The sequence below is a fragment of the Accipiter gentilis genome, chromosome 26 (assembly GCF_929443795.1).
Source record: "Accipiter gentilis chromosome 26, bAccGen1.1, whole genome shotgun sequence".
Taxonomy (NCBI): Eukaryota; Metazoa; Chordata; class Aves; order Accipitriformes; family Accipitridae; genus Astur; species Astur gentilis.
The window spans coordinates 22,635,595-22,777,111 of record NC_064905.1 but is presented as its reverse complement, the minus strand read 5'-3'; the positions used below and the strand labels follow the sequence as shown (position 1 = coordinate 22,777,111).

At 43.5% G+C, this 141,517-nt stretch overlaps 4 protein-coding genes and 2 long non-coding RNA genes across 19 annotated transcripts in view; 1 reads left to right on the top strand and 5 right to left on the bottom strand.

Moving 5' to 3' along the window:
- The window catches only part of TCERG1 (transcription elongation regulator 1), a 34,571-nt gene extending 3,549 nt beyond the window's left edge, over positions 1-31,022 (bottom strand). The window contains exons 1-19 of one of the 7 annotated variants that reach the window (XM_049829848.1): positions 30,901-31,022; positions 30,259-30,350; positions 29,499-29,724; positions 26,172-26,324; positions 25,702-25,969; positions 22,716-22,958; positions 18,761-18,823; positions 17,245-17,445; positions 15,866-15,981; positions 14,638-14,726; positions 13,430-13,590; positions 12,538-12,604; positions 11,321-11,456; positions 10,254-10,343; positions 9,373-9,491; positions 7,159-7,309; positions 2,617-2,781; positions 1,605-1,787; positions 254-433 (exon numbers count right to left, since the gene is read on the bottom strand). In XM_049829848.1, coding sequence (XP_049685805.1) covers positions 254-433; positions 1,605-1,787; positions 2,617-2,781; positions 7,159-7,309; positions 9,373-9,491; positions 10,254-10,343; positions 11,321-11,456; positions 12,538-12,604; positions 13,430-13,590; positions 14,638-14,726; positions 15,866-15,981; positions 17,245-17,445; positions 18,761-18,823; positions 22,716-22,958; positions 25,702-25,969; positions 26,172-26,324; positions 29,499-29,723 — 2,610 coding nt within the window. In that variant the 5' untranslated portion in view covers position 29,724; positions 30,259-30,350; positions 30,901-31,022. Of the gene's footprint in view, positions 1-253; positions 434-1,604; positions 1,788-2,616; positions 2,782-7,158; positions 7,310-9,372; positions 9,492-10,253; positions 10,344-11,320; positions 11,457-12,537; positions 12,605-13,429; positions 13,591-14,637; positions 14,727-15,865; positions 15,982-17,244; positions 17,446-18,760; positions 18,824-22,715; positions 22,959-25,701; positions 25,970-26,171; positions 26,325-29,498; positions 29,725-30,258; positions 30,528-30,900 lie in introns of those variants that run through there. The other 6 variants (XM_049829844.1, XM_049829845.1, XM_049829847.1 and 3 more) reach the window with 6 other exon arrangements.
- A 10,117-nt stretch (positions 31,023-41,139) lies between these two features.
- LOC126051177 (uncharacterized) lies at positions 41,140-45,412 on the bottom strand. The gene is made up of 3 exons (XR_007509734.1): positions 45,305-45,412; positions 44,312-44,386; positions 41,140-42,274 (listed from the first exon to the last, which is right to left on the bottom strand). It is a non-coding gene; the product is annotated as an uncharacterized LOC126051177 (long non-coding RNA).
- A 960-nt stretch (positions 45,413-46,372) lies between these two features.
- Positions 46,373-47,878, bottom strand: POU4F3 (POU class 4 homeobox 3). The gene is made up of 2 exons (XM_049830044.1): positions 47,649-47,878; positions 46,373-47,366 (listed from the first exon to the last, which is right to left on the bottom strand). Exons 1-2 carry the CDS (start codon positions 47,766-47,768, stop codon positions 46,431-46,433), a joined length of 1,056 nt encoding a protein of 351 aa, XP_049686001.1. The 5' UTR covers positions 47,769-47,878; the 3' UTR covers positions 46,373-46,430.
- Positions 47,879-60,468: 12,590 nt separating this feature from the next.
- On the bottom strand, positions 60,469-64,136 carry LOC126051176 (uncharacterized). Its single transcript, XR_007509733.1, has 4 exons — positions 63,686-64,136; positions 63,367-63,488; positions 61,921-62,991; positions 60,469-61,316 (listed from the first exon to the last, which is right to left on the bottom strand). It is a non-coding gene; the product is annotated as an uncharacterized LOC126051176 (long non-coding RNA).
- A 490-nt stretch (positions 64,137-64,626) lies between these two features.
- Positions 64,627-90,826, bottom strand: RBM27 (RNA binding motif protein 27). 5 transcript variants are annotated; one of them, XM_049830037.1, is made up of 21 exons: positions 90,633-90,826; positions 87,786-87,904; positions 86,799-86,923; positions 84,310-84,416; positions 83,531-83,724; positions 82,431-82,688; positions 81,639-81,872; positions 80,271-80,405; positions 78,045-78,194; positions 76,032-76,179; positions 75,587-75,740; positions 74,133-74,396; positions 73,884-74,012; positions 72,884-73,006; positions 72,277-72,351; positions 72,003-72,167; positions 71,478-71,582; positions 71,180-71,371; positions 69,115-69,201; positions 68,538-68,648; positions 64,627-67,927 (listed from the first exon to the last, which is right to left on the bottom strand). In XM_049830037.1, the coding sequence occupies exons 1-21, from the start codon at positions 90,689-90,691 to the stop codon at positions 67,841-67,843; spliced, it is 3,021 nt and encodes a 1,006-aa protein (XP_049685994.1). In that variant the 5' UTR covers positions 90,692-90,826; the 3' UTR covers positions 64,627-67,840. The 5 variants fall into 5 exon arrangements, with proteins under 5 accessions (XP_049685994.1, XP_049685995.1, XP_049685997.1 ...); XM_049830038.1 differs by having other exon boundaries at positions 84,310-84,401; XM_049830040.1 differs by lacking the exon at positions 78,045-78,194.
- Positions 90,827-91,725: 899 nt separating this feature from the next.
- On the top strand, positions 91,726-133,814 carry LARS1 (leucyl-tRNA synthetase 1). Of its 4 annotated transcripts, XR_007509732.1 has the most exons (34): positions 91,726-91,791; positions 93,182-93,300; positions 96,660-96,747; positions 97,408-97,488; positions 97,934-98,074; positions 99,198-99,359; positions 100,049-100,161; positions 100,566-100,629; positions 101,158-101,225; positions 101,579-101,804; positions 102,911-102,998; positions 103,102-103,178; positions 103,848-103,901; positions 104,892-105,032; positions 105,679-105,756; positions 106,666-106,751; positions 106,831-106,896; positions 106,991-107,073; positions 107,734-107,872; positions 110,573-110,785; positions 112,195-112,252; positions 113,125-113,188; positions 113,795-113,978; positions 114,212-114,302; positions 115,164-115,304; positions 115,843-115,983; positions 116,078-116,188; positions 117,341-117,451; positions 119,631-119,735; positions 121,582-121,677; positions 122,598-122,730; positions 125,243-125,452; positions 128,857-129,053; positions 129,779-133,814. XR_007509732.1 is itself a non-coding variant. In XM_049830036.1 (33 exons), exons 1-32 carry the CDS (start codon positions 91,786-91,788, stop codon positions 125,446-125,448), a joined length of 3,534 nt encoding a protein of 1,177 aa, XP_049685993.1. In that variant the 5' UTR covers positions 91,726-91,785; the 3' UTR covers positions 125,449-125,452; positions 128,857-129,213. The 4 variants fall into 4 exon arrangements, 3 of the variants coding, with proteins under 3 accessions (XP_049685993.1, XP_049685992.1, XP_049685991.1); XM_049830036.1 differs by lacking the exon at positions 129,779-133,814 and having other exon boundaries at positions 128,857-129,213; XM_049830035.1 differs by lacking the exons at positions 128,857-129,053; positions 129,779-133,814 and adding an exon at positions 127,334-127,483.
- Positions 133,815-141,517: the final 7,703 nt, after the last annotated feature.

The following is a 141,517-nucleotide window of genomic DNA, read 5'->3' as shown; positions in this document are numbered from 1 at the left end:
CATCCTGCAGGAGATAAAGAGATCTCTGGTTAGAATTTTAAATGTAAATGAACTGTATGTTAAATCAAATTAACACTTAAGATAAACAGGTAAGGAAACATAATGCACAAATTTTGTTATGAAGAAGAAAAGACAGTGGTGAAGCAAAGGGGCCCTGGAAATGAAAACAAACAAATCAGATTGTGTGACAGAAAATCAGAAAAATCACGATGGGCTGTCAAAGATTTGAAGTTTGAATATATACAGCTCTTACCGCTGAAGTTTCATCCAGAAGTTGCCTAAAGTGTTCCCTCTTCTTTTTGGTAAGTGCCTCAATGTGTTCATTAAAGAGCTTCTCTTTCTCTTCTCTTTCTAGCAAGGAGCCAGATTCCCATCGATGATCTTTGCGTAGAGTCCTTCTGGTATCAGACCACGACACATCTGAAGAACGCACCTGAGCCAAAAGATGACTATTTTTTTAAACTATTTTTTCTACAGTTCACTGATATTACTGATATCTTATGTACTTAAGGTTTGTTTTGTTTTGGGTGTTTTTTGTTGTTGGGTTTTTTTTTTAAATTTATCTTCTTTTGAGTTAAGGTTCAAATTAAAGATTAAAAAAATTCCCCAAACCCCAAACCAAAACCAAACAGCTTATAAGTAAAAGACTGTTGTAGCTTCCCCACAAATAGTAAACAAACAGTTGCAGAAGGAATTACTTTACATCAGTTCCAATGCGGATGGAGATAGCCCACTGACTTGGCTGAGTATTCTCTCAAAAAGAAAAATCCAGCACCCTCCTCCTCTGTGAATAACATACTATATTAACCGTAAGTGGTCTGGAAAGGCAGCCTCAGAGATAATTACTTCCAAAGAGGCACTAGGAGCTTTGCAAGTGCTTTGCTTCTAGCCCAGAAAGCATCCTCAAGGAGCTGTTGCTTTATGTTACTAGCTATACCAGATACCAGCAGATGAGAGTGAAGAGCCATTTATATCCTGCCCCCTTATAAAGATTTCAGTGCTGAAACGTGGAACTGAACACTAGTAACATGTTTGGATTTCATATCTTACACCAGGGAGGAAGGGCATAGTACACATACTGGTGAAAACTCATTTTGCTAATCCTGTTGTCTTAATAGGACATTTGCCATACAGGAACTGCTCTCTCACAGATTAGCTTGACCAGCAGAACAAAGTAAACACGTAATGGTAGCAGAGAAATGGTAAGACAAAGGCACTGTGTTTGGAGCATGAAGAAGAGAGACAACGCAAAAATAAGGGGACTATTCCTAATGCTCAACAACATCTAATTTTGCAACAGACATACTGAAGTTTACAGTAGCATGACTGAAAATCTGCCATCACCCATGAGACTCCAGAGAAACAGCAGGAATAATGCTATCCACTAACTCCCTGGGCAAGAGGGCAGCACATGAACCCTAAATGCAAAGCATTCTCTTCCAACCAAGGCAAAACTCCCAACAGTGAGTGAAAAGCAGCGGGGAGAAGAGAGCAGGATTCTATTTCTATATGTACTTAACTACAAATGCCAAAAAACTTTTACATAGGGCAACAATTCGAAAAAGAATGCACTGACAAGCTGAGAAAGCCCGTCCATATCTCACCATGTCAGACAGAAGCGCTTTGAAGTTTTGTATAGCTTCTTCCCGTTTGTGCTGCTCACGTTCTCTATCAATTTCCTTGGTTTGCTCTGAACGAGCTTTCTGGACTTCCCTTTCTCGTTCACGCAAACTTGCTTCAATGCGAGCTTGTCTTTCCAGCTCCTTTTCTTTTTCAGAATCTAAATTCTGAAATGTAAGAACAAACTTTTCTCAATAAAACAATACAACACCTTTCAGATATTCACTAGACAGGTAAGTAAATGAAAGTGTTATCAAACTAAAGGCATCTTGGAACAAAATACTTAAGTGATTTGAGATCTATGGATTATAAAATTTTGCTTCAACAGCTATATTGGAGCAGTATAGGGTTTATACGGGGGAAAGAGAAGCTTAGTCACAATGCTGATCACAAACTCTTCTCAGGAGCACATTTCTTGTGTACAGTGACAAAGTGAATAATGGGGTGGCGGGGTAGAGTGGTATGACTGTTTGTTAGCCCAGTTTTACATTCTCAACCACTAATTGCCTGGAGGAGAAAGGTAGGAATACTGGATTAAGAGAGAAGAACCAGTGAAGGAACTGTATGCATCATCTATATTCCTGAAGGAAGCTCAGCTGATAAAAAAAGCATCACAGCAAAGGAAACTCTGTCATCCTGGTAGTAAGTAATCAACGTGGTTTCTGTATTTTCTGAAGTTTTACAGCCATTTTTATAATCAATGGCTTTACAGGAGTCTCTGCCTTTCTTGCTCTGCTGGACAAATTCTCCCAAATATTGTGTGTGTATGCACACATGCATACACACACCATGAACATCTGCAGCAGCAGCACCACCAGAGATAGTACTCCTAAGTTTCAAGCTGTTATTCTGAGGTACTTCTACAAATAACTATAGTATAGAATTTTTAGTATGCAACTAGAGCACATTAGTCTATCTTCTACTCAGTTACTTCACACATTAACAGCAATGCAACCAGAACATCCTAAGTTATACTTCCAAATGTCCGATGCATACCTTAGCTATTTTTTCTATGTACTGTTTGAAAAGGTCCTCCCTCTGTGAAGAGCTATCCACTGCTTTGTAACGGGGGTCAGTCTCTACTTTGTCCTTCACTTTGCTCCAGCGAGACTGACTGTCCAGGTGGTGATTAGCCAGTAGTTCAAAGAAGTCCATTTTGATCTGTTTTACAGACAGAAACAGAAAGACAATACTTGAGAAAGATATTTTGATACCCAACAGTTTGCTCTTACGAAAAAAGGAGTCAACTTACCTCCAACAGAGGGAAGCATATTAATATTACATACCATTACAATTTAGAGAAATCACTAAAAATCTGAATTTAGACATAACCGCATCTAAAATTCACTTCCCCTTAGGACAATTTTGCTAAAGCAGATACATTAAGAAGATCTGCTACATCTAAGATGAACAATATTCTTTAAAGAATGATTCACCAATACAGTTTTTATTCTTTTTCTCCAATTTAAGCTTCTTTTTTGAGCTTTTATATATATATATATATCTCTCAAAGTAACAAGTTACTGACTGTACATTATAGCATTCTGCATATTAATACTACAGAAGCTATGCAGTTTTAAGCAGGGCTCTAGACAAATATTTATGGATTCATCATCCAAGTGTACAATGAACAGAGGTAAATATTTGGATCTGCTGATAAAGAGCAATCTCTTAAGATGGATCTAACCAATAAAGAATTACCCACATATGGTAATTAAGTAAATTACATTTAAGATGGATATGCAATATGCACATATATATAAAAGTTTCAGGAAATGTTTTAGTCTACTTTTCAATTGGAAATGGCACGTCAGCTCTCTGTCCATAACAGCAGGTATTGCAAAGGGCTGGCAGAGGATCAATCATATTACTTTTTTTATCTCAAGACAACTAGCAACATCGTTTTCATCCAAACTCCCAGAACCAGCAGTTGCAAGAGCAACTCCTGTGGCTCTATTACATCTCTTTTTTCTGGGGTAGATGATCTCCCTGTTCCTGCTGCACTTTAGGTCCTAGGTATTTTGTCCTTTTTATTTTCTTAGAAGTCTGGTTTGGCATTTAAGCCTCCATCTCTCCGAAGCAGAGAGGTGAGGGGCTGGTTCGCCTCACTCGCTGAGTGCCAGGGAATGACTCTAGGGACTCCACATGCAAGGTGAAGCATGCTGCCTTCACAGCATCCCAAACCCTGCTGGTCCACAAAACAAAATCCATCTTTATTGCGCACTAATTAAAAAAAACAACCAACAGCCTAGGAGAAAGGTTGGCCATTCATTTTTTGCTACTTATCTCCTCATCCTTTTAAAAAAAAGAAAACTACCAAAAGCAGTTTAGCTCCAAACCACTGAGGTTCGTAAGGGAAGCGAGCAGATGGACAGGCGAACAAACTCTGGCTTGCCAGAGAACTGTCACATCCCGATTTTCTAAAAGTGTGTTTAGTCACAGAATATAAGAATGAAATGAAGATCAGAACCAACGTTCTGCAGGCTTGCCCACCGACAATTTTAGGTCTTCACAATATTCACATATAAACTTAAAAGGCTTTATAGGCTTTTTTCTTTACTATCTCAACAGAGAGATTAAGATAGTAAACAGAGATTAGAAAACAACTGGTTAGTGCCAGTGTTAAGTTGTTCTACATCTACAGCACGATCACTTTTTCTTAAAGTAGCTGAACAAAATGCTAAGCAAACCGTTTATTCATTGTAAAATTAAGACTGTTGTTTCAAAACATCTTAAAACATGCATGCAGTATTGAAAATATGAAGCTTTCTAAGCCATGGCATTAGAAATATTTGTTAAAAATCAAACAATTCCCAGACGTTACTACAGAAGTCTATAAAGTAAGGGTATCTCAAACTTTCAACAGAAGCGCTCTGCACAAGTTACATATGCATATATATCCCACCGGATAAAAACTGCATACCCGCAACACTGCTGGAAGCACCAGCTGCCACAAAACCCAAACCTAAGAAGAACACCACAACCTGCAGGAAGATGCTTCTGCAGGAGCCACCAGCAGCAGCCCCCCCTTGCTCCCTCAGCAGCCGTGCACTTGCTCACTACTGAGCTCCTGCACTACTGTACAGAGATGCCAGCTGGGCCATCTGCTGCTTCGCCAGCAACCGACTTAGCTGAAAACCAGGAGAGTAGAGCCAATTCCCTCCCAAGAAAAACGAATGACGCTTCCAGACCTTTAATGCTCTTAAAGCATGGGTTTAACTTCAGTCATCCACAATGGATACAGTACAAGTATTGAAATTTGGTTTTCAATTTAAAAAAAAAGAAAAAAAGACAAAAACTTCTCAAAAAATTGAGTAAAAAACATCTCACCAAGGAATAATCTTTTAAGATCACAGCTTTACTGTTGCGAGTTTAGTATATCTATACACAGTAACTAGCTCCACTAAGTAGAATATTATGTAAGAAAACTGTTAAGAGATCTTGATACAGGATAGATGACAGTCGAGACAGCCATCAGCACATTGGGCTGCAGGATGTTTGCAGCCGAACGTTTCCCTAAGTCTCCGTAAAGTGGGACATCAGGCTCCTCTGCTGGCACGGCTCATCTCGAGGATGTGGAACAATGCTGTGTCCTGGGACAGCACATCAGCAGCTTGGTCAGCATCACCAGCTCATCGTCCCTTTGCCGCTATCCTCAAACCCACACATACTTCCTCGTCTCTGTCACCTGAGAAGTATTAGTGTTGTATTTACTCACTGAAATTAGCCACGTGAATAAAAACAACGATCTGAAAAGCTGGCTGCTCCATCACCATCCGATAAGCCGTAACTCCATGAAGCAAAATCAAAACATTATATAATTTAAAACCCTTACGTTAAAGATTTCTGTAAAGTTGATCCTCCTTAAATAAAGATTTTGGACTTTTAAAACAGACTGAGAAAGCTTCAGGTTAAATGCCTTAAATTTTCTTTTATGTTTTAAACACTTTCAAAATCAAAGGAAAATAAGACTGAAAATATTTCAGGTGTATTTAGAAGTCTTTTTTTTTTTTGGCAGTTAACACATTGCAGGTACAACTCTCATCACTTCACAAGGAAAAAAACTAAAAAAATGTAAAGTACCGGAACTGCGGGAGGCTAAAGTCACCACACAGAGATACCAATTCTTTCCTCACTAGGGAATCCCATAATATTTGCGTGTCAGTGATTGACAGCTGTCAGACTGAACTGATTGACAGGCCGCACAGCACATAACTGTAAAGTCTATCCACTTGTTATAAAACAGAATACATAAAATGGTTACAAAAGGCTTTGGAGAAAAAAAACATTATTTCAAAAGCAAAACAAACACAATCTCTCTTCTTTTAACTTTTCAATTTTAGAACAATCATGCAACAACATAACAAATATTTACTTTTTTTAAAGTCTTCAACTGCACTATTAAGCTGCAAGAATGCTTTAAAATTCCATATTAATAATCAAAATGTAGTATGTAAAAGTCTAGTTTTGAAGTACATCAGTTCTCCTCTGAAAGCACAATCATTTATTGAAAATATCAGCAATAACTCAACATTTGAAAAAAATCAAGTACAGAATCAGATCAGGTCAGACTACCTAGATTAAAAAAAATATGCAAAACTTATTCAATAACAAATTTGTCACCAAATCTAACCTCTTATTCAGCATTCTTCTCTTCTGTAAGCATTCTTAGTAGGTGAAATTTGCAATAACTTTATACTACAAAATAAATAGTGCAGACTTTAAAATGTCAAAAATGATTAGGCTTTAGAGGTTATTTTCTCCATTCACACAACACACAGGGACATTTAAGTAAGTGGCTGCGTATTTTGATGATAACATTTGATGCCACCTCCATAGTAGCCTGCTTCCCCAGTGGTGAAAGCCTGCTCCCTGCTATTGACAATACAGTCAAATGACATTTGGAATTCATTAAACTTTAATAGCTGACCTTTAATTCTAATAAGCAGCAGTTTATACGTAAGATATATTTACTGAAAGATTAAAAAGTCACTAAAGTGCTAGCTTTTAGATGGAAAGAGAAGATACAGAAGCTGTTTGAAATTTAAACGGTGTATCCTACAGAGAATTTCAAGTTCTTACAGCCTCCACTGAGAGAACAGAGAGGTAATGGCCAGTTCTGCGGTTTCCAGCCAAACAGGACAAGAATCCTTTTCCTTTTAATGCTTCAGGATAATATAACTTAAAAAAAATAATTAAAAAAAAATAAAAATCAGGCATTATTCCAGATAAGAATATAGTGTTACTTGCTTAGGTAAACAAAACAACCAAAAAAGTGTGATTATTTAAGTAAACTCAGCTTCACAAATAAATCTAAGTTCAATTCTATGTACTCTAAAAGTCAGTATACCTGCAAACTTAAAATAGTTAGTTCAAAAGACCAAGGGGACATCAGTGAAGTGTTTACATTGTAAAACCTCTATGGAAAGAGAAGGACCGTGTCTCAGAGAAGGCACACTGGAAACCAAGCACTGTCTTTGTCCCATCTCACTCAAACTCACACCATTCACACTGCTGGAACTAAAAAAGTTACCTTACCTTCTCACCTCTGGTCTTCGAATCTTCTTTTTCCTTCTTTCTTGCCGCTGTGATAAACTCATTAAACAAGGCCTCTCGATCTTTCATCTTTTCAATTGCCTTGAATCTCGAGTCTTTAGCATGCTTGGCTGCAAATTCACTAAAAGTAGTTCTGCAACAAAATGGCAAGTGAACTCATTTGGCAGAGCTGTCTTTGCTGGGAAGCAGGTTCAGCAGAGAAATATTTCTTCTGCTAGAATACATGCCAGAGCACAATTTAAAAAAAATAAAAATGGCAACTTCCTATGGTCTCACTATAGAGATGTTTGATCAATGAACTATATAGAAAGCAGTCAGGTTTAGGCACACACATGAAAGGTACTGTTAGAGACTTACAGGGTTTTTTTTGTTTATTTGTTTGAATACAGCTACCTGCAGAAATTGCAGGTATAGGAAGACAGATTACAATGCAACCAGAAGAAGAAATGAAAAAAACTCAGTTGTCTACAAAAAAAAATATCTTCTTTTTTGTGGGTTAGCAGTTCAGCCACCAGTCTGTCCAGGTATTTCACAGCTGTGAAACTGAAAATTTTACGTGCATTCACTTGCAGCCAAACCATGCTAAGAGTTCACCAAGAAAATAATCTTTTGGTATTAGTCACAATAAAACACTGGCTGAATCAATTTTTCCTCCTACAGTGAACATTGTATAGCCTAATCTTAAAACGCACGGAGCTGAAAATATTTTAAACACTATGGGCAGATGCAGCAATACTGGGCTTTGAACCCGTTATCCCCACAGCATTTCCCTGACCGTTCTCTCACCTCCAGGGCCAGATTCCAATCTGTGCAGTAGATATAGTACTGCCACTTACCTCGAAAAAAACCACTACTGTGCTTTTTCCAAGCTCTGATGCAAATCTGGCCCCAAGAATACGTGAGACACTTATAATCATACGAATGTTTTCATCACAGCATGGAAATAATTAGACTTGGAAAATCCAGCCTACTGTTGCTGTAGGGTAAATTGAAACAAGAAGAGAATTTGGCAGCTTATTCAAAAAGATTAGAAAGTGAATGTACAGCTATATTGAAGAACAAGAGCTGTTTAAGTGAAGTGGAACACAAACTCTTGGGCATGTTGGACTGAGATAGATGATAAAAAACCAGTCTGGCACTCACAGAAGTACAGCAATATCTTTAGACAAACACTGAAACCAGAAGACAAAGGATAAGATTAAACAAGACAGTATTTCAGCTGGAACTCCTTCCCACCCCAACCCGTAATGAGATCAGAGTCAGTCCCAATATGACACATTGGAGATATCTTGGAAGTTGAGGATACTAAAGCTAACATAATAGTCCATGTTAATCTCTGAATTATATATTAAACTTATTACTGATGAACTTTTTCTTAAAACATTTCCATGCCTCCATTCTTCCCAGCCTACTACTGTTGAAACTGCTACCCTTATTAAATGAGAATTAATCAGATTTGAAGTAATTAAAGTTAACATAACACTAGCTTCCACCAGATTTCCAAAACGGGTCACTGAAAAAAAAAATTAAGCTGAAGTGAAACAAATGAGTTGTTATTTCACTGTAAAAGAATTAACGCCAGATAAGCCAAGAGATGCTGCAAGAGAATGCTTTAGAGCTCATCTGGTGCATAAGCACATACTTCATGAACTCTATGTGAGAAAGCTGTGAAACAAACAATTCTAGCAATAAAATCTTGAATGTTAGTACATGCACTGTGAACACCTCGCTATTATCACTGCAAGGTCTGAATGTGAGGGGTATGTAATAATTTCTATATTAAAGACACCAGAACATTCTATCATATGAACACACTTTATAACCAGAAAAACATCCCTTCAGCCCCCTCCAGACTAGAAGAAACCTCCCTGGTACTTCTCTATGACTATTTATATTCTTAAGAAGAAACAAGGTTATTAAAGAAACCTTGTGGTGGATCATGAGGCCTTTCTCACAATCCGGACAGCATGCTGGGGATTTCTTCAAAATGACTTAAAACATATATATCATTATAAATCACAAGTTCTACCATTTCATGGATTAGGCAAATACAAGCAGCCAAAAGAAGATTTCAACAATATCTGATGATTTTTCTACTCTTTGCCCATTTTGAAAGAGGTTAATCTAGCTAATACCACCCAACATACCTCGTTCTAATAGAGCTTACGCATACAAAAAAACAAAAGAAGCTCCTACCTTGGATTAATCTTTGCTTCTTCCATCATTTTCTTGAAATCCTCCTTGGCCTGCATTATTTTGTTTTTCTTCTCCTTGCGCTCTTCTTCTGCTCGGGTTTTCACATACTGATCAAATACCTACAGAAACACCAGTCACCAACATAAAACACAAAAACCTGAAGCCACATAAGCTCTAGGCAAGAGGGAGGAAAAATCACATTTCCTTCGTCCTACTTCCTTTCCTCCCACCACACAACCAACAAAGATGAAGTAGAAAGAAGGGTTAGGGACTCTTTCTATTTGAATATGCAAATTACCCCAATCTGCTGAACACGTAGTATATTGTATCTAAACACATAATCTGAGACCTTCAAAGAAATTTCTTACACATTCACATTATGTCAACATTTTTCTGGGTCATATGTTTAAGACAGCAGACACTTCCTGTATTCTTGAAGTTTTCATTTCCCTATATCCATTTGAAGAAAAGCTTCTGGAGTGAGAACTTGCTTAACAATAAAAATGCGCTTTAGTTTTTCCCCCAACCACTTTTTTTTTTTTTTTAATAAATAGATAGAGTATTCATTATGCCAATATTTCAAAAAGAGATGCTGATGATTCTCACCATTTCATTCTGGTTTGGGGAGCTCTCTGTATGCATACAACTTTCACTGTGTTAAAATATTAGATCTTCCAACCACAGGAAAAATAGAAACTATCAACTCACTTCTTTTCTTGTTGGCTTCTTCCATTTCCAGACAAACCCTAATCATAACAAAAATCCCTTGCAACACTGATTAATCTGGAAGGTTAGCAGGAACAAAAATAGCAGACTGAGGATTTAGATAAAGCCTGTAGTAGCTGTGTCTGGATGGGGAGTGAATTTGACTTCTCTTTTACCTGTTTTCTTTCTTTCGGGTTGAGAAGTAAGTAACGCGGATCAAAAACTATCTTGTGTAGCTCTTTCTCCCATGTTGAAAAAGCAGAGACCTTTAATTAAAAAAAGTCAGATTTTAACTAGTGGTTAAGTTTCCTCAAATATAAAGAAGTTGTCCTATAGTTTTCAAGCAAAACTGCACATCTGATGAAAAGAGGGAAACAAACTCATCTTGAAATTTTCATCACCAATAGATGATGGAAGCTGCCATAGCAAGTTTTAACACTAACTGGCTCTGAAAACTTCTAAATAATAACACATGCTTAATTACTACCACTGTGTGACATTTTAAAAAACAGTAAGTACATCAGAAGAAAGCCTTGAGATTCTACGTTCTCATATCGCATAACTGCTCTATATCTTTTCTAAACATTATGAGTGTAACAGTTCTGCTACAAAAGATTGATTTAAACATGTTCGAGCTCATCTTAAACAAGCTTTATTAAAACGAACCCATGAAATCCAGTTATTGAAACTAAATGAAAGCTGCACAGGCAGCTGGAACCACTTCAATTTTTTAAAGTTACTGTATAAATTTACATTCTAACAGCCTAATTTACCTATAAAAACTGATTGGTATCAAGCAGATTTCAAATTTAGTTAACTAAAAGCAAAAAGTCTCCCATTTAAGGATAAGAATGTACAGACTACAACAGAACTTACTGTTTTTCTCATGTAGGAACATTTCCAAAAACATTATGGATGTGTCCAGTTTGTGTGTCCTATTTATTTTCAATAGCAGCTTTCAATTAGGTAATTACTTAACTTGGGGAAAAAAAGTTAAAAAAAAATTCTGTGTTGATACTGTTTAATTTCAGTTACTTAGTAATCAAAATTTTGCTATAATTATAACATTCTTTGAAATATGGAGTCTTGTACCAAAGGCACCCATTAATCAGAGGAAGGATGAGATTGTTTTCCTTATATAAAGCACCACAGGTTCTGAATTTGCTAAGAGTTGAGACCTCTGCCTGAACCTCCCCTCCCTCTCTCCCTGCTTCTCACACACACACACACAGATTTCTCTGACCCCTCTTTCTAGAAGCATGTCCTTGAACTGTTTCATCCGAGCCTCCAGAGGGACAATGGCTCTCTCTCGAGCAGCTTTAATTTCAGCTTCCATAGCAGCCTCCTTCTCTGAATCAATATCTTTGTTATCATCTTTCCTGAAAAAAATTAAACATACAGTATAACTTGAGAATTAATGTCAACCCTGTAGTTTAGAAATTGAACTACACCAGGACAGAATGGATATAACCCATTACTTCAGAAGCATAGGCTTACAAATCATGAAAGCTGTTCTTTGAGACCTGGATATGAATGCTTTCATATTGAAAGAACTCAAGAACCAAGGTATTCTCAATAACTTCAGTGCCAACAAATGACTCCAAGAAGTTAGCACGTTCTGGTTGTATTCAATGGTCTCACCAGATGTACAACAGTTTTCACATTAACTGCATTAATTTTCTTATCTCCTGTTCAAGACCATGAGGCCCTGTGAAAAGACTATGGCTAAGGGAGTTAGTTCAAATTGAGAGTACCTTATAATCATTACAACAGAAAACGCTGTAACACAAAAGATACATTCAATCCAAAAAAGCGTTTCTGGAAAAACCCGAGCTGTTTGTTGATTTATGCTTACTAAGTGCAAATGCACTTCATCCCAAACAAACTCAAAGCCCTAACTGCTAACAACTTTATGATCATCCCTAAGAATACACCATAACAAATAAAATTGTAAAACTACTTTTAAAGCAGTGCATGTAAGTAACTCGGAGTGATGTATATTGCTCCCAATAGGCAAAACAGATAAAAAGATGTAAATGAAACTCTTAAACTTTTATAATAGAGTGAAAACAGAGTAATTATTAGGAAAACCTAGATGGCTGGATTTTTTGGCAACAAAATCTTGTGCGAAGAAATTAACAAGCTAGATAAACAAGCAACAGAAGCAAACTATTTCAGATAAAATGCACTCAAAATATTACTTGGATTCAGCAACTTATACCATTTATTCCCATTTCAAATGCTTTCCAAAGGAGATGTGATTTCCTCTATACATGAATTTCAGCTCAGAGAAGTATCGAATACTTGAGCTGCTAGAGTAAAACAGCAGAAAGTTGATGACTCTGTTCACCAATCCTATTAATTACTGTTCTCCTCTGCTGAATACAACAGTATACACACTGCTCAAATTAAAAACTTTACTTTATCTACACAGACTTAGTATTGAAAAAGCAAACTTACTTGCGCTTTTTAATTTTAATAGGCTCATCTTCATTTGCTTCCTCTGTAGATTCATGCTCTTCTCTAACTGTAACAGATTTCAGTAATACTTTACATTTTATATTTATGAAAAGTTTGTAATCTACAAATGAAGCCTTGTGCAAAAACAGAGGACAATGTGTGCAGCAATACTGTACTCTGACAAAGGAAGACATATGGTTTTCAGCCACTTTTGGAATAACACTATCAGAATTTGGTGGCAGGACTAACAGCCTTGCGGCCAGCTTTGGATTTAAAATGACAAACACTGACCTCTTATTTCAAGGGGAAAAAAACCTCAGGCTAAACAGTCTAATGAAGCACATTTGCATCTCCTGATTACCTACTTGCACTTTGCTCTCCTCCAACTACCAAGCCCACATGTCATCTCAGGATCATTTACTAGAACTCATGCCAGAAAGAAGTCTTATCTCAGCAGCCTTTTGAATGTTCTCTGCTCTTGGCAGCTCTTTCCAAACCTGTATTCCAGTTGACGTTCTCTAAGTTAAATCCTCTTCTGTGAGAGCCCATTGGTACATTATGATTAATCTTTTCTGGCCCCCAAATTCCTCTTGCTTATAAAACAAAGAGAGTCCCTTTTTTTAGTCAGTAAAAACTGTGGGTTTTTTCAGCCTGTTGGCATTTAGAAAAAAAATTAACCTTGTTAGTATCTACTTTCTTCAATAGGCTATTTTTTTCGAAAGGACTATGAATGTGCATTCCCACCAGCATTCTTAAATTCTGAAACTATATACATTTTTCAATATGTCTTTATGTTTCTCTCACTTATTTAAACGTTACTAGCTTTGGAAATCAACACAAAATAAGTGATAAGTCTGAATATAATTTAAGAAGGCAGTAAGACTGCTCTTACTAAGTTTTTTTCCTTCTTCCATTCCTTTTTTGTGAGGAGGTTCTTGAATAATTTTGTCCACATCAGCTCTTCCAATTAGGTCATCTGGTCGGTCCCACATAGAAAGACGAGTGGTAGGGTTATAGAAGAAAACTCGCTCATCGCCAGTCCACACCACACACCTAGAAATTTAATAGTCAGACAGGAAGTCTTGTATTATCTTTGTCTTCATTCATTCTGTACACCTGTTACCATGTTCAAAGACTGAAGCAAGCATTAATGGTCACAGACAGATCCAGGTTCTACATACTGCACAACTACCAAACATTCCTACTGTCCAAATGGGATACTGAATTATTGCTTTTCTCTGCTAGCAGATTTGAAATGCAATTTTTAAAATATTATTTAAAATAATATTTAAAATATTATCAGGAGCTGCAGTATACTCAGTTCTTCTCTAAAAATATGTTTTAGACAGCTGAATCAGATTTTGGGATAAAAAGTACCTCATCTCTTCAATGCCCTGCAAAATATCAGAAAAAGCAACCTAATGATCTTGCTAGAATTTTATAAATGGCAGGATGAAAGAACTGCAGAGATCATTTGAAAAGAGACAGTTTTAAATATCAAACATTAATAAAAAAGCATCGATGGCTAAATTGCAAAAATTAAAACCACGTCCCTTTCCCATCACTAAGATTTTTACCGTGGTCTTCCAAACACACAAAGATGATTTACACGTATTACAGCAAGAGTAACCTCATCATGACATTATACACAGAGGCACCTGATGAGTATCCACGCCAAGTAAAAAACAAAAGGATTGTTTTGGCCAGCAGCTGCACCCATTTGTTGCCCAAGGCATAAGGGCAAAAGAAGTCCAAGATTATTTTTTTTTTTTTTTTTTGGCCAGTATTTCCTACCAGATCAGAAGGAATCAGTGGCAGATGAAGGGGGCTGGGATATGACATCTATACTGGTAAGGCACCACATAGGACTGCAGTTAGCGTGTGGTAGAAAGGCTATACACACACCACTGAACATCATGAGTACCGGCACAGCGTGAACAGCATTGCCTGGAGGAATCCAACATTATCTGAGACAGAAGCATACCAAGAACAAGATCTATACACACTATTACTGTTCTAACTATCCAGTAACCTTTCCTGGCTACGGGAAATCATGTCTCAGTCCTGCAGTAGGAGGCCACAGGGGAAACTGTTACCTACCATGGGGTTCCTGGAATAGGAGTGGTTGCAACTGGCTTGGCCTTCTGAGCTGCTTTTTCTTCTTCAGTCATTTCTTCCTCTTTTGGCTCCTCAAGGAAAAAAAAAAAAGTTAAAGGATTCAAGCAATGACCACTAGCTAATTATTTATTATAAAGTATCTAACTTGTTTTAAAGAAGAAAATGTATTTTGAAACAATGCTAATAAAAAGCTCACAATTACACTTCATCCATGCTTAAAACAGAAGCATTGGAATTTCAACAGTAACTGCTACTCAAAACTCAGAAAACATCTAAGTGTTTACTAACTTTTGACTTCATTGAAACCTTATTTAAATGCCTTCCTAGATCTGCACGAATTCTTGAATCAAGGACTAAATACAGGGGCAAGGGTGTAGTTTCTCACAAAGAAATTTTTATTTATTCTTAAAATTAATTTACTTGAAAATGAGACACGGAATGTGAAACAGTCAAAAATCTGCAATAACCTTTGTAGCAGAAATAAGCAAACTAGCAACTACCTCAAAAGTGAACAGGGTAGAGTGGTAATAAAAACCAGCAACTGAATTCTGTGCTTTTGCCTACTAAGCTACACTGAAGTTCACAGACATCAGTATAAAAGCTTTAATTTTTATTCAAACACTTTAGCATCTTAAAGAGCTATGCTTTCTCAGCATGACAAAATGCCTTACAAGAAAAAAGTTAATTTTGTTTACCGCAACGTAAACACTACAGACATTTTCAAGGACAGGTGTTACGAACAGACTAAACTTATCAGTTACAGCACATGGAGATCGTGTAAGCTTTGTTTCAAAACTGTTCAAAATAAGGAAGTAAAGAAACTGAGAAAAAGCTATTAATTTAAAGATTTCAAACATTCAGGACAAGTTTCATTTTTCTGAACACCTTAAAATCAGTGAGAGAACATCATGTCTATGTAATTAGCTAATTTTTTTTTCCATGTTCTTACTAACTTCTTAACTCACATGCTCTGTATTTTTAAGTGTCCTTTTTTCCTTTTGTGAAAAAAACAATTAAAAAAGGAAAAAAAAAAACCCAAAAAACCTATGAGCCCAAAAAGGAAGGCTTTCAAAAATCAGCCCAGGAATTTAAGAACTCAAATTACTAACCGTGTCTCCTGTCAATATGCCTGGTCTACAGATGCATCCACACCTGTAGGATGTAGAATTCAATATGGTGATAATGACTATTTGGTTGCAATGTCTTTTACCTCCTTTATAAGTTCTTTTATAGGTTCTTCTTTTGGCTCTTCTTCTTCTGTCTCCATTGGTAAAGGCTCCTCTGTAGGTTCTTTGATTGGCTCTTTAATCTTCTCTTCCATTTTTTCTAAATAAAGACAGAATTTTCCTTAGTATTATTAAGAAACCATTATAAAACAACAAATTTATTTTTATCAGTATGATTTTCCAAGCACAACAGCAAAACAAAACTTATTTTTAATGTATTTTCACTGCTTTCTGTCCTCCTTGGGCTTTACGGTGTCTGCTTATAAAGATGTGATTATCTCCTGTACCAAGATGTACTTGGGACTGGAAAAAAAATTAAAAAAATATTAAAAAGCTAACTAAACTGTACCAACAGAAATTGCTGAAATGCCAATAAATGTATCAAACAACAGTTGCAACCAACAGTGCAACACTGAAGTTGACTTTCAGATTTGAAATGCTGTTGACAAAAAAAAAAGAGAAAATTCATGCAGAATCATCTGAGGATTGCTCTGCATCCATTTAAAAAATTATAAAATGGATTAGCTTTACTCAGCAAAATTGATATTTGCTGTCTTAGATGTTTTCACCTCAGTAAAAAGAAGACATTATTTAAAACTGAATTATTAGAAAGATGGGTATTAAACTAACTAACTGTAAGTGTTCTGAATTTGTCTAAACTAAGATTTCTTATAACTGAAAAATTCAGCAGACAATAAAAGGAAGAACTATTTGGGTCCGACTGGATTTGTTTTCTGAAAAGACTTTATAAACTGAATAAAAGCCACAGGATTTTTACCCCTTCTTCCTTATTTATGATACAAGAACAATTTCCCTCCAATATAACACCACCCATGGATATAACATGGATTCAAATAGATACAAGTCACAGAATATGACCAGAATACAACTTACGGATGTGGACAGGGGAAGGTAATTTATTTTTTCCTCATATTCCAAACCCGTTTATATACTTAGTTTATGAAGATCTGAAATTTAGCATTTCAGTGATCTTCATTCTCTCCTGGTTTACAGTCTTTAGAATAACTGAATTTTCCCCTCACTTTCTATCTTTCTGCAATTGGGATCTTCTCAAACACCTAAGTATGTAAAGTACTTACTTTCTACTGGAGTGGAAACATGCATTTACCCAAGTGTCTACAGAAGCCACTCTAGAACCAAATACTCTTACAGTACAGTGGGAAACAAAGAAACAAAAACTTTCAGTCTCAAGACCCACCCAAATGGATACTTATAACCAGGATTTAAAAATATTCTTCAGGGAAATAAGGGATTAGAAACATTCTCGTTCACGTTTTCCAACACAACTGTTAACGGTCTAAGCAATTTTGCCTAGTATACAGCTGCATTTAAAAAAAAGTACCTTTTTCTTTCAGTTCTTGGGGTTTTTCCCATGTTGACTCCAAAGTTCTATTGTTATAATAGTAAGTCTTTCCATCTGCTGTTTTGTACTCTGTCCACTCAGAGACTGCTGTTGCTCCAGCCAACGTAGCAGGTGAAGCAGCAATAGCAACCTGAGGATGGATCATAGGTACAATGGGAGGGGCCATGCCTGGCAAGACACCTGTATAAAGAAGAAAAAAAAAAGAAAAAAGAAAAAAAGAAAAAAAAGGAAAAAGGAAAGAAAACAGTAAGTGACAATGAAGTACCTAAGAACCAAAACCTAGCACTTCACTGTTTACAGTAAAACTTAAGTTACAAATAATCAACCTATATAAATACAGTTTTCAAAATTAAATTGGAAAGCAATGCATTGTTACTCAATTTCCTTCCTGTGTTTTACAATCAGTAATGCCCATATTACCAGGCAAATTAGATAGCTTTTTATTTTGAGTAATGTGTAATTCTGCACAGCACGAAGCTTGTTAGTTTTTAGACATTTGCTTTAATACTTCAAAATTAAGTCCTCTATCAAAAAAGTCTTTATTAGATCTCTATAGCAAATAATTTTTTTTAAAATCTACCCCACTGTTTAATTATGCTGTCATTTTAAGAGATATTCCTATTGCTCTTGAAAAAAGACAACAGTGGCTTGAATTTGAGCCATATAATACGAAGCAGAACTCTGATAGTCTTAAATCCTGACTTAAAGTTAACATTAATTCAGAGCCTTGGATAAAAACTTATGAGACTGAAATAATTTCAGATTGTGCAATGGTTTTGTTTAATACTGCAGATTGATTGGAAAAAACATTTTATTCACATCCTAAAGCAAAATGGCAAGTAAATAGCCAAAGATAAGCCAGAATGCTACATTTTCCTATTATTTCTCTACTCATCCCAACAAAATGGATATACTGAACATATTTTGAATGACAAGTTCTAGAAAAACAAATTGAATAGGACTAGAACTACAAGATTGTAATTTTGAGCCTTTAACGTTTATAGGAAAAAGTCTATAATTTTAAATAGTGGAAAAGCACGCATTACACATTGCCATAAAGTATTCTCAGTAAGCAACTTTTCTTAAATCCACAGTTTGAAAAATGAAAATTTATACTAAGACGCACATACACGCACACCAACATGCGAGCACAATCATGTCACTATACACGTGGAAGTAGGAAAAACGAAAATCCACACACAAGAAACTAATAACTAAGAAGTATGGGCATGAAGAGATTCACAGTTATTACAGAACTCAATGATTACAGAAAACTGTACTGGATTATTTGCATAAGATAAGCTAACACTAACAGTTATTTGGGAAAGTTATCTCCTGGCCAGATATGATATTTGCATTTATACTGGTTTTGAAAATAAAGTATATATATATTCATTCAATTGGGGAAGCAAATAAATAAATAAAGGATAAACAACAACATTCACTACCATGCCAACTTACAGACAAAACGAACTAAGATGGTTTTGAAAATTACCGGTCTTGGTGGTAGCGACTGTCTTTACATACGGGCAGCTGACTATTTGCATCATTGCTACACCTGTAAAATGGATAAGCAAGCATGTTGGAAAGCTGCCATTGTATGTCAGCTACCACTGGGAGTCTGGATGCTACAGATTTCCTGCTACAATTTGGAATGCCATTTTCAGCTGGCAAAGAGAAAGCCTCCCAGCAAGAAAATGTGAATTATTTTTGCTCCAACATTTTATGCCAGATCAAATATAAAACTAATTTTAAGCTGCAGCAACAGTTTCTACCTACATTAAACCAGCTGTTTAGCAAATAATTGGGATATCATTAAAAAGAAAAAAGTTATTTCAATGAAGACTCAGGGGTTTAAGTTCATTCAAGGGGGAACTTGGCTCTCCTTGGAGGGCATTACCATGGGAAAATACTCTACTAAAGGTGCTGTTTTCCACTGACAGCCTCTGCTCAGACAGATCCATCAGGGGAGCAGCAACGAAGTGAAACTAACGGTCTTTGCTATTTTCAGTCTGCTGCAGCATTTAGAAGGCGGTGGTAAGAGTAGAAGCACAGATTTAAACTAGTCAGACTATCAAGGTGTGGGAGGGTGAAAGCCAAGTTCAACCCAGAGGGAAAGCTCAGGTTATGAGGGTCATTACAGAAAGGCTGGAGGTGGAAGGGGGCGGGGGATGGATAAAAGCAATGAAGCTGCAAACAGAGGTACACAAAGCTGCACTAGGTCAGTGGCAGCGACCATTTTCTTTATTTTTCATTATCAAGAATGTCATGAGCTGAAAAATGCTCTAAAAGCAGCATAACTAGCCCTCAAAAAGGTAGCATCATGCACTGTTCTGCCCTCCAGCTCATTAAGAAATGACATAGAAAGGCCAAAAAAGGAAAACATCTCATCCTCCTCAATTAGACACAAAATTCAGTAGGATATTAGTCAGGGGTAAGGGGAACACATTTCAAAAAACCTTCATTTTAGGGTGCAGAAGGAAACTGTAGAAGTTCTCTCTACGTTGGTCCAGTCTGGACACTCAGAAACTGAAATACTGCAGAAACTTCCCCTTAAATGGTTTGAATTCCATCATCTGAGGTTGGAAATTCTCCCAGCGCGAAGTGAAATTAAACCCCTGTGTTTATAACCAAAGTAATTTCTGTTTTTCTTCATTAGAGATCTAGTATGGAAAGCATACAAAAATACGGCCAATTTAATTTAAAAAAATTTTGTGAGAAGACAGAATTGTAATGTTCTTTAACAATAATTTCAATGAAAGAATCCAAAACTAGTTTTATTAAAAAAAAGTATGAATTGAGACACAAAAAACATTGAATCAAACAGCACTGAATGAAGTGTTTGTCTAATTTTTTGGGGGGGGGGGCGGAATTCATGTTATGTACTTGAAAATGAATCTGAAAATTCGTTTTGTTAAGGAAGTTACAGCATGTCTTAAAACTGGGTCAGTATAAATAATGCCATCTGCGGGATCACTGAAATTAGAGACACTGCAGCGCAGATAAGACTTAGCAAATACCCAAGCTGTTTCCTCTGCCAAGTTCATTCTCAAACATACAACTAAGTTTTAATATATGAATTAAGAGAAAGCAGACTTACTTTTTAAGATCTGAGATTATGAGATATCACTAATCAACTCTTCCATTGTTCCGTCTTACTACAGTATAATACAGAGATTAACTTTGCCGTCATTTGACAATGGTATTGTTCAGCTCTGCCTCTGTAACTTGAAAGCAATCTGGCTGATATTATACCTAGTGCTGAAAGCCCCAAACATCTACACGTTAAAACTTTTCCAGCCTTTTTGACTTCACCTTATACTGCCATGAAGTAATTTTGACTTCTCTTTTGCTTCTTATTACTGTAAAATATTCTAAAGGTTTCCTTTTCTTTTAGAGTGTTTATAAACTACTGCAACCAACTCAAGTCAGAATTAGCTGAAAAAAGTAGACTAATTTTATTCTGTAATCAAGCCAAACAACAAATTAGACTCGTTAGTGGAAGCGGGCACTTCACTGCTAGGTATCCTTCCTATGTATTATGGGTTCCACCCAAAAGGCTCATCTCACTGTGGGAACACAAGAGGCCAGATCTAAGATTTGCTATGAGGAAAGTTCTGAAAAAAGAGACTTTTCAAAAATGAGTTTAAGAAGAAGATTGATGTTCTTGCTCTGCCTTTCCTTCTGTATTGCACTACTCACAAAACTTTTTGACTGAGAGCTTACAAAAGAAACCAACCTAAGCACAGACCCCAGTGTATCCATTTTCACTGGTACTCTTCTCTACTGCCTTGACCATCCACATTTTACCTGACAGTTCACACTTCCATAGAGGATCATATCCTTCAAAGGTATGTAAGGACCCTTCACTCTATGCTGATCCCTTGCTGGCAATGTCAGAAACTGCAGTTAAGAACATTCAGCTGACCACCTTTAAGGCTTAACCCTTTTTATTGCTCTTCTAAACCTCACAAAATTTACAGACATCAGAATTCTCCCTCTATCCTTTATCCACTTTTTTGTTCAGCCTTGAATATCATGTTCAGAATAGTATTTGTTTCCCATGTTAAAACAAGTACTACACTGCGATTTCCTTTTCAAGCAAACTGCAGATTAAAGTAGCTTCGCCCAGTTATTTTAGAAGACTATCCTAAAAGCAGAGGCAACTAAAAGTTGGTCCTCTCTTCTAGTTAGCAGAACTAATACCCATTTTAACTACTTTGATGCTTATATCCTTTATCAAAGAAGTGTTCTAAAGGATTATTTTTCATCCAACCTATTTGATGGAACGTAAAGGCCTCCATATGTACTGGATCGACGTATTAAAATGACAGCAGGAAAGAAGTCACCTCACTCAGCTTGTACAAAGAATCAAAAACATGAGGATGCTGCTCGGAGCCACTGCTTTGTAATTCTGAATCAGAAACTAACTTGTATCCAATACAACTGCAGTCTCAAACCTTCCTTTGCAGCAGAAAATCATCAGCTCTTGGTATATACTTAATGCTATCGTACACTGAAAAAACCCATCAATTACTTTTGTACTAGAACAGGAACTCGGTTGTATCCATGCAAACTGAAACATGGCATTTAAGCAACGACTGGCTTTAGCAATCTCTTAGTAGGACCTCTGCAGCAATTAAATAGCAGTTGAGTCCAAAATTTTGCCAGCCTAAAATTACTTCCTTAAGTATCTAAATATTTTATGAAAACTTAAGAAAATATTATTTACCCAGGAACCAGTATGCTGCCATCTAAGATTTCCTCTCAATGGTCTTTACATCTAAAGCCTATGAATAATACCCTAGCATCTTGAATGCCTTCATTATGGTTCCTCGGTTTAAACCTCAGCAGTTTGCATATACATTCAGCATCATACTTGATAGCTGCAAACCAAAAGAACTGGAAATGCCTAGCATCATTCAGGGGCAATGCATTTGAAGGGTAATTTTTCCTGCTCATAAATACATTCTTTTCTTTTAATTTCTTTGGGCTATAATCCAAATCCTAATAAATATTTATGCACAAAACTTAAAGTTTAAATCAAGCAAGTAGAAAAAATTACAGCAACATGGCAATTAGTAAAATATAGTGCTACAATATTCTCAGTCACATAGGGATTCCGCCCAGAAACTTTTTTTTTTTAAACAGGATGACAAAAAAGACATGTGCCATGAGTTTAAGTAGTGTTATATTTTCCTATCATCCAAAAGAAAAAGGTTTACATGTTTAAATGCAGCTGTTTTCTAATATGTATATCAAAGAACTAGAAGTAAAAAAAATTTCATGTTCTTTGTTAATTAAAGTCTGTCTGCTAACCCTGAATTCTTTCGAAAATACTCTGAGTGGAGAGGATTCAGGCAAGTTCCGTACACAGTGGACACATGAGTGCAAACAAATTGACAACATGGACATGTAGCGGACAAGACAATTACAGTTCGCCAATTTACCTGGAAGTGGAATAGGCATGCCAGGAAGGGGGACACGAAATGGAGGTACCATTACTGGTGGAAAAGCAGGAATTGCTGCAGTTGGTTGAGGTACTGCATGAGGAACTGCAGGAGGCAATGTCTGTGGGACTGGCTGGGGTACAGTCTGCACAGGTGTAGCAGAAGGAGCAGAGGTTGAAACACTGACTGATGGTGTGGCAACTGAAACACCCGAACTTGGGGTCTGGTCTTGTGTGGTAGGTGCTGATAAAAAAACACAAAGAACACCTTGTATCTTAGACACTACAATATATTTGCTGCAAACATACTGGCTCTCTGTTTCCCAACAGACTTCATATAAGCAGATATGCTTAGATATCATCGGCAGGAAGACACTCTTGGACAAAAAAACCCTTTGCCTTCTCTGTAACATTAAGTATTCACAAAGAAAGTAAATTTCAAATTTTACTTTGTCCCATTATTTACACCTAACAAGTCTCTATAGCAGTAGCAAGGGTGTATCAAAGGACAAACATAGCCTGAAATGAAATTCTACTCTGTATCCCTGTTCAGAAAAACAGAAAGGGAACATTTTCAAATGGAAAAAGGTTGTTCTTATGTTAAATAAACACAGGCTCTGCTTTTTAACAATAACGGCAGCAGCATGTGCTTGACAACCGTCTGTCTAAAAACTATGCTTGTTAAGCTGTGATCCAAGAATGGAAAAATGTCAATAAAAAAAGTGTAAATAAGCAAGGAAAAGGAAAGTACTTTTGCTCAGAAGCTGCAAGAATTTTCTTGGCCTTCAGTGCCTCCCAGTGGGAAAATACACCACTAGTGTTCAATTCTATAATCCTTGCAGCATCACTGAAATCAGCACTTAACTGAGAATAAATAGTGCTACCTATCAAAGCACTGGCAAACAGGAACTAGAGACGTGACTGATTAAAATCATTGGCCAGCCTTGCAAATTTACACTGTAAGATTTGGTGGAAGGCAGGAGGAATTGTTGTAAAAATGAGCTAAGGAAAAAAAAAAAAAAGGGAAACCACACCAACTTATGCACATATTATATATGGGCATACTGTGCATTTTCTTCACTATTTCATGACTACCAGAAGCATTCCTAATAACGTACCAGTATTAGCATATTTAAATAAAGGTTTTTGATCTGTTGTTAAGTGTTTCAGAAAGGGTGAAAGTCCTTAGCACTGCCTAAAATTTAGGGAAACAGAACAGACAGTCAGTATGTGATTTGTTTTAAGGCCTAAGTCAAATCAGTACCAGACGAGAATGAAGCTCAGCCAGAAGTCCCAGGTTGTTTTACAGGCCAAGTCTGAGAGTTATAAAATTATTTTAAATGATAGACTTTTATCACCTAGGCACAGACACCAACAGTAACAGTTCTTGAAAGCAAAGACAAAGTTTAGCAGGTAGAACAGGTAGAAGTGGAACAGATTCTCAGCGTTCGGTATCAGGAAATTTTGCTTCGGAGAGGGTGCATAAAGTACTATTCCAAAAGCAGGATCAGTTCTCAAAAGCCTGGCATTAGGCCAGAAGCTAACATTCATCTCCTACCTCATTCTTGTTACTCAGCAAAATGGTTCGAGTAGACCATATTTCAACAAAGCAGCTGAACACAGTACTAAGTTACCTTTCAAATTAAATAAAAAGCACTAAAATGCTTTGAGCAATACAAATTATTTGCTACTCCAGTGATCTGTCCTCTCCTCAGTGTTAACCCAAAGCAAATTTGAGGGCTACCTAATTTTGACTCCCTTTCGTGCACAGATCTGTAAAGTTTGGGTTAAATGGTGAGTTAAGCTTGACTTGCCTCACCTGGTATAGGAAAAAGATGAAGTAATTCCAGAGAATGCAACTATGCAATACCACTGGAGTTAGAACAATTCAGCTCATCTTCTGGATACTCTTTGGCCTAACTCAGTGCACACATTTTTGCCAGCACAGCTACAATGATCAAGACTGTCGAACAACAGCATTCCTGATCAGCATAAACGTTCTGCTTTCAGTAGCCCTGCATGTAGACAGTAACACTAACCAAACTGTTCCTTAACAAGCTGTACCTTGCCTTGTTCATGCTAGGTGATCTTACTCACGCTTGCTGTTGACACACTCATGTGCAAACAGATCTGTTGTACACAATATACATTTCTAGATGCTCTGCACCTAGAGGCACTTTGTTAGCATATATATACACCAAAGAAGAGTATAAATCATACTGTTTATATTATATGCAGATACTACGTATAAACGTGCATGCTGCATAAATTCAGTCCCCTTTCCTCCTGAGGTTCCCTCAGCTGGAAAACCCTCAAAAGCAAAGGCTCAGCCCTGTAAACAGCAGCAATCTTCAGACTACTATTCGAAGGTCATGAGTGGACAATAACGGCTCTAAGGACTTCCTTTTTCCTCTCTTGTGCAACTCTAGCGAGGCTTAGTCAGAAGAATAATGCTAATAAAAGTAATACACCAGAAGCAGCTCTGTTCTGCAATCAACCAATTCTCAGCAGCCCAGGAGCAGCACTCAAAGGTCCAGCCTCTTAAAGCAACAGATGCCATTTTGGAAACAAAGAGGTAATTGCTACAACTGTAATTCCTACCTCAGATTAACTTTTCTTGTGAAACACTTTAAAAAACAATTTAGCATTATCTACAGTCAAAAGGAAATGGATGCAAAATAGCTTTGAGATGATGTGATAACAGCAGAAGAAAAATATACAAAGACCTAAAGAAAAAGGGTTGCATGCTGATCTAGTATTACTCTCCTGAAGTAACTCTTTCAGATTAGGGTGGGAGGAGGGGACAATAAAAGGTTTGCATGCAAGGTTCTTCTGCATTAAGTGCTGTACTATAAACTCACACTCCAGTTTATGTTGAAACAACTTCCTCCTGGATACCAAGTTTTTGCTGCAGCAATTTCCCAAAGCAGCATGCCCACCACCTGCTCCCCACCAACGCAAAGCTTGAGAAACCCTCAGTTACTCACTGGAAATCGTCTGTGAAACTGAAGTGGCTGTGGTTGTGGTAGAGGTTGTGGAGGACTGAGTACTCGAGGACGTGGATGGAGACGCTGCAGATGCAGGACTACTGGTGGTCGGTGTGGAGGCACCTACTGCTTGTGCCTGGGCCTGGGCTTGCGCCTGGGCCTGGGCTTGCGCAGCCAGCATCGGCGTCAACTCCGACTGCTGAATAACTTTGACCCCATCTGGCTTAGTCCACGCTGACTCACGTGTACGTGCATTATAGAAATAGACCTACAATTTAAAAATGTCACCATCAAACAACTGCTTATCTGGAGGAGGAGCATTTATAAATGGTCCAGTTCCTCATGTTTTAAAAATAGTAAGAGGATAGACAAGAGCGTAGGATTTTACTGCAGTGCCAGACTGTGTATGACAACATGCTCACAACAGCAGAAAACACCCATTACTTCGTTGTTTCTGGTAACCGTCTTACCTTGCCATCTGGAGTTTTGTTTTCTACCCATATCTCTTCAGCTGGGGGCATTGCTGGTGTTCCAGGGGCAGTGACAGGCGGCATTCCTGGAGGGAACATCATACCAGGAGGTGGTGGCATGCTACCCATGGGAGGAGGCATAAATGGTGGTCTCTAAAGGCATATAACGACAATAATGATGGTAGCAGTAATAATAATAATAATACAATTTTCAAGCAGAGTTTTCCTTTATTAGAGCACCAACAGACAGCACAACTATAGTAAGGTTAACTCTACCAGCCTGGAGAGCTTCTTCAACAATCTAATGCTACCAGCTCAGAGAATGCACTTCCTGACAAGCTACCACCTATGGCAGAACAGCTGCAATAAACACTTCAGTTCTGAGATGCTAACATCATCTGATGCAGAGCATCAGAAAAAAGTGGCATGAAAAGAAGCGAGGTGAAAGAAAACTCCTCTCCTGAAAAGAAGAAAATATCCCAATGCACGAAAGAGAAAGAATGGAAGAACTGTCCCTGAATAACTGACACTCAGACATCCTCAGCTGTAAATCAAATACACCACTAAACAGTTACACAATGACCCTCCCGGTGAACAAATATAAAAAAAAAAATTACAAGTAAGCATCCAATTTATTAGCATAGCAGAGCAGCAGATTTCATTACAATCCGTTACAGTTCTTGATTTCCCGTTAACTAAAACTCTAACTAGTGCTAATTTAAAAAGAAAAAAAAAAAATCAAATTGCATTTTCATTATTGCATCATCATAAGAAACCCAGAACTGCCCTGCACACAACTCTTAATTGAAAGCCTGAACACCCGCTTTCTAATTCAAAGTGCATTAAATTCTTCTATGCTACTTGTTTATTTGGACCGTTCTGAAATTTCCTGGGCATAACAAGTATAGTGAATACTTCCCTATAAAAAAAGGCAGTTGACAAAATCCACCAAGTTCTTTAACTTATTCTGCATACACCTACAACTGACCTAATTATCTCCATCACTCCAGTTCTAATTGTACTTGTGATTCAAAAGATTTCCACTTCACAAAGGCAATACCAAGACAGCTCACTGGCAAAAACCTTCGAGCTCTGCACTCGTAACTGACAGGCCCGAGGCTGAAACGCGCACATGCGGCAAGACTAGGGCTCTGCTGAAGCTAGCATGTGTGCAGGAAATCCAGTGTCACAGGAACTGGGTAGCTTGGTGTGACATGCCACAAACGTGCACCCTGAGCTGCACCTGTGCACTGAGAATTGGAGTCCTACCCTTGGCTGTTTTCAGCATGTACCATGTCCTTAGTTTCTGTCTGCATTTGGCTTCTTCCAGAAGTTGCCCTGAGATCAAAATTTCTTCTGTAAGAGTGATATTTTAAACTGCTTTTTAAATTCATGTACCAACTCTGATTTTTGTTAAATACTATTATAAAGTAAGTCAAGAGTACGTGGACGGAATTCAAAACAAACAAAAAAGCCATTAAGGTAACTACAGCCTTTCTTTCCTTCCTTATTTCTTCTCCACAGCTCCTCCATCTGGCCACAAGATGATCTTTCTCTTTACTGCTCTACAATCTGTAAAAAGAATCCAGTAGGGCTCACTTTTTGCCTGCTGTTGCTGCTTTCCCCATAAAACAGGGTTAGACCATTACAGGGCAGTCCTGGGAGCGAGGAAGTGACGCTGGGTGTACAGTCAGGGGATCTACAACGCCTTTCAGCTCCACTTGAAGCACACTCTCTCCTCTGTTTCTACCACAGGACCTTTCAACATTGCGTCTCCCCTTGCACCAGAAGCAGGGCGAGAAGCTAAAACCCAAACATTCGGTGCAAAGCAGAGCACAGTGCTGACATGGCATGAAAAATTTAGACATGTTTGGTTCATGGATTCCATGTATGGTAATGAGTTGTAGAAGACATGCTTCCTGCATGGCATGATAAATCAGCTATGATGTAACAGCTGAGAGCTGAAGCACATTCAGAATATAAATCAAACACATCAATCAAGGAGACAGCAGCAGCTAGGCTTCGGGCTTCAAATTAACTCTGGCTGATTCTTGAAACTGCAGGAAGGAAGCAAGGTCCTGTTATCCCCACTGCATGTTCTCTTCCCATCTTGCCCACATCCCTACATTTTAAAATTAATGTCATAGCACTAAAGTTTTCACTTTCCTATTACAAATAAGGGATTTAAACCATTATTTATAAACCACATAGTACTATTCACCTCCTTATAGGCCCACCTGAGGTCCCACATAGTAATTACACTGCCCTAACAGCACAGTACTCCTACAGTGCTATTAAAACAATACATTCCTTATTCACAAAGGTGTTGTACCTTTCAGACTGTCCAAGTCTCTGAAAGGTAGGCAAAAGAACTTAAACATACATCACTATGACATACAGCCAAAAATCTACCTTACTTGAGCCCAACTGGGTCATACTATCCTTGTAGGTGCTAATAATGCTGCAAGTCTTTAAAAAAACAAAACAAAACACCAAAACCCCCAAACAAACACCCCCCAACACCCCCCCCCCCCCCCAACAACAACAACAACAATAAGCGTAAGGTAAAGAGCATTCTCCCTCTGCCAAGAGTAAACTTTTGTCAGTACGGGGCAACCTGCAGCTGCTCCAGCCAAACAATGAGACTACTCCTAGGTTGTTTTCCAAATGTTAAATTTTTCTTTGCCAGTGTGTTGACAATTTCTGGTGCATTACTAATGACGCACCCTCCTGAACACAGCACTAAAGCAAAACATACCTGACTGCTGATTATATACGTACTTCTCAAAATTGCTACCTGCCCACCTAGCCAATCCCTTGGTGTTCAGTAATAATAAACTACCAGAGTGATGGCAGGTGTGGCTCATGCTGGAATCCGCATGGAATTCAGCTGCACCTTCTCTCTCAGTCTTTGTGTGCATCCATCATTACCCCACTAAGTGAATACAAGCAGAATCAGGATAACCCTAGAAGGCTGATGTATACTTCACATGCCTGCTTTGAGGTGTTCAGAAACTGGAGCGCAGCCGAGTCCTGCATTCTGCACGGCCACAGGGCACCAACATGAAGTCAGGTTTTAGTAAAGACTCTGTTGGCGAGCATATCCTAACTGCATAATTGATTAATTTAGAATTGCCTCAAGGAGCTAAACAGAAGTTGCATTTACATACCACAGGTATGCATTAGGTTTTATAACACCATGCACGAGCCTGCTGGTTTTTTCATTCATTTTAATGTCTCTCCTCTTATTATTTCCACACGTGAATACAAACAAGAAAAATCCATAAATCCCAACTCAGCAAACCAAGAGAATTGCCCGTTCTTTACCTGTAAATGTGGAGGTCCCATTGGTGGAGGAATCCCTCCCGGAGGTGGCATCGGAGGCATGTTTGGATCAAATGGAGGACGTCCAAAAGGGGGGCGAGGTGGTGGAGGAGGACCTCGCATCATACCAAAAGGTGGAGGTGGTCTCATGAGAGGCGGTGGGCCTCTCATGACTGCGTTTGGTGGGGGAGCTGGACCGCGAAATCTCAGTGCTTGCTGCTGAGCCATTCTGTGGATAAGGCCAAAGGGAAAGTTTATTTTTGCTTCCTGCTAAGCTGTAGGAAAATCAATTCTTAGAACAAACAGGGAAGAACCCTAACAGAAATCAAAAGGGTGTGGAAAAAATGCCAAGTTTGAATAATCAAAGTGTGCAACTACTTCCAATAGTTTCTTCCCCTTTGCAATTCAAGTTTATTAGTCTTCAATTGTTAATTTTTACTCACAGAAACAAATAACCTAGAGCTGGGATGAGGACAGGCAGGCATCGTAGGAGCACACCCTGATCTGCCAAAGCTCCTTCAACACGACCTGCAACTCTGAGTCCTGTCTGCATGTACATCCTCGACTTCTCAAGCAACGGCTGTCCGTCGCGCCGAGGGTTTTAAGTGCTCTGTAGCACCAGTGTCTGCCAGGACTATCTACATCCTTCGCATTTGTGACCTGTGGCAGGACGTGAACCCTGACCATCGCACTAAGCCCGCTGTGCCACCCAACCCGCTACACCGGGAGCTTTGTAACCGTATATATAGAAAAAAACGTTCACCTTTGGAACCAACAAACGCTCTTCTGCTGCTCTCAGGAAAACAATTTTGCCCACCATTTACTGCCAGTGCAATACCAATGTTGGCATGATGACTCAAAATCGGAAAAAACAGAGGTTATGAGAAGATGAAGGGCAACACACGCGCGGCTCAGCGCCCAGGCCGCAGGGCAGCCCCTGCTCCTGCCGACCTGCACTGCCAGCGGGGCGGAGAGCGCCGGGGCCGACGACGGCAAGGGAGACCCCGCCGGGCGCCCCGACCGACCGACCGCCGCCGCCGCCGCCACCGCCGCCGCGCCCCTGCAGCCCAGCTCCGCGCCCGGGAGCGGAGCCTCGGCGGGCGGCCCCGGCCCGGCGGCGAAGGCCCGGCCCGGCGCCGGCCGCACGCGGAGACAGAAAATGGAGGCGGCGAGAGCAGCTCCCGCCGGGCCGCCCGCCCCGGCCCCAGCCCCGGCCCCGCCCCGGCCCCGCCCCGCCCGGGCCCCGGCCCCGGCCCCGGCCCCGCTCCCCCGCCGCCGCTGGCGGCCGAACCCGCCGGGCGCAGGCCGGGCCCGCGGGCGGCGCTGCGGGAAGGCCGCGGCGGGCGGGCCGGGCCGGGCCAGGCCGCGGCCCCCGGCAGAGCCCGCGCCCGCCGCCGCGCGGTACCTGAGCTCGCTGCCGTACCGCTCCGCCGCCGTCTCCCCCTCGCCGCCGCCGCCGCCGCCGCCGCCGGCCCCCGCGCCGCCGCCGCCGCCGCCCCGCTCCGCCATCGCCGCCTCGCAGCGCCGCCGAGCCCAGCCGCTGCCGCTGCCGCCCCGGCCAGGCCCCGCCGCGTCCCATTGGCCGCCCCCCACGCCCGTCAGCGCTCGCGGGGGGCGGGCGCGCCCCGCGATTGGCCGCCGCGCCCGCCGACTTTGAATGGGGGAAGCCAGGCGCGCCAGGATTGGCTGCGCGCGGGCGTCCCGCGCCGCTTGCGGCACGGATCACGTGAGGCGTGACCCGGGGAGGGGACCGGAACTGACCTCACGTAAGACGGAGTCTCGTAGGAAAAAAAAAGAAAAAAAAAAGACGGGTGCTACATCCAATCAGCGGGCGGAACCCCGTCCACCAATCACAGGCTGCGGCGCTCCCATCCTGAAAAGCCCCGCACGTCACCGGGGGCGGAGCTCCAGCAGCAGCCAATGGCGGGGCACAGGGGTGGGGCAGCCTCCCGGGAAACAAAATTACGGGGCAGCAGCCAATGAGCGGGCGGTGCTGGGGGGGGAGGGGGGGAACGGCCGGCCAATGGGAAGCTGGCGCGGGCCCTGCCCCAGCGCCGTGCGGCCGCTGGGGGGCGCCGTCTGCCGGGGGCGGCGCGGGGCCGCAGCGGGAAGCGGCGGGCGAGGAGCCCTCGCGGGCTGCCCCGGCCCCCGTTAGCCCCGGCTCGGGCTAATACGGGCCGGACGCCGCCCCGCAGTCCCCGCTGGACGTAACTGCTGGCAAAGGTCCTGATGCAAGGCGCGGCTGCGCTGGCAGAAGCTCCTTGAAGAGGCAGTTAGACCAGCAGAGCCTCGGTTGGGCGAGGGCAGCTTATTTCTCCCGCCGGAGTTCGGTTTTACCGTCGGGGCCCGCGGCAGCACGTGTAGCGAAAAGCCCGACGGCCTGTGCGGAGCCGGGGGAAGGCAGCGGGGTCTGCCGGAGGCCGATAGACCGTGCCTGGGGGCCCTGCTATGGGCCCAGAGCCTCCCGGGAAACCCACACCTCCGCGGAGTGCTGCCCGGGGCGGCGAGACCCCAGCCTGGGGACGGCTGGCGTGGTTGTGGCAACCCAAGCCATGGGCAAATGCCGGGGGGGACGTGGCTGCGGAGGGCGAAGGGCTGCGGTGCCCGCAGGTGGGCTGGGATGGAGCAGGAGAGGCGTGAAGCGTGTGGCTGGTCCCTGCTGCCGCACCGCAGCGGAGCCCCGTGGGCTGGGAAACGGGAGTTCATGCTGCACCGTGATTACCGTGGGACTCCAGTGGGTTCCCGCTGGGACGGGGAGATGGGGAGCCCCACGGGGGAGGGAGAGGACCTCCAGGGAGATGGCCGCAGCAGGGCCAGGTCCGCAGCCCTCACGGAGAGGCAGCACCGGCAGGCTCCCCTGAGATGTGGCCCTCGGGACTGCCCGGAGAGCTCGTTACATCTGGGTAAGGTACATGAGAAATCGTGCAGTCAGCAAAGGAAACGCACTGTCAGTTCAGACTCCCGCTCCTGTGTTTATTTTATGGCCTGTGTAACTGAAACACTCAACACACGTGGGAGAACAGTTACTCCTGTGAACACTCGCCAGCCCTGACTCGTCAGCTGCGGACTGCCGAAACTCTAAATTTATGGGTAAAGCCTGCAATAACCTGCTGCAGGAACTGGGAGCTCGGCTGTGGTGCTGACATTATGTTTGAGACATAGTGAGATATAAAATACTCTGTTGAAGAGCCTCCTGCTGCTGAATTACACATTTCAAAAGAAAAAAGCCCAGAATGACAGGGAAGCAGATCTTTCCCCCCTGCAAGGCCGCATTTCATGTGCCAGGGGACATCACCCCCCCCTCCTGCTGCGGGGAGGATGCCGGGAGCCTCACTGAGCCATCGGGTCTTTCCATCTCTAACTGCTTTGATTTTGTGATCCCACTTTTCCCATTCCTTTCTTTCTGTAAAAAAAAGAGCTGTCTTTTCTTAAGTAATAAAAACAATCGGAATTACTGAGGGACCTTTTGGTGGTGCTGTGCTAAAGAGGTTCTTGCATACTTTGATTTTGCTGCTAAGTTTCTTTATTCATGTGTTTTGCTTGATGTCGCTGCTGCTGTGAGGATTTTTGACAGCTTGGCGGGTGGCTGGGGCTCCCTGGGTGCCTGCGTGCCCTGCTCCATCCTAGTGTGTCCGCAGCCCGGCCTGGCCCCAAACCCAGCTGGCAGCAGCTCGGGGGGCCTGGGGTCCTCCCCGTTGCCTCGGCCCCTCCGAGGAGCTGTGGGAAGGAGCTGGGGATAACCTCAGCTGGCTCTGCCCGAATGGTGAGATGCAAAGAGCCTGTCTCCGCTCTGTGAGGGGAGAGGAGATGGAGTTGACAGTCCCCACCCCGCGTCCCCCCTCGCCAGCGCCGCGAGTGATCAGCGCTTTCTGACAGCAGGAGATTAAAACGGTTTTTGGACGCGATAGCTTAGATCCTTCCCGAACAGTGGGGCTGTCTGTCTTCCACTAGTGTCTTTCATCCCCCTTTTCATCTGCTTTTTCCAGGATTATCTCAATAATTTATTAATTGCAGGCTGGCAGTTAGGAGCATCTGCAAGGCCCTTTCCCATGTTCAGAGAGCTGGTCCTGTTCCACGCAGAGCCCCGTGCTGCTGTGCCGTGGCCCCCCTTCCTGCTCCCCTTTATTTTCTCAAAACACTTCAGCCAGTAATTCTCGGACTGCGGCTCTTTCAAGAGCAATTAATTGTGAGCTGCAAAATGCGAGTCATTTTGACAAATTTTTTGGTAGCTACCTGATCAGCAGGATGTGGCCTTTGGAAACAGTACAAGTTATTGCCTTTAATATGTACTTCCCCTCGATTTCATTAAAAATCTAAATTCTAATAAAGCAATTTGCTGCATGCAGGGACACCCTCACTAACTAACCAGCAGAGTAGGCTCCAGGAGTGCAGATACGAGAGGGGACGGATGAGCCACAGCCCCTGGACAGGCTCAGGTCGACACCAAGGCTGCTGCAGACCAGGACCTTGGCAGTACCGGCTCATTCATCTCCTCAGAAAGCCTCAGTGCTGCTCTCCAGGCTGGGAAGGCACCGATGGCCCTGGTCCTTGGGGGAACAGGGCTGCGGCGAGTGCTTGGTCGGGGAATAGATCCCCCCAGGGAAAACCCAAACCTAAACCGACTGCAGTGGTCCTGGATCTGCTGACGTGGTAGTGCAAATGTAATGTCTTTTAGGCAAGCTGGGTATCCAGACAGTTTTTCAGAAAAGCCTGCAGCCAGCATGCCCGCAGCAGCCTGGGTTCCCCTCTCCCTCTCCCCGATCCGCCCCCCCGGGCTCGTTGCTCTGGGCGGCTCGGAAGCCGCTGGCTCCGCTCTGCCACGTAACAGCACAGAGCTGCTGCTGCTGCTGCTGGAGAAAGAGCGTTCTCCGTGGAGATTTTTGAACTGTATACCTTTTCAAGTGTTTAGATCTCTCTGACTTTTAAAGGGCTATTTCTTACGTGGTCCAACTTGTCTGCCAAGCGTACAGGAAGGATGCTTGAAATTTCGTGGTTTGGATACTCCGCCTCAAATCTGCCCAAGTTCCCAAGGTCCAAAATGAGCAGCCTTTTTCTTTCTCATTGCAGCTATGTGACATGAGCTGATTTTCAGCACTTTGGTTTCCTCTGGCAGTGTCACAGCCCTTGAGCCACAGTGGGCTCCCGTGAGGGCCGGCGTCCCGCAATGCTGCCGAGTGTTGCTCCCGGTCCGTGGAGCTGTGATTAGCCGTTCGGATGTGCGGGCTTGGAGATGCTGACATCTTGTCATTCTTTTTTAATTTTTTTCAGGTTTCAGGTTGAAGTGTGATGCCAAATTAAAAATTTTGCCCTGGGCTGTCTGCAGGGCCTCTCGGCTGCCACAGTGCCAGCATCTGCCGGGGAGACCCCCAGGTCCCGTGTCGGAGGGCAGCAGCCCCGAGCTGGCACCGGGCGGCAGAGCTGGGGAGGGTCCTGCCGCTGCGGTGTGGGCGAAGACGGCATTCGCTTTCCCAGCTCCCCGCTCGGCCTTGCATTTCACCAGTGCTCGGGGCCCCGGGGCAGGTCCCCGAGGGGGGAAGGTCCCTACAGGGACCTGGCCCAGGGATCTGCCTGACTCCAGCTCGACCCGACTGCCAGCAGTCAGTTAGCAATAGCACGACACGGCTTTGTCGAAGGGGAATGCTGCGTGCTGGGTCTGGGCATCCCTTGAAGATGCTTATCCCCAAAAAGAGTGGCTCTTGCAAAGCCACGGGCGAGACAGCAGCAGCATGGCCCTTGGCCAGCACCGTCGGCAAACTAGACGCTGTTTTCCTGTTCAGCATCGGCTGGGCTAGCGGGGCTGGGAGGCGTGCACGTTCACGAGGGAGGCAGAAGGCAGCAGCCATCCGCACCCCACCTCTGTCCGAGCCCATCCCCTGCAGCCCTGGGGGGGTTAATGGGGGCTCCCCTGGGGGCTCGGCCACGGGCACAGCGAACACTTGCTGTGGAGGGTGAGATAAACAGAAAGGTCTTGGACTGTGGTTCTGACTGGGATCCAGTCCTCACCGTTTTGGTAATATATCCATTTTTTTTCTCCTGGTGTATTTTTTTATGCAGGATAGCAATGATTAAAATGGTAATTGGCTTCACTCTGGCTAATTGCATTTCACAGCGAACCTATTTGTAGAACAATCCTCTTATATTTTCTGGCTGCTAGGCTATTAAACTAAGGGCAGAAAAATGAATTCATGGTTGTGCTTTTCTGTGAGGTTTAAATAATTACTAGTTTTGGAAACTATACCTTGGGAACACAGAGGAAGGAGTGGTCCGAAGGAAGCCTGAGGAGCCGGCGATGGGGAGTCCAGCCCCTCGGCATGCATGCTGCAGTGGTGGTACCCACCATGCTGCACCGCACCGCACCGCTCACCACCCACCCCTCCGTTTCTGCAGCCCTGAAAGGGGATAATGTTATTTAAACCCTTCAGTAACTCCGTGGTAGGGCTCCAGAGGTGGATTTGGGGGCTGAAATCGTGGGGCTGGCCGCCCCCTGCCCCACGTGCAGCACGTGCTCGTCGCGTCCCTCCAGCCGACAGCCGCGGTGAGGCACCGGCCAGGCATCGTGGGGGAGCACATGGGTCTGGGCGTTGTTAAACTTTGACAGGGCACATCCCCATCCATCACGTCAGCTGCTGCATGGCAGGGCGCACACAGACCCCGGGCACGGAGCTCCCTGATCTGGCCTAATGCTTTCCCTGTGTTTTAAGGAAAAAAACCCTGTTTTTTCCTGTACGTGGGGAGTCTGTAGATTTCCCCCGACAGAAGGGAAGGGGGCTGCAGGGTTCAGCCACAGTGAGGGCTGCAGAGACAGGCGTGAGGTCCGTGGAGGTGGCCGGAGTCAGCCAGAGCAGAGGGTTTCGCTCAAACTCGGGCTCCTTTGGAGGTTATAGATGGAGCATAGCCAACAAAGCCAAGCCCAGCCTCTCTGCTTGCTCTTTGCAGCACGATCGTCTCTTGCAGCTCCTCGGCCAGGAGGGACCGTGCCCGGGCCGTGCCATCCCACCCTGCGGGTCCTTCTGAAAGCATTGGAGACCTGTGACTGCCGTCGGACACCGCCGCGGGGCTGGGGAGCAGGCCCTGGCCGAGGAGGGCACGCTCGGCCCCTGTCCCAAAATTCTGGGGGTGTCCAGGGAAACTTCTCCTGCCTGAAACCAGCCACAGAGCTGACACTAATAGAAAAAGACCATTAAAAAGCTCTGCGATATTCTGTTCTCCTGCTTCTGGTCCCTCTCTCCCTTTGTTGCTGCTGGCATTTTATGAATTATTGATGTGCCTAGGTGCTGCTGCTCTCCCGTTTCCTCTGCCGCTGCTCCCGCTGCCGCAGCCGTGCAGGACCCACGCCGTCCCGGGGACGGGCTGCCATCAGGCGATGCCCCGGGAGGCGGCAGGAGGGGCTCAGCCCCCGGCGCGTCCCCCCAGCAGAGCCAAATGCAGCCCCTGCCACCGAGCAGCTCGGTCCCCGTGCTGGGGCGCAGACCCGGGCTCCTGGCTGGCACGGGTGGGGGGTTTAGGCAGACACGGAGATGCCCTGTGTGCTTCTCCGCTCACGCGAGGTTTTCCTCCTCTAGCTCCTGACCACGACTCTGCTCGTCCCCGGGTCCCCTCCCCAGCCCACGCCGTCAGGGTCTTCTCCTCCGGCCTGTCTCAGCTCCCTCCTTGGAGCACAGGGCCCATGGTCCAGGACAAACGGCGCAGGGTGCATGGTGCAGACGCAATTTGGCAGAGCTGCCCGACCCCAGAAGTGCCCCCATGAAGCCCCGCACCAGCGTCGGCCCAGGGGAGCGGGCTCAGGGCAGCTGTTGGGAATCGCCGCAGGGTCAGCTAAGGGGACAGCCCGGTGACGGCTCCGTGTCCCTTCCCGGTCCGGTGGGAGATGCGGGCTGGGGTGGCCGCGTGCCAGCCTCATCCAAGTACGCGTGACGGGGTACCAGGGAAAGGAGGTCTTCCACGGAGCACTGAAAATGTGCCTCTTTCCCTGAAAGACCAGAAATGCTCTTGTCTCTGGGGTTAATATTTAATGAGGCGGTTTTAGGATAGAAGCTGTCTGCTGAGGGACAGGGCAGACGTGCTCTCCCGCTCATTCCGCGGTATGGGAGGGTGTCAGTGTCCACGGGGCTGCTCCCGGAGCGGGACGAGGCTGGTGGAGGCAGCGGGGTGGGAGCCGCAGCGGGGTGGGAGCCGCAGCGGCCGTGGCACGTGCAGCCACCCACGGCAGCCCCCACTCAGGGGCTGAAGCGCAGGGACGACACGGGGCTGCAGCAGAGTGACGGGATCCATGCCGTTCAAGAGGAGCGCTCCCAATCCGGTGTTCTTTTGGCTGCCTGGGACTGCGGTGAATTGGAGCAAACCTGCTCTTTGGGCCGCACCTCAGCTCCGCCGTGGCATCCCAGGGAATGGCATCGATGTTAAATCCCAGGACACCATGTCTCGTGGCCAATTTGCTCAGGCTTCCTCAGTGGGGGCTAATGTGTTTTCCATGTTAATGTGCCTGCACGTGGCATCCAACCTGACTGCAACGTGGAGCCGCTAATACTACATGACTGGCTCACGTGCCCCGTTTGCAGGGGGACAGGGGCTGTGCGCACTGCTGCCACTCTGCTCCTCCAAACAGCTTTGGCCTGGACTGACTCCATAGAATCATAAAGTCCAGCATTTAAAGAAATATAATTTTTTTTCCTAAATATTTCCTTCTGTCTCTAGAGTTATTTTGAGTTGTGAGGCATTTCAACCCTGTGGGCTTCAGTACTTGGTCAAAACACCCCCCCAGTGCTCCCCTTAGAGCCGTGCCCCAGCTCTCCCTCCAGCTCCATCCCATTTGCAACTGTCTCTGAGGTTCCTCTTCCAGCAAAGGGATCCAAGAGAGCCTATCCTTGTTCCTACCCAAATTCACCGTCCCTAAACCTCCCATCCTGTTGCTACCCCAGGGAGACCCACACACTCGTTCCTCTGCTCCATGGGAACACAAGGCTTCGGGAGGAGAGGCCAGCCTTGGAGGAACAGGCAGTACATGGCACGATGAAGTGTGGAGAGACGGCAGCAGGCCAGACGCAGTTGCCGTGCTGGTGACAGAAGGAAATCCTTCTGCAGGCAACGAGGCACGTTTCAGCCACGGCTGGAGCAGACTGGACACGTGCTGCAAAAAAAGTGCCTGCGTGCTGCTTGTCCCTTGAGAGTCCCCAAAGCCATGGCCATCAGCCGGCTGGGGAGTCGCAGAGCATAAAACCAACCGAGCAATAAACAGAAGTTCAGATGCTTTTATATGTTCTCACTACATTACTTAAAGGAGGATGTCTGCGTTTTGCTTTTTTTTTATAGGCAGAAAACTGCACTCAGGCCATAATGTGGTAACGGTTGTAGACTAATCTGTTTTGGCATTTGGGGAAAAACAGATGTATTCTGAAACAACTGCGATATCAAATTTTAAGTATCATCTCTGACTCAGATCCTTGACAAGCTTTGTTCTTGCTCACAGAGCTGCTGAAGGAACACGTAAGCGCCGGGCTCCATCGGAGCGGTGCGGGGCTGTGGGCTGGCGAGCTCAGGGGCCAGCTCAGCCCCTGGGCTCGGGGCAGCACGGCCGGCACACCGCCGGCATGGGGCTTGTGTGAGAAACAAGCTGGCCGCCTTCGTGCGGGGCTGTGGTGTGCAGGGTCCTCCTTGGCGTGTCCCACAGGAGCCAGCGCTGACCGCGGCAGACGCAGGGCTCGGGCTCTGGCCTGGGGGTGCGTTGGTGCAAGCTCGGGGCTGCTCCGGCGGAGCCCGTCTGGTCGTGGCTGGCTTGCGGTAAGCTGTAGGTACACTGCACGCAAAGGAGAGACCTGCCAGGTGACCTGCAAAAATACTTTAGGGTCTGGCAACCAACAGGTGACCATGGCGTCCTCAGCTGAAGCTTCCATAGCTATGCATCCTGCAGAGGTCTTGAAAATTTAATCCTTCTCCCCAAATAATTTCCTGATTTTTTTAGTGGGTTTGTCTTCTAGGCCTAAGATCCTTTTATGTGTTTTTTGTTGTGTGAATTATACAGTGTATTTGGGCGTGCTCTGTGCGGCACTGTCCCACAGGTAGCTCTGGAAGAGGATTTCAAACACGGGAGATGAAAGGGATGTTCTCTGTGTGCCATAAATACTGCAGCTCCTGCACGTGGCCCCGCTCGCTGCGCATCTGAAGAGCATGATCAGCTGCGATCCTTCCTTGTCTCTTCTTCCCAGAACTGGTAACACAAGGCAAGCCCAAATACACCAGAGCCTCCGCAGCATCCATCTGCCTCTCTGGCCGTGTGCTGCAGGGGAGCCCTGGGGAGTGGGTGTTGCGCTTCCCATGCTGGCCCTCTCCCGCCTTTCCGCAGCCTGAAGAACGGCTCCAGCTGCTGTTCGGAAGCGACTTCAAGATGCAAAAGTGAAGGTGGTGGGACCCCTTGCTGCGAGGCCAAGGGGTCTGTGCCAGGGGAGACCAAGGAGCATCACCTCCAGCGGCACCAGACCCAGCTCCCCCCGAGCCCTCCTGCAGGTGCAGAGCATCACACGACAGCTTCCCGCGCCATCCGGGAGGGATCAGCGCAGCGGGGCTGGACAACGGGTCTGTTCGCCTGGGCAGCACCTTATTTTTTGTTCACACAGTTTGGCAGAGGTCTGTTTAGGAGGATGCTAACTCTCGCTTGCACAGGCAAAGGCAGCTCAGAGGGTGATGGTGACGGCGGTCCCTCCGAGGTGGCCCCTGCTGTCATACCCCCAGTTGTATCCACCCGGTTTGGGGCTGCTGGGGCCCTGGGGTGGCTCTTAACAGAGCGAAGCAGCAGCAGCCCTGGAGCGTGCTTCTGCCCCAGGCAGCCCAGGGTGCTGCCTCTCGGCCCCTGCCAGAGGGGCACCCGGGGGGAGGATTTGTCCCCCGTACTGCAGTCCTCCCTCCGGCAACCTCCCCAGTGCTTTCGGGATCCAGCAGCAGGGCTCACCCTGTGTAAATAAGGGCTCCGGTAAACTCGCAGAAGGCATGCCTTAGACACACCAGCCTCAGGAGGAGAAAAATCAAAGGTTTCCCTGCAAATCCATCTGCCCTACATCTCCTCTCCATTTTGATCTCCAAACTCATGCAAGTTTAAAAAGCAAGCAAATGCTGACAGTGTGATTAACCTCCCCACCTGCTCCCTGCTTCTTTCTGTCCTGGAAAGAGAAGCTCGGCTCACCTGCCTGGTGGGAGCATCTCCTTCAAGTGTGAGAATGTAGGGAGTCAAACCAAGATGGTTCCGCTGAAATTACACAACACCACACTTTTAAACAGGACCTGAATTATTTAGTTCCCTTGCACTACCCAAACGCTTTGCTCGTTTGGTGGATGGTGGCTTGGTTTCCCTCCCAGCTTTTCTGTTCTGACAGTGAGTAAATGGAGAGATATCGTGCTCTTCAAATGTTTATAAATAACCCACGTCAGGATCAGGCTCTGCCACTGCGAACCAGGCAGGGTAGGAGGCGGTGCGGGGGGTGTCTGGTCCCGGCAGCAGCGCAGCGCTGGATGTGCCTGGGCGCTGGCAGGGCTGCCCCCCCCTCGCCCCCCATGAGCTCCCCAGGCAGCCACCGGCAAGGGCTGGGTGACATGGCTGGTGCAGGCAGTCGGTTCCCGGTTCCCCTTGCACACCAGGAGGGAATGAAAACACCAAGCCGACCCTGAGCGCCCACAAACTCCGCTGCCTGAGAGGTGGATGTGGGGGTTCAGCAATTTTGAGACCACCTCTACCTTACACTGTGCATTTAGGAGCTTCATTTTCACCAGGCAGGTTGAAGACATTTACCACATGTCAGTACTATTTTACAATAGCTGATACAGATTTATGTAGCATTATTGTACATTTTTAATTCTCTTTGGATTTAAAAACAGTCAAAGCATTTTACTTTCCTCTGTGTATTGTTTTGCTCCTCCATATAAAATTCTACTGAAAATGTTGTGACGCGTGTCACCATATATAGGTCTAAATTTGCTTAAAGTGACAAAGTCTAAACCATGTCTTGATGATGGACTAAATTTGTATCTAACATTTCCAGGCAAACCGCAAAGCACAACTAGTGTCATTAAAGACAAATTTGCTAATTGCTTTAAAACACTCTGTTCTGAAAATAACTAGCGAAGCTGTACGACTGGAATGAATTCCTTCTGCTTTGTATTGGTGTAAAGCGGCATTTTCTCTTGAATCGGTGAGTCTCCACAGAGCTCCTGTTGCTGTGAATGCCCACCTGAAGCCTATGGCCACATGCTCTTAGCATCCCCGGGCTGGTCCAGTTGAACCGGCGGGTGACGGAGGGCACAGTCCCATCTCTGCACTGGGCTGAGGGCCGGGCTCGTTTGGGTGGCGATGGGCTGGCAGTGGTACGGGCTGCTGGGGACCTGCCAGGCTGCCCAGCCAGAGCTCCCTTCTCGGGGTGCCCTGCTCGCCCTGGAAGCCCTGCTCGAAGGCAGGTGGCTGTCCTGGGGCTGCTCTGACCGCTTCTCCCTTGCTGAGCTGGGCTTACCTGGGCTGGGCTGGGCTGCCCGAGGTGCTGGGACTCCCAGTCCTCTGGCCCCAGTGCCGTGGCAGTACCTCACCCTGGTGTCCCACATCTCTGGGGTGCAGGTGCTAATCCTCACTCCAGCCACGTGGACCACAGCCCCAAGCGCAGGGGCCTGGAGCAAAGGCTGGGCTCTCGGCACAGATCAGCTCCAGCAGAAACTGCTTTCCTAAGAAACGTTTTTCATTCCAAACTGGACGTATCTCCCAGGGAGGGCAAACCTCCTCCTTGCAAGCTCACGAGGGGTGAAACCTTGGAGGGGGGAAAGTGCGGAGGAAGAAGAGACTGGAAGTTAGGATTTTTGCAGCTGAAACTCACCAGTTTTCTCTGGGAAATAAACATGGCCCCAGCTCCAGCTTGCGCTCCACTTGCCAGCGGCTGCCTCCTTTGACCAGCTCCTGGTGCGTGACCTGCTCTGCACCCCAGTTTGCAGGAGCAGCCAGGAGCTGGGACCCTCAGCGGAGCCCTGCAACTCCCACGGGACACTGGCGGCCAAACCCTGCTCAGACAGGCAGACACGCGCACGCACAGGCACACACGCATGCACACGCACGCACGCTCCTGCCAGGCCATCAACCATTCACATCTGCACCATGGCAGCAGGCTGCTGCCTCGCTCCTGCACACCCCAAGCCCCCCGCAACCCCCCCCCCGTACCCCCCCCAGCCCCAGACCCACCAGTGCCGGCTGTCCCCATCTGCCCCGTCCCAAGACTCTTGCGTTCCTCGCCCCCCTCTCCACCCTCTCCTCCCACGTGTGCTTTTATACGTCCGGGGGCTCCCCCCCGCCCCAGCTCCCGTGATATCAGATGTGCTTCTATTGATTTCCTCCCTGCATTTGTTTTTGTTATTCATTATTAATGGGATCATTTTTCCATCCTTCGTGCATGAAGGCAAATTTTGTGTAAAAATCAATTGAGTGAGCACCGCCAATGGCTTGTTTGGTTTTCTGTGCTTTCATCTCTCGTGTGCAGTCCCCGGGAGACAGAGAGCAGGATATTAAGGAACAAACATGGAATGGGGAAAAAAATAATAAATCAATTCTTGGTGGTTCAGAAACCATAGACAGGGGTTTGCCTGCTGAACCTTTGTCTCATACACATGGGCTTTACTGGGCATTTCCCTGCCCATCTCCCAGTTCAGCAGGTTTCACTTTCCCCTTTAGCTGGGCTGTCACAAAAAGGGAATTAGTTTCTCAGCAAGTTTGGCCTGCTTTTTCTATGTTACCTGTGGGAGGGTCGGGGTGGGGGGGGGCTGTTGAGGAATTAAGTGTCCCAGGGTAGGTCCCAGAGACCTGCTGACCGGGACAAGGAGCCCCAGCTCTCCGAGAGAGCTCAGAGTCCTGATCCTCACGCACCTGGAGAGAGCAGCAGGGCACGAGGGAGCGGGGATTTGCGTTTTGGTGGCAGCTGGTACAAAACTGGTACCCTGAGAGGGTGAGGGTGACCCCGGCACAGCCCCTTGCCCAGCCTGACCGCAGCCGGCAGACCCAGGGCCAGCACTGGCCTCCGTCCAGGGTGCCGGGCACGGCAGGGGTGGAGGCCCCTGTGTGTGGAGGTGGATGGAGGCCAGGCAGGATGGAGGCCAGGCAGGCTGCCCGTGAAGGGCTGCAGTCCTCCGCCAGGCTTCTCCCGCTGATGCTCCTCACCGGATTTGTTTGGCAGCTTGGCAGGACACAGCTTCCCACGAAGCCTTTTAACAGCACAAGGGGACCGAAAAGTGAGCGGTGCCTCGTGTGCGTAACGCATCGTCCGTATCCCAGGGCGCCGAGTCCCAGGATCAGAAATGCAAACCTTACCGTTTAAGAGCAGCAGCCACCAGTAAAACTCTCTTTGCAGCTCCCAATGGCAGCCAAAACTGCCTGTGCCTTGGCTTTGCGGGGATGTGGGGTGGCTGAGAAGCCAGAGATGACCATGCTCGTGGCAGCAGGGAGAAAAAGGTGAGACTGGAGAAGAAGGATGCACACCCAGGCCTGACTCCACTGCCAGGCAGGGATCCTGCTGAGCGCTGACTCCTTCTGCCTTCCTTCCCCCACCCCTTGGCATTGCCTTCTGGCTTCAGGGCACTACTTAAGTTAGACCAAGAAGAAAATGTAGGCTGCTTCTTTGTGCCTCCTCAGCAATAAATACCGGTTCCGAACTATTCCCACTGAAGTAGAAGGAACTTAATCCCCAGCTCCGGGAAGATCAGACGAGTTTCCTGTATCACAGTGTATTTACCTGGCACCAGAGCTTTGGGAGCCAAACCCAGGGAAAGAATAAGGCACCAACAATGATTAAAACAGCACGTACCTGACCTCTGAAGTGAAACTGCAAATGAAGTGATCAGGTCCGGTATGTGATATCTGGGCAGAGCAAGGCACAAACCTGCACGTGCAGAGCGAAAATAAACCCGGAATTTGCAAAGAGTGAAATCTGGGCAAAGAGCGCCTCTGCAGCGCTGCCTTTGTGCAGCGAGGAACCAGGAATAAAGGAGGGCAAGCAAGAAGGACCAGGCGCTTCAGGTCTCCCTGGTCAGCGTATCTGGCGGGGGGGGGGGGGGGGCGGGAAGGAGCACGCAGGAGCTCATTTCTGGGACAGTAACTGCAAGTTTGGGAAAGTTCGTTTAGGACTTGTTTTACATCGTTAAGCTGTTCTCTGGACTGATGCAAAAGGGACAAATGCAGAATTGTCACAAAAACGTGGCAGATCTAGGCAAAACCAGAACAGCCACAAAAAGTAAAACTGCAGTGACACCTTTGCCGTCCTAAGAACAAGCACGGTCCGATGTCCTTTTCAGAAGTGAACAGGCAAGAAAATACGGCCACCACAGCTGCGAGGTTCTCCTCGTAAAGGGGCTAAGTGAGGCTCAGGCTCGGTTAGGCGAGGCTGCAGCTAGTTTTAGCGCAAGCCGGGGAGGATAGCAATTCCGTCCGCGGACCGCTTTCGGACCTTTAAGTCACTTCTGTTCCGTCCCGGCAGACAAAAAGAAGGCTTGGGCAACGGCGTCAGCCTGCGGTGCCCGGGCGGGATCTCTCCTTCCCGTGCGGGGCTGCTGCCTCTCGCCCGCGGCGGGGGGATCGGCTCCCGGCGGTCGGCGCTGCCGGGCGGCCGAGAGAGCGGCACCGCGCCGGGCACCGCCGGACCCCAGCCCCGCTCCCGGCCCCGCCCCGTCGGGCCGGACACTCCCGCCCGCCTGGAGCCCCGACGGCCGCCGGCTCCGGGCGGAGGGGCGCCGAGCGGCCGTCCGGGACCGCGACCCCCGGGGCAGTCGGCGGGGGGGGGGTGGAGAAAAACGCCCCTTACCTGGGTTGTTTGTGCGAAACCGGCCGCCCGAAGCCCCCCGCGCCCGGCGGCACCGGGAGCCGTGCGGCGGAGAGCGCCGGCCCGAGTCCGACCGGGCGGCGGGGGAAGAATGCCGCCTGAGCTGCCTTCTGCCCCTTTTATGTACGACGGGAGGCGATTAATATTGCATCACCCTTATTTTAAATTTGCAGAACCCACAATATAATGGAATGGCACAAGGGCATTTATTATTAACGGACGTTTGATTGGGGAAGAATCCGGAGGGCTGATCGGAAAAACAGGCAGCGAGGGAGCGCTGCGGCTTCCCGGCCACCTGCAATTAAAAGGCTGAACCGGCGGGGTCGTTCCCTGGCGGGGGAGGAGGGCGAGACCCGGTTCTCCGGTTTGATGTCTGTCACTCATTGAAACGCCGAAGTGAAACGTTCAGCGGCGGCTCGCGCTTCGATCATTCATTTTTAATCGTTAAGGTGCTTCTGGGAATCGTAAATAAAAGCCTCCCCCCACCTCTAAACAGCATTAGAAATGAGCCCGCCGCAGGTTTCCTTTGGGGGGATTTGTTGTTTCCACCCGACGGGGCGGGAGGGACGCGCAGCGGCGCCCGCGGCTGCCGGGTCACCCTCCGCGGCGGCGGTCCGCGGGCGCGGAGCGGGGCCCGGGTGGTGGTGGGGGGGGGTGTCCGGCGGGACCGGGGGGGGTCCGGCGGGGCGAAGCCTCGCCCCGTCTGGCGGGGGGGCCGCCCCGCCGAAGGGCGTTCGTTGGTTCCGCGGTCGCCGTAATTTCCTTCGGCGTCGGCGTCGCGGGCCGGCGAGGAAAGACACGTCGCTTCGGGTTGAAAAATAAAGCTTTATTCCAGAGCGGGGTGGGGAGCGGCGCTGGCCCGGAGCAAGGCGCGGCGGGCGGCTGCGCCCGTCGGGGGACGGAGCCCGGGACACGGCGGACGCCCCCGCCGCGACGCTCCCCGGCCCCGCGCCCCCGCCGCCGCGCTCGGCTCCGGTCCCGGGGCGGGCGGCGGGGCCGGGCCGCCTCGACGGGGCCGGGGCCGGGGCCGGGGCCGGGGTCGGGGGGGGGGTGGGGGGCTGGTCGTGGCCGTCGCGTCGCGTCCCTTTCGCGGCGGGGCCGGGCGCCGTCAGTGCACCGCCGAGTACTTCATGCGCTTCTGCTTCTGTCGCTGGTTGCAGAACCAGACGCGCACCACGTTCTTCTTGAGGTCCAGCTTCTCGGCGATGGCGGCGATCTTCTCGGAGGAGGGCCGCGGCTGCAGCGCGAAGTAGGCCTCCAGCGAGCGCTTCTCCGGGGCGGCGATGGAGGTCCGCTTGCGCTTGCGCTCGGCGCCGGCCAGCAGCTCGGGGCCGGCGGCCCGGTCGCGGTGGGCGGCCTCGGCGCCCTCCAGCCAGGCCTGCAGCACCGGCCGCAGCGCCGTCATGTTGTTGTGCGACAGCGTCAGCGACTCGAAGCGGCAGATGGTGCTCTGGCTCAGCGACCCCACGCCCGGCAGCTTGAGGGCCGCCAGCGCCGCCCCCACGTCGGCCTGGGTCACCCCCAGCCGGACGCGCCGCTGCTTGAAGCGCTCGGCGAAGGCCTCCAGCTCCCGCGGGTCCGACTCCGCCTCGGGGGCGGCGGGGGGCGGCGGCGCCGGGCCCCCCGGGGGCCCCACGCCCGCGGCCGGGGGGCCGGCGCCCACGGCCAGGGGACCCGCGGCGGGCGGCGGCGGCGGCGGCGGCGGCGGCGGCGGCGCGGGCAGGGCGGGGGGCTCGGCCAGCCCGCCGACGGCCAGCGAGGGCGAGAGGTGCTCCAGCAGGTCGCCGCCGTCCAGCGCCGGGTGCGGGAGCGGGAGCGGGTGCGGGTGCGGGTGCGGGTGGGCGGCGAGGGCGGCGGGGTGCGGGAGGGCGGCGGCGCAGGGGACGCCGCTCATGGCGTGGTAGGTGGCGTCCGGCTTGAAGGGGGGGGGCTGGTGGTGGTGGTGGTGGTGGCCCTTGGCGTGGGGGACGATGTCGACGGCCGCCAGAGCCTCCGCGCGGGCCAGCAGGCTCTCATCAAAGCTCCCGAATATATTGCCCTGCAGCTGCGGGCGAGAAGGCGCATGGCGGAGTCAGTGGGGAATAGTGTCATCTCCGGATGAAAAACCTGCCCCGGCACCGCGGTTCCTCCTCGGAGCTCGGGTCATAAAAATTAATACGAAGGCGGCAGCCCCGCTCGCGCAGACGTGCGGATCAGAGACGGGAGCGGGAGAGGGGGGAGAGAGGTTCCGAGACGCGCGATTGTTCTGGCGACATGAAAAAAACATTAAGCCGGTGCCTGTCAGAAAAATCTGCCTTAAAGCGCTAATTATGCTTCATCTACATACCTGCGGGGCCGGGAGGCAAACTCTGCGCATTGCCTCCGCGCTGGAGTGCAGGCTGGAGAACTTGGGCTCCTGGAGGGCGGCGTGCATGGCGAACGGCTGCTTGGCGTTCATGGCCATCATCTTCGCGCACCTCGCAGGTAGGCAGCCCCTGACATCGGCTCGGGGTTGTCGCTCTGCCTCGCCACTGCCCAAGTGAGCGATTTTCGATGGCAGAGCTTCCCCTGCGCGCCCGCTCGTCCCCCCCCCCCCCGACCCCCCCCACCCGCTTCTTCACTCATCTTACACGCTGCCTGCCAGCACCGGGCCCCGCGCAGGCGTGATGCGCCGCGGGGAGCCGAGGGCAGCGCGGGCAGCACCGGGGCAGCAGGAGGCCCCGGCCCCCCCCCGGGCCCCCCCCCCGGCTCCCCGTCCCCGCACCGTCCTCCAGCACCCCGCTCGGGGCGGCGGGACGCGCCGTCGGGGCCGGGGGCTGCCAGTGCGGGGCCGGGAGCCGCTGGCAGCCCCCGGCCGGGCCGGGCCCCCGGGCAGCCCTGGCTGTGCCCTCCCCCCTCTCCCCGAATCCTGCCCTTCGCTCGGCTGCGGGGACGGGGACGGGGACGGGAGGAGGGGACATTTCTCCGTGGGTAAAGCCCATGGGCTGAAGTTTGGACGGGAGGGACCGTCCGTGCCCAGGGACCTGCTGCCTGTGTGTGCGCTGTGGCTGCGCCCAGCTGCTGGCACTCGCCACCAAAACCTGCCCCACAGCCCCCCGCAGAAAGGCTCCTCTGCCCCCGAGCCGGGGGAGCAATGCCGCGTATTCGCATGCTGGAGGGATAAACCAAGCAAGCCACAGTGCATCGAAGGGAAAAAACCGTCGTTTGTGGTTCCTGCAGGACTAGTAGAAACCCTGCAGCGCGGCCTCTGAGCAGCAGCGCTGGGCCACAGCCAGCCGGGAAAGCAGGCAGTGCTCCAGCAAGCCGAATCAAGCACCCAGCAATGGCGAGCTTGGATTTAAACTGTCCAGCACCCCGCCTCTGGCAGCCGGTCCCGTCAGATGCCCATGTGAATTGTCACTCGGGGACCCACCCTGCACTTCTTACTTGGGTGGATCTCCCACCGAAAGCAGAGCGACAGGGCCAGGCCCAGGGTCTGTGCTGCCTGCATGGGGGGATAGACCAGGGAGAGGAAAATTCAGCTGCTGGCAGTGTCCCTCAGTGCTGCGGGGTTACTGGGGGACTGCGGGCAGGGCTGCCGTTGCAACTGAGAAAGTGCAAGGAAGTATTTCCACCGAGGAGTTTGTTTTCATAGGAAATTGTGAGAAATCTATCTGTCTGGGTAGAGTATGGGCCTTCTTAAGTGTCTCTGCTGCAGCTTCAAGTTCCGGAGAGGCTCTAAGCTCCCTGCCCAGGGCCACAGCCCGGGCACAGGGGTGGCTCGCAGTAACACTGGTCCTGCCCTTCCCTCAGCGGCTGAAATGTTGCTGTGATCACAGGCACACCCCCCCCCCCCCCCCCCCGGCTCTGAACCTTCATAAATCCCATAAAATCAAGTATAGGAGAGTAAACTGAGAGATGTTCAGTGAGCTGTGCCACTGTCCCATACGTAGTACAGCTGATGTTTGACTCAGTATGAGAGGACAGCTGCCACCCCTCCCGAGAAAAATAGTCCTGACATTAGCATAATTCTGCTATTGAGCTGTCGTTTTATTTTTGCTTTCTCCTAATCTTCACATATCTTCAGGCACTGCTAGGCTTTGGTGGTCCAGGGACGCAAGTATTTTGCAAGCATGAAATTTGAAGTTCCTAACCAAAAATAAAATCTACTCCTGGATTTAAAGTTTCCAAGAGTTTTAGGAGCATTAATAAATACAGAGCAAGAGCCAAAGAAGCTGCCATCTTCGTTTCCTGACACATGGATTGGCCTTGATGTGGTGGCCAGAGAGAAGAAGAGGTACTGCTTCGGTGGTAAAATGCCTTTAATTTGGGAGACATGCGCACACCAAAGATGTTTGCAACATCTGGCCTCTGTACCGCAAAGCGGGTGGGAGCGCGGGCTCGGTGGCAGTTCCGTACTTCAGAACGAACGGTTCGCAGTCTGCTACGTGGTTTTGGGGTGCTGGTCTCTCCCCTAAAAATGCCGGCACGTAGATCGATGAGATGGGACGAGGCGCAGAGGAGGGTGCCTGTGCAGCGGGCGGGGGGGTGTCTCTGCCTGCGAGCCCGGCCTGGCAGATACCGGCGTTTGGGGGGGGGGTGACCGTGGCACTGCGCCCCGGGACCACCGCGGCCCAGCCCGGCCCCCAACCGGGGGGGGCGGCTGCCGGCGGCCCCGGGGGGCGCTGAGCTGGGGGGGGGGACTCGGGGGGGGTTGGGGCGGGCTGCGGGCAGCGCCGGGGGCTCGCAGGGTGGGTGCGCGGGATGCGCGGGGGGCGCAGGATGGATGCGCGGAGGTGCAGGGGGGATGCGCGGGGGGCGCAGGGGGGATGCGCGGGGGGGATGCGCGGGGGCGCAGGGGGTTGCGCGGGGCGCGCAGGGGGGATGCGCGGAGGTGCAGGGGGGATGCGCGGGGGGCGCAGGGTGGATGCGCGGAGGTGCAGGGGGGATGCGCGGGGCGCGCAGGGGGGATGCGCGGAGGTGCAGGGGGGATGCGCGGGGGGGATGCGCGGGGCCGCGGGTGCCCGCACCGGCGCTGCCCGCCCGAGGTGCGCGGCCGGGGAGGGGGCGCCGGGGTCGGGCTGCGAGGGGCGCGGAGGATGGAGCTGGGAAAGCAGCTTCTTCCCGTCGGGGGGAACCGGCGCATTGTCGCAAAGCTCCGTGCCCTGATTTATGATGAAAAATTTAAAGGAAATCATTTATATTTCAGAGGGCCTAAATAGCTGCATGAAAGTTTTATCTAAAGTGGCACCATATTTATAGGCAGTCCTGCTGCGTTGGAAGTAATTAATAGAGGGATGAATTTCAGGCCTTTGTTTTGTTTTGGTTTTAATCCTCCCTTTATTTAGGGCTCTCTGGTTATTGTAAATAAACAAGAGGATGCAAACGGAAAGCTGGGTATGAAGCCTGAGGTAGTGCCCGTTTGGCAGAGCACGTCTCCCTATCCCTGGCTCTGAGAGCATTTGCACGGGGCCGGCATTTTTTCCCCATCTCTCTGCTGTTCCCTTTCAAGCAAGGAGGAGAAGTCGGAGACCTTGCACGCCTCATTCCCCCTTCTCGTGTGAAACCGCACGCGCTGTTCGGAGGATGCAGCCAAAGATCACACGGTGGGACACAGAGCTCGGTCCGGGACTCGTGTCACAGCTCAGACCTGGCTTCTGTCACAGCCTACCCCAGGCACACCTTTCCTGACTGCCTGTTTTAAGCACAGGCTTTTCCTTCCCTCCTGAAGGCAGCCGCTTTGAAAGGAACCAGTCTGGGTAATGTAGCTGCTGAGCTCCCTTTAATTAAAGCTGTAAAATATTGATGTTCCTGGCCCTGTCTACTGACGTTACACCTTACAAACAGAGGAGAGAAGTCCAAAGGATAAACAATAACAAGTTAAAAGAGCCCAGATGGTTTGCCATCAGAAACTATCAGCAGACTCAAAGGTGTCACTGCAATAGATTTCAGAGATCATTCACCTACTGGTAAATAATTAATGGTATTTCTGGAAGAAAAAAAACCCCACCACCAAACCCATACCCTGATGAAACATCACTAGCACTCATTGAAAATCTGAAGGTAAAAGTCAGATTAAAAGCATGTGCTATTTTATTCTTTGTCACAATTCAAAGATTGCTATCCATTTTCCTAATACATCAAAATACCCTGTTCTTATTTAGATTTTAATTCAAAGCCAATCACAGTAAGAGCGTTGTCGATAGGCTTTTGATTTCATTGTATCAATTCAATTTAGTTTAAAAATTATAAAAAATTATAAAAATTATAAAATTATTATATTATTATATAGTAAATGCTTACAAAGGACTGATGGAAGTTTGAAATATAAACATGTAATTTAACACACAGTTCATGCCAATATCCTCTCTACCTTGGACTAAGCAGCACTAGCTATTACAGTCACAAAGCCAACGTAACTTGCCCCATTAAATTTTCTTCAATTGCTGTTTAAAACAACCACATAATTCCCTGCAAATCTGGCTCGTCTGGAGTATACCACTACTATACCTTTTGAGATCCGTGAGTAAGCTAAAGCATGCATCGCTAACACAAAGACACTTTCCTTCTGCTCGCTGGGGGAACACAGCCATGGGTACCCACTTTCTGTCTCCTGCTTTGGAGCCTTTGTTCCCCTACCCTGCCCACCCTGAGTCCTGGGAGGGTTTCGCTGTCATGCCCTCGCATTTGTCTTCACTGTGTATCTGAAAAAGAAGTCATGTTTTTCAGACCTGACTCAAGATTCATGTGATAAAGCAAGTTCTGCGACGCTGAGATGCAGCCTGTTATCACAAAATCATAGAATGGTTTGGGTTGGAAGGGACCTTTAAAGACCATCTAGTGCAACCCCCCTGCACTGAGCAGGGACGTCTTCAACTAGATCAGGTTGCTCAGAGCCCCGTCCAACCCGACCTGGAATGTTTCCAGGGAGGGGGCATCTACCACCTCTCTGGGCAACCTGGTCCAGTACCTCACCATCCTCATTGTAAAACATTTCTTCCTTACATCTAGTCTGAATCTGCCCTCTTTTAGTTTAAAACCATTACCCCTTGTCCTATCACTATAGGCCCCGCTAAAAAGTTTGTCCCCATCTTTCTTGTAAGCCCCCTTTAAGTACTGGCAGGCTGCTGTAAGGTCTCCCCAGAGCCTTCTCTTCTACAGGCTGAAAAACCCCAACTGTCTCAGCCTGTCCTCACAGCAGAGGTGTTCCATCCCTCTGATCATTTTGGTGTCCCCCTTCTGGACCCATTCCAACAGGTCCATGTCCTTACTGTGCTGAAGATTCCAGAACTGGACGCAGTACTGCAGGTGGGGTCTCACCAGAGCAGAGCAGAGGAGCAGAATCCCCTCCCTCAACCTGCTGGCCATGCTGCTTTGGATGCAGCCCAGGATACGGTTGGCTTTTGGGACTGTGAGTGCATGTTGCTGGCTCGTGTCCAGATTTTCATCCACCCCCAAGTCCTTCTCTGCAGGGCTGCTCTCTATCCCTTCACCTCCCAGCCTGTATTGATACTGGGGGTTGCTCCGACCCAGGGGCAGGACCTTGAACTTGGCCTCGTTGAACCTCATGAGGTTCACACGGGCCAACTTCTCGAGCTTGTGCGCCTGATGCGTGGGAAGGAAGAGTGACGAGCGCTGACTTTGGAAGGTTCCTGCAGAACTTGGGTTTGCACAGCACATTTCTAGTACCCTAAAAGTGTGAGCCATGCTGTACCCAGTATGATATAGCTGTTCCACTGCACAATCTGATCGAGGAAATATCTAGGATTACCCAGACAGTCAATTATTCATCAGCTAAACGGCCAAGCATCAATTACCTGGCTTGATTCTCTTATTCATTAAGGAGATTGAAGAGCCCAACTTGACAAAGCAAAAAGAAAGTTGCTAAGTTACAGGAGCTGCCCGGCTCAGTAGCGGGGCCACACCGTGTCAGGCTTTCAAAGGGAAGGGGTCTGACAGCGAGGAGGTCTCCGAGGCTATAGAGTGTCACCCAGAGCACTCGGGTTTTAGAGTAGTCCATTCCTCCGCAGGGCTGAAAGTAACAGGGTTAAGCAGAGAGGCAGCACTGCACTGGAGTTATAATTGCGCCTTGGTGGGGGTACAGTGAGAGGTCAGCTGGGGCCTCACCCAGAAGAGAAGGCTTGAGAGAGTGAAAGGTGCTGTAAGGGTGTTTTGAAGGACAACTTGAAGGGTTAAAGCCAAGGGCCAGGGAAGGACCGTTGGCATTCGTGGAAGTTTTTAATACAGGTGAGGGTGTGATGGAAACTATTTCAGAGAGAAAAGCTGCAAGCAGCATCGCAGCAAAGGTACCACTCGGCAGAGATTCTCAGCCAGGTCCTGCAGCAGAGATATCTCACAGGCAGTTTAAGACAAAAGCACGTTTCCCACTGCTCCTGAGCCATCTCCCCATGCAAACGGGCCAGGTGCTGAGGGGCTCAGCAGCTTGCTGAGGGTCACCACAGCCCAGTGGGCAGGGACCAGCTTGGAGTTGGGAAGAGGCATGGAGCTGCAGGAGGGGGGTTCCCAGGGGCTGCTGCAGGGCTGACCCCAAGGTGCGCGTCTCCGACAGGCATGAAGACGAGTTGTGGAAGCAAAGCCAGAGCCAGCCGGCATTCAGCAGCGTGTCCCGCAGCACCTGGTAAAGCCCCGCAGCTCCAATCGCTGAGCCGCACACTGACAGTAAACACAACCAAAAACTTGCAGCGAGCAGTTGACACGCAGCCCCCACGCAGCCGGAGTCAGTCTGACCAACCGGGCACAACCCAGGGAAATAAAGGTTGCTGCCGGTGCCGGCATTTCTCTTTCGGAGAAGTGGACAAGGACCTGGAGCTGTGGGTCTGGGGAGCTGTGCTGGCCGTAAGGACCAGGGTGGTGAGGGACAGGGGACGGTGCCTGTGCTCTCCCTGGGGCTGGAGCGCGTGGTGCACGCAGGGCAGGGCGCACCGAGGTGTCTGCACGTGGCAGAGCAAGTTTGGAGCTCGCTGCAGCTGTCTCTCGGCATCCACCCAGGGAAAAGGCCCGTTGGTGAAGTAACATAAACCTGCGGCAGGACACACAGCTTGAGCTGACAGACTGCTTACCCCCAAAACTGCCAGAGCCTGGAAGAAAATAATGACAATAAATTAGAAGTCAGAAAAATGCAATGTACATCGTTATACGGCTGCAGACGCCATCTCTTAACCATTCTGTGACTGCTGGATTACTCCTTACAGGGATTTGAGAGAACAGTAAAGGCATAGCATTCCATTGAGACAAGAGCAACAAAAGTTTTCAGTAAGTGCTTGTCTCATCGACATTACTGACCTGCTCTGGTAGCAAGCGCTCCCGAGCCGTGTGGCTCTGCCATCACCCACGTGGATCAGTACACTCTGCTCCAAGCATGGGCTTTCCCGGCTGGTCAGGTGGCCCTGGCTCTGCCCGATGTCCCCTGGATGTACTGGACCTCCCTGCCAGTCCCTGGTGGTGACTGCGCAGTTTCCACACTGGTTGTGGAGCTGGGTGCCGACCCATTAACAGCAGCACATGCAACTAATCTGACTCAAGCGGATTTTGCGACACATGTTTTTGTCCCATATCTTTCTCTTCCATGATTTGTCTTTCGCTGTTCCTACCTCGTGTCTGCTGGCGCAGCTGAGACCTGGAAAGTCTGGGTTGGACAGGCCAGGGAGGGCAATCCGGGAGCACGGGAAGAGTCGTGGGAAGCAGAATAACTACCCACAAGTCCTATTGCTCATGGTGCTGGAAGTAGCAGCGAAGTTTCCCTCCCAGGACTCCATCCCTCGCAGCTCTTCATCTCGTCGAGGATGGGCTTCCTCTGCCGACAGGGAACGGCTGCGGGTCCGCTCCGCGTGGGTTACCACGGGCTAGCCCACCGAAGGACGGGGCAGTCAGGGCCGTTGCTGAGCTTCCTTCCCAGGAGAGGAGAGGGGAATTACCTGGGGTTTGAACGTTGCTTCAGATTAAATTATAAGTCCTTGCTCTCATCTCCTGTAATTAAAAAACAAAATGAAGTTTTGCCAGCTGCATGCAGAGGAGCTCTCGGAGCGCAAAGTCTTGGGTACGTTACTGGTCACAGGCAGTGGGCACGGGCAGCTCCAGAAGGCTGAGTGAGTGTTTGCGAGTAGTAATCCTAGATCAAAACTAGAAAGCCTGTAGTATTAGAAAAGCATTGTGGCTACGTCAGAAAACTAGAAGTGCCAAAGCCACACTGCAGCATTGAAATGCTTGTTTAATGGAGGCAGAACAAACAGCCCGTCTTCCAGCAGTAACATTTGGAAAGCTGATGCAATCTTATTTTTTAATTTTTCAGTAAACAAGGCTTTGATTTAAGGTCCCAGGAATGCAAGATGCCAGACAGTTCATGCTAACTGGGAGGTCTTCCTTGTACTCATTTGTAATGTGCACAAAGTATAGAACTTGTTTCTTGTATCATTCCCTGAAATTAAAATTGTAACAAAGGACATATCAGTGCTTGTTAAAAATAAACCTGATCTGTTCCTGATGGAGATAATAGGAGCAACATGACAATATTTTCTGGAGGTGGGGGTGGAACAGAGCACTTATGTGTCAGGCATCTCTTTCTTGTGATATTTGCTCCTAATTCTAGAAATACATCTAAATGTAGTCTAACAGGACTCTGTTCCACAAGAAATTAATGAGGAACAAACATTAATTATTCATGTCCTGAAACAGTAGGTCTGCTAATGTTTTTGCTAATCAACAAGTCAAACAGCTGTATCTTTGTCAGGGCAATCTTGGGGAGGATGGAGAAAGAACAACATTGATATGTTTTACCTGACTGCCCCCAAAGTCTTGCCCTTAGTTTGCACATTTCTCCACCAGGAATCTGGGATTCCTGCTACTTTTTAACACCATCCATTGTTAGACGATTGAACTGAGATTACTCTCCAGCACAACATCTGCTGCAGACTGGACCGAACTCCGGTGAAGGAGCTATGGGGAGCTGCCCAGATGGCTTCCAGGCCTTTGGAGTCAGCCCTTTGTAGGAAAAATTAAGGGACTGAGACGAAGCAAACCAAAAATCCAACCAAAGGAGAAAGGAAGAACCGGGATTCAGCTGCTCAGGCCTGAAACAGAGACCGAGTATCTGAACAAAACCTGCCCTTGGCACTTCTGGTCATTCGTACCTCGGTTGGAGTCTGTGGGCTCACTGCTGAGTCCCAGGGACGGCACCGCAGTGGGGACACCTGACAGCAGAAATGGAAACTATAGACGGGTTAAGGACTGACTTTTTGTGCTGGGCCTTTATCTGGGTGAATGTAATGACTTGAACCTACAGAAATATTGCTATTTAGACAGTTACCTAACAGAACACGCTTAAAAATTAATAGCTTTTTTTATAAAAAATACTTAAAAAAATCAAAGAATAATTAGAGAACAAGTTGCTTTCAAACAAGAGCTTGAAATGTTAAACAAAATTATAAATATATTTCCTTCAAAGCGGCAAAGATTACATAGCCAAAAAAGGAGTTAATATCCTCTTGCTTTGCCAAAATTCAGTGGCCTGAAGCTATTTTTTTTTGTTTGTTGTGAAGTTGTTAATTGCTTGAACAAGAGCAGAGCAGGGACTGTTCAGTGTGCATTTATGCAGAGACTCTTAAACATTCTCCATCTAATTCAGCAAGGGGTGTTTGTCTCCACATCCAACCAAAGGAGCACAGTGTGTGGAGCAGCAATTGTCATGACCCTCTGCTGCCCAGCAAAATGCAACAATAAGAAAACTCAGGCAAACAGTACCAGAGAAAGCAGTTCGGCATCCTCACACATTGCTCCAACATAGCTGTTTGGCTCATATTTACCATACTTTGGTCATCATCCATAAACCAGTAAGGGTAAAGACATATATTTTTCCACTTTCAAAATGGAAAAAAAACCAACCCAAACCCTTTTTTTTGCCCCAAAATTTCAAATATTATTTTCCAAATTGAAGGGATTTTAAGGCTTGCCCAGAGTACAAAATCTCTCTCTACATGTCCAACATGGTTCAAAATTCCATTAGAGCTTCTGCATCTTACAACTAGTCCAAGAAGAAGGTCAAGCTGCTTAAATCCTGGAGCTATATCATAGCTGTAGTTGCAGCAGATAAAGCCCTTCCCTCCCAGGATCCCCAAACAAGCTGATTACCAGTTTGATAACCAAACCCAGAATTTCCCTGCTCCAGGTGGTCTAACAAACAATTTTCCAGCACACCTGCCTTGGGATCCATTCTGAATTGATTCCAATCTGATGAGGCACCACGGGACCCCACATCGAGGGTTTGGGGCTGTTCCCAGGAGAGGAGATGACCGACGTCCCACAGGCTGAGAGCTGCAGGGAACACGGACGTAGGGAAGCTGCCGGGTGCTGCTGTGCCCTGTAGCTCTCTAAAATTATTCAGCTTTGTGCTGCCTTCACATCCCCGTTACATTAATGCTCCCTGAAATCTTCATTAAAATTTGAAATTAAAATGTAACAATCAAAGGGGGTGGGGAGGAATCCTGTCACCTGATGTTAAACTCATCCCTTCCACGGTCACATTTCTTGGGGTTTAATTGAAGAAGTCACAACGACTGCCGCACCCGAGCTCGGGGAAAACAAGGTCACTGGCCAGACCTGTGCGCCATCAGTAACACACCCACGCGAGCCCGCATCGGTGCCGGTGCTAACGGGCTGTGGCTCTTGGCGAGGTTCTACTGAAGAGGACGCGGGGCCGTGCAGTGCCAGCCCCCCGCACACCGAGTAGCCTTTGCCACGGCAGGTACTTGCTGGCTGCATGCGTTACATGGTGTTTTAGCAGCTCACCTGTCTTCAGTGTTAACATCTCTTTGCCTCTTGCACATTTTTTCACCTATTGGACACACCAGGATGCCTTGCTGTGATCAGGAGAAGAAAATCTCAAGTTCCTAACCCACTTTACATTTAGATGCAAACATCCCAGTTAGAAAGCCCTATAAGCAAGAAATGTTTCCAAAGTGGCAAAAGGTTTCTGTATTAAAAGCAGTAAAGAAATCCCTGGGGAGCATTCTCGAAGGAAAGGCCCACTTGGGTCCTAACCCAGCGCTCGGCCACGTGCCGGGACCCAGAGGTGACGGTTCTACCCAGCACCAACCCCACGTTTGTGTAACTCAGCACAGGCTCCCGACTCGGTGGTGCCACCGTGCCACCCGTTGTGGAAAGGTTTATGTTGCCAGCACAAAGACGTGAGATGTCCAGGGAATACTTATAGTTGGGTTTTGCCAGAGATGGGCTACCCAGGGAGTGCAGATGGTGCAGGGAAGGTGCTGGCTCTTCCCAAAGTCTTTGAGAGCTCAGACAATGGAGGGAACTATTTAAAGTCAGTCCCTGAGCCATAGCAGCATGAGGAGCAAGCCTAGGGCAATATGCAGCCACGTTAAGATGCAGGCAGGGGCAAGAGCTTGCACCCCTCCGAAGGCAGGTTCAGCACAGCAATGGCAACAGCATCGCCTACCTGGTGCCCCTGCGGCTGGGGCTGCTCTCCTGGACAGGGCTGCCTAGGGAACGTGACAGGTCCCTGCTCCTAACAGCATCCCAAAAGGGGCCTTTGGTTTTGCACCAGTCGGAGTAATGCTCCATTGCTGATGCTTCTTACGCATTGCGCCAGCTCTTTCTCCAGGACAGAGAGGGCTCTCTCCCACCCGGAGCTCTGCAGGCTTTGAGAGGAGCTGCAAAATGGTGCAGCTGTTTGCTAGGGTTTGTGGCAGAAGCATCGCCCGGCAGAGGAAGGGGGAGAATCTTTGCTCTGCTCCGCAAAACTGCCTGCGATGGTGCGAGGCTGCTTGCTGTACCGGGTAGGCTCAGGCTCAGGCATGGTGCAAGGCTTTGCATACAATTCTGCACAGCTTTGCAGATTTTACTGTTTGAAGTCACACACGTTGTGGTCTGAAGGCGTTTCCTCCCCTGGTTTAGGGAAGCACAGCACCCTAAAGCTTGCACCATCAAGTTTTGCAGCCCTTTATTAGACATTTCCCCAAATGAACAATCAAACAGTTTTGGGGCAGTGTAAATCTGTAAGAATCCATTCCTTCCACCGCAGGCAAACCTCAGACATTAATGTATTTTGTAGTTAAATTAACAAGTCTCATTACTTTTCTCCCTGACACATCAGTCTCCACATGTTGATATTAAAGCTTCCACTGCATACCAATACAGCCTGAAAATGCTTTCCTATAGGCCTAGATATGCTTACAGTCACATATACTTTGATCCTGATTTAGGCTTAACTCCCTCTTTAATAATAGAGACATCAACAGTTGGCAGTGTGCTTGTTCAAGTCCTCCTCATCTTCTTTGACCCACGGGTAACTCAAAGTCATGTCAAAAAGTAGAGAGTGGATGAAATTGTTGTCTGACATACCTTTAGCCACCAGAGAGCACACAGAGAGGTATGTTATGTTGAGTTGACTCCAAATAATTTTCACATGAATTACTAAAGTGCCAGAAATGTATAATTTATTAGCATTTAAATAAATCACAGAGCAGAAGTGCTTTAAGGTTATCAGTGCAAGATGCGCAGGCTAGGCTATAATTAACTCAAACACGTCATTGAGAGCAGTGCTTTTGGCGGTGCCGCACCGACATGATCAAGGCACAGCACGACAAAATACAAAAGGGGTTCGACTCCCAAAAAATAAGATGAATAACAACACAGCAGTCAAACTCCTGAGGCGGGGGGTGACGCTGGTGCCTCCTCCCCACACCTCCCCATCGCTGACAGGGTGTTCCCTGGGGTCCGGGACACACGTTTTTCCCTCCCGAGCACTTGCGGTCAGGGCAGCGCTGCGGCCCGCGTGCCGTCGGTCAGCGAGAGCCATCACGGCGCCCGACGGCATCCACCTCTCCTGGAGGAAACGCGGCCTCGACGGAGATGGACGGCCCCAGATAGCCCACCGCCACGCGCCTCAGGCCTGGCACGGGGGTCACTGCTGCCGCTGCTGGGGGGGTCACCACCGAGCTCTGCCAGGGGTTTCCCCTCCGGCCTTTATCACTTCCCTCCGCCACAGCTGGAGGCGCCGAGAGCGGCGACACCAACTCTGCTACAGCCTTCGTTTGGGCTGGACGGAGTACATCGACCAGATACGATGTTGTTCGAAGTTCAAATCTAAAGGCTGTTTCTGACAAAAAGCGTATTTGCCAGATGCCATAAAGAAATAGCAAAAAACCTCGTTTTTCTTTTGTGGGAAGACGACGGAAGACCCGGGTGAAGCAGGGCATTGGGGATGTACACAATTCTGCCATTTGACCCCGCTGCGGTGAAACAGAGCTAGGCTGAGGAAATCGCTCAGTCCCCCAGGTCTGGGTGCCCTTTGCTCCCCGGGTTTGGACGCCCGGCTCATCCCCGCACGAGGGATCCCCCTGCTCTCCCCGCTCCCCGGCAGCTCCGGCCGGTCTGTGGGACGGGCAGGCGCTGCTCTGCCTGACGGGACACCGGACCCGTCCCAGCGCCGCAGCCGGCCCGGACCAGAGCCAAATGCCTCCCAGAGGCCCGGGGAGCAGCGGCAGTTCTGGGGGCCACGGCTGGTGAGCCAGGGCAGGTTTTCTCAGCGGAGCCCGACCGCCGCCTTCTCAGAGCAAACGCGGCTCTTGCTGCACCTCTGCGGTTCGCCGTAACGGCTCCTGCCCTGGAGTCAATGTAAAAGTCTGCTTCAGCGCTGCCCCTGTCACACGCTGACACCATTTAACACCGACCTACGCGGCACGGCGAGGCCGGACGTCACCATCACCCCCGAGGCCACACACCAACCTGCAACTCGCTGTGTGTCACGCACATCCACGCCGAGTATCTCTTATGGCAAAGACGTTACTGAACCGAAGTAAACGCAGACCTACCCGTCCCCACACGAGGGACCCAAGCGTGGTAAATGGATGCTGCTGCTGAGACGCGGCCGGCGTGGAAACGATCATTCCTTGTAGAGTGCCAGAATGATCCTCCCTCATGCGTGCAGTATTCACGCAATCACAAGTTTAAAACACACATCATCAGCTTTTTCTCTCTATACGATTTTCCAGTCATACGAAAGCTGCAAGAACATAGCTGAATAAGTTTACAAACTTTCAATTTATACTAAGGTTAAAAGAAAGACAGCAAGCAGAAAATACTGAAAAAATACAGAAGCAGTATATAAAAATCTGTATCATCACAACCAAGTTCACCACTGTGAAAGCACATTTAAGATCAAACTGAAAATAAAATAAACAGACAAATCACAGTAAAACACATAGATTTGCAGGATGAAAATTGCTAGGGTCACAGAAGATATTGCTTAAAAATATATACTTATCCGGAGATTAACATAAATCCTGTTCTATGTGGTTCCCAATAAACTTTTCTGCGTGTCCTTTCCACCCTGGAGAGGCAGTCCACCCTGCCGATGGGGACAGCCGGGGTCGGGAGGGGAAGGCAGCACCTGTGGCTGGCGGTGCTACCGAACCGGCCGGCACTGACCCCAGTGCTGAGGGCCCCCGCACCCCGCACCCCCAAAAAGAGCCCAGTTCTTGCTGACCACGGAGACGCTAATCTCTGAAGTGTCCTGTTACGACCCCTCGTGATGAGAAAATATTATTGCAGAGAAAATAATCCCACGCTTTGATTTGGCAAATATTTTGTTTGTATATTCAACCTACCTGATTACCACTGCTTCTCCCCATAAAATAAGCTTCAACTAGTTCCCCTCAAATGCAGCTTGGTGTTTCTCTCCGTGCAGAAACAGACCTAGCGAGCAGCCCGTGGAGGGTGGGGATGCCTTGTCCGCTGGGCTGCTGCTGCTCTGAGCTCACCTGAAAATAGATGGTCTAGAGCAGTTACCTGGGAAACACAGTACCGGCCCTCCGCTCTTAAGTGAAAAAAGTGTAAAGTGCTGAGCTCCAGTCATGCAATGTCAACTTAAGATGCCCCCAGATTTATTAAAAATAAATCCTGGACTGCATATCCTGTTGTGGAGCAAAATCATCGTCACTTCAAATAAAGCAGGCATCAAGAAGCTGAGTGGCATGCAGTGTACTACCTGCAAATCAATCTCAGGCAGCGTTTTAAGGGATAAAAGGCGATATTCTGGTCACCGCACCCAGCACTCTGCCTTTGAACTGAGTAATGTGAAAATCTTCACTTGAGCAATACAGGTCAAATACTGAAAACATTCAGATGCCTGAAGATGCAGATTTCAAATTAAAAAAGAGTTTAGATAACTATTAGGTTCTGCTGAGTTTACTTTTCAAATTAAACCTGTCTCCAAATGGCAAGAAAATCAGAGAGATGCTGAAGCAATGCCGACAGCCCAAGGCGCAGAGGTGCGGAGAGCCCGGCTTGGGAAGGATCCCTGCATCCTCCTGCCCTTACGGGGTAGCCTTTAAAACGCTACATTAGTTTCTCCAGCCTATGCTTTTCACCAATTCTTGTATTTAGCTCCTGACCCTGGACAGAAGGACTTCCCAGGAGAAGCTTCAGTGCCCTTTGAAGACTTGCTTTGTCCTTCCAGAGGGGGTACTGTTCTCATGACTTGCACCATCCTCACACTGTCCCAGTACCTCTTCAGAAGCAGCCGTACCCAAGTGGCTATCAAGCACCACGTTCTATTATACACTGCTGTCAGCCTTGCAGTGGTTCTCCACATCTGGCTCCACATGTCCAGGATCTAGCACAGATCAACCTACCTGAAAATTAACAAGCAGCAATTGGAAATTGTCTCTGGAACGATCCTGGGGAGAAAGAGAGAGAAAAAGCTCTCTTTAATCCATTTACATTTTGATCATCACAATTATAGATCCGTCATGGAAAAAAGCAGTGGAAGTACACATAAAAAACTTCAGAGAAATGTCAGACAAACTTACTTTTCCATTTTCAACCACATGCTCATGTCAGGGATCTCATCAGTAAGGACCCAGATAAACATCGCACAACCGGCTCCATGGGCTACACAAGACAGAACTGGGTCCCGTGTTTGAAAAGACAAGTTAAAATTATATTTCCATCTTTGGGAAACCTTTCTGTAAACAATTATTGTTGTATTTCATACAAATATGAGTGTAGCTACTAAAGAGATTCTTGACCTAATAATTATAGCAACAATTTACCTTCGTGTATTTGTTCAGTTGAAATAATTACTTGACACATCTTGCTTTCTTCAAAATGGTTTTCAGCAAGATTCAGATCCATCCCTGCAGGAAGGGCTATCCTACCCCACCAAACAGTACTTCTGTAACAGGGGAACATTTAGATGATATTTGAAACAGCTCGGGGCGGGGCGGGGAATAAATCCAAAGCCACAAACACACAAAGAAAAATGCTAGCCCCCTTTCAAGTTCTTTTTATTCCCTTTTGCCATTAAAATTAATTTTGATCATGTAGAAGAAACAACTATTTTGAACTGAATGCCAAACATTTCCTACTCACTGTCAAGACTCCATCTCCTTAAAGGACTTTATTGCATCTTGCGGAATAAGGATTATTTGGTGGTGATTGACATGCAAGCGAACTGTGGAAAGATTGTGAAGTTCAATTACTGGCAATGAGAAAATGTCCAAAAGCCACACGTTTATCATGAGGAGGCTCTTCATCAGCACAGAAGAAAAGCCAGTTCATGTTTTAAAACACTGACATTGCAGGACCACAAAGGGATGTGAGGGAGATGGTGATATATATACAGTTATTAAATATACTAACAAGTGCCTTCCTCTCTTCCCCTTATTCCTCAAGAGTGCAGTGAAGAAAGGGAAAAGGAAAAATTCCCATCCTTGTAAAGTTTCTAGTCTGTTTTCAAAAAAATCTTGTCACAGCACACCAACAATACAGGTAAGAAAAGAGAATGCAAGAGAAAAGGCTTTTAAACTTGGATCACAAACATTTACATTCATGAAAGCAACACAGGAAAGAGAAGGGAGTAATGGAAACTAGTGAAAGAAGCAAAGACCAAGAATAAAATTAATAATAGAATAAATTAGTTTTCAGACCAAATTGCAAAGGGGTTAGAATCTGCATGTATATAATTTCATGTTTTGTACACACTATTTTCAGTAACCCAGCAATAGTGCAAATCTGTAAAAGAGACCATGGAACCCATCGCAGTCTATAAAACATTCTTCATTTTCTGTTAAACTCTGAACCTCCCCCAAAATGTAAAACAGCCTTTACTGGAATCCCTCCCACCCCCATTGTATCCTCCCCCCATCAATTTATGTCTTAATTAGTACCATTTCAGCACACTGATACACTTGAAGATTTTTCTCCTAGCTATTAACTATTCAGTAGGACAAACTTGCACACACATTCCATAAAAATGAGTAACACCTTCACACATATACTTCCCCCCAAAAAAGTGATAACGCTCTTTTTGTGATAGTTGTAAATTTTTTTTGAATGGTTCTGCTGTCCGATTTATTTAACTTAGAATTTTCTTTCTTTTCTAAATCTTGAACCATTCCATTGTATATCTTTATTGCAAAAAAGTCAACATGCATCTTAGAAATTCAGATTGTAATCAATAAAACAAACATTACATATATGAATTTAAATGTATAAACAGTTAGAAATTCAACAATATCTCCTATTATACTATTACACAAGTTCACAATTTGTAAAAACTATAGTACAAGTTTACTATACACCAAGAGGAACTTCATTCCTTTTCACATGATTTTGTTAAAAAAAGTGTTGTTTTCACAATAAGCAGGCAATTGTTTTCAGATTTATCTTTTCAATTCTTGAGTTGGTTTTGTTCTTTTTGCTTAGGTTAATTCAACAATGAAAGGGAGATAATTCTTCCTAACAGTTACTTTCTTATCACATACTCTTTCAATGTTTATACCCTAAGTTCAGACTGGTAACATCTAATTACACATTGCCTGTAAATACACTTGCTGGTGTACAGAAGTTACATTGTTGATTATAAATTCTGTCTAAGGTACTCTCTGAAAGTACACGTGAATTTCACAATAAAGCACTGCCATAAAAACAAAATAAGCTGTGCTGTCATGTTACCTATTACAACAAACAAACAACCAAAACATTCTCCCCCCACCCCCCCCCAGTTTAATATAGCCTAGTATACCCTAAAATACGGGTAGATCCATCAGCTTTGGCAGAATGAAGGTCACTTTCAAAGAGCTTTCCTCCTCCTTAAACACCAGCAGTCAGATACCACTATACTGCCCATCACTTAAATTCCCAATAATATAATCGCATGCTTTCAATACACAAGCTAAGTTCAGAGGCACAACTCACTTTTGTGCCTCAGCGTTTAGAAATCATGTTTGGGATGTCACTTGAGGATTTATGTAAGCCCGCCAATGTACACCGTAAAGGGCGGGGGGGGGGCAGGGGGAGGAAGAAATCATATAAAGCTCTCAAAAAAAACATTAAATAAAGCTACTGCACTCGCTTCCCTCCTATCTTGCCCAACTTGAACAGCCAGCATGCCCGGGCAAGGGCAAGTGTCCCTGAACAGTGTGCCAGTCAGGTGTCACTTTAGAGCTAAAACCATATGAAAAGGAATCCCATTCTATGTGTGTCAAAGGCTACTGCAATTTTTCTTACAGCTTCATTCATTCACTGTAATTTTCATTTTCCAAATACAAAAATACAACAATTCTTATTGAAATCTATACGCTGGTAGTTTTAGTACACAAAAAAGCAAAATATTTACAAAATTATACAGTTTAAGAAAAAACTCTGTACAAAAAAATATATAAATCCTTTTGTTCCCTCTATCATTTTTTAAACTGCCAGGACTCAAATATGTTTGCTGCAATGAATTTTTTAAAATATACATTGACTGAGCCACAGACGTTAAAAAAAAAACATTAGAGATGATGGGAGAAAAGCAAGACATTCTTCCAAGTATGTAGGATTGGTTTCCTTTCATTTCTTCATGTCTGTAATTTAGCCTCAGTATTAGCAGGAAAGTCGTAATTATATAAAGAGGTAAGGTTTCAATGTGAAGAGACAGAATACTGAAAGACATAGTCCCTTCAACTGACAAGGAAATAGAAATTACACTGTTTTGACTTTTGAAACACCACTAAGGCAAAAGGGTAACAAAGTTACAGGAACTGTTAACTCAAAGGTGTGCTCAACTACATGTCACCAGCCAAGTTCAGAGCCATGACAATTTAAAGGTTTTGATGTGTATTTTTCTTCAGTGGGGTACTTGCTAGGAAATATACTGGAAAACTAATTATTCAAAGAGGAGAGCATTTTTGCACCGACATTCTGTTTATTTTCTATAGAAACGCACATAAAATGTACTGAAAAGTGTACGGTACAAATGGACAGAGTCAAGGAAAATGCTTACTAGATAATACGTTCGTGAACCGCAAGAGCCACGTAACAGTTAAGATACATGGCTCAAGTATCTGAACTTGTTATCCTCATTTCTATCATAATACACACCATTTCTGGGGCAGGTGTGTGTGTGTTTTTAAAATGGTACAACAATAAGGCAACTGAGAATGTAATGGTGTTCATCTGAAATGTGTCCAAACAAAACTACACTTGGAGATGTATTAATAACCTTCCGAAATCAGCTTTGCACACTCCTCTGAAGACTTAAAGCACTGGTTTAATGCCAGTCTTTGAGCAGGATACTGACATTCTGTTGGCTAAAAAGCATTTTGCTCTGAACACTTCATGGATTTAGTTTGAACATAAACAAACAGTAACAGGGAAAGGAGGAAGAGTTTCTACTGGCTGGTAGCTGGTTGCCAGTTTAGTTGTTTTTCTTTTTGAGGAAGTATGAAACTCATTACATTCATGCTCACAAATACTGAAATGCAATAAACAAACAGTCAAACTCGAATCTTATACTGAAACTACAGAAGAAAATCAACAGTGAGTGAAAATTCACTCAAATGTGTGTCATTGCTCATGTTTTCTGTGAAGCAGAATTTGAAGAAACAGAGTGAACTGGAGAATATTATAATAATACCCTGTTAAATTGCTTCTTCCATCTCCTCTCACAAAAAGCAGTAGAACGTAGAAACCACGTGGCTTTCAAACATATTGAAATAAATGATTTATGAATCTAGCCACAAACAATTCCTACAATAAGTGATTCCATATGAAATAGAATACTACCCTTTTTCAATTAGCAAATGAGGCAATTTTTTCTTTCATAACATTTAATGAAAGTCTTTCCCCTAACCCCATAATATTGCTAAATAAAACCTGTAATATATTTTCAATTATAAACTAACAAATCAATCACATTGTAAAAAACCCAAAACAAGGTAAAACAGGTGACACAAAAAGAGGACAAGAAAGTACTAATTTCTCCCCCCACCCCCGCCCTTCTCTCTTTTTATCCTTCTTAAATAGAAAAAAATCACCACTCTGGTGAGCTTGATAATTATGTAAAAAGTTACTGGGCCTTTGGCTAGCTTAGTATCACAGCTCTATATCCGAAATGTTTTTATAACAAACTTTGCTCACTTTAAATCTTGTGGTTTGAAAAGAAAGTAAAGCTTTTTTTGGCTCATCAACTTCCTTAAATAAATGTTTAAAAGATGTAGCTTGAACTATATTCCTAAAATTATACATTTCCAACATCAAGTTTCATCTTCTCCAAGAACGGGATTCATCCTCATCTTCGTCATCATCATCATCATCTTCGTGCAAAAATAAATCTGAGGTTTCAGTCTCCTAGATGAAGAAAAAAATGTATTTTTAAACAAAGAAGTTCCATGCTGTATCCTAGGAAACATGTCATGCAGCATCAGTTGCACGTTGTATCAGGTTCTTGTTTACTGTATGTCTCACCAGAATGCATAGAATTACATTCAACAAGTTTTACCGAAAGAACAGTAGAAAGCCAAACTTCAAAGGAAGCAGGAATAAACAACCACCCACCCTCTCTGAAACAACAGTTTTCTGTTAAATGCCTAGACAGAAAAACCATTAAAATGTTTCCTAATGTGTTCCTAATTACAGGAAAGAATATAAGTAACTTATCCTACAGTGCAGCATTAATACTGTGAAGTAAAAAGATTAGCATCCTGCAGATAAAGAATATGAGGTTTGTTTTCATAGTTTAAAAATCAACAGCCCATCTAGAAAGTGTATTTTTTTTTTTCCTTTTCCCTTTTTTTAAAATGTGGAAAACATACCTGACTTTTGAAAACCAGTTAAGTTTCTGGTTTGCAAAAACATCTTTTATAAAATTTCTTCAGTAAACAGAAAACTGTACCCTAAAAGAGCTCTTAGCTATTAGATTCCTACAAGAGTGATTAGGTTTTTTAACACATTTTCATACCTCTTCCTTAGACTCCTCTTCCTCGATTTCTGTGGAGACAGAAGGTACCTTAGGTTTGTACCATGATATCTGTAGCCTTCTGTCTTTGAACCGGGATCCTTGGTTAGCAGCCTAGATTGTATTTTAAACAAACATATTTTCAAAAAGAGGATCAGTTGAAGAATTTTTAAGATTGCCAACAATGAGCTAGACCCAGTGAACATCATGCGGATGCACATTTGAAGAGCTCAAACATATAAGCCACAATCATCCACTTCAGTCCTCCAAGAGCAACTTCACTCAAACCTGAATCTGCTAAGTAGTGCTCATCTACCACCAATCTGAGAAGATTAACAGAGCTCTGAACTGATCGTGACATGGAACCTTTATGAGCAAAAGACTTATGTTACTATTAAGTTAAACAGGAGGTATTTCCCCCTTTAGTGACACTATATGCAGTAGCAACAAATACCCACAACTATCTAACTCAAACTAGTGGGATCAAAGTCTGCTAAATTTGAAAACAAAATCAGACACAGGAAGTTAAAAATTCTTATTTTAGAACGATGAACAAAAATATATCCATTATTCTACTTACATTCTCAGCTTCTGAGCGAGATTTAAAAGTTAGAACAACACTTAAGGGGGAATCCTCTTCTTGAAGGTCTTCAATATCTCCAAATTTCTATGAGAGAAAAATCAATTAGGAACAGTAGTAATATTCTCCTCAAAAAACATGATCATCATGTGCTACAATTGCAGTGTACTGAAGTGCCACTGAAACCTTACTTTTTGGACAGAAAAGTGAGAGCTAGAGAAATCTCAGCTGCATCGTCCAGCAATATTGCAGCATTTGTACCCATATTTTTGGGAAAAGCTCAGATTTATTGTATTCTAATAAGTGGAGCTTAATTTTGCAGGAGAAAAGGAAATAAATGTATTAATCTATAGCTCAGAAATTAATTCTTTGAATTCACCATTTCCCTTATTCTCTTCTGCCCTTTGTTGCTGTACTTCTTTAGACCTGTTAAGCAAGTCCTTTAGAGCTCATTAGTTTGCAAAAGAGATTTCAGTAATAGGAGTCAAACTTTGCTATAGAGCTCCTGAATGCATTCTACAAGTATACTGGGAGGAGGAAAAAATTATGATCTAGTATGGCTATATTAACAAGAAGTTTGCATTTTTAGAGTTTATATACTGCATAATGGTGAAAATTTGTATGCAAAACTATCAGCAATGATAATTAAATAGTAAAAAAACCCCAAAACAAACAAAAAAAGGATTTATGCATGGAGTACAAGCAGCACAAAAGAAGTAGTCAACTTGAGATTTAATATGAATAGCAGAAGAAAAATAGTTTAAAAGCCAGTAAGATAATAGCTTGAGTAACACCCCTAGGTGTTTGTAAAAACTTTTACTGGTTTTAGCAGCTAAAGAAGACTAAAACTTTCAAAAACATGAAGCCTCTCAGAAAGAGAATTAAAGCAAAGATCTTTTTTTAAAAAAAGGCACTTTGGTCCCCTCTCAGGACTTTTCCCAGGGTTCATGGCATTGATATCATACCCTAAAGCAGGCTGGTTTTTTTTTTTTAATCAAATCACACATTTTTCACTGAATTTACCCAATCAAAGCAGTTGCAGTGACCTCTAACCTTTTGATAAGGAAGGAGGTGAAAGCAGAGAGTAACAGGTTAGCAAAGAGCAAAGCTTACCCTACTGTATGAAGAACTGTAAAGTTCTCTGTTCCCACTCAAACCAGAAACAAACAAGCTTTCAGATTATCAGTTTTCTTGAGAACTCTACTGCTTTTCTGTATCCACCTCTAAAGGGTAGGATTCTACAAAATTAGTTTTCCGTATCAATCACTTGCTCTGCAAAGAGCATCCAGAAACACCAGACTGATTTGATCAAACTTAGATTTCATGCTGGGTCTATTTATGAAGTATTACATGACCTCTCTGAGAAGTTTACTAGCTTTGCACATGAAAACATTTCATTCTGGAAAGGGTAACTGTGGGTAATGTAAAAATCAGTTTCTCCTTTATTATGTTAACTTAGTTATGATACTAACACATCTGTTAACTTAGCTTGCAAACTAGCAAGCTACTCGCTCTACCATGAGTTCACAAACAAATTTAATTACTTCGAAACTGATGTCCTGTTTAGCAAAACAGTGCTTTGCTTCTTGAGCTAGAGAGAAACAAGATAAATGGAATGAATCACTAATCTGACAAATAATTTGTAAACAGATAGAGGCTGATAGGTATTTTTCAGCTTTCTAACGTCATTTTAAACTAATGCAAGCTATTTAGCTTTGCCCATTAAATGAATGCATTGGGCAGCTATTGTAAAGCATCTATAAGAGACATTACATTTATACCCTTGATAACTCTTGAAACTGTTTGCTTATCCATAGCCTGTTCCAAGAATTCATAGAATCAATTCAGGACAAAGTCTTTGATTTGTTTGCACTAATAGAAACAAAAAGTCTTGCATCTTCAAGAATTTGGAAAAGAAACAGTTATTTACAAAGTTCTTAGCATGCCTCTGTTTGCAAGTAAGCACACATCCAGGGTTATCGGTGACCTACTTAATCTCACAGTTTGGCTACAATTCTCTTCAGGTTTGGTGTTTTTTTTTTTTTTAATGTGACCTCATACTTACAGAGAAGTGCTGTAACAATTCATCTTTTTCCTCTTCAATGAAGCCTCCAACTGTTAGTGCTTTGGGACGATGATCCACTACCATGTGATTCAACATCCCCCTTCCTCTCCCACCACGACCCCGTCCTCGTCCTCTTCCTTGGGCTGGCACTGTCTTTCCTCGACCAACTGGCAAAATGCCTAAACGGGCAGCCTGTTTAAAGAAGGCAAATAATGTACAGAGCCACCCTCAGTTTGAAAGGATTTAAAACATTTATGTATCATAAATACATTAAAAGCACCAATCCAGAAAAACTCACCTCTACTTGTAATTGATTTAGCTTTTTTCGCAATTCAGTTGTGTCTTCTCCAGAAGAGAGTCTCTTATGGAAGTCCAGCTCTGCATCTAAAAGTTCCTTTTGTGCCTTAGAGAAAAAGGTACAGAAAGAGAAAATGGAAGGGAAAAGCAGAACTGTAATGTGTGCTTTTAATGTTCTACTCCACTTCCTCAGCAATACATTTATGTAAATGATATAGACAGATCAGTACACAATATCCATACTTTCCTTTAAATTCAGTTTAATTGCCTCCATGTCCCTCCCCCAACCCATTTTTTAAAGGACCCAGAATTCTCTGCTTCAGAATTGGAACAAGCTTGAATGAGCTACATGCAAAACTAGGTCATCCAAGTTCCTTAAAACCATAGCTTGCTTGTCCACGGTTATCACTCTAAAATTCAAAATGCTGCTTAGAAGTGTTTTGATCTAGTGTTGCTGCATTTTTAGGACATAATATCAGAAATAGTTACAAAAGACAGACAGGCAAGTGTCTTGTGCAATAAATACCTCTGTCTTGGACTTTAATTTTGATGGTGTAGAGGTTGTAGATGAAGTTTTTAATTCATCCTTTAACTGAGATATTTTTCCTGCTAGTTCTTTTAAGGTCTTCATTATTTCTGCTCTCTCTTCTGGTTTCATGGACTTATTTTTCTCCAGCTTGGATATCAACATCTATGTATTAATAAAAAAGCAGGAATATAGAATTCCAGGAAAAACAACACTGAACAGACAGGTATCTACAAAATCAGAATGTATTTACTAAAAGACATTCCAGACTTACCTTCTGGCATTCTATTTGTTTTTCTAACATCTCCTGCTTCTTTTTCCTCATGTCTTGTTGGAGTTTCATTGCCTCCTACATGAGAAGAAAATTCTTTCTATCAGTAAAAAGCTGTATATCATTATACGTACTCATATATACCATATTTTCTTCTTCAAACTATAGAAGTGAAGGCCATAATGAAAAACTTCTAGTCTACAAAACGTACAAGTATGAAGTGTATCCGATCTGAAGAAAAATAATAAAAAGTTGCTAACTTTCTGCTGTGAAGTACTCTATGAAATATTTGCCCTCTTAAGAAACATATCCTATGTTGTCATTTAAGTGTCTCATACCTGCAGAGATTGAAATCAGAGAAATGTCTCAAGAAAACCCAGAAAACCCACACACAACCAAGTGTGTCAAGTAAGACACCCCAAAAGGAATACTCCCTTACCCATGATTAACCTCAATGTGCATTTGCAAGACAGTCCTATAACGATGACAAAAACTACACTAATGTAGAAAGCTATACAGCAATATTTGAGGTTTAAGTTGCCTATCAAACCTTTCTTTATAAAGTACCTTGATCACTATACTCTCAGTCAGCCAATGAATAGTAAAGTACCTGTTTTTTTTTAAGGGCTTCTTGCACATCATGAGGTTTAGACCCTGCACCAGGCTTCATAGATGTCTTTAAGTTTGAAGAACTGTAAACCATTTTTGAGTGGCTTGTAGAAGTAGGAAATGTCTGAAATAGTAAAAACACACAAACAGAAATATGTAATAGCTTAAAATGAATGTGATATACCATCAATGAATTTAGAGGACTCTATTCTGTGAAATATGAACACAAACTTCTAGATTTGTGCAATGAGCCCAAAAGACCAAGGCAATTAAAACACACACATAAAAGCATCATTGCTTGTAAGTCAACTTGCTTGGAAGCTTAAATGCTTGTTAAAAGGATTTCTGCAAAAGACACTTTCTTTCCTTCTTCATCCAAAACTGCCTCTGTATCCTGATGTCCACTAGAAAGACCACCAAAGTTGATCTTCTGCATCTGCATTATATTCAGCTTTGCAGTTATAGTCTAACACCACACTTTCTGATCAAATAAGGCAGCAAAAGTCACCTGCATAATTCCTTTCTTTAAAGAACTTGTCTGTGGCCAAGAACACATGCTGCACTATGATATCGGTGTGAATTAAAACTGTATCAGCTTGAACTCTACACAGAAGTATTCCATAAGCTTCTAGCACTACTGTGAAATCACAGCATAAGCTCAAAAATCACTGGGAATGCAATTAGATTAGCCAACAAAAAGATGACATCACATACAGGCTGTCAAATTTGTTCACTATGAAGCACTGCCAAAAATACTTTCTGCTACGTAAAATACTGATACTTTGTTTCTGAAGTCATTGTCCCCATTTTGTATAAACAGCTAATGAAACTAAGAAGTGACTGACCATGGTTGCACAGAACATTAGTGAAAAGAAACAGAACCAACTGGGAACAATTCACAAGTTCTAATTGCTAGTTCCTTCTTAGCTAACAGGCCAAGCAAGAAAGTAAAGAAACTGAAAGTAACTGAAAGTAAAGATGGTCAGCCTTCATCAGCATACCTGAGAATCCTCTACCACAGACCCAGACTGGCTTAAATCAGGCTGGTTTCCACCTGCTGCTCCAAGGCGACGCTTCACTGGGACTTTATTAAGGACATAGGCACCAGATGCCAGTGGTTTATTCATCACCTGTGTATCAATAAATATTATAAAATGAAGGATTATATACTCTGCTTTCCTGAAGTAGCAGTCATTTAGGAATGCTGATAACCTTCACCGCTCAATCACTAGTTTACAATAGCACAGTACCTTTGACAGATTGCTATGCATCGTTACAGCTGGAGTTGTGGTCAGGGCTTGCTGCTGAAGGTGAAGTTGGTGATGAATAGACTGTGTGGGTGTCTGCGGCTGTTGTTGCTGCAGCAACGGGGGCTGCTGTTCACTTTCTCTGTGCCACAGTACCCTTATAAACCGATTGTTCAGAACTGCCTCGGTGCTGGAAATTGCCTTCCTAGCCTCTTCATTAGTTAAGTACTGAATTAGAGCAGCTTCAGGATCATTCTGGAAAGCAACCTAAATCAAAAGTTCATTAGAATGCGTTATTTCACAAGGAAGAAAACATCTCAACCAGTAGCAAACCAATCCACAAATAATCTGCAATAATGGATGGGATATCCAGTAATACTGACAGCTCAAAACACAGGTAAAACATTCTATGTAATTAAAGCCAAGTACCTTTTGGCAAATATTACACGTACTTGCAGCAGAGCCTATATACAGTAAAATAAAACAAAATAAAAATTACTCCTCCACCAAATAGCATCACATACTCAGAGGACTGTGAACTGCCACTGCGGTATGACTGAAGAGACCCTAGTGCTGACTCGAAAGCTCTTTATTCTAACCTACTGGAAGAAGCCTGTTGTCTAAGGATGTACAATGCAAAGGTTCACCACAGTCTCAAAGAAGCATTATCTAATCGTCTTCAATAACACTATTTTTCTCTAAAAATTAATCACAGGAATAAAAACATAGCTTGGACTTTTCCAGTATAATGATTGAGAAAGCATGTTTTCAATGCATTATTTCATTATTGAGGTGCAGAAAGCACCACAGTATCTTTTGGGCTAAGACATAAAATTCTGAACTCAAGAAATACATAGGCTTTCCAGGTATCTGTCTTTTATTTAGACCTCTAACCGAGGACTTAGGAGGCAACTGTTTTGTCTAGAAAAATAGATGGAAATTAAATGCTATTTTAACCATGTAACTACCCGTGTTTTGCTTATATAGTGCTTTCCCCCTTCTTACAGTGCAAGGAACACCACTGAACTGAAGCCAGTTCTAGGATGCAAAGTGGTAATAAACTGATGCATATAAAGACCCTCCTGTAGCATCTTTGTCAAAATCCTGACTATGAAATACTGTAGGACTATCACACAAGACAGAAATTATTAGAGGATCTCTTTTGAAAATTATACACAAGTTCCTTAAAAACCTGAGTTGGTTTAGATACTGTTAAACCTGCAAGCCTTTCAAATTTCGTAAGACCTTATGAAGGCAGAAGCCAACATACTTTTACAGAATTAAGATATTAATACAGAGTAGACCAAGAAAAGCTTTCTTTGAATTTGATTACCTACTCTCCCAGTTAGCCTCCATTAAGATTTCTCAAGGAATGTAGTTCATCTGCAATATTGAAGAAAGCTTCAGGGAAAATAAAATACCCATATAAAGGCATAAACCTGAACTTTGTTTTTTACCTGAATGTTTACAATAGTTCCAAATTTACTGAAATGTTCATTGAGCTGTGTAATATTGTTCAATTCTGGTGGAATTTTTCGAACTTCTAATTTTGTATTAGTATACTGATTCTTTTTCAAAAATCCTGGCTTATTCTGGTTGTTATTTGCTTGCCTAGAGAAAATGAGAACAAGACAGCAATTTAGATAGGCATACATATACTTAAGTAAGGCAGCAAATGTTAACACATATTTAACTTTTATTTTTCTCATAAAAAGTATACACTCTAGACATTAACAAAAAAGAGCTCCTCCCACCACCAAATATTTAGTCTCCATATTATGTGGACACAGGTTTTTCTGACCCAACCAGCTCAAATTACAGGGACTAGTGAATAGTGATGTTCACAGCATTAATAGCAATAAAGTGCATTCCAATTAGTCAACTGCAGTTGTTAATTCTTACTTTCCCAGCCATGGTTTCTTTAACGGTGGACATTCCATGCTACTTGGAGATCTTTTCCTGCTGTCTGGTTCCAGGACAACTCTGGTTACGTTGCTGCTATTATTTGTAATGGGAATGGGAGGTTCAGTCTGGATGATAATATTGGCAGCTGGAGGAAAGGAAAAAGACCTGTGTTACTCACCATACATCAACAGAGACATTGGAAAAGCTTTCACTTACAACAGCAAAATAGGACTGAATTTAAGAACATAAAAAGACTTTATCAAGTTGGTCAGTTATGTTTATGAAGTTACTTCAGAGATCACTTGCTAGTCTAATGAAACAATTTGAGGAAAGCATTTAGTCCAGCCAGCAGGGATGAGATTTTGACCTTTAAGATTAGTATTAGCTTGAAGAAACAAAGCTAAAACTCATATCTTTCAGGTACTGAAAATTCAGATTCTGCAGGAAAAGAAGGGGGCGGGGGGGAAGAAGGAAGAAAACAGACAAGGCTAGGTTCCCAGGTTTCAGGTTAGAGTTCTGCAAAGTGGCAAGGGCTGAATAAGCAACCAGCTTTCCCTGTATTAACCCCTGACAGTGAAAAAGCAACCAAGAATCCATTCCTCCCACTGCTATCCCTTTGTCATCCCTCCATTCAGTTTTCAACAACAAGCTGTTAATTAAGCACAACTATGGCATGAAATTATACTCTCAGAGATATCAAAGTTTGAAGCACCTTCTACAAACATAAAGCTAAAGCACTAGATCACAGTTTGCCAGGTATTTATTTACAACCTTTTTAAGATAATGCTATTGCTGTTAGTCTCCTGTGTATGCCAAATATTCAACTCCTAAAAAGAAGTCTGAGTTACAAGTCAATTTTCTATGGCTTTTACGTATGTCAGAGCTCTGCTGATTACACTGGTGAGAACAAAGACTGGGCATTTTGGGGCATAGTTTTAATCTTACTTTGGAGGAAGATTTTAGAGTAAACCTTTCACAGACGTGACAAAGACAGTAAAACAAGTGGTCTGAAGTACCACCACCAAACACTCACCCATGCCTTACAATTGGAATGGGTTCTTAGGGAGAATCTGAGGGCCAGCAATAAAGCCCCAACCCTGCCTTTATGATGTTCATTAAGATGAAAACAGCAACAGCAATTTCTGCAATAATATTTAACCATATTCTTTATAGGATGAGTCACTGGAAGGAAATATTGGAAAAAAAAAATCTTTCTTATCAACAGAATAAGAAACACTGAAGTGTAGCTATAAACACTGAAATTTAATATCTTTTCTTTTAAGGATCGGGGTGAGGAAAGCAGGAGGGAAAAAGAAAGTTACACTAACAGAACAAAAATTTATTTCAAGAGCCTTGACTTGTTTTCTCCCCTAAAAGATATTTTGTACGTGTCACCACTAAGAGACTACATCCGTATCCATCCAGTTAAGGATTCAGAATTACTTAAATGCAGACTGGGATTTCCATGGGCTAGGAGAATTAGAATGCTACCTGCAATGTTCATTTTAGAGAGAACATCTGGCTGACAGAGTCAGACCATCAAGTACAAAACAAGTACAAAAACATGCCCTCTTTACTACCTTCACAACAGCTGAGGCAAGTATTACAGATCATCACCTCTGTGCCCAAGGTCCTAAACATACCCTTGGCAAATCAAAAGCAGTCTTCAGATTGCACTGCTTAAAACCATCTTTCTGCACCATTTTTCTTTCTAGAAGCACCCAGCACCCAAAAAGTGCCTTTACAGGCTAAAGAGGAATAAAAACCCAACCAACCAACCAAAAAACCCCTTGTAACATTCCCAAGCAAGTGGTTATTTTTAATCAACAAGGCTGCTTTGACTTCAATATGATCATATTAGCATTTTAAAAAAGGTAGAGATGTCTGAAAATTGCTCTGGAATACTACAACAGTGAGAAAAACTATTGCTTTCAGCCCGAAAAAGGGGAAAATAAGTGTTGACGGTCTTGGACAAAAATAGCAACAGCAATGACTAGAAACCCTTCCTACCTCTTGGATTTGTATCCATCTCCCCAGATGTTAGGCCAATTAGATTTGGACGCTGCGTTTGTGCTCTTGTAAAGAACTGTCGATACTGAGATCTACCAGCACTGGTAATACTAGGAGCTTCAGGGTTATAGCCATCTGGCTCATATGTATCTATAAAAAAAGGAGAGAAATGAAAGAATTTTTCAAATGAGTTTAAGACTCAAGTTTAATTTTCCTTTAAGGAAACGCATGGATGTCCAAGGATCAGAAGTTGTTTTGGATGAAGAAAAGAGAGAAAAAGAGGTCGTACAGCCAATGTGTGTAGCCATTTAAAACCCTCAACTGAACTTTATGCCCAAGTCTATTTGGGCATATTCTCTTTTGGTTTTTAATCTGATTGTTACTGTTTATCAAAAGCGCGTAAGTCACAATAGTTGAGTATTGCTGATGAGCTACCTGAAAAAGGAATGAGGTGTCTGTATGACAACCTTCACAACGTCTGACTGTTTCAAGGGGAGCAACAAAAGATTTAGTTTGAGCATTTACTCTGTAGGGCCTAACATGCAAAGAGATTTTCAGTCTTTGCTGCCCAGCAGTTTAGTTTACTTCAGAAAAGGATTTTTGGGGAAGAATGTACTTAAACGATTCCAATCAAAGAAAGCTGAGAAATCAGGTAATTTGACCAATACTTACCTATAAAATTATCTTAATTTATGTAAGAGTGAGATCAGCTGCCTAGCTCCACTAAGGTACTAATGACTATTTTAATTAAAAGGGGTAACCATAAGAATACAAGATGACAGAACTGACTCATATTGTTCCTCCAGCCCAAGTTCCAAATCAAGGATGATGCATTTTTCCAACCATGAAAAGGAAAAGCTATACAAGAGCTAGAATGAACAAAGAAACATAGTACATCCTGCAACAGAAATGAAGGCCTATACAAGGGGACCTGACAGACTTGAAGCACTCTAAATTTCAGCTCCTGATTCCACAACAACAGTAAAGACTCTACAATTTAAAACAGATGCCCCAGAATTTCAATACTGATGTTTTACAGTTTAGTTTCAGACTCTCCCAAGAACTTTCTTTAATCTTGCACGAGCTGACCACAAGTTCCTCCTCAATGATTTGACATACGATTGATTGCAAGAGGGCAACCAGCAGTTGTTACCGTAACAGTCCAAGAATAGGACATGAGAATCTCCACAGATGTTCTGGAGAACAGAATTATGTAGTGCAATGGAAGTCAGTGATGCCCTGTGAGCTAAGACAGACAGAATCACCCATTCAAAGAAGTTCTGAAGCTGAACGAATCAGATGGTAAGATCGGAATGCCTGACAGCATTTGGAGATAACTGAACGGATTATCTAAGAAAATGTTTATGTGACTGAAGTTCTAAAAAGCATGGAAGTCACAAAGGAAATTACATGGAATGTGAACTAGAGTCCTCCTTTGAATAGAATTCAGAATATTTATATAAAAAAACCAAAAACAACTGACAGGAATATTATGAAACATTGAGATTTAATTATCTTATTTTGCTCATCTAAAACATGGAAATGCCATTACCTCCTTCATTATCAAAGAAATACAAGCTTTGTTGGATTTAAATTGAGCAATCTGGACTCTCCAGGTGTTTTGCTATTTCCCCTCATAAAAACCCACTGTTTAAAAATTTGAGCTCTGTTAAGGAAGATGGACATGTCCATTGAAAGCCATCCATTTTTTTTTTTTTTTTTAAAAGTTAGAAAGCTAGAACTAAGTTGATTTTGGAAAAAAAGAGAGAAAGAAAGTACTAATGTATATGAAGACTGTAGAGACTACTGTGATACACAGCTAAAAAAAAAATAATAAAAAAATATCTCATCTGTAGTAGCCAAAACCAGATAGGAATAAAGACCAAATTAAACAGTAATTACAGGTTTGCAGATCCATCTTTTGCCTACTAATGTTCTACCAAACAGCTTGAAGATGAAGGGATCCCTTTCCCATGCAACAATCTTATTGCTTGGAGCATATGAAACCCAGACGAAGCTCCCCACAAATGATCTAGTGAGAGAACACTACTGCTATTTCACACAATAACAGCAGATGATGGACTGACCACAGGGAAAGCCATCAGACTTCTTTTTAGATTTGTATGTACTGGAGGAAGACAGAGATAATAATTTCTAATCACACATCAACAGAAGAATTTAAAAATTTATATCTCAAGCAGATTTTAAAAAAAGGTATTTGCTTACGTTCTGATACTGTATACAGTAGGTTCTGGGGTAAAGGAGGAGGTAGTCTTGCTCCTACGGGTGCAAGACTGGGCACTGCACTTGTCCCAGGCTGGTCACGATTATTTATCAAACTTGACTGTGTTAAAGGTGGTCCTACAATGACACCATAGAATAGATCACTAAGACTTAAAACTCCACAGATAAAACGTGCAAACAATTCAATGCAATTTGTTTATGCCTTGCTTTGAGCAAGGTCAAGATTGTAAATATTTACAATCCCACCACAGTAAAAAATAAATTGAGAAGCCCTGTTCAGGTAAGTTACTCTGATTCCAACACCTGTCCTGTTTCCTAGGAAAGACAAAGCTTTAAGAAAAAAAGAAAAAGAAAAAAGAAAAAAGTGTCTTTTCTTCCCCAGAGGTTTATTATTGTTAGAGCTTGCATTAACTAAAGCAGCTCCTCCCTCAGCTCTACCACAGAGGATCAAGGCATGCTCAGAGCAAGAGATCGTATCAGCAACGCTTAGATTACAGTTCTAAACCAAGAACTACAGGGCAAAAGGCATTCACAGACAAGGAATTTATCTAGCTATTTTTGCTTTGTTTGCACCACATACGATACATACATTCCTACTTACTATATGCCCAAAAAAGGACAATGAGTTACACTACACAACCTATCAAGACACAACTACAATCAGACAGCACTGTCAGTTCACTCAATAGCAAGCTAATTCCACCCAGTAAAAGGATCATGCAAAGTTCAGGATTAATCCTATATAAAATTATTTCTCATCCCATAGCTGCTGCTATTTGATACAACTATCACAGCATGTATTGTGTTACTGGAATAGAGAGTACTGAAACAGAGTAACCACATATCTAATATTTTATTTCTTCATGGAATTTACATTATAAGGTGCAGTAAGATAACAGAAAAGGCTAAACATCTCAAGAGATCACTGTTGAGCTAAAATAGATCTTAGATGTATCAATTATGTATTGCTTTTTAGTAGCAGATAATATAGCACAAACACAGAAATTTGTTATAACTCTTAGGAGATTAAAGCTCAACATTTTTTGCATTAGGCGAAAAAAACCCGCTAGTAATCCAATTGTCAGTGATCAATCCAAACACCAGGGTTATGAGATAATCTGAAAGATATCCCCTCTACACTTCCTCACCCAATTTATGTAATTCAATTTGGAGTGCAAGGAACATCACATTTTACAAGCTGATTTTTCAGAATTATTTTGGCAATATTTTGAATAGCACATGCTAGCAAGGAAACTTGAACTCATTACTTCGAATACATATAGATCTTCCAGACAGGAGCCATCATTTTAACTTAATGACAAAGCAGCACAGAACAATGTTTTGACTTACTTGGTACAGGAAGCACAACAGGAGGTGGTGCCTGTGGATGAGCTTGTGGAACTGGCAACCTCATATTACGAGCTGGACCTGGCAAAGGGGGCAGAAGCATACCAGGAGGAGGAGGAAGTCCCGGAGGTGGTGGAGGAAAAGGAATCATACTTGGCAAGGAAACTTCATCTACTACTAAAGGATCATTTCCATGATCAAACTGGCAAAGATCACCAAGTACACAAAATCCTCGCTCTGCAAAACAGGACATTTAATAATCTTTTTAGGAAAAAAAAAAAAGTTAATTGTCACAAATTTGTAGCACCTCAGTTTTTTGCCACAATTTCTTACTAAAGAAAACATGCAATCGCTGATCCAACATTACATTATCAGATGAGGTTTCAAAATAATTCAAATTAGAATTATCTTTCAAAAGCATACAAACATAACATGCATCCATCATAAAAGCTGGGGAAAAAAAATGTCAGAAGTACCACCTGTTTTATAGTAAACACAGTTACCACAATCTTTATCAGAACTGCCAGTGGTCGAAAAATTTGCCAAGTATATACAGAATTGTGAACGTAATCCATATGTTCCTATCCAGCAACTGTCAGATTATAAGCAAACTGCTTCCAGCAAGACTAGTTATTTCCCCAGTAAAATATAGGTCATATATGCATCTTCTGCATACAAGGTATACTCCACATGCTACTGCATTTTGACTTGCTGCCTACATTTAGTGAATACCTAAAAAAAAGTCACAGAATAATTGAAACAAGGTATGAAACTGAAAACTAAGAAATGGTTTACCATCGTAATCGCGACATCTTCTTTTAGGAGGAGGGTTTCTGCCAAATGAACTGGGATTGCTATGATTGTTATAGTAATTTGACCAGCTCTCTGTTGTGTTTTCAAGATGGTGCGCAGGTGCAATTACAGTAACAGCACTGGGAATAGACTGTGCAGAGGAATACTGTTCAGTAGATTTACTGGGAGACACGGAAACCGGATTATATGAGCCTTCAACATCATTTCTTTCACTCTTGAATTTTGATCTCTCTCGGTGCTCTGTTTAAAAAAAAAAAAAGTTAGGTAAAGTCTTCATGCTTTGTTCTGTATATCAGAGCCTTGAGAAAAAGATAATACACAACAGTATAAACATTTCCTTAAATATTCAGTATTCTGCACATTAAACTGTTCTTGAAGGAGCTTGGTCTTACCAATGGACTAAGAACTGAACAGAACGCAGACAGGGTTTTGACTTCAGAAATCTAAATGTTTTCTTTGCAAAATAAACATTCCTTCCTCTACTCCTGATTCCATTCTGGATTACAGCTTTCTTTTTTAAAGTAGAAAGAGGTGGGGGGGAAAAGCCTGAAACAACAAAACTAACCCCCACCCTTAACTAATGTGGTCTCAATATGCATTGAAATCTGTGCCTCTTATTTTTCAAACAGACCTGAATTAGCCCTAGGAGAACAACAGGTCATGTGGTAACCACCTTCAATTACAAAGAACATTTCTCTAAAAATACACAGTAACAAAGTGAAAAAGAGGTAAAGCTATTTTGCAGAAAGATACACCTTTGGGGAAAAAAACCCAACCCCAACCAACTAGTCAAACAAACAAAAAAAACCAACAGCTTTGTCAACACACACAGCACAAAAATATCAGCTACTGATATCCACTGGTATACAGTAGTGGGTGGTTGGCAAAGAAGAAAACAATCCCCTTAATTGTTCTACTCTGAAGAACAGCATCTTAATTAATAATTTCAGGAACACAAAGCTCTCAAATTTTGCTCCAACTACTCAAGGACATCTACAGTCTGCTGGACCATAGAGTATGTAGGAGTCACCACACATCACTGACATTAGAAGTTCTTCTAAAGCAGCACCTTGGGTACTCACCAACACTTCTGTTTGTATCACGGTCTTTGCTTCTACCCCTACTGCGGCTACGACTTCGACTTAACCCTCTGCTTTTACTACGACTTTTACTCCTGCCACGTCGCCAGCCAGATTTCTCTCTGTACAAGTCACTCCTGTCGTAGTATCTGTCATAGTCCCTCCATTTGCCATCATCTCTCTTTTTCTCTCTCGTTCTAGAAAAGACATATGTAGACCATGTTTATGAAAAGAGAAACCAAACTGAAAAAACAAGCTTGCAACAAGTTGAGATACTGTTCATCCTTTCCATCCAATTTGGACAGCGAAACATTTGAGTCAGAATTTCCCAAATTACATATAAAAGTATAGAATCTCAAAATTGAGTCACTAATTCATAGAAACCAGCGAGGGGAGGACTAAGAAGAACTGGAAAGGTGAAAAAGTTAAACCACCAAAACAGAACACATTTTAAAAGTGATGTTGACACTGTGTGAACACCCCCCCCCGACCCCTAAAGACCCCTCCAACAATGCTTTTAATTTATATAACAATGGAAAGAACAGAGTCGATGACATTCCTAGGTATTAACATTTGAAAAATACTGTCATTTTTTCAGAAGAGACCAACTTCTAGTGAAGGGTTCTCACGCGTGTGATCAGCATACAGGTAACACAATGCAGACAAAGTAGGGAGGAAATCACTATTTTTATGAAAAATCACTACCTATGAGGTAAAAAAACACAGTTAAAGATTGCCAGCAAATACAGAAGAATATATAAATATCTTGGTTCAAAACTAACCTTTGCTCACTGGAATCTGCACGGCTTCTCTGCGGACTGGAATACTTCTTTTTCCTGCCATCCCGCTCTTCTTCAACTGACTCTTGAAAATTCTGTTTAAGACACAACTACCAATCAAGGATGAGTATCACTTCCAAGACTCAGTTCAAGTTACAGTTAGCATCCCGTATAAAAACAGTAAACAGTATTTAAGTATTACTTGAACAGAATACTTAAGCACTACAAGTAATCAAGTGCTAGAGGTTGTTGGGCTTTTTGTTTCAAATCTCTCAGGCTTTTCTGCAGAGGAGATGCCCCAAAATAAAACTACTTTGATATTTTGCTTTTAAACACGATTCGTGAAAGACAAGTTCTCTATACACTCTCTATCTCATTAGAGTAAGCAATTCTACAAATGAGGTATTTTCTGAATCTCGTAACTGGAACACAACTAAGGAGAGTTACTTCTCCAAGTAGATACGTCAGTAGCTTACACTTGAAATAAATGCTTTAAAGCAAAAAACTGTTCACATAGTTGAACTAGTCACATTTCTTGCTGGCCTCAACAAAAGCAGTTTTAGAAGTTTGTCAGCTATACCACTACTGCAAATCACTTTGAACCCATTTTGTACTTTTGCAGCCTTTGCTGCCATTTTACACCGCTTAGAAGTTACTGGTGGGAATTCTGGTGGGAAAAAGTTTACATGCAATTATCTTTAAAAGATTTTTTTCCAATTAAAACAAAATGAAACAAAAAGGAAGGTTTCCTACATCCTTGTTTAGGATTATCTGGGGAGAATTGGTAGAAATATTCAAGGCTTAGCTTGGCAGGGCTCTGGATAGCCTAACCTAAGGCCCTGCTTTCAACACATGTTGTATCACATGATATCTGGGGTCCCTTCCAGCCTAGACTTAGCTATGATTCTACTCTTGTTTTGCGTCCTCCATTTGCGGGAATCACGTAATACACTGAGCTATATGACAAATCATCAAGGCCGGACTGATGTTGAACTAACCAATTAATGTCCTGATCCTGTAAAGTTGTCCCATAAAGCTGTCCTAGATGTTTCCTTTTGCCTTAGCCCTGCCCTCCCCCCTACCCCCAAGCCTCCCTCTTTCCCCCCACCAAAGCACTGGTTAAGTCAACTGAAGGTAGTTCTAAAACACTTCTTATAAATTATGACAGTACTTTGAGAACTGATCAGAAAGCTATTAAAGTCTTGTATAATTGCAAATTATGAACTTCCATCACCAAAGCTACTTCCATAAATTGTCATAATTCTGGGTCTCATCCTCAGATAAAAAAAGGACAGCAGAAAAGAGAGAAAAAACCCAGAAGAGCAAGTTTAATTTAAATCAACTGTTGAATCACATTCTGTCCAATAAGGACCTGCATTTCACAATATAATACAATACAGCTTTGTTCTGGTTGACTGACAGATTTTGATCTGCGATTATTTGTCACCTTCATGACCATCAGCCAGTTTTAACTCTAAAGACAGAATAAATAACTCCAGGAAGGTCTTTCCTTCATGTTATTTTAGGGTCACAGACAGAAGCACAATCCTGAATACCCATTTAGAGTACTTGTTGGCAAAAATGCTACCCACGGTCCATTTATAAAGATAGTAACAGTTTTTGCTCTTAACACTGCATGACATATGCATCCTTGGAGTGAGATGAAAGGACTAGAACTTCATATATACTCTCCGACTTTTTTGCATCTTTTCTATAGTAATTTAAACACATATTCAGCCCAAAGGATCTTTGCAAACTGTGATCAGAGTAGATGAAAATAAAGAACATTTACTTCTATAGCAATTTTTTCCCCAACTCTCTCTCAAAGCTGGTACATTAGGGTGCTACAGACACAGAGAAGAGGTCTCTTCCCTTGGAAAACCACCAACTTAGAAGAAAAACCCATCTATCTTAGACAAGCGATAGCAGAGGATTATACAAAGAGATTTAGACAACTATGGAAATACTACTTCACTTTTCTCAAAAAATTGTTTTCAATTTTGTCAATAAAACTTAAAAACAAGATAAAAGAAAGAACTACTGGCATATGAACACTACCTCACTTTTAAAAGTAACTATCCCTCAATATAGAGGCCACCATATTTCACTGATTTTAAGTATTACAGAAAACACTTAAAATAATTTATATTCCTCAAAAAATACACAAAATTGGAAAAGGAAATGTTTTGGAATGTTTCTGCTTCCTCCCCCTCTATTAAACCCTTCCAAATCATTATCAGTTTGTATTGCTAGGGACATCTGAATAGGATTTCTGAATGCTCTCAATCTAGATCAAAGGTAGACTCCACAAAGGGATTTTAAAATGTTCTTGTCTGAACGGTCATCTTCCATTTTTCATTTTCCAGATGCACAGAGACTGTAAAGATCGTTAGTCACAATGAAGTGGATTTTTCTTTCCCATTTTGCCTCACAAATGTACGGGCTGGCTAATTCCAAAGTTAGAGGCAGGAAGACAGGAAAAACAATGTTACCTCCTCCTTGACTTCTTCTTTTTCCTGACCTGCAGGCTTCGCTTCTACTTTCGTGGGTTCAAGAGAAGGAAGGTAACTTTTTGTGTACAGACTTTCAAAAAGTTTATCTACAAACCCTGAAGTTTCTGAGGGTATAGAACACAAGAAAATATTGTTACATATTGATGTAAAGGCATCATTAGATTTACCAGAGAAGTCCCTGAAAAATGTCATCCAGGTGGACTGCTCACAGCAGCAGCATCATCTTAGATTAATGAACACTGGTTCCATTCAAAGAGCTGGAATTACATTTGTGCAACTTGAGGTTGTTTATTTAGACAAAGAAATTAATCAGGTATGTCAAAGACAGAAACAGAGACTTTTCCTTCAACCATATTTACAACTTTGAAAGGTTCTAAGGGGCAAGCGTGATCGAAATTTATGATCACGGAATAAGTCCACAGTTATTTGATTAGCTACAGTTAGCAGCCTTTTTATGGCAATTTTTACGAGAGTAAATCATTCACATAAGATTAATCATCAGTTTAACATCAGATCACAAAAAAATGCACAATAACTTCCCCAGTGAGTGTCAGAAATTCAAGTGTTTAAAACCTTGAATTTGAACCAAATTGCTATGAGAAGCTCACCAGAAGCCTGAAAGATTAGTATGGACCACATTTTCAAAAGTTATCAAACATCTGTCAGAGAAACTTCTGGCAGCATGACTGAAACTTTAAAATGAAATTGCTAGCTTTTGTTTCAGAGGATTTCCTCCCAACCACCACTAACAAGACCAAGCTACAGAACTTCATCTTAAGTTTTTGTTTTGTTTTTTTTTTTTTTTTTTTTTTAAACACAGGATCTTTACTCTTTCACACTGTAAGAAATATTCAATTCATGGATAACAAGAAGTATTTTGAAGCTAACAATGGTGCATCATCCTTCCTCCTTCCCCCCAGTGAAATGAAAACCACCGAACAGATAAAGTAGTGCAAAGCACAGTACCTTTTTGCAGAAAGACATCCAGCTGATCAGCACAGAAAGCTTTCAGCTCCTTCTCTGGTTTGTCTTTCTTGACTAATGCCACAACATAGTTGGCTAAGGCTGAGGGGTCTGCGTCACATCTATTGAGAGAAAGAACCATTCTTGATTCTGCTGAAGTATGCCAAAACCCCATGTTGGACAATCACTGTTACAGAAGAGCCACCAAATAAAACCTGGCAACATGTTGGATGATTTTCTGACATCTAGCACCAATAGAGCTGCGCTGGGATGACTGAGCCAGCGAAGTCTGTGGGGTTTTTTCCCCAATTACAGCACAACATTTTAGTTGCCTTGTAACCACCCCTCCACCTTACCACACCTGACAATGTTCCCACTCTTTTGCTCCTTCCTAAGCTTTGCTTAGGAAAGCACATCTTTGATCTTTTTTACACAAAGATCCAATTCTAGGGCAACCGAGCAGGTGCCATTGTTTCTTAACTTTCTCTAAGCACAGCAACCACCACCAAGTATGACTCTATGAGAACAGCAGAGCAAGTAGCAGGAAAGTCACTGCACAATTACTGTAAAATATTAAAGTGGTTGTATAGTGTTAAAACATTATTACCACAAAGAGTAGTTCAGAAAGATGTATCGCAAAAGCACATTTTAAATATGCACACAGATACGTTCTGTACAGCCTAAGTTAATGTGCCTAACATACTGGGGTCTTCCCTCCCCAAGGATTATTTTCATGCCTACAAATTTTACAATAATCATTTAACACTGGTAAAATGTCTAAAAGGATGCAATTATTAACAAAGATTCACTATTTGCACTAACTGAGCCCTTACCTAGCTTCACGAAGGCCAAAGATAGCTAAGTTTGTGCAGCAATACTCTGCCACTAATCTTGAAATTGGACATTGCTTTAGATTCCATTATTCAGCTACTAGAAAAACACTCAAAGTACGAACTAGATTAACAGCGTTAAATGATTAAGCAATAGCTCCTCATTTTGCCTCTCTCAAAAGACGCAGATGCAAGCTATCAGATGGTGGGTAGGAACCTAGAACAGTTTGACAATTTAAAGTTTTTTTTTTTTTTAATGAGATCAACATTTAGAGAGGGTATTGTGTATTTTCTAAGAACGTTAGCAATGGAAATAGAAGGAAATAGTATAAAGTATAATAGAACTCAAAATAATCTCAAGTTAAAAAAAAATTACCCAGAAAACAAACAAACAAAATGCAAAAAGCCATGCAGATGACAACTGGTTAGAGAAAATAAAAATCCTCAATGAGCAGCCAATCACGCAGCTCTACTCCAAACTAGTTTGCTTGTCGTTTCCAACATCTGATGAAAGCCATGTTAAATGTAGCAATTAACAACAAAGAAACCACAAATTTACAGATTTTACAATTCTTACACACACACCCTCACAAAAAGGAATAAAATATATGTAATGTATTTTGGTGCTAGTGCCCACATGCAACTGACTATAAACCTTCAATTTAAAATAAAGGAGATGATCTATTACTTTATAACCATTCCCATTCCTTTCTCCATATATTAAGTTTCTCTTAGGCATTGCATTACATTACGTGCTACAGGAGCATTCGTAAGGTCTGTATGTTTCACCAGGTTAACCATTTTGTATTTTCACTCCTGAATCCTTGGCTGTCAGGACCCACTAGCAAATTCCATGATTCTCTGCCATGAACCCTTGTCTCCAACCCACATCCCTACGGTGCAGCTCAGATACCAAAGGCATACTGGACAGCAAGACAGAAGGTCGACTGGAATTGGCAGCGAAGGCGTAGGAGCAAAAGTTATGCTCCAGTATAGACAGACTTTCAGAAGGATTTGACCAAGTATCAGGAAGACCCATTGTCTTAAAAAAGAAAAAAGGAAAGTCACAAAGCATTTTCAAAGGCCTGCCACTCAATGGCTACAGCTGAGCAGCTCTAAGGCCTATTTCAAATATGAAAATAGAAAAGCATCTATAGAGCTATCAGTTAACTACACATTGTAAACGTACGTCCTGCAACTTCAAACGGGTCTTAGTTTTACTCTGTGGAAACCACCAGGCTAGCTAGTTACCGACAAGTTAGGTTCCTTGAGAAGGTCCTTGTTACTGACAGAACTCTGTGAGCACCTCGCTATACCCTCGTCACAAGTGTTCAGTCAGTCAGCACGCAAGGCGCTTTTCAGAAGCGCAGCAGTTTTCATTACCAACGCAAAACCCCGCGAAAGAATCCTCTCCCACCACTCACAAGACCAGAACCGACCAACCCTCCCAGGCCCCCCCACTAAGACTTCACCCAAGTCCCTGTGCATCTCCAGCGGACACCCTTGACCACGGACTCCGCCGTTCCAGTGAGTGACTCTCGTTAACCGTCTCGCCGTCTTCTTTCAAGGGCCCTGCTATAACCCGACCTTAGGCGGTTGGAGATTCGGCCGGGCACGACCCGGCTCGGCGGGCAGAAGGGCTCGGCCAGGGCTCTACGCGGAGGCCCAGGCCGACACGCAGATTTTCGGGACAAAAGGCCGCGCTCGGCGCACCGGCCCTCGCTAAATCCCAAGCCCTTTAAACCGGGCCCGTCCTCGGAAGCGCTGGCCACCGGGCGGCCGCGGGCCGGGCCCCTCTCACCCACCTCCCGGGGCCTCAGGGCTCCCCCGGGCTCGGGGCGCCGCAGCAGCGGGGCTCGGGAGGGCAGGGGCGGGCAGGGCCCGGCCCCGTCCCGCGGGAGCCCGTGGAAAGCGCCTCCCGCCCCCCGACTCCGGCGGGGAGCGGCCCTGCCCCTGCCCCGCCGCCACACCGCCGGCCGGGACGGCCCCGGGCCCCGGCCCGGCCCCCGCCCGCACTCACATCGGCTCCAGCAACTTGGCCAGCCAAGACTTGAGAGCGTCCACGTTCTCTATGATCATGGTGGCCCCGCTGCTCCGCCCGGCCCGGCTCAGCTCAGCTCTACACCGCCGCCGCCATCGCCGCCGCCCGGCCCGCTCCCCGCAGCGGTCGCTCGCTCCTGCCCCTTCCCCCCGCCGAGGCCTAGTACAGGAACTAGCCGCCAGCCCGCAACGCAACCTGCTGGGCAGAGCCGGGGGGCGGGACCGGGCCGCCGCTCACCAATCAGACGGCGGCGCTCGTACGCTGCGAGCCAATAGCAGCCCCGGAGAGCCCGTCCCGAAGGTCAGCGGAGAGCCAGCAGGCTAGGTCGAGCGAGCGCACGAACCCCGCTGCGACATCTTTGGGGGGTGCTCTTAAAGGGGCAGCGCGCACCCGCGCCCGGGCAGCCGGCCGAGGGGGCGCCCCCAGCGGCAGCCCCGCCGGGGCAGGTGGATGTATTTTATTGTTTTCCCCCCTTTTTCGACGTTCCCGTAGGGGGGAGCCGCGGTCCGTGTGCCGCCCTGCGGACTCGGGCCTGTGCGCCGACGAACCCGGCGGCAGCGACGCGCTCCCGGTCTCCCGGAGGCGGGTCGGTGCCGAGGCCTCTGCTGCGGCTGTGTACGCGCAGAGGCCCAGCGCCGCGCCTTCGGCGGGCTCCGCCGGTGCGAGCGCAGCACGGGCAACTCCGGCTTGCCGTACCGGCCAGGCCCCCGAGACCCCGCCGCGCCCCCAGCCAGCAGGCCGCCGGCCCTGCCCTGCTTGGCGCTGGCTCTGCAGCGGGGTTCTGCCCGCCCAGGGGGGGGCCGCGCACCAGGACGGCTCTGTTCCCGCCGAGCGCGGCAGGGGAGCGGGACGGCAGGAGGCGGACCGGCGCACTGCCTCCCCGCCGGGTCGCGTTCCCTCCGCCCCGGCTCTCACAGGCAGCGGCGGGAGCCAGCGGCCTTCGCGCTACAAAAGGCCCGCGCCCGCAGCGCCCTCCCGCCTGCCCGCCCCTGCCGGGCCGCCGCCACCCCCCTCCGCTGCCTTGGTACAGTCCCGCCCCGCCCGGCCCCCGCTGCCTTGGTACAGCCTGGCCCCGCCCCGCCGCCGATGGGCGGGGCGTTCCGTCTCCCGTCAGGCGCGGCGGTCCGGCAGCATGGCGGTGAGTGCGGACGCGGAGTGAGAGCTCCGCGCCCGGCCCGGCGGGTCCCGCTTTGGGGCCGCGGTTCGCGGCGGGGCGTGTGCGGCGGTGTCCGCCTGGGGGCCGCCTGGGGGCCGCGGGCCCTTCGCGCGGGACCGGCCGCCTCCTGGCGCCGGTGGCTGGGCTCCCCGCGGTCCCCTCAGCGCTCGCGGGGCCGTCCCGCTTCCCAGCGCGGTTCTGCGGTGTGTGGAGCTGCAGGAGAGCGATCCCGAGGGGCAGGCCTGCCCTCGGAGGGGTGGTGGTGGGGGCATAGTCGTCTCTAGCAGTCTTTGGCTGTTTCCTAGTCGGGTCAGCCGCCGGTGCCGGTAGGCAGTATGCCTGGGCAGCTTACTCGGCTGACAAACGCTTTGAAAGCCCAAACGACTTTCAGCAGCTAGTTTCGTGGTTTTACAGGTGGCATAACAGTGCATAAAATGGTGGAGCCACGCTAAGGTGAATGATGCAGTACAACAGGAGAACAAGAGACTAGTGATTAGACTTCCTGGCATGAGTTAGAACCTTTCATTAAATTACCATAATATCTTTGCTTTTCTTTTAAAGGTGTTTTGAGGTTTGCTGTAGTACTTTTATTGTTAATCAGATTTATGTTTGCTTATGTGAGTAAAGCTAGGTACAACTTCTGCCCCAGATACCTTAGTAGTGCCTTGATCTTGGGGGGGAAAAAACCCAAACCCTCAAACTTTGTGAATGTCAAGCTTTAGGACTGTGGTATCTGTAGTGTGTGTATCCTTTAATGCTTGCAATATGTTGTATGAGAAAAGAATAAAGAGAGGGAATATTTAACACTTAATGGTGGTGCTTAAACACCAGTGGAATACTTTACCTGAAGAACTCTCTTTGTGAACTACAGTTAGAGTTGACTTGTATGACAGACTCTTCTGGTGTAGGAAGTACTATTCCTGCTTAGTGTATAGCAAGATGAAGAAACGTTACATGGGGTTTATGAAGAGTCTGGAACAAAACCAGAATTCCATGGTGTTTTTTTCACTTAAAATTTATATCCACTCCTCTCTCCTCAATTCAGACACCTCTGAATTTGTTAGTTATTGCTAAAACGATCAGTTTGTTTTTGTGTGTTATGTTGGCTACGATAGTCCTTTGCCTTGGCAAATGCTTTCCTTACAGATTTTAGATCTTGTCTCAGAAGGCTGAATCTCAAGGATACGCATTTACATATCTGATCATTGATCGCGTTAATGATTCTTTGTTGTGAGATTATGCTGCAGTGTTATGGGGTCCGGAGAAATGCTTGCCCATAACAAAAGGAGTTTAGGATTTGTCTATAATATGTTACAGTTCTGTATTTAGTAATCCATTCGGCCAAACTTTTCTTCTTCTCTCCGTTTAACAGGAACGTAAAGGGACAGCAAAAGTCGATTTCCTGAAGAAAATTGAGAAAGAGGTCCAGCAAAAGTGGGATGATGACCGAGTCTTTGAGATTGATGCTTTGGATAGGCAGAAACAAAAGAGGTATCATTACATTTTTTAACAGGTTTTATCTTTAACTGCTTGAAATTTCTTTTCAGGGGACCTTTTCTCCTTCAAAACCCAGGGGGGGAAAAAAGTGCCTCTTTTGAATGAATAGTACTCTTGTACTTGCTTATGCATTAAGTTGGCATTTCCATAGCTGACAACATAAAGCAGTGGTGTACATGTGTTGGGCAAGTTCCATTAGGATGAAAAAAGCCTTCTCATTCCTTGGTAGTATCAGTACCCTCTGAGATTTTAAAAATGGATTCTCTTTGGTGACTTCTACTCTTTGACATGGAGGATACTTCTTAATGGGATGCCTGAGCCCTTACTAGTGGGAAGGCTTTTACCCTCCCAGTTAGAAAGGACCACTCCTTTCTCTGGAGGAAGGTGTGTACTTGCTCTGCTTCACTGAGAAAAGAAAATTGTTAAACAAATATCTTGGGTCCTGGTGTAGGCCAACCTGTTTTACTTTGTGTAGAAGTGGATCAAGGCCAGGCGTGTGATCATTACTGTTCCTCAGGTGAGGTGCTGTGATTTCTTTTCATACATGAACCGTATTGCAGAAGTTTGTCCCGCTACCTTGTTAGTCATAGACCTTCAGTTTACACTTCTGTTGTGAACTGCAGCTCCAGCAAAATAAGTTCCAGGACTGAGTAAAGAGTGAAGGACCCAAATGGGCCAGAAGATTTGAATGCAAAATTAGGAGGTGTAATAACTGTTGTGTGGGGGTGTTTTGCTCACACTGTAGAACTCCTTTTTCACTTAAAAGAAATGCAATCTGTGCTTTTAAGTATTTGCTATATTACAGGTTGACATTTAAGGCTGTAATTAATACTTAATTTCTGACCGAAAATGAAAGTAGTAGGTCAGTTTTACTATATGGAGTGATTTAATATGAAATCTTAGTGTTTATCATGGTAACATGTGACCACTTTATAAATGGAGAAAAAGCTGCTTTGCTGAACTGATGTTCTTACACTTCTAGTTAAAATGCCAAGTATTTATTTCAGGGTTTTGTCTTCTATTTATTTTTATAAAATAGCTGATATTAGTAAAAGCTTCCTCAGAGGAGAGAGAGAGAGAGAGAGATGATGCCGGCAGAACGTTTCTGTGGTCAGTCCTTATGTAGTCACAGTGGGATTTCATCGTGAGCCAGGAGGAGGCTTTACTTAACAGTGTTTTTTCTTGGGTTGAGCTGGTAAAGCTCTGCTATGATGTAAATGGAATTGATGTAAGGGATCTGTGGCTATTCATGCAACACTCAATCCTGGGAAGTGATAGCAGGAATATCTTTATCATTATTAGAGATCACAGTTATTCAAAGAAAATGGGCCAGGAAAGATGGCTTATAATGTGGTTGGCCTTTTCCAGAACTCAGACTTAAAAAATTCTTTCATATAATTCCTGCTTGAACTAGAGGAGATTCCATAGGAAAAAAATCTAACCCTTATTTAAAAAGAACAGGATTCCACCACAGAACTTCTCAGGTTGTTTTAATGGCTAACAGTGTTCCTGATTTAATTTTTTATTATCTAAAGTTTTTATTAATTATGAAGTTCTCTGACTTCAGTTCCAGTCACTGCATTTGTTGTATTTCTGCTTCTTTGCTTGAAGCTTCCTCTGTTAATGTAATTTCACTGTGTTTCTAGAGGCACTGTGTCTGAACTGTGTCTTGTTTTCTGCTGTTTCCATGTAATAATGCCATTGGTAGGATTGCCTTTGTTTATTTTGTTAAAGAAAAAACTCTCATGTTGACATCATCTTCAGGTGTGTATCTGGACTGAGCTTTATTTGGGTTTTTCTTTTTTGGTATTTGCCTCTTCTAATTAATTTGAACTGCTGTGAATTTTACCTTGTTTTTCTTAGTTGTTAGTTAAGGATTTTTTTTTTTTATAGAGCATTTTGCTTTTAATCGGTGCTGGTTTTGGTCAAGACAACATTTTGCTTTGATAGTGGCTTTCTGGTCTTATGGTGAAATATTCCTGAGCTGCTCTCTGTTGACTGTAGATGGTGCTTATTTCTTTGCCTAAATTTTCTCCCACCTGGTTGGTTTCATAATTGTTCTCAGCTTTCTGAAATTGGTTCTTCTAAAATAGCAGGCACGTGCGGCGCTGGTTTGGTCTCTTGTTTGCTTTCCACAAGGCAGATACAGTCTGCCGTAGTGCCTGAGCAGCTACCAAGCTCTAATGTTATGTTACTTCCCTTTATCTGTCACATCCCAAGATCTGTCACATCTTCCCTGGTGGTAGATGCAGTGCTGCTTGAGTGAACTGATGGGCGGACAGCTTCGGGCTTGCCTTGGTCACGCTCGCTCAGGACCGTAAGGGTGGCAGTCCGAGGAAGGGAGAGAGCAGAGCTGCTGAGGGGAAGCGTGTTTCATGGGCGAAGGGAACGTACTGTGGGATTAAGAAAGACCTTTTAACTCTTGGTTTTATTTCTGCCCCAGAGTAACCCCGAGAAACTTGTTTAAGACAGAACTTCTGGAAACGCTTAGCATGTGTGGGAGCACAATTCCTCTCAGATCAGTACGATCAATGCTCTTTGTAGAGAGGGGCTTCCTTGTGGAACAGCATTAGTCCTTTGGGTAGGTCTCTGACTGAAAAAGCAGTGACCTCGGCAATGTGAGGTTAGTTATTTCTTGTGTGGGAAAGTCAAACTAAACCAAGATAATAACTAAAGTGGTTTAACAGGTGGCAGCTTCCTAAATTGTATTTTGCAAGCAAACCAATTACTTGGCCTTTATTTATGCACGTTTATATATCAGTGGTAGTGTCTGAAGGGGAAAAGACAAGGCAGGAAGTAGAGCGCAAAGGTGCAGGTAGAAATTCACAATGTCCTAAAGATCTGGAAATTATCTTAGCTGCTTTGAGAGGTCAGGTTACAACAACATAATACGTGTTCAAAATACCGTGCAACAATATATCCCTGTGAAATGAGTAATTATTTACAGTGTGCCACTAAAAAATCTGAACTCAGACAGTGGGAGATTAATAACATAATTAATTGACTTTAAGCCTTTGCAGTAATTAATTTAGAGAAGCAGGATTAGAATTTGTTACCTTTGGGAAGATGTTATAGCTATTTGAAAATTTCTTTGTGATGTCAATACTATGTGTTTTTTTTCTTTTGTGGTGTGTGTTGATTTTTTTTAAATTTTTTTTAAAGATGATAAAACCTTTTAGTATATCAGTATATATAACCTTTTAAAATCAGACTCATGTTACTGGCAGGGAAAATATTATTTTAATGTCACTGTGGGCTGATAATAGCTGAACATATCAGTTAACTGTTTTGCCTCTTCTGAAGGTCATTTTAAAAGCTAATTACATGTTTTAATTCTTCAAATTTCTTCACAGCAAAGGAAAGTACTTTGTTACCTTTCCTTATCCTTACATGAATGGCCGCCTTCACCTGGGACACACATTTTCTCTATCTAAATGTGAGGTAAAATTTTTCTTTTGCTAATACCTTTAAATACTACTCTAGAACAAATGCTAATTTTGCAGTTAAATTTGCAACTAACAGAATGCATTGTTAATTTATAGATTCAATAATGAGTTAATTCAAAGCTCCCTTTTTTCCCATATTTTCACTGGAAATATTACTGGTTGAAGAGAAATGCCACTCATCACTTTTTAGTTCTAGGGGACTAGACTCCAGGTGTTTCCTCTATTTGTTCTTTCAGATTTGCCAAGATTTTAAAGGATTGCTGCTAAATGGCACAAACTTAACAAGAAATCTTATTGTCCCTTTTGTTTGTGAATACCATGCTCTGTTACCTGTGTGTTGACAGGTTTTAGGTACTAGCGGATAGGATTCCAGAAAATCGATCTCTTCTTTGCATCCATTCTTCTCTAGTCAAAAACAACCCCCTGAAAATTAGGAAAGCTTGTACTTAGGCAGCCAAGCAGTGGCAGACCTGATAACAAAACTTAGCTTCACCTTCTTTTCTGTTAATTAGCTTCCTAGATGCTGTTGACTGCATTCATCTGTCTTTCAGTAGTTTCATGTTAAAGAAGGAAGTGCACTTACTTTTTGGGAAGGGTGCTAGTTTAGCTTTATGCCGTTCTTGTTTCATCTGTTTCATTTTTCCACTTTATATAGTTTGCAGTTGGGTACCAGAGGCTAAAGGGAAAGAATTGCTTGTTTCCATTTGGTCTACACTGCACTGGGATGCCTATAAAGGTAAGATGTTTTGAGTTACTGAGGGCTTTTTCTAATGTTTTTTATACTTAAGACTTCTTAAAGCGTTGCTTACTGTCCATCCCAATCACCATGTTAATTTATTAAAAAATTCATCAAGACTGTGATTTGGAACCTGAATTTGTAGTAAAGATGTGTTTTGCTTGAACTATACATTATTACTTTATAGAAAATGAAATGCTTTAAAACATAAGTTTACCTATTATATTTTTTCATTTGCAAAATGAAAATCCTCACTGTAAACCTCTTCCTGCCATGGCAGGCATTCTTGAAGTTGCAAGGTCTCCTAGAATTCAGTGCAATGTCCAGAAAAAGTTTAAAGCATTATAGCAAAATGCAAAGTGTTATCAGTGAAAAGCACTCCTTAGCTGTGATTGAAGCAGTTGCCACAGAAAAGTGCTGATAGACCACTAATAACTCTATTTAGGCTTGTGCAGATAAGCTAAAAAGAGAAATGGAATTATATGGCTGCCCACCTGAATTTCCTGATGAGGAGGAAGAAGAGGAAGAAAATTCTGCTAAAAAAGAAGAAGAAATTATCATCAAAGACAAAGCAAAAGGCAAAAAGGTAAACTTTAAACAAAGATTTTCTGGATTGGTAGCTGTGCTCTTAAAGCTTCAAAGTATGCATTATGGGTTTTTCCTCCTTCACACTCAGAGAAGCCTGTGATACAAATATTTTGATTGTTTTTTCCAAGATAGCTGGGTACTTTTAAGGTAGACTTGGAAAAAAATACATCAATTTCATGGTTGCAGAGATATCATTTTAATGCATGAAATCTTAATGGTGAGCTGGTGCACTATTTAACAGTTTCCTGAGAAAAATGGGATCATCCAGGATAATATTCTGATTTTTTTTTTTTCCTTTTTTTTTTCTTCTGCACAAAGCATTCACAAACAAGTTGTAGGAATTAACCCTGCTTTTTCAGAGGTAGGGGATATATATATACCTACTATGCTGATTATTGTCTTGTAAATTGGTATCTGGCCTATTCTGGCTAGATACGCTACTTAAAATCATCTGAACTGTTTTGGCTTATCAGTTATTTAAATGAGATTTATGATTTTGGGAGTATCACAAAGCAAGGAAAAAATTCACATCTAAGAAAAATTTAGAGGTGTTCTTATGTATGTTGTTTATGTATGCTAAAGGGTTTGTCACACTGGAAGCATTAAATTTGGGATTCTGTCTGCTCTACATCAACAGAAGATGTGATCTTGCCTACTCTTGTGGGCAGTAAGATGCTGTTGGGTAGAGACAAAAGATATTTGAAGGAAAAAGTAATATGAGCAAAGTAACAGCAGAAAATATTTTTGATACAAGGATATAGTGCAGGACTGCTCCACCTTTTCGTGGTGAAAACAGCCATTTGTTTGACCAGGACCTTGGTGAACTGGTCATTTCTTGCCAGCTTGTCATGGCACACCTTTATGTATCAGATAGATGTAAGCATGTAACAGTTGAAAAGAGGAGGATTACTGTATGTACAGCTGAGTATGAGCTAGGAAATAGTGTGGATAAGAAACTCTAATCATTAATTTTCACTGGTAGGGAAAGGATGCTGGAATATTTGTATTCTATATCTGGAAATAGAAATTGTAACATTAATAGAGAAAAATGCTCTCGAGCGTATAAAGCTATCATGAATACAAGAACGTACACTTTTTCCTAATCACAGTTGTCCTTTCAGAGCAAGGCTGCTGCCAAGACTGGCTCTTCCAAATACCAGTGGGGAATCATGAAGTCTTTGGGTCTTTCTGATGAAGAAGTAGTCAGTTTTTCTGAAGCTGAGCATTGGCTGGATTATTTCCCTCCCCTTGCTGTTCAGGATCTGAAAAGCATGGGATTGAAGGTAACTGTGTGAAATCTAAAACTCAATTATGCAAGCAGCCATACTTGTATTGTTATGTCCAGGAATATGCAGCCCCTCCTTTGAGAAGATTTTCTGCATAATACCAACATTATTCTAGAAATGTTTCTGGTATTTATGAAATTACTCATTTAACATTTTAATAGTCTTGGGTGATAATTAAGGCCTTTATCATATAGGGCTTATACCCTATGCAATGATCACAACTGGAAAGAAAAATTGAATAAAGAAATTATGACTTTAACTTCTTCTTTCTGTATTAGATAACTGTTCTGTAGTCAGTATTGACAGTAGTTTTAGGAAGAGTAATGATGTGATATTAAATAAAGATACTTGTCCTACTGACAACAGGTTTTAAAAATGAAGAATGATAGAGATTATGAAACAAGGTAGTGCTGAAATTTAGCTTGAGTGGTTGATTAAAACTACTGCAAAATCTCTAAAATTCAGTCAGCGGATAGGGCCGAGTCTTTGATATCTCAGCTCTCAAAGGCCATGCACATACGGACTGCAGTTATGTTTTTAAGCATGCACACTTTGTGTGATATGTACTTTCCTTCTCTTTTCAGAGAGAAACTTCTTTTTGTTTTTAAAATAATATTTTTGCTATTGCGAGGTTCCTTGAATTTCTTTATTGTATTTACTTACCGGAGACTCTTACACATTTCCAGGTGGATTGGAGGCGTTCTTTCATTACTACAGATGTTAATCCTTACTATGATTCCTTTGTACGATGGCAATTTCTTACATTGAAGGAAAGAAATAAGATTAAGTTTGGGAAACGGTAAGCCTACCACTTAACTCTTGAGTTTATTGTGAATATGGATAAGCTCAGCTTTACTAAGGATGGAACCCTATGACACATTTCTAGAACGTGCTTATAACTCACATTAAACTAGAATCCTTTCATTTCAAATGCTCTACTAGGCAGGATGAAGTAGTGTGTTTATTGTGCTACTGAAGTGTATGAGATTGTGTTCCTGTTCTATTTTTTCCATGGACACCAACTCAAAGCAAAATATGGCCGATTCTGAAAGCTCTTGCAAAAACTGGACGTTGACATTGGAAACAGATTTACACGAATTTTGAAAATACCATTAAGAGGTCTCTTTTTCATAAAGATTTTTTTTTTCTTTTGGTCTACACATTATTGTATTTGCTACTAAATTAAAACATACCTTTTTCTAGATACACAATTTATTCTCCAAAAGATGGACAGCCTTGCATGGATCATGACAGGCAAACAGGAGAGGTAATATTTTTAACTGCGATTTTTATGTATTGCTTATGCTTTTAAGTACTGAATAGAAAAATAAATTGTATCTTGGAGTGAAATGTTTTTTGTACAGTTATTGGTTCTCAGTTGTCAGTACATGTAAATACTGAACGAACTCTATTGAGAATATTTGTCTTGAACTATGGATGGTGTTTTCAATTGTAGCTGTTTTCTGTGATTATTTGGCAATTTGTGCCAGCAGCATCACTACATCATATCGTTATCTGTTGAAACAAAACAAATAAGCTGTTATTAATTTATATATTGCTGAGATAGTGGCTATGATGAGCAAATTTTTGGATGTAGGAATAAAGTATAACCTCTCTCTCCAGTCTGCATTTTAGTAAACAGTCATTTGTATCAATGGAAATATGACTGACTTTGAAGAAAGCATCAGTACCTTAAATAGTCCTTGGGTTAGCCTACTACAGACTGGGATTTATTTTCTTTACTGCTTGTGTCAATGTCATGTATTGATTGCTGCATTGTTTATGTGAATTGTAGGGTGTCGGGCCTCAAGAATATACGCTAATAAAAATGAAGGTGTTAGATCCTTATCCCACAAAATTAAGGTAGGTCTTGAATTTGTAATGGCAAGTAGGTTCTATCTTATGGCCAGAAGTGACCATTAAATTAGACAATCTGTTTTGCCTAATGCAGAATTTAATTTCACCCTGTTACTTCTGTCACTTCAAAGGCTTGGTCTCTGTTTTGAGCTGCTCTATTCACTAGTCTTTGTGGAACTTGAATTTAAAAAAAAAAAAAAAAAAAAAAAAGAAAATATCAAAACCCACAAAGAACTTAATGACCCATTTTCATACCTTAGGAAAAGTTACTTAAAAGTTCATATTAGCTTAAAAGCATCTTCTGTATTATTCTAAATGTTTTTATTTTGGTGACTTATGAAATACTTTTTTCCCCTCAGTGGCCTAAGAGGAAAAGATATCTTCTTGGTGGCTGCTACGCTCAGACCAGAGACCATGTTTGGACAGACTAACTGCTGGGTTCGCCCAGATATGAAGTACATCGGCTTTGAAACTGTGAATGGGGATATTTTTATCTGTACCCAAAGAGCTGCCAGGAATATGTCCTACCAGGGCTTTACAAAAGATAATGGAGTCGTACCTGTTGTCAAGGAGCTGATGGGAGAAGTAAGCATCTTGCAGCTTGCTGGTCAGGCTGATCTATTCCTGTGAAGCTTATACTTACAAAGGTGATGATAGAATTCTATTTACAAAGAAAGTATAGGAACTATTACAAAAATTTTGGAGTGTTTAGTGACTAAAAAAGCAAGCAGAAGACAGCTTCCTTGGCAGCCGAGCTGCAGCTACTACTGGGAGATTAAGCTGATGCACTTACCTGTGGACAAATGCATTACTATTGCCTTAGCATTATGTGATGCGTGAAGGGTTTTAAGTGACATTTTTCTGCATGCTGGGAAGAGTGATGACTTCTCTACGAGGAATGGAAAGGACAGAAAAGAGTAATAGCTGGGAAGGGTTTTGTGAAAAAGGCTTTTTGTTGATGTTGGCATTTCCATTACATCTTTGTGAATGAAGCTTTCTTATCTTAGTAGCTGAATATTAGTGGTTTTGATATTAATTTTCCTTAACTTCTGTGCTTTGAGTAAAGTGTAGTTAGTGGCATTTGTTCATCCTAATAGAAAGCACCTTCTTGCTCTTTACATTACTCGATTTCCATTCACTAAAATTTGTCATCATCTTTATTGATCCTGCTTTGGAGGATGAAGTAGAAAATACAGTTTTTGTTTCTTTGTTAGTAGACATGATGTGAATTCAAGCAGATTAGAGAGGTAGAAGGCAACTGCAACATCTAGACTACCTCCTGTCAGTGCATAAATAGTCTTGATGAAATTCTTTTCCTGCCTTTGTTTAATCTGGCTTTTGACTCTAGCTTCTTAATTCTGCCTGTCTTGATGCTGATGTGCTTCAGATATTTGGAGACAAACTGTTCTGCTTACTGTCTTTTTCCAACTCTATACTTCAGTAGTTTTGCTTTCTCTATATTATCTGGTATTTGACTTTTCTACCAGTAAATAGTCTATATACTGTCTCAAGTGGTACACGCTTTCTTTTCCTATGTAATTCCTCCTTGTTTAACTATTTTTTTCCCCAGTTTATTTGTTTGTAATATGTAAGGAATGCCAGCAAATTTAAATAATATCTGCCAGGAGAGCTTACACAGCTAGGCTGAAAAAATGCTATTTATTGTAATGATATTCTTTTGTCCCACATAGGAGATTCTTGGCGCTGCACTTTTGGCACCTCTCACCACCTACAAAGTTATATATGCTCTTCCCATGCTCACAATCAAGGAAGATAAAGGTAACTTTACAACAGCATCTTGCCAAAGCCCGTTTGATGCATGCTGTGCATTCAATATATGCTGGTTAATCTTTCTATCTGTTGTATCTTTTTCTTTGTCAAGGAACTGGAGTGGTAACAAGTGTTCCCTCTGATTCTCCGGATGACATTGCAGCCCTGAGAGATTTGAAAAAAAAGCAGGTCAGTCTGTTAACTGAATTGCTTCTGTTTCTGTTTCCTTTCCATAGTGTGGAGGGTCAGAAGTGGATATCCAGTGGGTAGAATGAAACTCCCTTTGATTGGTGTTTTGCCATCTCTAACTTGAAATCAAAGTAGTTCAAAATAAATGAAGTTAAAACCAGCTGGGCTGGGACAGATGTTTATTCTCAGACTTCAAGAAGAGTTTTGGATGAGGATCATGTAACTTCTGCTGCATGTTAAGGTAGTGAAGAGTACCAGTGAAATAGAAATAAATTCCTGTTGTGGAATTGAATTCTAGAAATGAGATTAAAACATCTGTATCAATTTGAAATGAGACTTTTAATGTAGCTGTTGTTATTACAGCTTCCAGAGTACATCACCGTCTAAAGAGCTATCCCTGGCTATTGAATTTTTGTCCCGCTCATTTTCAGAGTAGAGCAATATTGTTTTTTCCCCTCTTAAAAATGTGGACAATTATGACAAAGAATCACCTGGAAATGAGATGGGGATTAAACTCAGGTGTGAGAAATGGTGCGAAGGCAGGGAAGTGGCTTTGTCTGCTTTACAATAAAATATTATGTACAAAAAAGACCCTATGAATGGATAAAACCCTTTAAATCTAGAAGATTTTTCTTCTATCCATATTGCATTTTTTTCTAACTTTCAAAGGCTTTGAGAGTGAAGTACGGCATCAAAGATGAAATGGTCCTGCCGTTTGAACCAGTAAGTACACCCAAATGTCTCCATCTGCAGTACACATGGCTTTGTATTAATGGATGAGAAATGTACCAAGAACTGTGCTTGCCTTTTCCAGAATTTCTATGTAAATTCCTCAGCTGAAAGAGCTGAAAACTTTAAAGTAAAGCTTGCAAGTTTTGCTGTAGTTGTAATATTTGGCGTGTTAGGGCTTGCAACCAAGATTTGTTATTCTATGCTATACTTCAGAAATAAAGGAAAGAATTCATTTTTGTGGGAATTGCTATTTTGGAGAATGGATTGCGCCATTATACTGATAACCTGTTGGCTGATTAAAACTTACAGCCTTAATGGCCAGATGATTATTCTATCTGTTCTATGCAAAGAGTTAAAGTCCTTTACTATTAATGCAGACTCATGGCTGAATCAATTTTCATTAGAAAAACATAGGTTACAGGTAGAGCCATCCCAATATTCTGCACTACCCTTGCTTCCACGTGCTAGCTTTGGTAATGGTACAACTTGGTAATGGTGTCATGTCAGGAGACAAAACCAGGTTATTGCTTGTAGGAGTGCAGATCAGGAGTCACACTGGGGACTGCCAGGGATTTTTGATTTGATGACTGGAATTGCAACAATACTTCATAATCTGATTAGTATTAGATGCTGCAAATTTGCAGACAGAATAGCACGATGCAGTAGAAAGAAGTTTCACATAGCCCTAGCACCTGCTTCTGCTGCCATTAGGGTTCTTTGGTTAACATTGCTTTTGCCCAAGATACCATGCACCACAAACACTTTCAGGTAACTAGTCACTGCCTTTTTTCCCCTTCATAATCTCTGCTTCAAACTCCTGTATCAGCCTAGGGACTGCAAACCAAGCAAAATATACTTGTCTCTGTTCAATGCATCACTTCTAGTGAAACTTGTGACATCTGGGAAACAAATCTTTGTGTAGATTTTATGACATTGAGATAATTTGAACTGAATATCTGATGCTGTTTTGTTAATTCTCAGGTGCCCATCATTGAAATTCCAGGCTATGGCAACCTTTGTGCTCCATTAGTCTGTGATGAGCTTAAAATCCAGAGCCAGAATGACAGAGAGAAGCTTGCTGAGGCCAAGGAGAGAGTGTACCTGAAAGGATTTTATGAGGGAGTAAGTAATAAAAGATTTTCATGACTGTTATCTTGCTGAGTTTGATTAGGAGGAAAAAAAAGTGGATAAAGATAGACAATAAAAAAAAGACTGCAAAAAGAGGGAGGGTTTTTTGTTTAGATTTCTCCTGCAGGCAGGTTCTGCAGTTGGAGGAGTTACGTAGAATTGAAAGAGAATGGAGGAACGTATGACTGCAAACTGAGATTTGTAATCTGATTTCCTTGCAAGTTATCACCTTTTGGGGAGTTGATCAATTTTGTTACAAGTATTGATTTGGAAAGTGATATGAAGAGAACAATGTATTGGTATGGGTTTTTTGGGTGTTTTTCTTCTTGTTTTTCTTTTTTTCTCCTGTCTTTACTTTTGTGGTGGCTTACTGTGATGTATTTCTCAGCTGTTTTCTTGTAAGCTGTCAACAATGTTTATTTCTGTCTGTGTTCGATTGCCTATATGCATGCTGACATGCATACAAACTCATTTTGGGTAAAGATGACTGTATTTAATGAAAAAACCCCTTTATTCCTATTTTTTGCATGTCAAAGATTGCAGTAACTGCTACTTCTTTGTGTTGATCTAAACAGCTATTGCACCTATTCTCGTTAATTTAAAAAAAAAATAATCAACTCCTGTGACCCATCTTTTACAGGTAATGTTGGTGGATGGATTCAAAGGACAAAAAGTTCAAGATGTCAAGAAACTTATTCAGAAGATGATGGTGGATAATGTATGTGGTAGTATGCGCACAGCTTATTCTAAGTGATCCATTTTGTCCTTTTCACAGTAGCTGAGTTGCTAAAGAAACCTTTCTGTTTTTGTGCTGCAGTCCTCTTAGTAGTGCTTTGGATCACTACAGAGTACGAAATACTGCTAAAAGAAGAACTTTGTGTTCTTGGACAGAGTGGGATGAATAACTTTAGAGACCTCTTATTCCCTGCTTCATCCCATCACCTTGTCTAGGAAATATTCTGGTGGTCTGATTTAATCTTTGTAGGATCTCAATTGTCAGTCTTTTTCAAGCCTGCCAATAAAGGATATCTGTGATGTGCAAACACCCCATTTGTGGGGCTCATCATGCAGAGAGGGAAGAGTAGTAAATGAACAATGATCATGTCATCTCTGTAATAAGATTTTCCTGATGAGGACTGGAAGTGTGGGAGAAGCTTCAGTTATTTAGTCAATATTCCCTTGTTGTTGCAGCATTGTTATGTTCAGATTATAATATAATGCTTCATCCTGCATCAGAATATGTGGTTTGTAAAGGTAGAATTAAAGCTCATTGGTCTATTTTTCTTTACCTTCCCCACTCCCTCTGTCCCACAGGGTTTTCTAGTAGCTGTTTTAATCGCTAGGGGCATAGTCAATGAGTAATATTTTGTGCTTCTGTCCTCCTTTTTGTCATGCATGGAGACATTCTTTACAAAATTATGTGAACTGGTACCTCAGGGAAGTACATAGTCAATTGTTGCCCTCATTTTACTAAAGTGAATACTGAAGCAGAGAGCCTGTGCAGTGATGAAAGCCATGCAATAAAAGCAGATTAGAACAGAGAGGATGATTTTTAGTAAGATGCGAGGATTTTCAAGACTTTGCTAAATACTTAAATCTTAGCTTTTATTGCCCTGTCCACTCTTAGGACGAAGCCATGATTTATATGGAACCTGAGAAACAAGTTATATCGAGGTCTGCTGATGAATGTGTCGTGGCTCTTTGTGATCAGTGGTAAGGGAAGTAAAGCTGTAGTTATAAAGTTACTGCCAATGTGGATTGCTTTATTACAATAAACTTTTCCTGACTATAGGTATTTAGATTATGGTGAAGTGAACTGGAAGAAACAGGCATCAGAGTGCTTGAAACTTCTAGAGACGTAAGTTATAAAAGCGGCTGTAAAGAGGAGTGATCGTTTGCTACTGGTGGTGGTGGTCTAAGGGCTGAGAGGAGTAATAGCTTATTTCTTACAGGTTTTGTGAAGAGACTAGGAGAAATTTTGAAGCTGCTCTAGGCTGGCTACAAGAGCATGCATGCTCCAGGACATATGGCTTAGGTAGGCAAAACACTCTTCTCACTCAGTGCTTCATGAGGATGGTACTCATCACTTCGCTTGGAAGGCTTAAGTGCTATCTAGAATCCAAAATGGTATAGGTAAGTGTAGGAACAGATTTAGCCAACTTGCATCTTGACCCAGCATCCCAGAGAAGGTACAGTTTCTTGAAAATGCATGTGGCCAGCGGTAATTTTATTTTTGCGTTACTACAGTGATTCTGTGCAGCATCTCTTGCAGCTTTTTGCCTGGGCTATTGATTTGCAAGGGACCTCGGAAGAAGGAACTAATACTGTTTCTTGGGTGTTCTTAAATTCTGACTAGCCTTCATTTTATGTAGCCTATGACATGGGACAGCTGTTATAACTTCATTATAATACACAGCAAATGATCATGAGCTGAAATTTGTTTGACAGTTGTGTTAAGAAGCTGACTATAAAAATAGCAAGTATTTTCTCTTTAGTAAAATTTTCAGATGCGTAAGTTGAATTTTTATAAAAAGGATTTTTAAAAGCATAACCATGAGTACTTTCATGTATATATGTGTGTGTATAGATATATGTTCCACTGAAAGTCATAAACTGCTTATGTATGCTTGAGTGTCATGCTTGTTAGTAGGCATGATAGTGACTGCATCTGATACCTGGCTTCCATCTCTTCTAGGTACCCGGTTACCTTGGGATGAGCAGTGGCTGATAGAGTCTCTCTCTGACTCAACTATCTACATGGCCTATTACACAGTGGCCCATCTGTTACAGGGAGGTAACCTGAGGGGCCAAGGAGAATCTCCTCTAGGCATTGGGTAGGGAGACTGAATCAATAATTTTTCTTGTTTAATTGGGTGTGCTTATCTCCTGAATTGTTCTTGACAAAGACTTGCCAAGGAGGCTGATTCTTTGCTTTTGCGTTTAAAAAGCATCTTTGTTAAAACTTTACTGTTAGCTGTTAGCTAAGTTACAGCAAATCTGCAGAAGGGAAATAAGAAAAGAGAAAGGAGTATGGTGGCCAGAGAGAGAGGAGGAATGTCCCTGAAAGCAGAACTGTATGCAGAGTTATATTACCTTTTTTAATAGTTATTTGACTTGCCTTGAAATGGTCCTTGCCAGGTGTTTTTGAGTGGTTGCTTTTGGTGGCTGCTGAAGTCTCTGCTTATTGAGACTGCTTTGCAACTATAAAGTTTAGTTTTTGTCACTGTATTAAAAGTTCGTAACTCTCTTAGAAGCTTAGAACCGTCTTTTATGCACAAGTCTTACATGGAAGCCTTCAAAGTAAGAGGCAGAAGGCATTTGTACCAAAATACCTCTGAAGACTGCTCTGTGACCTCTTGGTTGGAGTAGTGGTGGACTTTCAGTGACAGATCAGAGAGATGAGATTTTTCAATTCCAGATGAGTTGTACTAAAACACTTCCAATCTTGCCTTGAATCTTATGCTCTAATTCTGCATGTTTTATGAAATATTTTCTGGAGTAGTTTACACACAGGAACTGGAACTTACCTTTTCTGATGCTATAACTAATCTGAAAAACATTTCCTAAGTAAAGATTCTTACAAACTGTTGTGGTTTAACCCCAGTCAGCAACTAAGCACCACGCAGCCGCTTACTCACTTCCCCCTCCAGCCGGTGGGATGGGGGAGAGAAGGGGGGGGGGGGGGGGGGGGGGGAGGGAAGTAAAACTCGTGGGTTGAGTTAAGAACAGTTTAATAGGACAGAAAGGAAGAAAATAATAATGATAATAATAACAATAGTAAAATGACAACAATAATAAAAGAATTGGAATGTACAAAACAAGTGATACACAATGCAATTGCTCACCACTCACCCACCGATGCCCAGTCAGTTCCCAAGCAGCAATCCCCACCCCCGGGCCAGCTCCTCCCAGTTTATATACTGGGCATGATGTCATATGGTATGGACTATTCCTTTGGCCAGTTTGGGTCAGCTGTCTTGGCTGTGTTCCCTCCCAACTTCTTGTGCTCTTCCAGCCTTCTTGCTGGCTGGGCATGAGAAGCTGAAAAATCCTTCACTTTTAGTCTAAACACTACTTAGCAACAACTGAAAACATCAGTGCGTTATCAACGTTATTCCCATACTAAATCCAAAACATTATACTAGCTACTAGGAAGAAAATTAACTCTATCCCAGCCAAAACCAGGACACAAACAGAAATAGTTCTGAAAGACTTGGCAAAGCTTCCATTTTTGGCTCAAACCTCTCTAATTATAGAGAGGCTACCTACATACCAGGCCTGTCTGGAAACAAACTTTGAAGTGAGCATCCTGAGCACTGAATTATAGATTTGATGTAATTAAGTACATGCAATTAGAGTGTACTATTATGTGAGTAGGTAACATCTTTCTTGTAGTGTTAGCAAACACTTTTTACTAAGACTTACTCTGTGTGGTAAAAGGGGATTTATGGTCTATCACATCAGTCACCATTTGGTTACAGTGATCTCTGCCACCAAACATGGAAGCTAAGTCACAGCACACCACAGTAATTTAAAGCACAGAACAGTAACTACCAGAACTAAACCAATAAACTGGTACATGTAAGACTTTATTGTAGACTGGTGGTATCGACTGTCATTTGAACTAGTTGTTTAATATGTACTGGGGGTACTTTGGATCCAGAATGCTTTTCCTCTCTGCATAATACAGGCCAAAGCACCTTAGTAGATGTTAACAAATAGTAAACTTTGATTTGCAATTATTTAATTTGAAATGTGTGCAGGTAGTATCTGGTGTACTTCAGTGAAATTTTAGGGAGCTAGGAATAAAAATCTCTGTAGAAACAAGGATATTTTTTTAATGCAGGCCAGTGGCTGCAGAACTGTGGGTCTGAGTTGCATCTCATCAGTGTTTTCATTCAAAATTGTGGATTTTACCTCTAGTAATTCGTAAAAAGTGTCTTACAGTAAATGTTAATTTTGAATGGATTAATTCAAATGGGAAAAGACCACTAGTTTTTTCATGTAGGAGGTGACTTTGAATTGTACAGCAGTTCCCTTTTACCCCTGCTCTTTTACTTTCATGGAAGCCAGAAGGAATGGCTCTATGACCCAGTGCAAGGGAGGGCAGGGAAACTTGTGTACTAGTAATAGGTTTTCAGTATGCAGTTAAGGTCACAAGTGGTGCTGTGGGTGTGGAGGGGGTGGCATTTGGAAAAGAAATGAGCAGGTTTCCAGAACAGTCAAGATTATGCTTTAATTATTAATTACTTTTTCTTTACAGGAGTCTTCATGCTTTATTGGGAAATAGCAAAGGGCAGTTTAAGCAGGGCATGGCTTGAGCAGTTCTGAGTTCTGATTTTGTTTCTGATGTTGGACTCACTCATCTGATCTTAGGCAAAGTACCTGTATACTCTTTGTCTATGTTTGCTGTGCTTATCAAATGGAGCATGTTGTAAGAATGAATCAACAGTTTTAAGCTGTCTTATACAAAATGCTGTAGAGTGTAAGAGGAATTTTTAGTGACATCTCAATATGGGACTAATTCTGTGCAGGGCACATCAAATGAGCAAAGAAGTTTGGGATTACATCTTCTTCAAGGCAGCTCCGTTTCCTAAAACAGAGATTCCAAAAGAAAAGTTGGACAAGCTAAGGGAGGAGTTTGAATTTTGGTATCCTGTGGATCTCAGAGTTTCTGGCAAAGATCTTGTTCCAAATCATCTGTCGTACTACCTCTATAATCATGTGGCTATGTGGTCAGATCAAAGGTAAGTTTGGAATAATGCAAAACAGGCGTGCAGGAGATAAAGCTGGAGAGTTTGTAGTTCTGGTACATTTGCTAATGGCTTTTTTGTACTGTACAACATTCAAAATTAGGTTGAAAATTCTTTCATATTGCAGCTTTGTTACAGTTGTCTATAGCAGAAGTTATTGAGAAGGCTCTGTACCATTATTTTCCCTATTTTTTCTAGAATCCTTTAAAGATTTTAAGATGCAAGATTCTTACATACACATTCTAAAACATTATTTAGAGCAAAACTGAAATCTAACTGCATAATATGGCTTTAGTTGACTTGTTGACATCCTGTCTGTTCTAAACACTGGAATTCTAGCAAGTAGCGTAATTGACTTGGCAGTTTCAATCAGCTTTAGAGCAAAACCTAAGGATTTGTATGTCCTTACTAAACAATATGTTGGCTTGATGCTTCTTTAGAGGGTATGTGTAAAAAACATACTGAAACTGCGTTGGTGTATCTTTAGGGTTTTTTCCTCCTTTGGGAGTGGAGAGAATACTACGTAGCAGCATCTAGAGCTAAATCCAAATCCAGGTGGTGTTGGAATTACGGTGTTTGATGCTATTTTTAATTTGTTTTAGCTGCCTATGGAGGAATGAAATGCTCAGTTAGGTAGCCACATGAAAAAGCAAATGTGTGAAAGTGGAGAACAAATTTTAACTTTAGCTTTCATTGTCCTCTCTTATAAAAGTCAAATGTCTTCTGTAAATATATCCTCCTATGGATTTTCCACTGTTGAATTGTATTCCTGCGCTGGGGTTTTAAGTGACTTTATTATCATTAAGTTTTCTTAATTACTTCTTGAGGATCATTAAAATAGTGTATATATATTCCCATGGACTATGCAGTACAGGTTGAGATTCTTTGCTGATCACATGTGCTTTTAGAAGGATGTAGTTCTGTGCATGAAGATACTATGTTTGCATTCTCTTGAACCTCTGTTTAAGGGTTGTATAAAACTGTATATAGGAAAAGCTGTTTTCTGATGTATAGTAAAGATGATCACGGGGAATTTGATATCTCCTTCCTCTGTTGGTAGAGATATGTGGGACCTAAGTCTATCAAGTGCTGTTGGGCAATGCCAATCACTGACCTTTAAATTAAATGTAGCTGAATAGAGGGAGATGGGGTAAATGAAGTATAATTGTAGGTGCAGTGCTCCCTGCTTTGCATTTCAGCAATGATAATCCCTAGCCCTTATATTGGAATTCTTTTCATCTTCAAAGACACTCCTTAATTTTTTTAAGACACCCCCCTGGGTATTTTTTGAAGATTCTACCGAAGGTGTTCATCCCAAACTGGAACATAAAATGTTTGTTCTTTTTTTTAATAGAGAAAATGTATTTACTTTAACAAATGCTTTGTATCTTGTCTTCAAACAGAGAAAAATGGCCAGTAGCTGTGAGAGCAAATGGACATCTCCTTCTCAATTCTGAAAAGGTATAGTGAGGTTTCATGTATGAGATGGTTTTTGTGGTTGTCAGAATAGGCACTTGCCAGCCAGATTGGAAAAATCCTTCTTGGAATTAGAGGAGGAAATAGTGAAGTTTTTCTTCATTGGTGCCCTCCACTTTTTCATTCATCAGAGGTAAAGACCTGCCTTTCCTCCAAGTCTATTTAACAGTTTTCTTAAGTTACCTCTTGTATAGCTTCACCAGTTTAGTAAAGATGTCAGTGCATTTCTGATAAGTTTTAGGGTAGTTTTTTTACTAAATTTTAGCTTTGTTAAGCATTGGAGTAGATGCAGTGAGAGGAAGAAGTTTGTGCCAATAACTTGCTAATGTATGCAAGTTCTGAAACTGAATTTAATGAAAAGTGCCTGAACATAGGAATTAGGCCTTGGAGACTGTCTAACATAAAGCAAAAAACCTCCCCAGAGTCCTTGAAAAATCAATGCAGGATAAGCTGAAAACGCCAATTTTGAAGTAGTATTTAAGTTTATTTTAGATAACTTCTGAAATTAAATTTTGGTACTGGTTTTCCCATTTTTCAAAGCCTGACCAAGTCTGGGGTGGAACCCAAATGTTGCAGAAGGCAGCTACCGTTTCCTTGTAGCTGTGCTGTATATGGACCTTAGTAGTAACAAGGTGTGCAAGTGTCAAGACAAGTTCAACATTCAGGAGTTAGATGAGTGCTTGCAAAGTTTAGTCTGCTTTTGCTGAGATGTAGTTCAGATTTAGCAAATTGTTTTTGCTATGACTCATGAGAAAATACTTTCTCAATGGTTTGCCCAAACCCTTGTTGCATCCATCTTGCTTATCCAGCAACAAAATGGATGTGTGAGAAAATAAAGGCTCTTCTATTTCTTTCAGATGTCTAAATCTACAGGCAACTTTCTTACCCTAACTCAAGCTGTTGACAAGTTTTCTGCAGATGGTAAGTATGTTCTGACCTGCATCTGGCTTTCAATTATGCCAAAATGACTAAAATTAGTGTTTTGCTCTCAAAGGAGCAGTGCGTTTATTGGAGTACTGAATTGAAATAAATCTACTGCTTACAACTGTTCTTGTTTGAAAAGCTGAACTCTGTTTAGAAAATTGGAATGCATGTTAGCACAACACCTGTTTCAACCAAGAACTGCTCCTGGTGTTGAGACCTAGAGGGGTGCCTATTTCATTCTTCCACATTTGCTTAAGAGATCAAAACATAAGACATACTGTTGATGCAATGGTGTGTATACATGCATGCTGATGTTTCTTTTTGCATGCTCTTGTTTTTTGGACAGTGATTTTGGTAGTCTCCTGGTTCTTGGTGTCTGTCTGGTTTCCTTCCCAAGGAGAGCAGTGTACCTCTCCTGGTTAAAGTGCATCCTTTGTGAGACATCTCTTTCTAGTTGGCCAGGCAGTTTGTAAATTTACTTTACATTTTATTTAACTCTTAATGAAAACTTAGTTGTAATTAATTTTGAGTCCCATGCCTTCTGCATCTATGTCTACCAGATAATTGCATGCCAGCTGTGTTAGCTGATCCAGTTTCTTTCAGGCATGCGTTTAGCCTTGGCTGATGCTGGAGACACTGTTGAAGATGCCAACTTTGTGGAAGCCATGGCAGATGCTGGTATTCTTCGTCTCTACACATGGGTGGAGTGGGTAAAGGAGATGATTGCAAACAGAGACAGTCTAAGAAGTGGTCCTGCCAACACCTTCAATGACAGAGTCTTTGCCAGGTACTGTACAAAGGCTAATAATACAGTTTGGTCCATTTTTTTTTTTCTTGCAAGGATTATCTCTGTAGTTATTTTTCTTTCCTACAAATTAATGAATTCCATAAAACAAAATGCGTTACATAATAGGCTATGGGATTGTGCTGCACTGGTGACATTGATAGTGTTTTACACAATGTTGCCATTATGTGGGGTAGACTGCAATATTGATATTTTCACTTACCTTCCCTCCCTAGTGAAATGAGCGCAGGCATAGTGAAGACAGATCAAAATTATGAGAAGATGATGTTTAAGGAAGCTCTGAAAACTGGCTTCTTTGAATTTCAGGTAGGAGGTTTCTTTTTAGGTGTAAGAAACTAACACTTGGTATTTGTTACTTTGTGGATTTCTTTTGATCCTGATGTCTCTGATCCTTAATTATACAGCTGAATTGGAATCAGAATTGTGCCAAGAAACAAGAGTACTTTAATGGAATAAATCTGAGATTATGAAGGTCTGTTTGTGTCATTTTACAAAGGTCCAGAGGAAGACAACTGTGATGCTGCAAATAGTCCTGATATCTAATATGGGCAAAAAACGGCTTAAAAAAAAGACACTACTAAAAAGAGTGCTTCCTTTCTTTAGTTCCTTTGTAATAAGGAACTCTTTGTAAGAAATCCAGATAATACATCAACAAAATTGTTTGAAAGCAGAGTGCTTTTTGATATACCATAAACCATGTCTCCGGAATGTCTGCTGAACCATGCCGCTTCACTTAATGAATTACAGAGACTCCTTTATGTGGCTTCTTTATGGTATTCAGGAATATGATTAAGTAGGCTGAATTATATGTATAATGATAGATCATATTCATTGCCTTTTTCTTAGTACTTACTAGTAACTTTATGCAAGCTGTTCAGGGTGATAGTACCTGATACACAGTTGTGGATACTTTTGTCTTTTATGTCTGTGCCAATAAACACTTTTTTTTTAAAGTAGCATAATAATGCAAGAAATCAAATGGCCAAGTGACAAATTCACACTCAGGTGCTTCAGGAAAATACAGTTCTTGTAATAATCCATTATTGAGTTCTAAGCTGCTTACATTCTAAAGGCATATTAGAGCAAAGGATTGTGTGTGTTTTCTACTAAGTGTTTCTCCATGGCAGTTGGAATGTGTTAATGATGGTTGCATTGGCTGTGTTTCAGGCAGCGAAAGATAAATATCGTGAGCTGGCGATAGAAGGAATGCACAGAGAGCTGGTGTTTAAGTTTATTGAAGTTCAGACTTTGCTGTTGGCTCCTATCTGTCCCCACTTATGTGAACACATCTGGTCACTGCTGGGAAAGGTACTAATGTTTCAGCTTTGTCACTTGATTCGGATCTAAGTTTTTTACTGATTTTTAGTAAGGCTTTTATCAGGCTTATGGATCTATTTCATATGCAAGTAGAAGAAATATATGTCTTATAATATGAAGAGCCATAGTGGCTTATTGTCCATAGGACAATGAAAATACAATTAGCCTGTTACTGTGGTGATGTATGCAGCTTTAATACAAGTCACTTCAGTTGTGATCTAAAATTAACCCAAATAATGCAATATTCCTACACTTATGCATGAAACTTAGTTGTTAAGTGCCTTGTGCTTGTAGATGAAGTTATGTAGCTATATGGCAGGTGTAATTGTATCTATAGTCCTTAACACACTTGCAAATAAGTGCTTGTTGGCTGTATACTTACTCCTTTACAACCTAGTTACAGGTGGGTGCTCCTTGAGGTTCAAACTGCCTAAACTTCAGTTCCTGGTCAAGCTATAATGGATTGAAAACCTACCAGATACTAATGTGTTTTCATCTCAGTGCATGTCACTTCTTCCTTTCTTCAAAGCCCGATTCCATCATGAGAGCCTCGTGGCCAATAGCAGGTCCTGTGGATGAGGTATTAATTCGCTCTTCTCAGTACCTCATGGAAGCAGCTCATGACCTCCGACTCCGTCTCAAGAGCTACATGGCACCTGTGAAAGGAAAGGTGAAGTGTACTAGGTCATCTTTTTAGGTGTGTGTACTTCATGATTCTGTATTGCCTCATGACTCCTTCCTAATTTTTTTCTTTGTTTCCTTAGAAAAGTACTAAAGAACCTCCCCAGAAGCCTTCTCACTGTACCATCTATGTGGCAAAGAGCTACCCTCCTTGGCAGCACACCACCTTATCAGTTCTGCGCAAGCACTACCAGGTGGTCATCCTTTCATGTTTCTGTGGGCTGCTTACCTGCTTTTTTTTGTGGGTTCTTTTTTTCTATCTATAAAAAGCTTATAAGCTGTAATTTGTTACTGAATTATTTAAATATAAAGCAAGATAGTTTTAATTTTCTTTATGCTTTTACAACTGTCCATTAAATTTTGGTGCTTAATGAAATGTCCCAAGGAATGTAATTGATATGACAGCATAATTTCATTGTTTTTTGACAATCTTGAGTAAAAAGTGGCTCATGTTCTGTGGTTTTTTTTTTTTTTTTTTTTTTTATTTGTAAGTGGTTAGCTTTTAAAATGTTCTTCTTCCCAAGTATATTTCTGAGGAAACATTGTTGACTGACAGATTAATGCTGTCTTACTATGCAAGTGGGCTTAGAAGCATTGTTTTGGTCCTTAAATAGGTGTATGCCATTCAGTGATGTTACAAGAAATGCATTGAAATGGAATACATCAGTCACAAGTAGAAGAAATAAGCTTTTCTGAAAGCAGAAGAATCTGCTTCTGACATGGGGAAACTGATGAGAGTGGCTTTTGGCATCTTGATGAACCATCCTTCTCAGCTTGAACAAATCAGTATTGTAGCTGACAGATTAGAGAGCCGTGACTATTCCAACTTGTATTGAGATAAAGCAATATTCCTCATGTGAAATTTGTTTTTGGGGTATTAAACTTTGGGCATTCTATATGCTTTTTTCTGCATCAGCGTTAAAAATCTGCTGTTTGGTCTGATGCACTAAACAGGATTGTTGCAAATATCTAAATTTTGAATGTAAAACCCAAACAATTCAGGAGACTAGCACCTAAATGTGCTTGTGATAAGGCTTAAATGTGGATTTAAAATGCATTCTGGTAGAAAATTTAAGTATATTAATACGTAGTCACCAGAAAGAATAAAGAAAATGCAGAATAATACTGAGTTGCCTCAATAGCAGTAGTTATCTGGGTTTTTTTGGTCAAAGTTTTAAAATTTTATTTTTAAAATGTTTCAAATGGATGAGAAAATTATATGTGGAATTAATGATGGTGACAAACGTAGTTGTTATTTAAGGGAAAGCACAAAGGGTATATGATATTAAAGGGCAAGTTTTTTTAATGATACTTACACTTCTTAATGGATGTGCATCAATGTTTAGGTCAGTGGAGGTCAGCTGCCAGATAATAAAGTAATTGCCAGTGAGCTTAACACCTTGCCAGAGCTGAAGAAGTATATGAAGAAGGTTATGCCTTTTGTTGCCATGATTAAGGTAAGTAAGTGTCAGAGGGACAGTTCTTCTATAGAAAAAGCTTTTGTGAATGAAACATGTTGCTCAAAGGCAATGATAATCTGTAACTTGGTGCATGGGTATTGTTGTTTCCTTTATTTCATTCCTGGATCTCCTTCCTACTAACATTTGACTTCAGTCCTGGCCCTTGCTTATTTTGCATCTTCATGTTTTTTTTATAAAGTTCTTTGATGTTGCTGGAAGAAAGATGTAATAAAAATGTCTCTACGTGAATTAGCCCAGGTGGACTAATGGTCTAGTTGAGGCTTGTGTATTTTGCAGGTGGTATAATCTGTGCTTCAAATATACGTGGATTCTTCTACATCTGAAACTCACCATATTTGACTTTTCCAGTTGTTTGTGCTGAAATGAGAATAAGGTGTTGCTCTAGAGACATCAAAATGCTTAACATTTGGAAGTTAAGAACAAGCCTAGAGATAATTGATTGCCTACATTCAAGGAAGGAAGAAAGGGACTGTTCTGAGCCCTGAATGGAATTACAATTTGTGTATCATTCTTATGGTTTTTATCACTAATATTCTGGTATTTCATTATTATTTTCTCAGAGTTATGCAAGCCTATGAAAATCTTGGCTTGCATTTTTTTTTAAAGAAAGTTTTTTGTGCTTGCGGTTGTAGATAAAAATTCAATACTGCAAATAGGTAAGTCCAAGAAGCAAAGAATAAGCAGAATTTTAAATAAAAAAAAAAAGGGGGGGGGGGCCATGGGAAGCAAAGTAGGGTTTAAAGCCTTTTGACTTCCACTCATGATCTGTAGAAGTTGAGATGGATTAGTAATGGAAAAAAATCTTAATGAGTGTAAAAATACTACTTTTTCTTCTTAATTTTTAGCTTGATTTTTAAAATGCATGTAATAATGTCTTCTATTTGTAAGCTTTGTCATGTTTTATAAATGGAGGTGCTCTTTTGCCCTCTCTTTAGGGTTACTCTAATTATTACTTTTCATGGTAGCTCAGAAGCCTTCAGAGGAACAGAGAGCTCACAAAACAGCTGTGAAGCTTCCTGTATAAGTTTGCAAAGAAATGTAGTGATGCGTTAGATCAACTGATACAGTTGAAAAAGGTCAGACAAGCTTTCAGTCCTACAAGTGTGTTAGGTCTGAAACATCCCTGCTTTTTGATGTCCTTAGTCTGGCAATAGTTAGTGATCCTGGTGCACACAGGGAATGGGTTGGCATGCTGAGGCTAACCTGGTAATTGATTCTTTCACTTTTAAAGAGCAGTAAGGAATTTCACATAAAGATGTAGAAACATCTGAGCTCAGACTCCCTAGATCAGTATGTTTTTCTTTGAAACCAATTATTCAGCAATTCCAGCGTACAAGGAGCATTTCTGCTTGTGCTTCCTATTCGTCAAAGGAGGGCTTAAATGTTGAAGAAACTTTGTGATTTACAAAGGGAAGCAATTCAGTGTTAATGTAGAGAATCTTTCACATTAAACTGACAAGGAAACCAGGAAACCACAACCATGCTGAGTCTGACAAACCACAGCTTCAAAGGAAACAGCTGGCTCAGCATATGAAAGCAGGAAAGGGACAGATTAAATTCCGAAGAGGAAGTTCTGTTTTAGTAAAAAAAAATTCACGTGGTTTTTATATTGCCTTGAATACTTTGTCTCTTGTGACTGTTGCTGTTGGCTTTCTGGACTAATTAAGTTACTTTTATGTTAACACATAAAGTAGTTGTTATTTCCCTGCAGAGAACTTGTTTTACGACTGCTGTGAACATGTCCAGTTGTTGTATGCTTGTCCTTTTATTTTAAACTAGGTCATAAGACTGAATTTCCTGCTGTGAAATACCACTGAAATGCTGACTTATTTTGCAAATTCTCAACCTGCACATTAAGTGGAGATTATAAATAACTGAATGTCAAACACCTTCTCAATTTTATATTAAAAATGTGTTCTAATTGCTCTTACTCCTCCCATCAGTGTCACTAACTCCCTGTAGAAGAAACCCTGTTACAAGAAAATTATTGCTCCTACATTAGCATGTTGTGCCAGCAGAGAGCTCTCATAGTTAAAAGCCTATTCTTTTCATGACTAATGTAGACCGTTTGCTATTTGGAAGCATCATTTTACTTGCACAGTTTAGAGGGTTTTAAGCCTTTTTTTTTTTCTTTTTTTTTTTCCTCCTCTGAAAGGAAAATCTGGAGAAGAATGGTTCACGTGTTCTTGATCTGGAACTGGAATTTGATGAACGTGCAGTGCTTATGGAGAATATTGTCTATTTGACAAATTCCCTGGAGGTTGGTACATAGTTGGCATATTTATTCCTTGGGTTTTATTGGAATAGCTGGAGGACCAGCCTGTCCTAAGGCTCTAAGCCTGTTTACATTAACTTCTGAGTGTACGTTGCTCAAGTAATTGTTTTTTATCAACTTTCTGTATTTAAACCTTGTTGTTTAAATTTGTCAAATGTAGGTGTATAAATCTGTTAAATATAGGCATGAGACACGGTGGTAGGTGTGTAGTATACAAACATGTTCCCACAAAACAGAGGTGTTTTTTACTGCAGGACTGGTTGTATCTGTGATAGTGAAGTCCAGTCATGCTTTTGAAGAGATGTTTTTATCTGAGGCAACTGGTATCTTACATTTTTTTCAGCAGAAGAAATGAGAAGGAGGTGTTTCGAGGCATTACTAGCAAGAATGATCAGAGTCCTTAGACTTGTATCCTTGGACTCGTACAACAGCATGTTAACTTAGCAGATTACCTTGCCCTCTTCAAGGAGCAAGTTATGGGCAGGGCTTTTAAAACTATGGTATGTAGTAAGATGGATACCAGTCTAGCAGGAGTTACACTGCTTCATATGATAACCAGAATTTAGTTCAATAGGCAATATGTTAATGAGGGGACAGCTCAGTCAGGTTTTGTTTTTAAAACAACCAACCAACCTCCAAAAACCCAAACCAACCCCCAAAAAACAAAACCAAAAGCAACGGTTTCAAGAATTAGAAAATATATACATATATTGCAAAACTTAATTTTGTAACCTGTACAGTACGAAACAAATGTGGCTTTATTGGACTTGTCCCACATCAGAGCAAAGTCAAGAGCAAGCAACAACTTTTATTTTAAAATATCTGTAAGTCTGCAAAACCCACTGAACTGGGGGATTGAGCAGTTAAATAGTGGATCTTTCATGTGGGAGAATCTAGAAAAACTTGAGAACTGGGCTATCAAATCTCCTGAAGTTTCGCAGGAATTCTCAAGTTCTGTACCAGGGCAGAATTGCCCCATTTTTCTGTATAAGTTGGTGCTGGCTGGCCATCAGCTCTGCTACAAAGGACTTTGGGGTTACTGTGGGGTTGTCAAGATTAATGTAAACATAACGTGAACGTGCTGTCACTGCAAATGAGCCACGCTGCCTATAGACCTACATTAGAAGGCGTTACCTATATAGGATTGTGATTTGGCAAGTCAAGGGGAGTCATCCCTCTCCACCCAGCTCTGCTGAGCCCAAATTTGGCCACATGTCAGTGTTGTGCCCCTTTCTCATCCTCCCCCACTCCACACTCCCAGTTTAAAAAGGCTTTGAGGACTTGTGGCTGTTGAGCAGAGAGGGCTATCAAGATGTCTGGGGAGAGCCTACCCTAGTGCATGACCTACAGCGAGAGGCTGAAGGAGGTGGGCTAAGATCTCGGAGAAATCTTCCGCTACTTAAGAGAGTTAAAGGTGATAAAGCCAACCGCTTTCTTGGTGGTGGGCTGGTAGTCAAACAAGGGACAGTAACCAGGAGTTACTGCTGGAGTTGCAACTTGTGAGGCTGACATGGGACATGAGGAGAGGGCAGCAGTGTAGCCCTTGGAACAGCCGACCTGGAGAGGCTGGGCTGTCTGTGGTGGATCTCTGTCCTTGGAGGCTGACTAGTTGGCACTAGTCCACTTCAAACAGGGAGTAGGTGACCCTCAGAGGTCCCTTCCAAACAGTAGTTTGTGATTTTAGGTGTGCTGTTGTTGCCTTATGTCAATGCACATTTACTTTCTGCTTTACTATGCGAACAGTTCTTTGATAGGCCTGGTAACTCCTGTTGTTCCCTCCAAAACAATTAAACTCCTGTTTATTCCTTCCCCCCTTTTTTTCTTTTTACAGCTGGATCACATTGAAGTGAAGTTTGCTTCAGAAGCAGAAGATAAAATAAAAGAAGACTGCTGTCCTGGAAAACCATTTTCCATATTCAGAACTGAGGTAAAATCAAATTCAGATATTGGAAGTCTGAAAACTTAATTTAAAAAAGCCCAGACAAAAGCAAATATGCCATTTAAAAACTTTAATCTGATGTGAACACTGGATTTATTTTGCCTTTGTTTGTACAGAGCCCTAAATGTGACTAGGATTGTACCTTAGCTTTAAGGCTCTTCCAGTCAGCACAATTTAATGATTTGATCTGAAGACTGTTAAAAATAAGTGACCTGACCATTCGCATACTCTTATATTTCTTTCAGCCGTACGCCTTGACTACTGCTGTTTAGATAAGGTAGATTGTATTCTGCTTAAAACACAGGCCAAAAAATAAAGAATTGAGATGGTCTTCTACAAGTATGGCTGAACTTCACTTCACCGGTGTTATTTGGAAATTGTAGTGTTGCTTATTATACTTGTTTCAAAGTATTACAAATTTCCATGTGAAACTTTGTATTACTTGTTTGCTGAATCCTGAAGCATTTTTTAATACTTCCTGTGTTTATCCATTATTTATAACGGGTTAATAAATTCCATTCATTTGCATAAAATAAAACCTTTCAAAAGTATTCCTACAGCTGTGTCATGGAGTCTTGGAAGAATTAGTGAGTAATGTGTAAGATTAGTGAAACTCTACAACAGTGGTATCATGTATGAATGTTTCTAGCTCTGCACTTTTCAACAGTAAAAATTTCATGGCTGTCCCTAAATATGTCCTAAAAACTTGTGCATACTCTGGCTTATGTTTTGAAGAGCTGGGCGGATGCTTGTGTTCTGCCACTGGCAGTCAGTGTTTCTAAATGAAGTTTATCCATCCAGAGTATTTGGTGATAGAAGATGTTTATTTGTTTTAATTTCATGTTTCCTCTGAGGTTTGGATCACAAATATGGATTCTCCTTTAAAGTTTGTATTAACTTTCTTACAGCCCGGTGTGTCTGTATTTTTGGTGAACCCTCAACCATCTAATGGCCACTTCTCTACAAAAATTGAAATCAGGCAAGGAGACAATAGAGAGGCAGTTATCAGGCGTTTAATGAAGATGGACAGAGGAATCAAAGGTAAAATACTAGCACAGATGTACAGCTATCACATGCTGATTAGATTAACATTCCCGGGAGAGAAGTGGAAACAGAAAGCTGCTGAAGTTTGTGCTGCTGTAGTAGATGCTTAGAAAGGAGCAAGAAGCTTTGTGTTTGAGTGAACAAGAAAAGAGGTAACATGCAAATAAGCAGGCTTTTCTATGGGTTTTCCTCATTAGTCTTCTTCTGCCACTGGTACATTGAAACCTAGTTCCAACCAGAGATGAATATGGATGATATTTCCCCTTGTGCTTTGAATTTCCCAGAAAAAGTGTTAGTTCCATAACTGGTTATAGGCAGTTTCTGCCACTTCTATGGAGCCCAGGACTGAAAAAAATTTACTAGATTTATTTTTCTGTTTAGCCTAAGGTGAATTAATTTAACAGTTGCTATGTTGGCTCCTCATAATTTCTGTCCGGGTTCATAGTGGAAAACTGTTCACCTAAAATTTGGATTACTGAAGAATTGCTCAATAGCCTATCAGTTACCATCGGTTATAGCAAACTTGAACTAGCAGCCTCTGTGGGAAGTAGTTTAATATTCCTTTTGAGTTTTCTGAGCTATTTCTTCCCTCTCTACTCTTATATTCTTTATGCCCTAATACTTGATTTTAGCTGTTAAATGTTGAACTCTGCAGTCAGAAGAGACACAGTAAGTACTGGAAGAATTTCTTTGAGAGCACTCAGTCCACTGGCAATAGTGGATTCTGGTGTGAAAGTATTAAGACAAAAACATTTCATCACTGGTGAATCTGACTTTGCATTTTAGCTGTTGTAGCACTACCTATTCTGTCCTCTGGTGTTAGCTGGTTGCCAGTAGTGGAGACCCAAGCGAGAGTGGCTGGTGAGCCAAAACTTGCTTCTGCGTCTGACAGCATCATCACTGCTTGCTTACCAGAAGTTGGTGTCTCAGTGGTGGTGCAGTGATGGCTCTGGTAAAGGTCTCCAGGCAGAGCTTGGAAGTGCTGCTTTTCCGTGCTCTGAAGTGGCTGGTGTACTGTAGTTTAGGAACCTGAACTCCCTCAGTGCTAAAAAATCCAGCTCTATGGACGTTCCTTTTTTGGTAAAAATCCTGATTGCTGCCAATAATTACTTTGCCTCTTCTTGCTGCATTACTTTCTAAGTAGTTTTCTGTCTAGTAACTTAATGCAGGGCTTTTCTGCTGCCACGTAAGTTCTTGAGGTGTTGTGCACTAAGACAGAAGAGGAGAGATGCTGTTTTCATCTTTGTCACTGTCTCATTGTGTGGCACTGAGAAAATCTTGGCCCTTTTCCTGTTTTTTGGCTTGTTGCAGTTGGAATAAAGGCTGTCTCTTAGGAGTGCTACTGTGGTCAGTTTAAACGTTTGTAGTATCTTGACTGTCTAAAGGTGGTCTTTGTAAGTAGCAGTATTTCAGGGGGGTGCTCTTCCTTGATTTTTTTCTTGGAAATAAGCAATAGTTTTCCTAGCCTACTTGTTGATAATTTTAGTATTCCTCCACTTATCCACCTGCTTGGAAATATATTTTAGGAAAACACAGAATAACATGATAAAATCTCATGTCAGACATTGTTGAAACAAGCATTAAGTTTCTGGCTGGTGTAATGACTGAAAATAGCTTTCTTAAAGGAACAGCAGCTGTGTTTTTGTTGAAGAATGCAGGAATTAAGAATCAAACAAATCTGAAGCACTGTGAGCTTGGTATGAAAGGAAAACTGGACCTCATCCAAAAGCTTGTGACAGCAGAGTAATTTTTTCATTCTTTATCTTTCAACAGCTTGTGTTTATATTAATCTTTTATCTGTAGAACAAAGACAACTACATACCGATGATGGTGCATTCAGAGAAATATATGATAAAGTACATAGCAAAATATAGGCAGGGGGAAGTGCACTGTATACATAGTAGGTGTGTATGCATATCTACTGGCCTTCTGCTAAGTGGATATTTTGAAATGTTTGAAAACAAGTGATATTAAACAGTGACTTTCTCACTCTGTTTTTTCCAGAAGGTGTCACTGTTCTGTTGGTGCACAAGGGCTAGAAGATTGTACTTGGAGGAAGGCTTGGCTTGAAAGATCCCAGGCTTCCTGGAGATTTTTCTTAGTCTGCTTAGCAGTCTTTTATTAATGTGCATTTTAACAGGGAATTGTGTTTAAAACAACTCTCACCTTCCCCGTTCTCCCAGTCTCTGAAGTTCATTCCTCAGAAAATGATACCATGACTGTTCAGTTACTCATAGCTGTCCCAAAGCCAGATATGGCAAAGTTAGTGCTTAGATTGTGGTATTGGGAGTTGGTATTTCTGTGTGGTTTATCCCCATTTCTGCTGGTAACTTGCTGTATAACCACTGAATGACATCTTTGCAGTGGGTGTAAATCTTAACATGAATGTTATTCCTGAGAGAATGTAGTTCCTTGGAGCAGATAGAGAAGTACTGCTTTGGTTAATTCAGTTGATACTATAGCTTGTGTGTAGATCTTGTAGCCTAACTAGCCAGTCTCTTCACTGCAGATCTCTCTAAAGTGAAGTTGATGAGGTTTGATGATCCTGTGCTTGGGCCCCGCCGTGTTCCAGTCCTTGGCAAAGAAGAAGCAGAGAAAACGCCTATTCTGGAGCAAGCCATCTTCCACATTGACCTGGACAAGAAACATGTTCGCATTACTGAGAATGGCTTGACAAAGGACATTGGTGATACAATTGTTTATCTAGTTCATTAAACTGGTATGTACCTGGCTTGATCCATGGAGAAAGTTCATAGAGTGACTTTGAAAGCATCTGTAATGAAAAAAGATGAGAATTTGTTCTATAAAAAAAAAAAAAAAGCCCACCCAAACCAACCTAATTTTGCATGCAAGTTCACCCCTAATCTTTTAAACGTGGATATAATAAAATTATTTTCCTCTGGCCCTTTGGCTTTTCTTGAAAAGAAATGGTTATCCTGAACGTTAACATGGTGAATCTTCTTTTCAGCTATGGCAGGTGTTTTCAGAAGTAAACTGGAGTACCACACTAAGAATTCCTCTCCTTCCTAAATAGGCTAGGATCTGGCTAGAGAAATTGGTTGTGAATCTTCTGTAATAGAGGGGAAGAAGTTGCTGGCACACTTTTGTATCTTACTTTTCAATGACCCAGGTGACTGAACACCATTAGGGCACTTTTACACAGACTACCAGTTCAAAAGTAATTTGATGCTGAAGAACTCTCTTAAGAAAGGGTTAAATATGAAAGTTTCCATGCTTCTCAGCTCTTAAAACAAGAGTGCCTGTAGCAAACACTGCTAAAGACTGACTTTTCCTTTCTTATTCTTTCATAAAACTATTCATAAATCTATTTTAAGTAGAAAGGTTAAGTCTTCTTCTCATAGATTTTAAATGGTGATGGTTTTTGGTAATTTCAGGACTATAGCAGGCTGCTTTCTCCCTTTTTTGAGTTATGAATCATCACATACAGCTTCAGGACTTGTGCCTGCAAATTCATGAAGATGGCTGGTGACAAACACCATACTTTGTTGTGCACCATTGCTCTTTGGCAGTTTCACAATTCTTGATGCTCCATATGGGTTAATGTTTGAACTTCTAATAATATGTTACAGTGTGGGAGGAAAGACCAGTGCAAGAGCTGAAGACTGCTGTACTGAGAGCACCAAGCACTGCTGAGTGTGCCATTTTCTGCCCCTCCCTTTATTATTCCTTTGAAAAGGCAGGTTTTGTTTGTGGTTATACAGATGCAATATGAAATTTCCTTTGCTATTGCTTCTCTGCAGTCCTGCTAAGCAAATACTCATGTGGTTCTCTAAATGGGTTTGCATATCAAGGGAAAAAAGGTGATTCCATAGTCTAAGGCAGTCCCTGGCCACTAGAGATTGGCAGGTGGAAGGGTCGAGTCTAAATACTCCTGCTGCTGCAGGGTCTTGGGAGAAAAACTTTGCCAGCCCTAGCCCTGATGGGCCTTTTAAGTTGCTGGAATACCAGCAGGCAAGAGGAATGTCTGTGGTGGGCAGAGGTGTCTGCTTGCTTGTTCAGGGGAGCTGGTCCTTTGGTACACTGGACTAGTAGGCAGCTGGCACTGCCTTCCCAGTGCAGCCTCTGGGAGAGAAGAGCCCTGGCCACAGCATGGCCATGGGGACCTGGAGCCATCGGGACCCGGCTGCAGCGGTGTGCTTGTCACATCCCTTCACCACTTGGTGAAGTAGCCAGGACTTGGTTCTTTGCTAAAGGTTCACTTCTGTGTAGTCTGAGTGAATTCCCTTCCAAACGAAAAAATAAACCCCAGCACATGCATCCAGTGTCACTTCTCATATGTGGCTGTTTTCATTAGGTGTTTGGAGCTCATTTTCAGAGCATGATGGCAAGATGCCTGTGCTAGTGCTGCTCTGGCACATGCCTTTGAGAACTGCATTTTTCTGGTCAGTATGTGGCTGTTTCACACCCAGGTATCGTCTCTGGATTTCTTGCTCTGTAACAGTTGCTTTCCAGTACAAAGTGTTGAAAGTGAGAGAGGTCCCAGGCTGCCCCAGCACCTCCCTAACAGCAGCCAGGTGGTAGGAAAACAAGGTATTTCAGCATTGTGATTGCAGAGCCTCCTGAGGGTCTGTTGTTGCAGGGACAGGAACCTGATCTGAACTCTGCACTCAGTGGAGGAGGAACTGCAGCCACCAGGGAGGAATGTTTAAATACCCTCTGCGCTGGGAGACTTTCATACCCAACTCTGTTGTGGGTAAGCATGTAAACACTGTGACAGCGTGACACAGTGCCTTGGGTCAGTGTGGGGAGAGGGATTTAAAAAAGTCTGACAAAGATTCCAGTGGTGAGGGGTCAATGTGCTCACAAAACCAGGAGGCTCAAATATTGCTCTTGTTTGGCTGCCTCCCTTTGAGCAAATTTGGCTGAAGGCTGCAGGCAGAAGTCTCTTACAGAAGACAAGAAGAAGGACTTGGGGTTTCCAGATAGGCTGAGGTGGGTGCAAGATTTGCTCTGTTGTCTTCGGATGAGAAGTCTGACACTGGATATGTGATAGCAGAGGCAATACGTTGTGGAACTGGAACCCTTGTACTGCCCCTTGTAACTTGTACATGGATGTTCTTCCCATGTATGTGCATTTTGATTGCCAGTGCTCCACAAAGAGCAGCTGAGGATCAGGTGAAGCGAGCTGATCAGAAAACTTCCCTTAATTTCCTTGTACAAAAGCACCTTTATTAGTTCCAAGAAGCAGGGATTACAGCAGTAAAAATCTAATATATTGACAAAGCAGCAGCCAGATAATCTTAGCAGGTAAAAACTTAGCTCAAAGTTTTAGAACAATAACTATTGCTTCCTTATTCTGTCATAATCTGGTTTTTTTTTCCTTTCAGTAGCTGTCCAGAGAGCAAAGACTTACCCACTGATGTTTGGGACAGCTGGTCTGTAAAGTGTGTTTGTATGTGGTTGGGTTTTGGTTTTTTTCTGCCATGAGGGGCAAGTTAATCAATGGTGGTATTTCTTACAGTCTCAGTGTTCAAGTGAATCAGCCAAACTGATTGTTAATGAGCAAGACAGAGCTTTTTTTTTTTTTTTTATTTATTATGATGGTTTGTTGGCTTCCAGGAGATGTCACTGCTATGCTGGTTCTTGTGCTTTTTTTCCCAATAAGAGCTAGTAATAGGATAAAGAGGCTTTCTTGGTACTAGATTTCCCCCATTATTAATAAAATTCTGGCCTTCATAGTCTTCATGTTATGATTTTGGTTAGAGAAAGCTGGAAAGGGAACCTTTTTTTCTTCTTCTTAACTGAGCCAGTTTTTGAAGTACATAAATTCACAGCCATAAAGAACAAGGTTATTGCTTTTATTTCCCAGCTCTTCCAGTTCCCTGCTGTAGCACCATAGGATATTTCCTTGGCTTTCTGTGCCCTTCAGTTTTCCTCTCTTCAGGAGAATGCATGGATACTTTTCTCTGAAAAGTTGTGAGGCATAAATAACTTCTTTCAGAAGGAGGTTAAAATAATTTGGAAAAGTTCAGAGGAACAGCAAGTGCCACCAGGTGCATCGCCTGATGCCATGCCAAGCTGGACGGAGTCTGGCACTGCAGAGCCATGTCAGCAGTGGGAAAATCAGCTCCAGACAGAAAGCAGACTTATTTCTCTCTACAGATGTTTTCCAGAGTGAAAGGGCTACATCTCCATGATGCTGTTCTGCTGCCCATCTCGGCACATACAAGAGAAGTGGCAGGTTTAGATGGGGTTGTCTCCTCTATGTGTCCAGCCAGGAGTTGCTCGCATCATGAAGGAGGCAGCAATGGGTGACCAAGGCACCGTGAAACCTGTTCCTTCCTGTGCCTGTTCTGCAGGTACTTGATAAATTTGTTTCATTTTAAAAATAAAACAGAAAACCCCTGGTGAGTTAAATCTCCCCTGGCACTAGCAAAATGCTGGGCCTACTTTTCACCCACTGGTAGGGTTTGGGTTTGTTGTGTTTTAGCAAGGAAAGCTCTATAGGAGGAACATGCTCTTGACTGCCTTGCAGACATGCTAAAGCTGCACTTCTTGTCAACTGGATTTGGCTCTGTCCTTCAAACCTGATTCAATTGAATGCTTTAATTTGAGAGCCTGCTGCTGCCTGGGGCTTGGGGAAGAGGGGGGCGAGGAGTGGTCCTGGCAGTTGGGAGCTGGTATGACATCAGGGTGCAGAGTATGGTGATGTCACTTGTTCTTTGTGCTGGGGCTGCTCCCAGGCATCTGTTTCCACACCTAGCTGGAAGTCATTGCTCTGCTGATGGGATGAATGTCTCTGAGGTCCCGTTGCCATTTCTTCTTTTCTGGGTAATGCCTGAGGATGGGACTTCTTTTCTTTCTGGTCTCAAGTAAGGAGCAAAGTTAGAAGCACCATCCTCGGTTAACGTTATAAATAATCTGGTATATAAAAAAAATAAATCTATATAGAAGCTATATAGCTGATGAGAAATGAATGCTCGCTGTTACATATTACATCGTAAAATACCTCTCTGCCGTGAGACCTGGGGAGGGCTTCTTTTACTCAGGAATTCAGTTCAAAGCAGTTTATTAATCCCTCCAGGCTTTGCAGGCAGAAGAGAGAATTATTGACTCTGTGGCACCAGCAAAGTATCCAGAATCTATATTTTGTTTAAAGTAGAAACAGTTATTCGTCAACAGTGCCTTATTGTGTCAGAAGGATTGCATGACCTTTGGTGAGTTATTTTCTGCTGAAGTGGGGAGCAGCAGAAATCATCATGCAAGAGCTGGAGATGCACATCGGCTGCTGAGCTGGAGGGAGCTGCCTGGGAACAGCTGCTGGTGAGGTTGGTTCAGAATGGTCTTTTTTTAATATTTGTACCGTACTGTCAAGGATCACCATTGGTATTGATTGGTTCTTGAACTGTCTGCGTGGCAGCGGTAAACCTTCGTACTGTGGCAGAGCTGGGCTGTGGGCTCCATCTGCTTCATGTGAAGGGACTGGAGGTGTCCGCAGCCTCACCTTCCTGCCCCGTCCCATCTCTGCGTGGCCCCCACTGCCCCCCGTCCTGGCACACGGGCAGTGCACTGGGCTGCTGGGGCTCGGGAGCCCAGTGAGAGAGCAATGTCACCAGCACCTGACAAAAACCTTCCACCCTGGAAAAATCGGTATTGGCCCTTGAAGCTACTTCCAGTAAAATCGTGACGGGTGTGTTATGTAATCAGAAGGACTGGAGGGCTGGAGATCTTACTGCAGCGTGGCTTTTTAGCATCCACATGGTAACTTGTGGTGATGCTGTGAGATGCTGAAGTCTTCATGGGTATTGTAATTTGCTCTGGAAGCACTCATGCCTTGCCATAGATGTGGAGGGCGGTGGAGATTGGCGGTAGAGATGAGTGTGGAGCTCAGTGACAAGGAGACGCAGGAGCAAGCAGATCCTTGAAAGGGAACTGGTATAAAGTAAAGCAAAATGGTAGCACTGGTCCCATGAATCTTCTTTCCTCCTCCACAAGGTCACTCCAAATATGCAGAGTGTGTATATCATTAAAAATAGACAGGATCTTTTAATTTTGTGTGTTCTTGTTCCTTTCTCCCATGCACAGCAAAGTGCCAGGGGAGCCCATGATGAGACAGCCAGTGTGGCCGTCACTGCTGCTGTGGGGGCTGGACCCCTGGCCTCTTCGATGTCTGCCACAGCAAGGCAATTTGTATGAGTTTGCGTGGCTGCTTCTTACTCCCTGAATGCCTCTGTAGTTCCCACAGCAAAGAGACACTGAGTTAACAGCAAGCTTGAACCCGTTCCTGTTGCCTGTCCCACCCGTGGTGCCCAGTCACCAGCTGCTGCACGGGGTGACCCAGGAGAGGCTGGGCAGCGTCTGCCGCAGCCTCCCTGCAAACCATCAGCATGGCCCTGTGTGTTTTGGGGGTCTGCGATGCCTCCCACTGCCCTCACCTGTGGGCAAAGGCTCCGGCAACGAAGTGCAGCTACCTGCAAAACGCAGGTGCCCCAGCCAGGTACCCAAGCACGGCTAAAAGCTGCGAGGAGGTAGATCTGTGTTTTATCTGTGGCATAAAAGGGGTTCAGTTGTTGCTCCTCTGATCTTTAAGCAGTGGCTGTTAGAGTAATTTCTGATCCATTAAGCAGAGATATGTGTCTAACAGGAAGAATTTTTATTTCTTTTGATGTTTTATTTCTTTAGTAGCAGATTGGGTTTTTGCATCCTTTTTTCTCTTTATTTGGGTGGGGGTCACATTACTTTCTTCCAGGTTTCTTTTATGTCTTTCATAATGTGTGAGGTGGAAAAAATTATCACCACTAATTTGCATTACGGACGTGAGTTAGATTCAAAGGCGCAGAGCACTTCTTCTGAAAATAGTTCTTTGGGTTTTGTTCTGACACCACTCTAAAAGCTGGGCTACTTTATTTGATGGAGGGAGGTTTATAATGCTCCTTGGCTGAATACATGGGAGATGGGGTCTTCAGGACCCAAAACAACTGAGGGGGCGAAGCAGCTGGGGCTGGTGCAGTGGCAGCTCTGGGGCTGGAGGGTCTGCAGGGAGCCCAGCAGTGCTGGGAGCCTTGGACCCCGCTCTGGGCAGCGGTTTCAGCCTCACACTTTTCCCTGCTCCAGGGTCTTGTGTAGAGAAAGCAAACCCAGGGTTTTGATCGGTTTGCTTTTTTGGTTTCGGTTTTGGCTGGATCAACTGGGTCATGAGAAAGTGCTGCAAGTGCTAATTAAAACTGGGGGCGCAGCTCTGACCTCCAAACTTCTGCTCCACGCAGCCTAAAGTATCCTTCTTGTACAACCCGAGGTACCCTCCTCCAGGGAGTTTGATTCTCTTGCTGTGCCAGCTGCTCTCACAGGTACAAATCAGGCAGTCCACTCGTCATGGAGCGGTGGGAGGGCTGAGAGCTTCTTATTTCCCAGCTTTTGGCATTTTTAAAGAACTCACTTAAATACTGCAGGGGTTTCGTAAACAGGGGCTTACCAATGAGTTTAACAGAACAGGAAGCATTATGTTTTTATAATAATAGTACATTGTTTAAAGTACTGTTACTATTGTTACAAAACAGATTTAAACAGTGTGATTCCATAGCAAAGGTCTGAGAGCTTTGGTTCTGCTGGAGACGGTGTGTTGTGCTGGGTGTATTTACCCTGAATTGTAAACAAAAGGCAACGCAAATTAATTGCAACAGGCTGCAATAGCAAAGCACTATTGAATTTAGTTCAGGCAATAGCAGTGAGAGAGAAAGCTGAATACCCAGATGGGAGCCAGCACTGCCCTCCTGGGTACTCTGAGGATTATGCACTTTGTACTTTTTTCTCCTTTGTTTCTGCTGGACCAATGTTTCACAGACTTTGAAGTGTGTCTTCACTGCTGTTGGGGATATAGCTAGCAAAGGCTTTTCATTCTTCCAGTTAATAGCACCAGTTCAGCAGGCAGAGGAGATGACACCTGGACCCCACGTGTGGTGGGACTCAGTCCAGTGTTGGAGCTAGCATTTGCCATAAATACAGGGAATTCATTGGAACTGAAGCGAGGTTTTGAAATATACACACACACACACACACACAGAGCAGTTAGAAAAACATCCCCCTTTTCCTGTGGTGTAAATCTGTTGGGGATCTGAGAACTTCAGCTGCGATTTTTCTTGTCCAGCAGCCCTAAGAATTTTGGGACATGCAATGTGCAGAATTATTACACAAACGTGTTTGCCCCACTGTTGGAGCTGGGCTGCACTGCCCCCCCCTTGGCTGTGGGTGCTGGCAGTGCCCTGGGTGGTCCATGCCTGGGGCACAGCATGGCCCAGCGCTACGGGCAGTGCCGGTGCCTCCCCCGTGGGCTGAGCCAGGGAGAGGTGCCGAAGGCAGGCCAGTCTCTGCGGGGGGAGAGCTCTTCCCTCGTGGGGGGGTTCGGTCAGGGCACCCATCGCCCGCAGCTGCCCCCTTTCCCAGAGATGCTGCTGCAGCTCGGTGCTTGCAGCCAGCATCAGCGTACCGGAGGGCAGCGCTGAAAAGCGATCTCGTTAAAATGATGCAAATGTGAAAAGTGAATTTGGGGCTCAGTCCCAGAGAAAACAGATCTCACCCACTGCCCCCCCCCCCCCCCCCGCCGGTGTTTGTAGCGGTGTGTGCAGGGTCCTGCAGCCAAATTCCTTTCTGATCTGAAAATCTATTCTGTTACCTTGATGCATTTTTAAAGCAGAACTAATGCATTAAATCTAAGGAATTGCCCTGTCTCCTGTGCGGAGGCAAAAGCAGCATTTGTTTTATAATGGAGTGGTAACTCCAAGCAACTACTCATGTTTTTAAAGTACTTTGTAAGACCAGGATAGTGTGTGTCTGTGCAGCTGCTGTAGAATTGCACAGCCCGGAGCGGATGCTGTACGAGATACATTGCTGTGTAATTAGGCGGCAGGGAACAAGGAGCCCTTTCAAGCCAAGGCGGAGACGCAGCCAAGGGCTTGCGCACACCGAGCATCCTCACGTCCTGCTTTTAGTGAAACTTGTGTGTGTCCAGGACCCCTCAGAGTCTGTCTTCCCTGTGTTGAAGGTGTACCGGGCAGAGGATTCCAGGTCGCGGGCTGAAATGAGCTGCCCCAGCACACAAGTGCAGGGTAATTCAATGGACTGGGTCTGGATCTGGCCCGTGAGTTCACTCTTGCTGTGGAGTGATCTCGGTAGGACGTGCAAGATGAGGTGGAGAAGCTGGTACTTGGTTGTGCTGCTTGTGTAAACCCTACTCGCTCCTTCCAGGGGACCTTCGGTGGAGACTGGGCAGTCGTCCCGGCTGCTGGCCGCCTGCTGCTGGTCAAGTGACCCGAGAGCTGAAGCCGTGGGCTGCCACCAAACCCGCAGGAATGCTGCTGTTTAGCTGAGGGTGTCCTAGTTAAAAAAACCTCCCAGCGAGGGAGCCTGAGTCATGATTTTATCTATCCAGTCCTTTTCCCTCACCACCCACCATGCAAAATGCCTTGGTTTTAAAAATAAAATGCATGAGTATTTTACAGCAGTCTCTCTCTCTCTGCTGATTCTCATCCCCTTCACTGTGTTAAACCTGGATATAATGCCCAATAACCTGCTCCTTCTAGCAGATCATCGTATCACAGCAGTTTCCTGATCCAGCAGTGGCTTTAAGAGTGTGAACCTAAATTGCCATCTTCAGCTGGGACTTGTGGTCTGAAAATTTAGTGCAGATTTATTTGCTGTTCTTGGGAGAGCAGCAGCGACCCACTCATTCTGTGGCTGAAGAGTTTATAGCAAAGTGGTAGTGCCACAGAGCATTGGTAAGGGGTGAGCCGGGAAGCAGGACCAGGGTCCCATCCCTGTGCTCTGACTGTCCCTCCAGGGACTCGCTTCTAACCATGTAAAATGGAGTGAAGTGCTGTGCTTTCCTCTTGGCCAGAGATTTCAGAGCCCTTAAAAAAAAAAAAAAAAAAAGTCAAGCAATGCTAAATATGGTTATATTTGCTTGTAGGTTCCTGCTGGGGGCAAAGAGCGTCAAAAATAGAAAGCAGGAGCTTGAGCTCAGACCAGCTGAAACTGAGCTCAAGCTGGAACCTGGCTGGTGGGCCGGAAAGCAAAGCCCTTGTTGCCAACCTCAGCACCAGGTAACCCTCCTCTTACTTGCCATTTGTTCCCAACTGTGGAAGCAGCAACCCAAAATAAGAAAGTGAAAATAAACGTTCCTGGGGTTTTTTTCATGCAAAAAGTTTTAATGGTAACACAGTAGCTTCCACAGGATGGAATACCGCACGCATCAGGCGCTGAAAGCTTTACCAAGGCCTGTGTTTCCCACTTGGTGACCCCCACCACGCTAGCCAGCTAATTTGGCAGTGCACGCATGCTGCAACTCAGTTCTGCCACTTACACTTCCAGGGTATAAGGTGCCATAATCCATTTGGCTCTAATTAATTTAATTAACCTACAGGCTACAGATCTAAACATTAGTGCTATAAACTTAGATGAATAAACTTCTGAAAACTTAAAATGTTTTTAAACCATTGTTTTTCAGTTACAGAAATACAAAATAAATATCTTGAAGATTAATACAAAACAGAAAACTAATATCTTTTTGTTTATTGACTTCTCTCTTTTCCCTAATAGTATGTTAAATTGAAAAAACCTTTTTAAAAAATGAACTTCACATCATGGAAAAAATATTAAGCATCACTGAATTTGTACAAGTGTCTCCAAACAATAAACTAAATGTATGTTATTTTATTTATTCCTCCTACCCATCACCAAATAAGAGAAGATTATATATCCTACCGTTTCTAAGCATATACATGTAAAAATAGTAACTTCTATTTTCTCACTTATAGTAACATGGCTGTAACATTTCATTATAATGTTTCTTGGGCTCAGTGCAGAAAGAAGACAACAAAATTCCCTGGTCTGTTATGCAGGGGATCAAGGTGAATGGTGATCCCTACTGACTTTAAAACTTACTTCGGTTGGAACTTTGGTATAAATAGATCTTTTTTTCCACTTTTATTACACGTATAGTCTTCACCAGCCTGACCACCGCTGGGTGTCTTGTGTGCCAGCCCACAGCGCGGTTTCTGATCCATCACAACTTTCTGTCTGAAACAGGTACAAAGTGATCAGCTTGTGCAAGCTCCCACTGACCTCACTGGTCAGTCCCCATTGCTTCACCTGGACAGGTTTGGGTTCTAAACACTGATTTTTTTAATATTTTGAAATGTTACTTTTTAAGTGGGGGAGATACTGAGACTTAAGGCAAAAAACCTGATAAACTTGAAGTCTATAGCTATTGTTACACTTAAAACATGTAGTTGCACAAATGAACTCAATAACTATTGGACAATGAATAAACCTCCTAAAATGATGACAAATGTACACATAAGCTTGCACATTCCTGGGCTGCTCCAGTGTTTCCAACTTAAATGTTTTGTGGCCAATATTTGCATTCCTCTTTGCTAGAGCTAGGGATGGAGGAGGGATGGGGTGACGGGCCACTGCTCCCGGGCTTTGCTGCGGCTGAGAGAGGGCTTGGAGCCTCCGCAGTGGCAAAGCTGTCTGTCTGCGGGCTGGAAGAGCTGCAGGGGCTGGGGGGCTCTTCAGTAAAGACTGCCTATTGTCTTGGATTTTTTTTCTCAAGCTAATTTCTTGTTTTTTCTGAGTCTAGAGGAGATGCTTGGTGTTTTAACAGTTCTTGTTTTGCTTTGGTGGTTTATGAAAAATTAAACAGGATGAAGTCAGGAAATAAAACTCTTGGAAATAAGTGTTCATTAAAACACCTGGTGACTAAGAAGATAGCATGGATTAGAAGTCTGGATAAACTACAGCTTTAAAGGTGTTTTTCTAATGTTAGTTTTAGAAAATAGACCTTTACCAAGGGGAGAGTAGGGTTGTTGGGAGAGTGAAAGAAGCAAATATCTGGTGTCCCACACACTGTAGTCTTTCACTAGCTTATCAGGATTGGGATACTTTTTTTCTAAATCCTTGGGTTCTTGCAATCATGTGGTCATGTTGGGGGGGGGGTGGTGGTGGTGGTGGTGGAATCCCTTGACTTCATGTAAAAAGAGCCCTCGCGGCTGTAGGAAAAAACTCTTGAGAATGACTGTCAAAGGCTCAGTGACTGGGAGGCGAATAGAAATGACAGCCAGGTGGGGGGTCTGTCACAGTTACTGAGCTACCCCAGGCACTCCTCCTCTTTGTGGGTGTCTGGAGCTGCCTGTGCCCGAGTCCAGCCTGCAAAGCCTCGAGTCTGGCCATCCACTGCTGTGGGCAATGCAGTTTCTGGTGGCACCCAACCAGATGTGATGCTAAATGGTTTGCATGACCACAGCATCCTCTAGTATGACTTGTGTTCTCTGGCCAAGGGATCATTACATCCTCTTTATCACAGAGCAGGGACTGATCCCAGGGGACTTTCGAGGGATGCCAGCCTGGCTACAGTTCTCTGGCTCCTAGGAGAGCTGTCTGCCAGCGATGCAGCAGCCAGTTGCCATCTGAAATAGCCTTGCAGAATTCCCTCCTGGGACTGAACATCATCGCTTCAACTTTCTTTGTGGCAAGTGGTGCAAGTCCCCCTTGGGTCCAACACTCCAGCTCTTGAATGGACTGGCATGGGGGGCTCCCCTGTGTCCTTCTCTGTGTCTGAGATGGGTTGCTTCTGGATGGGGCAGGGAGGCATCCTCCATGTGAAGGATGTGGAGAGAATTAGTTAATGTTATGTTTTCTTACCTCTGCTGCCTCTGCTCATAATTTATCAGGAAACATGACTGCAGTTCAAGCTTGGCAGGTAGGTTACTTACTGAAGCACTCCAAGGCTTCTGCGAGGCTAGACAAGCAATTAAAGCTGAGCTGATGAATGATCTGATTTGGGCTCCAATTCATTAACTAATCATAAGAAACAAGCAGATAGAAAACAAGCCCAATTCAAGAACTTGTGCGAGGTTCATTAATGGTCCCTCTGTCCCTGTGTGCTTCTTTATGCACTTTTCCAGAGCTCCTTTCCTGCACTCTGCTGACAAACGCAATGCTCTGGGTGGTCAGAGCCTGGATCAGCCTGCCTGCACACCTTCAGCTGGGTAGGAAGACAACAATGTATTTTCATTATAGAAATACATTACGCTGCAATACACCTGCAATTGTATTTTGACTTTCCTAATGTTGGGGTTTTTTTTGCAGTCTGTGCTTCATGTGATGATTTGTGATAAAAGAGAAGACTGCAGACTTGGTGGTTCAGCAGGGCCAGGGCTCAGACCAGCCTCTCTGCACCATTGAGAGTGCAGAGGGGAGACATCCCTGGGGGTGAAAGGGGTGGCCTTCCTCCATGGGCCTTCCTGGCCAACTTGGGAATGACAAAACAGGGTCCCAATACTGGTATCTAACCTCTCTTCACTGGAAAAAATGGGCTGAAGAGAGTCTGGAGGGTGGGAAGACAGGAGGGAAGTTAAATATATTTATAAAAAGAACAGAAACCCTTGAAAAGCTCACCCACCTCCATATAAAGCTACCACCCTCCTGCCAACATGTGATGCTTCCCTTTTCATTGCTACCCAATTAAAAAAAAAATAAAATTGGATGACAGCAGCCAGAAAGGGACAGGGGTTTGGAGCAGAACCTCGTGGAAGATACAGTATGCTTCAGGTGAGCAGGCCAGAGCTGAAACAAAAAATGCAAAGTTTGCTCATGCTTCAAGAACCCAGTGTGGTGGTTCTGCTTGCAGAATAAAGGTGGTTAGAGTAATTGTTCCAGAACAGATGTTTTTAGTCTGGTGCAATTAGAGAATTGCTCCCCGACAGACCCAGTCGATATCTTCCCCAGCATGATCGGCTCCTCTGTGTAGACAAGGGCCACTTGTTGGGCAATGCCTCACTCAGGGCTCATGACACAGTTTCAGATTAGCTCCAGATTTTGCTTTAGTCTGGGCTTTTGGAAGAAAAGGTCTGAGTTCTAGTCCCTCTTCCTTGGGATGTTCCTTGGTGAAATAACACAGTCCAGATGCTTCCTCCTAGGTGTTGCGAGGAGATGAGTGGAGAAGGTGAGGAGGACTTAGCAATGAAACCAGTGGGCAGGTATGTCTATGGGAACAAGAGGTTTATTAGGGCTGTTGCTTTAAATTACGTCTTGTTTTCAGTTCTCTCTCCCTACATATTTTGAATATATTTAGGGCACTTATCACCATAGCATCAAAGCACTGAAATATCCTGTGCAAGAAACTGAGACATCTGTCCCAAAATAGCTGCCTGCTCTTTTACCAAAGCACCAATTTCACTGTCGGTGTTTCCTTTCCCTGCTGTTACCCGTGACTGTGCGTGTGTGTGCACAAGTGTCAGAGCTTTCTCTGCCCCCATCAGCCCAGTGCTGTCACTTATTTTCCTAACACAATGGGTTAACGGCCAAGTCCGGGAGAGATTTGTGGTGGGTTTTGGTGTATTTGTCTTAACGCTTCAGTATCGTGTAATGGGCTGAATGGTTTCTCAGGCTTCCCTGGGTGCATGGGTGCTTTGAAACCTTATTGGTGTTTATCTTGATAGGAGAGGATAAGAGGATGGGTTTGTTCCAAGAAAGGCAATATTCTGAACTGGTAATGTGAGTGGTATCCGGCTGTTGTGAGCCCAGATGTGCAGAAGGACTTTATGGCTTGTTAAGTCTTAAGGCATGCTGAGCACCTTTGGCTTTTCCTGATGTTCTTGGTGTCCCCTGAAGCTTAGTGCATCTGATAAATCTGGCCAAAGGAGGTGCTGTCTTTCCTTGTATCTGGGCTTTGGTGGCAGGATGGAGGCACGAGAAATGGAGCTGCACTCACTTCTGTCTGTTGCTTTCTGAGCTTTTCATTTTGCAGTCCCAAACTGAGCTTCAAATTCTTCCTTGCTGCCTGGCCTTGCATATCTGCCTCTCGTGGGAAAACCTGCCCCACTTGTAGATTAAATTTACAAGGTGACTTACTTCAGCGTGCATCTGTCTGAAGTCCCCAGTGAGTTACAGTTCGTTGTTTTCTTTTTGCCCCTCATCTTCAAATGCTTCTCTGCATGCAGATTGCACTGAGCTCCCTCCTGAGTGTTGGCAGTTGTTGATGTGCGCCCTGGTCTCGAGGAATGCTCCTTCTGAGCTCCTGACGAAACTGGCACCGGGGTCTTGCAGGGCGGGGTTAATTGCCGATAACAAGGGAAGATCTTTGATCCGAGCTGCTGCAGAGCCCCTGGCTCATTATCTCATTCCTGGCTCTCTGGGGACACCGAGCTCTGCTGGGGCTAGCGGGCTGGTGGCTGCCTCTTGCTGTAAAGCATAAAAGCTCGGGATCGGCATTAACTGCCATGTGTGTGCAGGGATCGGCCGTCCCCCTCCCCGGGGCACAGCCCAGCCTGCTCCCAGCTGTGTCACCCTGCTCAGTGAACAGTATGACCAAGGCAGTCCCGTTAGACCTTGGCTCTGTTATATTGGCATGAGATGAGGACGCTGGTTTTGGGGGGCAGCAAAACGCAGAAGTTCCCCTTCTTTCACTACACACACTGTCCCTGCCAAGTATTCAGCTGGGCTTCACGTTTCCTACTGCTCCTTCTCTGCCAGCATTTCCATCTGCATAATTAATTCTCGTGTAGCTCCAACCACCCATGCCACTGTCTTCTATGAGTCTCATGAGAGGTCAGCTGTTGAAATGCATTAGATGCTTCATCGGTGGATTACAGATCGGGTCATACTGTGCTGTCTGTCCTCTCGTTAGCATGCAGTAAGTGATCACATCTGGAGCCAGGCGTGAGCTGGCAGCCCCTTCCTTCTCCTCCAAACCAACACTATAAATTACCTCCTGTGCTGGTCCTGGATGCACCTAATGCAATTCTATTTATTTCTGAATGTGCTTGGGAAAAGTGGAGGTGTTCTTGGTTATAGAGCCAACTTACAAGGTTTTCTGGTTTAGTTTTAAGGGAATGAGAGGAGTCTTAAGCAAAGAGCTGGTATGTCCTCTCTGAGATGTTCAACTGCCTTTGAGGTGGCATTGCTGAGAGTCATGTTCACCCTCTCATTTGCAGCTTGCACCACATTTTATACCTGGGTAAACTGCACATTTTCAGTTTGTCAGGATTTTTCTGCAGGAGCTTAAATAGTGACAGATAGCACAAGGTGAAGAACTTATCTGTGCCATTGCTGGTTTCTGTGCTACTGAAAATCCCTGCAGGCAGATGCCAGCTTCCTGCTCCACAAAGAAAGAGTCTGAAAGAGTAAAAGAACAGGGGCTGTAGACTAGTAAATTATTTTATCCATTCCCTTTTAGTTCCAGAAGAAAATGTCCTTCTCTGAGGCTGTGCCAGTGCCAGTGGAGTTAATTTCATGGGTTTTGTATGCAATTAACCAAGGATGTGATTTTACAGCAGTTTTGGATGAAGCACAGCTACCGCTGTTAGGAGATCTAGCGGTTGGTGGTTGTGGCTAGGATGGGAATTGCTGGTCTATAAACCAGCAATAAAAACAAAGTATGAAAAACAAAAGCTGTTGTGCACAGGTTTGCTGGAGAGCGGTCCCAGCTGGTGAGCTGGGCACAGCTCTCTGACTCTGCCTGCTTTTCCCTGGATTCAAAGGAGGATGCTTGAAATGGGGTCAGCTGAAAACTGGAGCTGGTGCTGCTGTGGCAGAGGGGTGGTCTGTGGCACGGTGAATGCTGAATTCTGCTTTCTGTTACATAGACAATGTTTCATGCATCTTAATGTAGACTTTATCCTAAGTGGAATTCATGGGTTTTTTACAAAAGCAATATCTGAATGGGTGGGCAGTGGGAAGGAGTTGGAGTGAGCTCATGGACTGCTAGGAGGTAGCTGACAGGTAATTAGAGGAAACCAAGCAATGAGGAGAAGCAAGATTCAATACC

Coding starts and splice junctions, on each gene's coding strand:
- POU4F3 (XM_049830044.1), bottom strand. CDS start 47,768: ATGATGGCCATGAACGCCAAGCAGCCGTTCGCCATGCACGCCGCCCTC. Junction 47,367..47,648: donor TTTGCCTCCCGGCCCCGCAG/GTATGTAGATGA, acceptor TCTCGCCCGCAG/CTGCAGGGCAATATATTCGG.
- RBM27 (XM_049830037.1), bottom strand. CDS start 90,691: ATGATCATAGAGAACGTGGACGCTCTCAAGTCTTGGCTGGCCAAGTTG. Junction 82,689..83,530: donor TGATACAAACAGAAGTGTTG/GTGAGTACCCAA, acceptor TTTTTTAAACAG/AGCACCGAGAGAGATCAAAA. Junction 81,873..82,430: donor AAGATGTCGCGATTACGATG/GTAAACCATTTC, acceptor CCTGTTTTGCAG/AGCGAGGATTTTGTGTACTT.
- LARS1 (XM_049830036.1), top strand. Junction 98,075..99,197: donor ACAAAGCAAAAGGCAAAAAG/GTAAACTTTAAA, acceptor TTGTCCTTTCAG/AGCAAGGCTGCTGCCAAGAC. Junction 113,979..114,211: donor AATGACAGAGTCTTTGCCAG/GTACTGTACAAA, acceptor TTCCCTCCCTAG/TGAAATGAGCGCAGGCATAG.